A 144,179-nucleotide genomic window follows, 5' to 3' on the forward strand; every position below is an offset into this window, starting at 1 on the left:
CCCGCTCCTAGCCGAGACCCCACTGATGTCAGTTGGACTCGGGCCATTTTCATTTGCTAATAAAGCCCCAGAATCCATAGTGAAAGAACTGATGAAAGATGCTGATTGCTGCTGGTTGCCAGGAAACAATGCAACATCTCCTCTGGGGAAGGGAGAAAATCAGAAAGAAACCGAACCAGGGTCCAAAGTGCTCTTTCAGCCAAGCCCTAATGGAACACTGGTCTTCCCTGATGGCTCAGGTGGTAAAGAGTCTGCCTGCCACGCAGGAGACACAAGTTCGATCCTTGGGTCGGGAGGATCCCCTGGAGAAGGAGATGGCAACCCACTCCAGTATTCTGGCCTGGGAAATCCCCTGGATGGAGGAACCCGGTGGGCCACAGTCCATGGGGTGTCAAGAGTTGGACATAACTTAGCAACTAAACCACCACCACCAAGGGTATACTGGCTGGCTTGGTTTTCCAAGGATGGTATGGGAAGAACCTGGTTGGAGAGAGAAAGAGAGAGAGAGAGAGAGGAAGAAAGAAAGAGAGAGATTGGAAGCAAGTCAATGAAGAAATAGATGTGTTTTATTTGTGTAAATTAGCTAGGGGAAGAATGGAGACTGGGCATTCCTCAAAGAAAGAAAAGGGGGTTTGTATCCTCAAGTAGGATAAGGAAATGGCAATACACTCCGGTGTTCTTACCTAGAGAATGTCATGGACAGAGGAGCCTGGCGGGCTATGGTCCATCGGGTTGCACAGAGTTGAACGTGACAGAATTGACTTAGTACGCACACTCGCATCCTCGGGTGGGGTGAGAGGGAGCCTGCTATCTCCATTGCGTAGGGTAGTTGTATCACGTCAGGCAGAAGTCCTGCTTTGTTGATGTCATTATTTGGAGATTAAGTGCGGTTTAAGGAGTTGTATACAGGTGTCAAGCTGACGAGGCATGGTGTGGGGACTTGGTCCTGAGTTTGTGTGCATTTATATGTTATGAAAATCATTCCTTCCTTAGATTTAGTGCTTATCAAACTCACATCATGATTTTTGCTGTATCTAAGCTCTCTCAATTCTATTTTTTTAAAAATAGTAATTTCTTTACTTATGTATTTGGCTGCACTGGATCTTAGTTGTTGCATGCAAACTCTTAGTTACGGCATGGGGGATCTAATTCCCTGACTAGGGATCGAACCTTGACCCCCTGCACTGGGGGTGCAGAGTCTTAACCACTGGACCACCAGGGAAGTCCCTATTTTCTTTTTTATTCACTTTTCTAGAAGCGACTTAGCAGCAGACCTGAATATCCACTCTGGGCTCATTCTAAGCAATGTGAGTATAGTGGGTTAGTCTTTTTAAAAAATAATGCTCATGAAAATGACTGTAGAAATATTAACCTGTTTTCCTAAAGTTTATCTGGTTACAGTTAAAATCACCACAGGAATGGCCACAGGGTGATGGTTGAAAACAAAGGATTTGGTGTCAGTCAGACCTAAATGAAATCCCGGCTTTAACATTTAGCAGCTGTGTGAGTTTGTCCAAGTTACATTTTGAGCCTCAGTTTTCCCCATCAGTAAAATGGGGATAATCATGTCATGTCTATGGGGTTATTGTGAGAATTAAATAAGATGAGGCATGTTAAGTGTTTGCTGAACAAGTGCCTGGCACATTCAACTGTCCTCAACAGGTAAGTAAAAGTATGTTATAGGCTGAATTGTGTCCTTTAAAAACTCATATGTTGGATTTTTCACCTCTGGTCCCTCAGCATGTAACTATATCTGGAGACAAGTCTTTTAAAGAGGTAATTAAGGCAAAATGAGGTCCTACAGGTGAGCCCTAGTCCATTCTGACTGGGGTTCCCATAGAAGCAGAGATTAGGGCACATGTGAAAACATGGAGGGAAGACTGTGAGAGGACCCAGGGAGAGCTTGGCCACCTAAAAGCAAAGGAAGGGCTCAGAAGAAACCCAGATCTTGGACTTCCAGCCTCCAGAACTGTGATTTCCATTTCAGTTTCTGCTGTTTAAGCACCCCACACCCACGCCAGTCTGTGGTACTTTGCTATGGCAAGCTGAGCAGACTAATAGAAAGCGTATAGACTGTCTGTTCATGGCAGTCTCCATTTTACAGTCCTGGTGATTAGCCATGTACAGGCATGGATTTAGGCTTTATTTAGATCCAAGATGATGACACACAAACCGCAAAAAATAGTAGTGGAAAGTGGGTTGAAGCACTGCCTTCTTGGCAAATTCGCAGAAATGTTGTCATCTACAAATGTGATTATCACACAAGAAGGGTGACTAATCCCCAGTGAGTGTAACTCAACATAATTTTTAGGTAAAGATTTTAGGATTTGGTGAAATGCAGTCATTTTTAATCAGGCTGAACTGTTCAAAATAGCTTCTGGCTCAGATTCACGGTTCAAGATGCCGTTAATGTTGTCAGATGTTTCTAATGGTTTCTCAGGCCTGTGAAATTCATGTTCATCTGAAAATCTTTTATCAGCTACTCTCTCTTGGAAAATGCCATTAACCCCCTACCCTCATTGCCATATGCCCTTCCAATCACCAACTAGACTACTTATATGATTTAGTGAATTCCAAAACACTTCTTAATTATGATTACCAGTCAGTGTCTATATATTTTACCCACATGAGCTGAGAATGAAGTTGGCAGGATAGGGTATGCAGTCTCAAATACCAGGGATGTCTGATGGTTTGATCCTTCTGGAATCAGTGGTCGATGAAGACTCATGAAGGAGTGTCAACTTGGGCTGGCCCCTCTAAGCCAGAATGAGATGAGAATTTGGATAGGTAGGTAGAAAAAAAGAGAGGCTATTTCAAGCAAGGAGGAGACCTTGAGGAAAAATCGGAAGGCCTTGTATAGTAACTGTTTTATGTTCACCTTCTTATTAGACTGTGATGGGGCCATTGAGAGTAGGAATTGGATCATGTTTGTCATACGCCTGTTGCCAAGCCAAGTGCCTGCAACCTAGTGGTCATAGAACATGGCAGTAATTGTCAGGACCCGTGCAGTTCTCAACTTAGTCCCCTCAGATGACCAAAGCATAACTCAAAGTGGCTTAAGTGAGAAGAAAATTAGGAGAGGATTTTATTGGCTCATTGCATTGGAAAGTCTAGGGGTGTGTCAGCTTCAGGCACATGTGTATAAGGGACCTCAACAATGTCTCTTGTCTTTTGCCTCTGTTTCTCTTTGTTGGACTCATTACCAGATCAGGTTTTCCAAGACAGTAGTTACTGGATGCTCTGGGTTTATAACTAACCAGTGCTCACCGTCTCCCTCTCTCTCTATATATGTTCCATATATATATTCTTATCCATAGACAGGAAACCGTAACAGTATCCATTTCATACATTGTTGTGAAGATAAAATTTAGTTAAAGTAAGTGGCACATTTAGTAAAATGCCTGCGACAATGGCCATACTCAAATCCTTTTCTGTATCTCAAGCTTTGTGTTTGTGTATCGGTATCTCTATTCACCTCTCCATGTGGACAGATTCCGCCCGGTGGCTCAGATGGTAAAGAATCTGCCTGAAATGCAGGAGACCTGAGTTCAATCCCTGTTGGGAAGATCCCCTAGAGAAGGGAAGGGCAACCTACTCCAGTATTCGTGCCTGGAGAATCCAGTGGACAGAGGAGCCTGATGGGTTACAGTCCCTAGGATCGCAAAGAGTCGGACATGACTGAGTGACTAACATGGTCCTGATAATAATGGTTATAAATAGATGTCACCCTTTATTTGCAAGTAAAGACCCACATGATCCTTTCCAGATTAACACTGGAGAGAAAACCAAGGGAGGATGCAATTGATACAGAGTTGTCCAAGCCCTTTTTCATTTGTGGTTGAGCAGCCTAACATTAGAATTTGAGCTTCTTGAGGGCAGAGATGTTTACTGATTATGGTCACTGTTTCAACTTCAGCATGAAGAATCGTTCTGGGCACACAATAGACACTCTGCCAATGTCTATTGAAATCACAAGCCCCTTGCTTGATAGCCCTGGAGGCTGGAATAAGATGGAGTTAAGAGTATTACATGAATTTCAGGTATAGCTCAAATCTCTTCCGGCTGGTCCAGAGAAATGGATGGAAAAGATGGTCTCAGCTTTAGACGCCTGGAGCATTAACTAAGAGCCAGCATTTGAGCTGAAGTGGGGTGTAAAGGGAAACAGCAGTGGCTAAAGCTTAGCAAATGTAGTCTCGTGGGTGCCTTGATCTGATTCACCATTTAGGCTTGAAATTACACGCAATTTCCTGCCTTCGCGCTTCTCTCCACGTGGTGTGCCAGGCACTCCCCAAGCCTTACTTATAATCCTCGACATTCCCTACAAGGTGGGTGTTCACAGTCTCATCACTTGAGAAATAATCTGCTGAGGACTGGCTTTGTTTTTTTGCTTTCCATTAAAAGGCTTGAATGCTTTGTTGTGGGTTAAAGGAAACAAGCTTTCTCAGTTCTACACATGGACCACAGAGAGGAAGAAGGATGATTCTCAACACATCTGCTGGCCCTCTGTCGGTTGTGTGCTAAGTGATAAACGTGAATATCTTACTTAATCCTCTCAGTAATCCTAGAAGGGAGGTATGAGTAGGTCCATTTCACAGAAGAGGAAAATGAGGCTTAAAGACGTTTAGTAACTCACCCACGGTCACCCAAGTCCACTAATGCCTTTCACAGGCCATTCAGCTGTGTCACAGAATCCATGGTTGGCACAAGAATGAAAGCAAGTCCCCAGGGCTGCTGAGATGTGAGAACTGGACTGTGGCTGGTATGAGTGACCACTTCCCCGACCCTCTGCTCACCCAGATCCAAACAGATGGTAATGACTTCCAGCCAAGACGTGGCCAGAGAGATGAAAGGGCTTAGTTCAGATTTCCCAACCCTTAAGTCAGCCACCTTGACTTTTCGACCATTTTTTAAAATACAATTTTCTTTATTTATTTAGGTTGTGCTGGGTCTCCATTGCTGCGTGGGCTTTTCTCTGGTTGTAGTGAGTGGGGGCTATTCTTAGTTGCGGTTTGCAGGTTCCTCATTGCAGGGGCTTCCCTTGTTGCGGAGCACAGGCTCCAGGACCCCCGTCTTCAGTACTTGCGGCTCCCGGGCTCTAGAGCCAAGCTCAGTAGTTGTGCACGGGCTTAGCTACTCTGCTGCCTGTGGGATCTTCCTGGACCAAGGACTTGAACCCGGGTCTCCTGTTTTGGCAGATGGATTTTTTTTGCCACTGAGCCACCGGGAAAGCCCTGGACCACTTTTTTTTTTTTTTTTAAGACTTTCTATTAAACTAATCTTTTTATTTGGCAGCATGGAAAATTTATTTCTTAGTTGCAGCATGGGGGAACTCTTAGTTGTGGCATGTGGAATCTAGTTTTCCAACCAGGGATCGAACCTGGGTCCCCTGTATTGAGAGTATGGAGTCTTAGCCACTAGACGACCAGGGAAGTTCCTGGACCATTCTTTGAGCCATCTTCAAGATCCAGTGGGAGAGAACCTGTAAGTCAACTCTGAGCAAGATCATCCCCTAGTTTAAAAACTTCCTGGAGGTCTCTTGGTATATTACAGCCCCCAATGGTTTGCTTTTCCTTTTTAGGGGTGTGGAAGGGCAAATAACGCTTTTGATATAAATAAATGGAGACTAACATTCTTGTGAAAAGAGGATGTTGTCCTTGTGATCCATACAGGCTGTGCGAACACCTTCCTTTATCGAAATGCAAGTTGCTCCAGGTCCATTACTGAGATCTGGCAGATGAGTCAACACATTCACTCCGTGTCTCTTTATGTAAATCAAGACATGGCTACTTGATGAGCTATGGGGGCAGGGGTGAGTGGGCAGTGGGAAAACTGAACCGTGACAGCCTGCAGCTGTGTTGTCCTAAAAACGATCCCCAGATCTCTCCAGGTGTTTGAACCAACAACACCTTTGCTTTTGGGTGTTGAGCTGCTGGAGACATTTTGCCATCTTAGCTTCATTCACTGCCACGGGGCAGATACTTCCTTGGGAACACAGCACGAGCTGATGTCTCATCCGGAAGCTTCCTCTTTTCAAAGAGACATGCCCCTCCTTTCCCTAGAGACTTGAGTCGAGTGATCCAAGGCAGAAATTTAGGGTGATGTTTCTTGCTTGACAAGCGTCATCTCCTAGACTGGCTGCAGGACTCTGACATAATACATTTCTGTTGTATAAGCCACTCAGTCTCGGGTACTTTGTTATAGCCGCCCCAGGAAATAAACACAGCCCTGGAGGAGTGGGAGACACAGGATGACCCTGCGAATAAACCTAATCCAAACTCACCTGACCCTCTGCAGACAGTCCTTTCTGCAGTGGCCACATCTGTGCCTCTGGTGACCAAGGAGAGTTCAGGGTGGCTCATTTCAAATCTCTCTTTCACTAGAGCAAGTCAAAGGACGTGCCTAATTAAAAGTTAGGATTCCCTCTGCTTGGAGAGACCAGCTTGGAATTGTACTAGCTCATCTGGAAGCAGATGCCATACAGTATGTTTACCGGCATCCATGTACAGATGGAAAGCATCATTATATAGATCTGTTTATTTTTAGTTACAAGTTGAATATCAGATACAGATTTAGGCCAATGATTACACCAGATTCACCACAATAGCTAACATTTACAGATCACTCGCCTGGTAGCTCTTCATGTATTATCTCATTCAAACTCTCCTAATAATTCTAAGGGGGGACACGATTATTATCTCTTTTTACATGTGGGAACACTGAGTCTTAGCAATGTCAGGAGCTTGTCATTTTGGGCAGGATTTCCCCTGGTGAAGCAAGATGGTTATCAGCAGTGCTAGGCATTCTAGCCTTAAAATTCTAAGTCCAGTAAACAGAGACCTTCTTTTTTTTTTTTTTAATTGAAGTGTACTTGATTTGCAATGTTTTATGTGTCCGGAAAATTGGTTCAGTTATATACACACACACACACACACACACACACACACACATGGGCCCACACTAGTATTCTTGCCTGGAGAATCCCAGGGACAGAGGAGCCTGGTGGGCTACAGTCCATGGGGTCTCAAAGAGTCAGACATAACTGAGCGACTAATATATAAATTATCTTCCGGATTCCTTTCCATTATAGGTTATTGCGAGACATTGAATATAGATCCCTGTGCTATATAGCCAGAGACCTTCTTTTCTCAGTATTTCTGGCCAAAGTCCCACAGTAGTCTCTGACTGGATAGGATTTGGACACATGCTCATTGTTGAACCAATCGCTGTAGCTGGGGGATGGCATATGCTAATTAGTGATATCTTGGGTAATTGAAGCAGGGGTTGTTGCCTCTGGGGGATCAGGATGCTGTACACAGAGGAGAGAGTGAATGCTGTCTACTCTGGCCTGATAATTTGGGCTGTGGAATAACCTGCCTTAGCGTTTCTCAGGAGAAGCTCACTCACCCTGCCTCATTAAACCCAGACCTATGTGTTCCACATGAACCAGGAAATTGCTTCAATGTAGACCTGACTTAACAGAAGTGCTCCCTCATTCCTTGTCCTCTAGTTTCCACGGGTTGAAGCCAGAAGCACCAATCTATTTCTCATGCTTTAAATAACCAACCCTTGAAATGAAAGCCCAAGCCTGAAAATTTGTAATTGGAAATTTTAAATGAATGCCATTTCTTTCTAAAGAAAATTTTTTTTAATTTATTTTATTTATTTGACAGTCCCAGGTTTAGTTGCAGTAAAACACCTTTTCTTCAAAACTGGAATGTGGGAATAGTCGGGGTGGATTCGGCACAAGACCTTGTATCGGCTACCTACTGCCGTGATAGGGCTATGTAACAAAGAACTATTAACACCAGTGGCTTACAACAAGAATGTTTATTTTTTCTTACAAAATTTTAATTAACTAATTAATTAAATTAATTTAATCTTAAACTTGAATTAAAAATTTAAATTTTAGTTAATTGATTAAAATTAATTAATTGCTTGATTATTTTGGCTGCACTGGGTCTTAGTTGCAGCATATGGGATGTAGTTCCCTGACCAGGGATTGAACCCAAGCCCCCTGCATTGGGAACACAGCATTTTAGCCACTGAACCACCTGGGAAGTCCCTCCATTTAGTCTTTCAGCTATTCACTCCATGAGCATTTCTTGATGGCCTGGGAGCTGGGGGACAACAATTATACATTTCCTGCCCCAGAATGGATGTATCTTATGGGACTCAGACCTGGAAGTCAGTGGTTAGAACTTAAGTTCTTAAGCACCACCAGTCTAGGGAGGACCCCTGTCTGATGATAATGAAATTGCAAAGGAGAGTCACTCCCTTCTCCTCAAGCAGACACTAGGGCCAGTGGTCTCTGCTAATTAGTGGTACTAATGCTTTCCAGCAGACCAGCTACACATATGGCTCTTGAGGCTGGGCCGCATCCTTTTCTCCCTACTCCTGTTTCTATCCCAGGCTGCACCTTCACTGAAGCCTGCCTCCTCTCTTCTAGAAAGGACTGGCCTTCTTCAGAACAGTGCATTCACCAAGCCCTACTTGAAGCCCCTGCCAGATGCTTGACATACACTAAATCGTATCTTCTTCTCTCAGAGGGGCTATCTGAGGCTGGTATTCTTATGAGCCCCATTGTACAGATCAAGAAACTGAGGCTGAGAGCGGTGAAGAGACTTGTTTGGTTGGGCCACCACCAGGAAGTGGCAGGGTCAGCATTTGAGCCTTCGGTGAAGCCTGGGAACTGAGCAACCCGCACACCCAGCTTCCTCTCCAGGCCTTTTCTACCCCAGGTATCTGCACTCTCCTCACTTCCTGGTCACAGTTTGGGTCTAGATTTGCTCTGAATATAATTGAATACAAGAAATAAAAATATAATAGAAGTATCCTTCTCCATGAACCTAAAAGAGAGAAGTGGAGAGACTAGCCTAGAAAATTTGGATTGAAACAAAGCCCAGCAAATGTGCCTTGTCAGCTGATTTTTCTCTCAGCTCCCTGAATCTCCCCATCTCCCTGGGAGCCCAGTTCTCCTCCTCCTCTGGCTCCTGGGAGCCTCTACCCAGGGCAAAACAGGAGGTCAGGCAGTGGGCAACGGGCCAGCAAGATCAGCTAGAAACAGCTTTTTTTTTTTTTTTCTGCCAGTGCCGGGTCCACACCCAGGGCGTATAAATCCTTCCTTTTATTTTTATTATTATTACAGCTCAGGGTCTAGCATGGGCCGTAAACGGATTTAAGAGGCTGCAAGAATATAGAATTTAATATAGTTGGCACCATTAAATAGTGGCACAGCAAACCCACTTGGAGAAGTGCGACCCCCTCCCTCACCACCCCCCTCCCCCACGTCCTCTCACCTCCCTCCAAGATCCTTCTGGCCAAGGTTTCCCCCTCCCTTCCCCCAGGAGGCGGGGAAGGGCAGAGGGGGATGGAGCAGAGGCAAGAGAGGAGAGTGCCTGCAGCCTCAGTGGAGAGGGCATTGGGCAAATGGCCAATTAGGGACACTTGGGGAGATGGGACAGAGCTTTCTAGATAAGCATGGTTTTTATCAGCCTATAAAAATACCACTTTCACTTATCTGCTGGCTCCTTGTCCAGGCTCCTGGGAACAGACAGAAGGGGGCACTGAAGACAGGCCAGAGGACAAGGCAGGGACAGTCAGGGGTGGGGGCACGTGCAGTAGGCAGAGAGGAGGCCACCCTGAGAGCTGAAAACATGCTGCGGGGAGGCTTTCTTCCCTCCCAACTCATTACCCTTCAGGCTTCTATTCTCATTGCAGGGAGCGGGGAGAGTCCTATAGACCTGTGCGTCTTCTGCATTTTATCGGTTCCTTACATAGGCTTTGTCTATGTCTTGGGTCTGAATGCATCTGTTACGATATCTTCAATCGACATTCATCTAGCACAGGCTATGTAAAAAGGGATGGATGCTGTGTTGAATAAGGCAGTCATGATCTCTGTCCTCGGTAGTTTAGAGCCTGTGGTGGAGGCAGATGATTAACAAGCACGTAGCGAAGACGATAGGAGGAGACATCATGAGGAGAGCTGGGAGCAGACGCAATGGCATGTGCAAAGGCCCTGGGGTGGGAACGGAGGTTGGTGCAAATGAAGAACTGAGAAGGAGGTGGATAGAATGTGGTGGCAGAAAGGGGGCAGGAGATGGGGCAGGAGGAGCAGAGAAACGACTTGCCTCAAAAATACAGAAGTGACTTTTTTTTTCTTTTTGGGTTGCACTGAGAGGCTTGTGGGATCTTAGGCCCCAGAGCAGGGATCGAACCTGTGCCCTTGGCAGTGAGAGCATGGCGTCCTAACCACTGGACTACCAGGGAATTCCCAAAGAACCATTGTTTTTTTGTTGTTGTTGTTTTGTTTTTTTTTAAGCCATGCGGCATGGCTTGCAGGGTCTTTGTTCTCTGACCAGGGATGAAACACATGTGCCCTACAGTGGAAGCACAGAATCTTAATCACTGGACCACAAGGAAAGCCCAGGAGTTGGGATTTTTATCACAAATTCTTTGAGCTGCCCTTGTTGCTATGTATTTATTTTTGAGAGTTAGCAGCAGGAATGGGACCTGAGCTGATGCCTCATTTTTACCTACAGGCAGGTGGCTCAGGCCTCCTTGGGGGCTGGATCAGACCAGTAGGGCGGTGACGGCAGTCGTGGTGGTTGGTGGTGGTGGGGTGTCCAGTAATCTTGCAGTGTGGTTTCCACAAGGAGCAGATGGGGGCCCAGTCCTAGCTCCGCTTCAGAAATCCTTAGGGAATTTGTCAGTTTCCTCCCTGATCTTGGTGCCTCTAGCCCTCAGCTTCCCCACATGTAAAATCGAAGAGATGGGCTAGTTGTCACTGAGGGCTCCCTTGGGTCCCGCCCTCTAGATGGGTCTATGTCAGAGTTCCAGGTGTTTGGAGGGGGGTTGACAGGCCGCTTGGGAGGAGAGGGCTGCGGTGCTGAGAGTGGACCCGGAGGAGGCTTCTCCCTGCCTGCTGCAAGCCACCCCCGCTCCCCAGCATCCTTCTCCTGGATCTGGTGATTCCTGCCTGCAGAGGGATGCTGAATCAAGGGCTTCTCTCTAGAGAAGGTATTACCTCGGTAATGAGCCCTGATCGCGCCCACCTAGTGTCTTCTGCCTGGCTGGTCAGGGACAGCCTACCCTGATGGCACTGTGGGCAGGCTACAGGAGAGGAGACTTGGCGTCCAGGGTGGGCGTGGACACAGTGACGGAGTACAAATCATGGGTGAGCAGATGTGAGGATGATGGTGTGAAGGCATGTGTGTGTGTATGCATGTATACACACATGGACTGGTGTGTGACTCTGGGTGAAGGATTATAATTGTGTGACTTTCTGTCCATGACTGTGGGCCAGTGTGACCGCTTGTGACTGAATTAAGGTGCACATATGTGCAAGTGTGAACCTGCTGTGTGCACAACCATGATTGTGTGTCTGTGTGTGTCTGATCCTGTGTGAATGTGTGTCTTTGTATGACAATGAGCATGAGAGTGTGTGTGCGACTGAACAGATGTGTATGTGCCTGGGGGAGCTGATGTGAGACTGAGGAATAGGAGTGTGTCTGTGTATTTGTATGACAGAATCAGTGTGTCTGTATGTGTGCATGTGTGTGAATGTATAAAGGTCACTGCTGTGTGCAGGAAAAAAAAAAAAAGCAAAATGCTGCACCAAGATGTGTAGGGAGTGACTCTGCCTGACGTGAGTGTGTGTGTGTGTGTTTGTGTGACACAGCTGCTGCTCCTATACATGCAGTGGGTGGTCGTGTGTGGCTGTGTGTGCTCCAAGTGACTCCCAAGTGGCTGGATCTGGGGCATTTTGTTGCTTGACCCTCAGGGTCAGAGGGCCATGAGAGGTATCAGCCAGGGGCCAGGACCCCAGGCACAGGCAAGTCAGCTCCCTCCAGCACTGTGGGGCAGAAGTGGCCAGAAACCTCGCTGCTTTCCAGGCGGGGCTGCTGGAAGTGGGAGCTCACTAGCCCAGGTAAGTGCTGTACCCCACCTGGACTCCAGGTGGATTGGCTGCGAGTGGCTATGACCCTGGGTGGACCGGGATCCACCCTGGAGCAAGCCCACTGGGACCACGGCCTTGGTCGTTGTTCAGCCGCTCAGTCGTGTCTGACTCTTTGTGACCCCATGGACGGCAGCACACTAGGCTTTCCTGTCCTTCATTCAGTTCAGTTCAGTTCAGTTGCTCAGTCATGTCCAACTCTTTTTGACCCCATGGACTACAGCACACCAGGCTTCCCTGTCCTTCACCATCTCCAGGAGTTTGCTCAAACTCAGGTCCACTGAGTCGGTGATGCCATCCAACCATCTTGTTCTCTGTTGTCCCCTTCTCCACGGCCTTGGGGGACAAGGTAAAGGCCACTTCCGGGGGGCATCTGGGGGTGGGCAGCCAGACAGTAACACCTGATTTCTTAGAACCAACTTCTGAGAAGGAAACATGGTTAGGATTTAGAGTTACCTCCTCTTCCTTCTCGGAGAAGGCAATGGCTCTTGCCTGGAAAATCCCATGGACGGAGGAGCTTGGTGGGCTGCGGTCCATGGGGTCGCTACGAGTCGGACACGACTGAGTGACTTCCCTTTCACTTTTCACTTTCATGCATTGGAGAAGGCAATGGCAACCCACTCCAGCGCTCTTGCCTGGAGAATCCCAGGGACGGCAGAGCCTGGTGGGCTGCCGTCTGTGGGTTCGCACAGAGTTGGACACGACTGAAGCGACTTAGCAGCAGTAGCAGCCTCTTCCTTCTGGGGCTGGGGCAGTCCCTGGCGGTGTGTGCAGGGCGCATGTGCCCATGGTGGAGGGGCGGGCAGGGTGTGTGTGCGTGCGCGCGCTGTGGGCCAGTGGGCGGGTCGTGCTTGTGTATCAACTCCCCACCTCCTGAACTCTGCCTGCAGAGGAAGTGACCGGCCCGCCTCCCGTCCAGGTGTGCATCCAGCGCGGTATCACACCTGACATTTCCAACCTGCCAGGAGTCGGGATGGGGCGGCTTCCCCGGTCGGGGGAAGGGTTGGAAGGGGATTTCATTTACCACACTGTCCCCTCCACTCCCCTCCACTTCTGCCCAGTTCCCAGGAAGTGACTGTGGAATTTGTTTCCAAATATAGACTCCAGTGGCCCAGGCTGCCTGTACACGGCCCCTTTGGCCTCCCGGCTGAATGGCTGAGTTGTGACTGCCTTCCAGGAGGCCCAGGCGCACAGACCTCCGCTTGGAGCCGTTGGTAAAAATAATCATAAAAGTGGCCCATAAAAAAAAGGAGGGTAGCTGAACACTGGGTTATGAGCCCAGGACACCAATTGCCCCACGATGATGTTTGGGTGGTGACTGCCCTGCAGGCTATATACACACACATACACACAGGGCATTCCAAAAGGACACACAGACTCACACCAGCTTGCGCCACACACACTCAGGACCCCAACGCTGGATACTTGAGAGTGTTTTCACATAAGGAGGTGCACAAAAATATGTGTGTGTGTGTGTGTGTGTGTGTGTGTGTGTGCAGTGCTCTCTCCAGGAAGGCCACACAACGACACACACACACAGACTAACACAACAGCAGAGAGGCACACGTGGTCCCTCCTCACGTGACACACTGCCATTTAGAGAGATTTAAAGATACTGTCCTCTTAAGCCGAGGAGACAGACAGCCCACCTCTCCAGGTGGGGAGTAGCAACTCCAGCTTTGTTACAAGATGGAAACTGGGGAGGAAGTTGGGGCATGAGCTAGGACCAGCCCTTGCCTGTGCACAGATTTGGGTGTTGTGGGGTCAGGCACCCACTCCCAGGGTCCTGGACACTCCCTCAGAGGCACCAGGAGCTGGTAACTCTCCTCCTTGGGGCAGCTGTTATTGGAGAAGAACTAGCATGGGAGAGGTCTGGGAGAAAATGCAAACAACCCAGCTGGTGTCTGGTCCACCACGGTCCTGGAAGTGGGGGTGCATGGGAGTTATCAGGGATCCTGGAGACAGGGCAACCCAACAGAATGAGCATTTTGCATGGAGCTGGGAGGCATCGGCCATGGCAGCCAGGCGTGGCGGCTGGCAGGTCCAGAGAGGAATCTGGAAACTGAAGACCACTTGCGCCTCCCTTGGGGTACTGTCGTGGGGCTTGGACCTCATTGGATCTCAGAGTTGCCCCATTTCTAGAGAAGTCCTTCCCTTCCTAACTTGGATTTGTGGCAGCCAGTGCTGCGCCCGGAGCCAGCTGGGGAGAGGTACGCTCTTGGGCAAACAGGCGGCAGGAAGAAGGGTCTAGAAGTGGGAAGGTGAGGCAGGCACGACTGGGGAGGCTGTAGGATTGATGCCAGGCACAGGCTCCTCTGGATCCCAGGTCCCGGGCCCCTAAGAGGTCCAGGACTTCCCTGAGACTGAGCACTGGCACACTGTCTCTATCCTGAGGGAGTGTGGAGCGTTTGGGGGACCCCAGGCTGGCTCCACCTTCAGCCAGCTGAGCCTGTACTTCCAAGCACCACCTCGCTGTTCCCTGGAGAAGCGGCTGAGGTCCCTTCTTGGGCTGTACCTAAACGTGGGAAGCCTAGGGATGAGCAGGGAGCTGGGTGAATTTCCAGCACAGGCTGTGTGACTCGCCCTACCCTCCTGGAGCTTCATTATGTGTTTCCAAAAATGGAGCCAGGCACGTCTCCTCTCCCCCTCCATCCTACCCACCCTGTTTCTCTCCCTGCAGGAGACAGAGCGTCCTGGCTTGAAACTGTGAGGAATATGGGCCAGGGAACAGGACGCTGAGGTTTGGAGAGGAGGCGGCAGTGGAGTCCCATCTTCCTCTCCCAGCTCCCCTCATCCTGCGAAATGCTTGGGGACCTGGGGCTGTGTGCCCAAAAGCTCTCTTCTGAGTCCCTCTGCCTCCTCCCTGAGAGTGGGGGAGGGGAGACAGTGACACAGAAAGAGATCTAAGCCTTTCTCCCGCAAGTCAGGGAGCAGCTGCCTGACTCTGCTTGCAGATGCTTACAAAGTGCTCTTTGCACCCCACCTCCCACCATCCAAGAGACCTTTCCTGTTCCCTCCCTTTCCCTGGCTTGTCTCGTGAAAGAGGAGCTCCTGGCTTCTGGAGTCTGAGTGCCTGGGTTCAGGTCTCCACAGGAGTGCCACTGGCCAGGAGCCACTGTCTCATGGAGCTATTTAGAAGGAGCTGAACTAGTGAGACCATGTTACAAGAGCCCCTGGCCTGCCATGAACGTTAGCTCTGATGGCACCTCTGGTACTAATGACTTGAATGGCTATTTGAGCCTTTCTCCTGGTGACTGTGTGGACGCGAGCAGGACTCTTCTGAAAATATGAATGGAAAATGCTGGGGAGGAAAGAAGATGGGGTTTCAGGTGTGCTAAGGGAACTCTTGCAGGCTGTATTCCAGACTCAGATGGGGCAAAAGTGGGTAGGGACCCTGCAAGGCCAGCCAAGAGCTTTGGGGGACACTCTCTGCCCCTCTGGAAATGGAGAGAAGTTTTGGCTTTCCTGAACAGCTAGGAGATGAATGAGATTCACAGCAGAGAGTGAAACAAGGGAGGGCAAGATGGACCCAGAGCAGGAACTGACCTCCTCCAGAGGCCAACCCTTTTCTGGCTCCCTCCATCCTGCCAAGCCCGGCTGTCCAAGCTGGTCAGCACCTTAGTTCTTTCTGAGAGCTTGCTGCCTCAGAAAGGAGAACAGAAAAGCTGCCCTGTTATTGTCCATCCACCGCCCCACCAAGAAGGAGAGGCATTTCCCTTGCCAGCAGTTTTGAGAAAGCACTGACTGCAACCTCCAAATATTATTTAATGCTCTTTATAGTACATCCACAATAGAATATTTTTCTCCTTTAAAAAGGAGTATAGTTTATTATTTTTTCTTAAGATCTTGCAAACATTAATGCTTCCCCACGTCTCTCCTTCTTAGGAGACCTTATTCCAGGCAGGAGAAAGGGTTACCTGGAAAGAACATGGGGAACCTCGGGTGCTGATGGGGATGACCAGTGAATGTTAAGAGACCCTCGATTCCTCAAAGCCCAGCCCCCCTCCCCCGCTGAGATGTTCTGGATGCGGGCTTGGATGGATGCATCCAATTCGATGCGTGGGCGCGCGTCTGGGAAGTCATCGCTCTCAGTTCAAAACTGGGAGCTTTTGCTGGAGATCCCCCCCCCAACGGACCCTGCAGAGATTCTACGAAATCCTAGATTTTCTCCCCCGTTTAAAAAAGGAGAGGAGTTTTTCAATCCCTGCCGTGTTGAATCAACAGAAGAGCCTCCGGAAAGCCCAGACCAAAGGGCGGAAGCGCCTTGCAGGCCTCAGAGCGCGCGGCCATAGTGCGCGGCGATTGTCCTCCGGGCGCCCGGTGGTCGAGAGCGTACGAGGGGGGACTCCGGGGTTGCCATGGCGACCAGGAAACCCAGGGCCCTTGCGGAAACAATTGCCGGGAACTTTTCCACTAAGAACCTGTCAGTCGCACCCTACGGCCGGCCTCTGTCGGTTTCACCCCAGTGTTTTCCGGATGTGATTGTGGCTGTGATGGGGGAGTGAGATGTTCAGGGTCCCTACTTCCGTACCCTTCTGTCTGGGCTGCCCTCAGAAGCCAGAAACCCAGCACCAGGAGGCCAGAGGATACCCGCAGCGGCCCGAGCTGAAAGGGAAGAAAAATTAGAGGTCTCGACCAAGCAATCGTTTCGGTGACGGATCCTTCCAGTTTGGGGTTTGGCTGCCCTCGTCATCCGCAACCCCCCCCCCCCGCCCCGCCCCGCCCCGCCGCCTCCCTTCACCTCCTCAAGGTCATTACTAGAGTTTTCACTCGCAGCTCCAGGCGGGGTGGCCTTCTCCATCCTCCACCCCCTTCTACCCCGGCACAGCTCGTTTTCCGGAAGTTTCTCCTCGAAAGAGAAGAGGAGGCTTAAGCTCCGCAAATGAACGTGGCTATTCCCAGTACATAAAACAGCCTTTAAGTTTCTTTTAAAACAAGTAAGCCCAAGGCTTGATAAGAATTTAGGGACCTCCCGTATCATTGGCCTGCCTCACTTTGGCCGTAGGGCGTCGATGACCTGAATCACTGGGTTGACTGGGAGATGGCAAGCTGGGCTTTCTTAAAGGAGTTAATCATTCTTACAACAGGCCATCTCTCTTTTTTCTGCTACATGTTCTGCTTCTATGCAAGTAGACAGAGAGAAACCATGTCCCTTCCCCCTTAAATAAAATGCTTTATGAAATATAGGATCGAATTCTCTCTGGTGGGGACACTGGGCTCCAGGAGGCCGGGGCTGCCTGGAAAGAGGCCCCTCGGGCTGCCAGCACTGGAGGACTCCAGAGTTTTGTCTCTGGTTTTGAATTTGACCCTTTGAGCAAGCTTAACACGTGTGGATTTAATTTCCCTTTCTTTCTTGCTTTCTTTTCTGCCCCCTCCCTCCTTGTGAGGAAACAAGAAAAATAGTCTGCCGTGTCGACAGCGCGACACCGTTCCTTTTGCCAAAGAAAATTTGTCTTTCCAGAGCCCCGGAGAGCAGCGAGCTCCCAAGTTTCCATTGCACCCTCCAGTTGAGGGAGGGGGCTATCCAGACAGCCCCCCTACCCCACTGCCTGCCTCCCAGACCTGGAGGTATTACCCCGAATCTCTGCCTTCACAGAGCCGGAGCCCTGGAACGTAGTCTGTTCCCCCGACACCACTTCTGGGGGCTGCGGGGACATTCTGACTACAGGCCTGGTGGCTAAATGCAGAGGCCTTTCTGCACGTTCTGGGCTGCAGATACAGTTGAAGTTTTCAGGCTCAGAGCAGCCTACGGAATGGGGCTGGGGAGGGGGGTTGTTCCAGGCTTTCTCAGTTCAAGACTCTCACCCTTCTCTTCCACTGTGGACTTGTCAAACCAGAGGGGGCAAGATCTGGGGCTCCTTTGCATCCTAAGTGTAATACTGCTTTCTCTGATCCTTCGGAGCTTGGGAATCTCCAGCACCGATAGCTCCACTGAGTCTCTAGAACGATGTTCCCACAGCCATTTCTTATTTCATTAACCTGAAGGGGATGGTGGTGGTCGTGGGGAGGGGTCTCATTCCCCAAATTTGAGGGAGTGGGGACGGATAGTTCCAAAGCACAAGAAACGACATCAACATGCCTAATTAGTAAAATAAGTAGCGGTGCTAATTCTTAGTGGAAATATTGGAGAATACTGGATATTCTGAAATAATAATAACCGTTAGTGTTCCCGAATACTTCCGGTCAAAAAGCAGGAAACCGAGAACCAAAGAAGACATTGGGAAGGACTACACTAAAGTCCTGGAAAAAAACATAACAAAGCCAGATTTAAGTAGGCAGCAGGCAAAGTGACCCCCTGAGAAAGGAGAGATTTTCCCACCCTCAGTCTGACTTTTTTTTTTTTTTTTTGCAAAACGAGTTGGTCAAAGTTAACTTTTGCCATCATTTCCACTGTTGTTACAATTCTTACTAATTTTCCCAGCCCTATCCGCACTTCTGCCTACTTTCTGCCTTCCATAGAGATCCGAGTCAGGCGGGGACACGTCGGGGGAGAAACGGAAACGGAGTGAATTCTTAAGCGAGTTCTCTTCGGGGAGGGAAGAAATATGGTGGTTCGGGGATGCGGCTTTCTCAAAAGTAGAAGGCAAGAGTGAAGGAAAAAGATTCACAGCGGACGCCCTGGTTTTATTGTTTTCGATTTTTAAACTGGGAAGCTCTGTTCTCCTAGGCATGGCAATATTAAAATCTGGGCAGGAATTTTGCAAAATGAGGAAAACACATTTCGGGAGAAAACCGAGCTGGGGGCGGTTCGGGAAAAGCCTCAGTCCTCAGAAAGAAGGGAGGAAGGTTGTATTTCCAAGTGTCTCTTTCCAGTTAACTGTCCAGTGATTGGGGAAAGAATGGAGCTTCTCAACTCTAGTTGAGGTCTTCGGTTTATTCTATCCCTGGTGCGGCCTCCGGCCCCTCTGGGACAGCGGGTTCGGAAGGTGAGCCTGCGGAGTCTTTTGTGAGTTGGTACGGGTGATTGCGGGGCCCGCGCTGGGCATGCGAGAGAAAGGAACTAAACGGAAAAGAGCTCGCTCTGCTCGGAGTTTCGCTTTCCCCTTTGGGGCCCAGGCCTCCGTTTCCGGCTCACCTCGGCCCAGAGGTCAGATGGGAACCCGTCTCCAGGTTTTGGGCGAAGGATTTCGGGTTGCGCTCTTGGGCATCCGCGGGCGCAAAGGCTGCACCCAAAGGGCCTTGCATTGGGTAAAAGATAACTTAATAATTTGGGAAATGAAAGCGATGCTCGGGAAAGTTTTTGCGGCCTGACGGAGAAAAGGCACGCAGGTTCTGTTTGCTGGAAGCAGCAGAGTCTGCGGCCAGAGTGGCCGGGGCGCCCGCGTCCGGCGCTGGAAACCACTGGTCGCTTTCTCCGCGGGCCTGACCTTAGCTCCTGAGGCTGCTCGGTCGACTGCCTTCCTGCACATTTTGCTGCCGCTCCAGCCCCAGATGGACGAGGCCTGGAGCCAGGCCATGCTCCGGAAAGCCCTGGGGGCTGGCCGCGCGCGGAAACCCAGTCTCGAATCCCGAAGCCGGGGGGAGAGCCCAGATTCCGAAGTTCGGGCCCCCTCGGAGCCCCTCGGCGGGGAACTTACCCTTTCCGGAAGGTCGGACGCTCGATCACTCCGAGTCGGGTAGGCCTACCTCTCCTCTCGGCGCCGCCAGGGACGTCTATGGGGGTACGTTTCGCCCCTGAACCAGCTGCGCGCAAAGGCTTATGCGCATCCACCATGGGGCTGCTTAGAAGTTATGCTCACTGATGAGACCAATAATAATGATGATCGTTATTACAAAACAAAATAGAGCGCCTCGTCCTTCTACAGGATCCGGCACTGCAATTTTTCTCTACAGAAATCACCCTTCTCCACCCCCCCTCCTCCACCACCCAATCGCACCCCGCCCCCGCCGGGCTACGCTGGGACTAGCTGCATCCCCAGACCCAGCTAAAGGAGGTTTGCAGAATGCGGCTTTTTCTCAGCCAGAAACACTGGGGACGACTCTTCGTCCTAACGTCTCTGTCTCTTTTCCTCTCCGCGATAACCCAGTAATTGCTTCTATGCACGTCTGCAAGAGGGCACCAAGTTATCGCGTCCCAAACTTAACCAGCTATAGAGGCGCCTTAAACGCCAATGCTGAAAGCTCTTCCTGAGAAAATTAGAAGAAAAAAAAAAAAAAGATTCTCTTAACCTCCTTCAGGAGAACTCGATTCCTGACCCCCCCTCCCCCCCAACTCGATTTCTTTCTAATCTTTGGGCTGAGGTGGGATTCTCACCTCCCTTCGCCCAAAGCTCCCCTCCTCCCTCCCTAAGAAAATCGATCTTGGTTCTATTTGGGGATGATGTCCGCCACCCCCATTTCCCCAGAGAGTTGGATTTGTTTATTTCTTTATTTTTCCCCTGGCCCAGGCGTCTGGGACTTGTGGTTGCGCAGACCCCTGGCGGGAGTCGTAGGGGAAGTCGAGGATTCGAGAAATCAACATCCCGCCGCTGCCCCCCAATCGAGCGTGACAGCGCGCGGGCCGGTTGCGTGACTCGTGACGTCTCCACGTCCTATAGGTGCAGAGGCTGGTGAGATAGTCCGTATCGCCTGGTCGCCTCTTTATTTTATTGGGGTATGCCTGGTAATAAACAGTAATATTTAATTTGTCGAGGACCACAAACCAACTTCGAGCTGGGAGGTACCTTACTACCCTTGACAGACGCTGGAAGAAGGCTTGGCCCTAAAAGGGGTCTCTCTTGGCTGGGGTTCCTTTCCAAACTCCACCTGAACACACCCTTCCCAGCGAGGCGTCACTCCCCGCTTCTGCGCTGGAAAGAAGAGGCAGGATTTTTAGAGGTGAGTTTTCCTTTGGGAGTGCGGGGTATAGGATTGCCTTAGCACTGGCCTGCCTACCTTCCCCTGGGTTTACCGCCCAGCTTGACCCCACCGAATGCCGTCTCTCCCAGCCTCCCGATTTTTCGCTATCCAGATAAGAATGCACTCATTTTGCCTTCCAGTGTCACCTGGCACGCATAGATTCTCTCTTGAGATTTCAAAATCCCAATTTCGCTCGGTGGCCCGCAGGATCTGCACTTCACAAACTAAGCAAATCTGGCCAGGCAGTTACTCGGGAGAGTACAGATTGTCCCTCTCGGGAGGGGCCTGCAGATTATTTATGGGAATTTCTTTTATCGCAAATCTCTAAGAATTTAAAGGGATTGGAGAGCTCTTTCTGGATTTCCCCTTCGTTTCTGCCAGAGATGCTTAGATGCCGGCTTTTCCTAAAACCATGTTTGTTTTCCATCTTTGGCCGAGGGTCGCCCCCTGAGCAAGCCCAAAGTCCTCTGAGCTGACATTTTGGAAGGGTGAGGGTGTTTTCACAAATAAATAAACTGTCTCGGGGAAGGCTGTTTGAAAGCAACCCTGGAAGGTGAAGTGAGAACTCGAGAGACTGCTGGGGCTGGTTTGCTTGCTGGTTGCCCCGATTTTAGGGTTGGACAGTCCTCCACTCTGGAATTCTGCAGCGATGCGTCAGGCCTGCCCTGGGATTGTAGTTCCCAGGAGCCACAGAAGATCACACTTCTGTGGTCTTCTGAGGTGGCCTCGGATCTCCAGGGTGGTTCCCCTCCCTCCACCCTTCTCTCCAGACCTTGGCCTGCAGGCCTGAATCTCTAGACGGAGCCTGAGTAAAGATCAGGGTGATGGAGATACAGAGGAGAAATAAAAATGGGAACCCTGACATTTGTTCCAAGCACTAATTCTTGATTTTCCAAGCTGGGTCTGCTCAGGCTAAGACCTACTGACTGTTTACGCTTCTATTGACCTCTTCAACTCGACCCTCCAAATAATACATTTCAGACAAGGGGAGGGCAGAGAGAGGAGCCGAGTGGAGATGAAAACCCCAGCCAGCCCCCAGTGACTGTTTGATTATTTTAATAAAACTGGGCACTTGCCTGTGTACACCTCCAGCCAGGGAGGTCTGGTGGCTCTTGGGGTGGGGGGTGGGGGGTGGGGGCGGATGGGAGCCCAGGGTAATTTCTGGGCATCTTTGATCTCGGCCCCCATCCCAATGCACCTTCACCCTGCCTTCACCCCGGAGTCGCTGAGAGTCGGGGTGATGAGTGGGGAGGGGGGAGATGTCAGGGCGGCTAGCGGCGGCAGGCTGGGCCAGGCGAGGTCAGGCAGCTTTCCCGTCTTGAGGTCAGCGGCAGAGAGAGAACGCGGGCCAGGCTGCAGAGGAGGCTCTCGGCGGGTGTGTGCACGCCTGGTGCGTTCAGACTCCCGTTCTCCGCACCGCCCGCGACACCGAGATTATTTTCCCGGGCAGAAGGCGGCGGGTTTGCGATGATTTGTGCAGGATTTTTCGCAGCCACCGAGCCGCGCTCAGAGAGGCCGAGATGGATGGAGGTTGGGAAGGGGGTGGAGAGGAGGAGGGTGCTCTCGAGGTCTGGGTTTGAGACTCGTGTTGTGATTTGAGTGTTCGGGAAATCTAATGGAAAAGGTGGTTGGGGGAGGGAGTGGGATGGGAGAGGGAGGGGGGAGGAAGAGAGGGAGGGAGGAAGAGACAGACAGAGGCAGGCAGCGTGCAGTGGGAGCTAGTTGGATAGGCAATTTCAGTACTCTGTAAGCATCAAGGCAGCCCAACGTCACTGAGCTCAGCTGAGTCGGCTTGTATTTCTGAGAGAGGGAGAGGGGGAGAGAGAGAGAGAGAGACTCTTACCTCGGATTCCGGAACTTTAACCCTGAAAGCGGCGCTCAGCAAGGGCTTCAGCCATTCCCAGGCTCCGTCTGGTCTCCCAGCTTTCCCTCCCTGGGGGTGCAAAGGAGAACCGGGCACTGAGGTTATACTATTGGGGGTGCTCCGGGAGGCTGCTGTTTTGGCGTTCTTGAGAGTCCTGCTGGCGCCTGACAACTGGGAAGCCTGTAGGGAGAGCGAGCGCACGGCGCAGGAGGTGTGTGTTGGATCGTGGTCAGTCGCTGCGGCGAGGCTCCCGCGGTGGGTGCTCCCTTTGTAGGCAGCGGTTGCCGCCGGTCCGGGGAAGGAGTCTCCCCGTAGACCCCGGAGCCACCATGCCCGCGCCCCCGCCTCGCCGCCGGCTTCCCTGCTAGGAGTCAGAAGGAATGCGGTGAATGCACCGGCTTCACCGAGCGAGGTAACCGTTCCGCCGATGGCCCGGGAGGCTCGGGAGGGAGCCCGCCTGCCGAGGCGGCTCGGGCAGGCACGCAAGGCGGCTCTAGAGCCTGGTCCGGGGATTTTGCAGGGCCTGGCTCGCCAGCGATTTTCCGCGGCCCGGAGCTGCCTGGCGCGCGGAGCCGAGGCTGGGGGAGAGGCGTGGAGGTTTGCAGGACGCGCGGCCTGCTTCTGTCAAACCGCATCTCGTTCGGGCCCGCCAGCCCCCCAGCTCTCCGGGACCTCGGCCGGGGCTCGGGGTGGGATTGTCCCCGCGGCCAGCGGGTGCAGGGGAGCGCACGTGGGGACGCCAGCCCCGCTTTCTTTTGTTGTGAGCAGGCTTCGGGGCTCCCATCACCGCCTCCCCCGAACCTCAAGGGCGTGGTGAAGGAGGCGGCTTGGGAATCGCGCTTAGAATACGATCTCCTCCGCACCATTTCTGGGTCTCCGGCCACGGCAGATCAGGGGAGTGGGATCCAGCCTTTCGCTGGAGCGGCTGCTCAGATTGGGGGCGGCATTTCTTGCGCCTCCTTCCCAGCGTTCCCGGGTTTTGAGGGAGGAAATCCCTACTTGGGAACGTAGAAGGGATTGGAAGACGATCAGAGCATGGGGCAGGCTCTCAGGGCTTGAACCGTTCTGCAGCTGCTATTTTGCGTGTTCCGACCTCACATGCCTGTAAAACCTGGGCAATTCGGCGCCTCGCGTCGGATCTCAGTGGCGGGTTCAACGCCGGAAGCTCAGGACTTATCCGGGAACCAATTTGGCGTCGCCAGCCCCAAGCTTAGGCCTGCAGTTCCAGCGAACCAGGCCCGGCTGAAGCTCAGAGAAGCTCCCCTCAGCCAGGCCGCTCGACAAAACGCCCGGCTGGGGCTGGAGAGCCGAGAAAAACGAGGGGAACGCGCTCGGGAGGCCGGCGGCCCCGCGCTGGCTTCGGGCACCCGGGCGCGCCTCCTTCCGAACCGCAGGACGACCGCTTTTCTCGACCTTTCTGTCTGACTCCTTTTTTATTTTTCATGTTGCTTATGACTGGGGGAAAAGGGAGGACTCTTAATGTTAAAGGACTTATAAGTTTAAGGCCGGGAACTGATGAACGTGAATTTTCAGGACCTGGCCTCTTCTGTGGGTCTTTCCTCTCCTGTGTTTTTAATTTTTTGCAAGAGGCGGGTTATTTCAGGCATTTTGGCTACTGCAGGGAATACTCCTGTTGCCAGTTTTCAGCAACAGGACTCTGCTGGCCTCGTGTAATTTGACGAAGAGAAAAAATTCTCAGAAGGGCAGTAGGTTTGTGTTTTGTTTTGTTTTGGGTTCGTACCCAATGGCTTCCAAAAATACCCAGGCCTTATCTTTATTGGCTCTTCCAGAAGTCCAGACAAATTTGACCGGCAGCTCGCTTATCGCGGGGGAGCCTGCGCAGCGGAGATGCGGGCCTCGCCTCCTCCCGCTGTGACGCGGGGCTTTCGCAAGAGGATGTGCGTGGTCATAAAGTAATAGTAATGCTAAGAATAACGGGACCTTCTGCAGCCTCCTTCAGCGGGGGAAGGAGGTGCCGCGAGTGCCAGCCTAGTAACTGCCCCCTCCTGTCACCAGAACTGTGCTTCCAACCTTTTCTTTTTCTCTCTCTGCGCCCCCCTCTCATCTGTCTGTCGCTGGCCTTCCCATCCTCAGAGCAGGACCCCGAGCGGTCGCAGGGCCCAGGGATCACCATGGCCGACGCAGACGAGGGCTTTGGCCTGGCTCACACACCCCTGGAACCAGACGCCAAGGATCTACCCTGTGACTCCAAACCCGAGAGCGCGCTAGGGGCCCCCAGCAAGTCCCCGTCGTCCCCGCAGGCGGCTTTCACCCAGCAGGTAAGAAGGGCCTCGGCGCCCTTTTCAGAAGCCAAAGCCCCTCTTTTCAGAGGCTGAGGCGGCGGAGGAAGGGGGGGGCAATGCCCATAATTACCCTTTTATTTTTATCCCCATTCAATTCCACCCTTCTCTGTCATGCCTCCCCAAATGCCAGCGTATTTCTACCCGCTGTATTGTGACGACTATCTTTATGGCCATAGGATTTTTGAATCCGTGGAAATGGTTAGGGAAGTCAAAGATCCGGCTATCTTGGAGCCAGCGAACAAGGGTCCAGATTCTTCCTTTCCTTCTGCACGAGGTGTAAACTCGGTCTGAACGCCTCATTAAGGGCCGGGTCAGCGGCCGCTTCAGGCCGGCATGAGCGATGGCTTGACCCCTCTTCAGATCTGCCGTAGCCTTCGCCTCCGCCCGCCTCCTCCGCGTCGCCGCCCCAGCCCCGCGCGCCGCATGTTTGTCTGGCGTCCGGGGCCTGGAGAACTGGCGCGGCCCGGGCCGGCGGCGGGGAGCGCGCAGGGCTGGGCGGGGAGGGCGCGGGGAGCCGCGGGCTCGCCTGGCTGAAAGCTGGGCCCCAGCTGAGCGTGAAGCCTCGCCTCTCGCTCTGCGCCCTTCACCGGGGCGCCCTGGGCGCTCAAGGCGTCCTCTGTAGACCTTGATGGTTTTTAAATGGGGTGTCAGAGGGCTGGAAGTGGTTGTCTTGACCTGGAGAGATACTTGCACGTAGCTGAAACCCGAGTTTGGGATTTCGATGGCGTTCCTCGCTTTTCCATCGCCTCTCTCCTCTGCCCTTCCCATCTCAGGAATATGCCCCTATATTTGTAGCGCGGCAGTGGGCACGCATTTTCAGAAACTTAAGAGGTTTTCTTCCAGGAAAAACCAAATCTACCTATTAGACGTTTCCAAGTTATTGCAAAATGAAGACATATATATGTGTATATATATGCATCCGTTTTGTAAAACTTGTAGTTGATGTCAGGAATGTTAAATCTCTGTGCCCATAATCAAAACAGCTTGAAGTGAATGAAGCCGGATGGGAGGAGGGCCTAGGAGGCATATTCATAGCGATATTTGAGATTTGATAATTAAGTTTTGTTTGGGACTGTGGCAACCTATTATAATATATAAAAATTAAAAAATTTTAAATTTCACCTATGTCTATATATGCACCACCATGGGGAGATTAAACACACACATATACAGTGTTCGAACATCTGTGTGTTTTTGTGTGGACATCTGGGTACCTACACTGGAATATCCTGAGTGAGTTTTTTTCGAGATTGAGGCTTTTTCTTTTTCTTTTAGCTGCCTCTTGGCTAAAATGTGATTGGTTCTTTTTTTTTTTTTTTCCCTTCAGCTCCATCCTCCCCATGCACATTCTGGAATGCCCTGATGGTTGGGGGTTTTTTTCTCTAGCCTTATGTTGGTGGCATTAGAATGAGACGGATCTGCACCATGGGGTTAAGACCTTCCTGGACAGAGCACACACACACAAATTCCTGGGCAGGGGCTGCTCCAGAGCTCAGACAGTGCTGGGGGCAGTGGTTCAGCCTATGAGCCCACTGGCTTGAAGGGGAAGGAGGAGAAAACTCTTTAAGTTTTCAGGGTGTGTGGGGAGGGAAGGCTCATTGTCTCCAGGCCTTCTCTGTGTGACTTTTCTCTCCTCCTATAGGGGATGGAAGGGATCAAGGTGTTTCTCCATGAAAGAGAACTGTGGCTGAAATTCCACGAAGTGGGCACAGAAATGATCATAACCAAGGCTGGCAGGTGAGATGGTCTCCTATGTGGAGGAGGCGCAGGGAACTTGTGGTAGAGATGAAGAAAGGTGTGGGAGATCAGGAAAAGGAAAGAATAAACAAAGAGAGGCGAGACAGAGAGATGGAATATGGATATATTTTGTTTGACTCTATTGTGGTTAAAGAGGCATGGAGAATTCCTCCAGGGATCGCCGTCAGTGTAAGGGAAATAAGGTACCTAAAAGATTTGATTCTTGAAACTGGGCATTTCTTCCACCTCCTAAATAAGAAGACCCAGAGCTTGGGAGGCCATGCTCTCTGGATGGATCAGTAATGAGAGAGAGAGATGAGATGGAGAGAGCCCACGGGAGAACATAAAGGTGCCCAGACACACAAAGATGAGAGGGGGGCTTTGGGTTTCATGGGATCTCAAGCTTGATTCCTCGCCCAGACCCTCCTTCCCATTCTCCCTGACCTTGGAGCGGTTCCAGGGTCGCACCCGATAGCCAAACCTCAGAATCGTTGAGTGTGTTCGCTACCTCTTTCATTGTTTATAGAAAAGAGGCGAAGCCTTTGAAACTGAACCGGGGCTCGGCCGGGCTCTATATACAGACACCGATAAACACGGCAGTTTCGTCAAGACACTTACCCCCAGAGTTCCTCTTAAAAGCTCGCAGAGTTTTAGCTAGAAATGCGAGACTTCTGGGGGAGGGGGTAGGAGAGTCGTGTGCTCGGTGTCCCAGCGAGTGGGTGCGCGCGGGCGTGCGCCCCGGCTCGGGGAGAACCCCGCCACGGCCCTAGCAATGCTGCACTGGCCCACCTCGTCCTTAAGGGGCAGAAAGCCCCCGGCCTGCGCGGAGCACGCGTGTGAAGCCGAGGAGCCGGTAGGCCCAGGCCACCGAGTGTGTGAAAGGGGCGGATGGAGCCGCCTCTCCAAACGCCCACCGCTTCTCCAGCCCAAGCCCCCCGCAATAAACTGACAACAGTGACATTTATTATTATTTGAAATTAAACAACGTCTGCTCCCCTGCTCGGCCCCAGTGAACTAGGAGGCACGTTCTGTTTATACCAAAGAACTCAAGTCCTCTTCCCATTCCGCCGCCGAGGAAGGAAAGAGCGGCCGGGGCCTCCTTTCCCCCTCCCCAGCCAGAGCTGACGGGATTTAACTATAAAAGGCCTGCGAAGCCTTCTGCGCCTCCGCCTCCAGGCGCGCTCTCTTGGGCAGATAAACACCGCGAGGCGAGGCTCCAAGGCCCGAGAGAGAGGGCTCCCTCACCCATTCCCGCCATCCCTTGGCGAGCCAGGTTCCAGCCACTGGTTCTTGCATCCCGATCGGCCTTGGGAAGAAGGCTTTCGGGGTGGCCTCCATCGGAGGCGGGATGGAGACCCGGGAGTGCGCCTGGACGCGGAGAGGGAGCGGGCACGGCGCATTCGGGGCTGCAGAACCTCCTTCCAAGCACCCGATCTCGCGCAGAGATCAGCTTCTTCCAAAACCAAATTTCTTCGCGGAGGGGCAAAACGGTTAGACTCTGCACGTTAGAGTGCCAGCGCCTTGGAGAAGCGGTGAAGCATTTATGAATGAATTCGTGGCCGAGATTCGTGTCAGAGGTCACGCTCTGAGCCATACCCTGGGGGCAGAGGACTGGGGCCAGGACGCACCTTGTATGGGCACCCACGCGCGGGCAGTCCCAGGGCGCACCCACTTGGGTGCTCACGTGACGTGCAGTTCTGCCCAGAAGGGCCAAAGCACCTGGCTGGGCGAAGCAGGCCACTTTTTTTCACCCTTAAATCTAATAAGCATTTTCCTGCCCCCGAATAAGAGAATAGGTGTCTGGTTCTGAAAGGAGCATTTAGCAAGAATCGAAATGCGGGGTCCCTTTCTGGCCTAGTTTGAAACCGGTCTCTAGAAGCTCTCTCCTCCTGGTTTCTCCGGTAGATAGGTGTAGTCCCAGCCTGCTTGCTCAGCTCCGGATCTTTCTCTTCCCCATAACTTGGAGGGAAACCTGGGCTGGATCTTGGCAAGTGCGGAGCAGGGGTCACTGTGTCTCCTCCGTTTCTTAAAAGATACGTCGGTTCTTTTCATTAAAATTTGTGGATACGATCTTCAGAATATTTGCATTAATTCCCTGTCTCTGTCTCTCCGCCTCCGCCCCTTCTAGGCGGATGTTTCCCAGTTACAAAGTGAAGGTGACCGGCCTGAATCCCAAAACGAAGTACATTCTTCTCATGGACATCGTTCCCGCGGACGACCACAGATACAAGTTCGCAGATAATAAATGGTAGGCAACACAGTAGCGGGGTGGGGAGGGTGGGGTGGACCGTGCAAACCCAACTTCCCTCTCCCCTCCAAACCAATAAACATTGTTTTGAGCTCTTACTGTGTGCTAGAGGTTTTTGCTGCCCACGGCTCTGCATCCTCCTGCCCTGAGAAAAAGAAAGAGCAGCCAATAGCTCCCATTTTATAGATGGGAAAACTGAGGCTCAGAGAAAGTAAAGTGCCGATGTCTGTTGCTGGACTGGAGGGTTTGTGGATCTTTACACAGGGTATTGTTCCCAAGCGTTGGAGCTATTTCTAGGGGGCATAAACCATTAACAGTTATTTTTTTTATGAGTTACCTGCTTTGAACATGCCTGTTTTATGAAATTGCAAAATCCATCGGGGTATTTGAGTTAAACAGGCAGGAGAGGAGAGGTTCATTCTTTGGGTACTTTGCTCCCCCAGCTGCCAACAGTGCAGAGGCTTGAAGACGAAGCCCCTTTGGAAAGCCCGCAAGGATTTTTTTTTTCCCCCGAGACTTTTGTGCACATCCATGCTTTCCAGAATGCGCCAGTTGTTCGTGGGCAGAGAGATGCTGCGGGATGGAGCCCTTGGTGCTGGGGAAGGAATTAGGTGGAAGGCGAAGGAGCCAGTCAGTTCGTCGAGTGTGGGGCGGGGGGGAACGCTCACTTGGATACCGGCTCTAGGCCTTCTGGGCATCTGGCATTGTAAGTGCCCGAGCAAGACCTGAGGGTCAGGCCATTTCCAGATCTATCTCGTATTCAGCAGCCGTCGCCCGGCTCGTGAAGCAGCTGGCACCGCGGTGCGCTAAGTCTAGGCGGGTGGCGCCTCTCCTTGGTCTAGGTCTGTGACGGGCAAAGCGGAACCCGCCATGCCGGGCCGCCTCTACGTGCACCCGGACTCGCCGGCCACGGGGGCGCATTGGATGCGGCAGCTCGTCTCCTTCCAGAAACTCAAGCTCACCAACAACCACTTGGACCCATTTGGGCATGTGAGTACCTCCCGCGGCCCTTTCTTGTATCAGCAGGTCCACACCTCTCTTTCTCACCTTCCCTCTTTTCCAGAACTTTCTCTCTCTTCCTGGCTCCTTGTGCCCACCCATGCTTCTTTCTTTGCTCCATTTCAACCTCCTTGGCCTCTTTCTCCCTCTTCCTTTTTGACCTGGCCTTCTTTCACTTCCCTTTCCTTGCCTCTTTTTCATCTCTCTTTCCTTTTCTCTTATTTCTCACACCTTCTCATGCTTCCTGGCTTTCTCCACTCCTCTCCGGCTCAGACATCTGCCCCTGGCAGTCCTTCCTGTTATCCATTATCCACACTCTGTTATCCACACTCTGGAGTGTGTCTTTCCCGGCTGGCTGGTGAGTCCCTCGGTTCTCCTGGCCTGGGGCTCACCCTGCATCTCTGATGCCAGCATCCAGCCCACCTGCTTTTGCTGAGGGACGGGGGTTGTGGGGTGACTAAAGCTGTTCATTCCGGGCCTGGAATTCCTGTTCGTTCAGCCCAATCTGTGACTAGGGACTGGTTGCATTCCTACAGAAAGCATGGGCCCTGTAGCTCGGTGTGTACTCAGCACAGATCACAAAGGCTGGACCATAGTGGGAGCCTTATACCTCACCTTTTGTTGTTGTTGTTCAGATGCTAAGTTGTGTTCAGCCCTTGGCAAGCCCACAGACTGTAGCCTGCCAGGCTCCTCTATCTATGGGATTTCTCAGGCAAGAATACTGGAGTGGATTGCCATTTCCTTCTCCAGGAGATATTCCCAGCCCAGGGATGGAACCAACATCTCCTGAATTGGCTGGTGGATTCTTTACCACTGAGCCACCAGGGAAGCAGATGCCTTACCTACCTCCTTCCAAATCCTCTTATCATCAGGATGTTCTAGATGAAAGGGAGACCCTAGGCTCTCTGCTTCCTCTTTTACAGATTGGGAGACCATCCCCCACCCACCCACCCAGAGGCAAACTCTGGTACCCAAGCCCCTTTGAGCTTGACACTCTGGGGTTTATCATCTGTTTGTTCCAGTTTCCAGCTTTCCCCTCTCCTCCCACCATGCCCAGAGTGGGCAAGCCCAGATCAGGCTCTTACACCTGGAATCTGGATTGACCCTAAGAGACAGGGGCCAGGGGAACCCTCTGAAACTGCAAGATCTTGCAGGTATAGTCTCCTGCCTTCCAGGAGAATGTGTAGCTCCTAGCAGATTCTCTATAGGATATCATTTTCTCTTCCCCCAAAGAAAAACCAACAGCACATGGATTTGGGGGGGAGACGTCCCTAAATCTCTTCGTTGGACATGATTACCAGGACAGAACACAGTCTCTGAATTCAGAGTTCAGAAACTTTAGTTTGCTGATTCCACCAAACAAGTGGGCTAGTCCATCTCAGGGCATTTGACCCTCAGAGCAGCTTGGAGAGGAGGACGGAAATACAGCATTTATAACTGGGAGCTTATGGGAGGGGAGATGGCCCGCCCGAGGACACACACCTTGTATTTGGGAAGGAGGATGTAAGGCTAGGTCTGTCTAATTCCAGAAGCGATCCAGGTCCTGCCACTCTGTCTGTTTAAAAAGATCAACAAACACATGATCCCCAGTTTGGGGACATGAGGGGCCTAGGTGCAGATGCATTTGGTCAGGAGGGAGGAGGGTTTGTGAAGGTTCAAATGAAAAATCAGGTTCCTGAGGCCTTAGGGCTGATGCCCTGAGCCCACAGTGTCCAGTGGTGGAAGGGGACCACAGGTTCTTCACTGATGCCTTCAGTTCCGCTCTACACGTGGTTGGTGTGAGGCTGGACTGGCCACTAGGGCAGAGCAGAAAGAAGGAAGAAGGTTCATTCCCTTTCTATGCTGTAGGAAGGGATCGCAAAGGGGCAGAGCGGGTATTTTCTGGGCAAAATACTGGGGCTTCCTTTGCGTATAAACCGGGTATTTTGCCGGCAGGGTCCAGCTACTTGTGCATCCAAGCCAGGTGTACTCTCCAGCTTGCGTGGGTGTTGGAGCGCGGGCTGTTAGGTTTAGGAAAGTATGCTGAAGCGAAGCTTTAGGTTAAGCGACAGAGAGAGAGGGGACCATTTTGTGAAGGACCTGCCTGCACCTTCCCGGGACCGCATCCTTCTGGAGGCTAGGAGCCCTTGGTGGGAGTCTCCGTGAATCCTTGATCTCCTTAGCTTTCCCTCTGCGGACCTGGGTGTGCCTTTGGGGTCGCGCTGGGGTAGACCCCTAGGGAAGGCGCGCGCACATCCCCGCGCCCGAGCCCGGGGCGCCCGTGCGAGTTGCAGGGCTTTCCGAGCCCGCGGAGGAGCGGCTCGGGACTCCCCAGCTGTCACGCATTCCCATCCTAAACTCCGGACTCGGAATCCAAAGCCGCCCTAATGAAATTAAGGGCCATTAGATCGCCCTCGCGCTGATGTCTCCACACTGTCCCCGGCCGTCAAAGCAATTTGGCTAAGCCGGGACGATGGCCGCGCCGGCCGGGGGCTGCGGCGGCCCGCGGGACCCCGCTGCGTCTCTCTGTCGCCACGCCGCCCGGGCCGGCGTCGCTATCGGCCGGGGAGGCGGCCGGGCCGCGGCGGCCGGAGATTAGAGCCGCGCGGCCCGGGGGTCGGGGAGCCGCGGGGTCCCGAGCTTTTTGCGCCCCTCCCCCGACCCGGTCGGGCCGCGCTCCCCTCCCCCTCCTCTAGGCCGGTCTCAAGGGTTGGCCCAAGCCCCCTGCCCCAGGGTCATCCATGCAAATAATCAAAGACACTGAGACTCCCTCTGCCGCTCAGTGTCGCGATCCTGGGGAAAAAACAGGCCAGATTTTTCAGCTCAGGTAGCGCGGCGGTTAGCACATTCGGTGGGTATAGCTCTAGAACGTTTTGACAAACATTAGCATTACCAGCCTCCCAGCAGCTGCAAACTGCAAGGCGTCAACCAGACAACACATTCGGTTTTATTAGTGAGGATGCTCGTCTTCTCTGGTTGGTCCTGCTCCACAGAGAGTGGTGCCTGCAGACCCCTCTTGGTCTTTACTGTGGTGGTTGTAATCGTAGTACAGCGACAACAGGGAGACCCCACTGGTCCCTGAGACCCCCCTCCCCAAACATGGAAAAGGTGGAAAGGAAGGAGAAAAATATTGCCCACGAAGTAGGATGCCCCGGTTCTGTTTGGGGCCAAGTCTGGAGATAATTCCAGTGGTGGATCCTGAAATGTTGTAAAATTGGAGAAAGCCAGGCCCCTGTTCGGTGTTAGGCGCGGCTCTTTCTCCCCCCATCTCACACCCTCCCCCACCGCTTTCCTCTCTCCTTCATTGACTCCCCTTTGCACATTATCCAAACAAAGGACCAAGCCTGTGATTTTTCCTCCAGTTCTGGAAATGCTTGCTCTCTTCTCCTGCAACTCTTTGAACTTTTTTGGGGGAGGGAGTGGAGAAGGGGTTGTTATTTGTATGTATGTTTATTTGTTTGTTTCTGCTCTCCTTTCATTCCAAAATTACTGCCCAGACTTCCTTGGGGGCACTAATTCCCCAAACTTGCTTCACTCGCATGGAGGGGGCGGGAAGTGCCCTATGCAGAGAGTTAATTTATTAAGCAAACTTTATTAAGAATTCTGATTTACTACCCCGTGTGCTTTCGGTAGATTCCTGGAATATTACTGTGGCTTTTTCAGATGGAAATTGTCATTTTTTGAAATGTTTCTTTTTAATGAGATCACTGGCTTCTTTTCAAAAACAGGAGTGAAAAAAATCAGAACTTTTTTTGAGAGTCTATATAAGGAACGTAACTTTGGGGTGGAGATTGGGGTTTTATGGAAACAAAGGGGGTTTGATTTTTCTTACCATCTCATTTTCTTTATTATTTTTAGATTATTCTAAATTCCATGCACAAATACCAGCCAAGATTACACATCGTGAAAGCGGACGAAAATAATGGATTTGGCTCAAAAAACACCGCGTTCTGTACCCACGTCTTTCCTGAGACAGCGTTTATTGCGGTGACTTCCTACCAGAACCACAAGGTAAGCCCAGGACCCAGGAACCAGCAGGCCTGGGGTCACCTGCTTGTTTGCATGAATCTGCAGGGGGCTTCTGCTAAAACCTTAAGCCTTCTGGGCACCTTTATTCCACCCTACAGTGGGCACCAACTTCTGTCCAGGGGGCTGAGGCAGGAACAGAGCTGCAGCCTAAGGATTGCAGCTGTTTGTACTGTATTCACAGGCTTGGCATGAAAGCCATACTCCCACACACTAGATGGAAATTGTCAAACCATAGCTGACCACCTGGTTTCAATACTTATCCTCAAATGCAACAAGAAGTCATCCGCCTGCAGTGGTGGAAAGATCAGTGAAAAGAAAGGTCCCCTCATTGACAAGCTTGGTGCCCTTGGGTGGGGAACCTGGTGCCACCCTGCCTGGGGCCATCTTTTCTGTTGGGGCGGGGGGGTCGGTGTACTTTCCTCCTCTACTGTTGCCTTTTGGATGCATTTCAGCTCCCATCAGGGGAGGTGGCTGAGTTGCTGGAAATCTTGAGCTTGGACCTTCCCAGATGCTTTCTTACTTGTTTCGTTAATGACTGACCCCAAAGTACATACTCAAGCAAGACTGGCATTGCTAAAACAAAAGCAAAAACTTATCAACTTGTGTGACTAGCTGCCTGAATCGAAGCTCTGGGGACTTAAATAAGATCCTGCCAAGACACAGCCTGGTGAGGGGAGACACGCACAAGGCCAGCTCATTGTTTTTGGTGGCTGCAGTGTTGTGTAGAGGTGGGATGTCGCAGATGGGTTGTGTCACCGTCAGACCCCAACGCTGTTTGAAATTCAGGCCCCAGTTTCGTCCTTCAAAGCTTGACAGTGATACTAGAATAAGATGCCTCCCTAACTGCAGGTCAGGGGGTAGATATTTTCTTGCTCAGGAGAAAGGGCTCATCTTGACTTGTTCATGTCTGTTCTTTAGAAACCCAAGTGCCCATGGATTCATTTTATTGGCGTGGATATTATTGGCGTGGGGAGGGCAGGACTGAATGATTCCTAAACCTCGATATGGAAAGATCTGGAAGCGGGAAAGGCAAGATATAGGGGCTGGGGAGGCATCGCTGCTCCCCTCCAGGGTGGTAGACTCTTAGGAATATTGTGAAGTGATTTGGGGTTAGGGGCTGTGGGAGGGGAAAGTGGTGGGGGGGGTCCACATGAGATCAGTGAGGGCGGGTCCTGTGGATGACTTACGGAGGTGGACAGGGAGCTAGGGTGCCCTCCGCCTCTACAGCTCCCATCCCTCCTCCATCTGCAAGAGAAAAGTGGGGTTGGGGGAGGCTGCAGAGGCTGCGGGGCCAGGCTGGAGAGGCCAGGTTAGAGTGAGAGATGGGCTTAGCACCCTAAAGCCTCCAGTCACCCCTTGAAGGTCATTTCATGCAGGCTGTGTGTCGGCTAATCCCCACCCCCAACGAAGCCAGGGCAGTTACGAAATGCTGTGGGTAATCTCCAAATTCAGATTGTCAGTGACCAAGCCAAGCTGTGATGGATGGTCCCTTGCAGGCCACACAGCCTGTTTGGGATCCCAAGCCTTGGGCAAGCTTCCTTTCAGCAGAAAACTCACTCCCTCTTACCCCCTAAATGTGATTACTTTTTAAAGGAAAAGAAGGACTTTTTATGTTATTATTTTTTTTAAATTTCTACCCAGTTTAACCAATAACAGAAAAAAAAAAAAAAGGTAGGGTCAAGTGCCCTGAAAGGTGCCATGCTGTTTCAGGCTACTTTGAGTCTGGCTGCTAGAAACCTGTTTCCTCTGTGGCTGCTGTAGACCTGTGTTTAACTTTGTGGTGACGGCTACAGGGGGAAAAAAAGGAAAAAATAGCAACCAGAACGCTTAGTTCCCCGTGTGTGTGTGTGTGTGTGTGTGTGTGTGTGCGCTTAGAGCTTCCTAGTCTTGACACAGGGTCCAAAAATATGTAGAATCTTTTTTTTTTTCCTGCCAGGAAAACCCAGGTTCATCCAGAGAGAGGGGACAGGAAGTGATAGGCATATGAAAGTGGCCTGGTAAAGAAACACATGAGTGTTCAGATCCTTTGGGGGAAATCCCCAAGCTTTATATATTAGTAGTAAAGATCTAAGGGGTTCTCAGGAGTGGGTAGATTTGGGGGACCACACAGTCTTTCTGTTTATAGCTTTGTTGAGGCATAACTGTCATATGATAAACCACACTATTTGAAGTATTCAGTTAGCTGTTTGACATACGTGTATGTCCGTGAAACTATCACTGTAGTTACTGGTGAACACACTCAACACCCCTTAGATTTTATTTTATTTAAAGGTCTTCTTCAATGCATATATTTGCTCATCTATGTGTGTGGAGTGCCTGTCCAGTGGGGTGTGTATGTGTAAGTTTTGAACACAGTCTAGGAGATTGTGTATCTAAATGCTCATGGGTCCCAAAACGTGAGTTCCCAAAGATACATTTGAATATATATGTTTTTTTTTTTTTGCTTGTTTTTTCCTTCCAGTTTTATTGGGATATAATTGACACACGTACTGTATGAGTTTCAGGTATACAGCATCACACTTTGACTAATGTCATGAAATAAGGACCGTGATCAGTTGAGTGATGAATATAGGTGTATTTGAGGATCACACAGGAATTACTGATTTTCTTCATTGGTTGAGCCAAGAAGCCAGGCTGAACTGTACATGCAGGGTTTTGCTTTGTTTTGTTTTTAAGCCAGCCTGGCATCCATAAGAAGGATTTCAAGCACTCAAGGAGATGACTTTCAAAACACTTTCTCCTGCATGAGGTTTTCCCCACTTTTTAGTTATCAAGTACCAAAAACACCTATTTTCTTTGTCAGGAGGAAGTCTAAAGCAGTGTGTTTTTCCAGTTGCATTCAGGCCCCTGCAGACATTCCCCACGTAGATATATGATGTGTGACTTAAATAAGCGGGGCAGTTGGGCTGACTGTGATTTGTGGGCTCTGTTTTGTTACTTTATTGTCCCACCTGCATAGGATGTTGAGACTCTTGGCTTTGTGGGTAAAAGCCACCTGGGCTGTTCCTCATCCTCGTGTAAGTGTTAGTGTCACAATCTGGCGGTAGATGCTTGGGTTCAAATCTATCTGCTTTGGGCAAATTATTTAACTCAGTTGTCCCCATCTGTAAAATGGGACTAAGAAGAGAAAATATATATATATATATATATATATATATATATATATATATTTGGTTATTATTGTGGTGGGGATTAAAATAAGCTAATCCATGGAACATGTAATCATGCAGAGCCTGGGTACAGAGTCAGCACAGGTTGTTAATAATGAGTCATGATCGACTTCATAACTGATCAGTTAACAGTAACAGGGCAACTCCATCCAAAACGCAGGTTCTGGAAAACTCTTTGCTTGTCCTATTTTAGAATCTGAAAAGCTGAGATTTTTAAATAAGCTTTTATTACTGTGGTTGAACCACAACTACAACTACTTGGTGGGCTAATTGGTTCATTCCCTGATTGTTCTGTCAGTCCAAGGACAGTTTGCCTGGCAGTAGGCTTTGGAAAGAAAAGCAGTCTATCTGATTGAATTGCCAGGACAATTTGGAAAAATTTGGTTGTTCAATGGTGAAGTTCTGTCCGACTCTTTGCTACCCCATGGACTGCAGAACTCCAGGCTCCTCTGTCCTTCACTAGCCCCTGGAGTTTACTCAAATTCATGTCCATCGAGTTGGTTGGAAAAATGCGAGCCACCAAGTTTTGGCCCAAAGGGCTTCGTGCCTCCAGACTGATCTTTGCATGCAGGTACCAGGTGGAGGCAGGTATGTGGCAGGCTTCATTTCTTACACTGCCATCACACACCTGTATACCATGGGGTTCCTAATGACACGACACCCAGCTGTGATCCCAAGCTGGATTTGGGGGTTATTTCCCCAGATGGTTGACAGCTTGAAAAAGATATTTAAACACTCGAATCTTCCCCAGCGACGCTCACTCTGTGAAACAGGTTTTTGTAAGGTTTGCGCTGCAGTTGTCAGCAGCTCCCAGGGCAATCCCTAGAAATATTTAGGTGTTAAAAAAAAGGTCACATGGGCATTTCATTTCCCTGCGTAGGCAACAATGGCTTTGTATGCAAGCGTGTCTCTCCCTTCAATATTAACTTACTTTGCCATTAAAAGGCATGTTCCTCCTGTTTAAATCATTGTGTATGGAGCCTGTATTTATGAGGTATGAGCTTTCTGGTCGGGACCAGGAAATGAACCCCTAATAGAGAGACATAATTAAGATTTTTGGCCCTCGCGAGGGTTTTTTTTTTAAAAAAATTTTTTCCCCAAAAGCGAGAATTCACAACAATTATTCTCATTAATTTTTACAACCTCTGTCTCAGTGGTTGGACCTGGCGTTTATATTTGTTTTTCTCCCGATCGGGCCCCTCTCCCGGATATCCGGTTTTATGCTGATTTTGGAGGGAGTACATTTGTATGACGCATGGAAGTCAATTTCAGTGGAGCCTTTGGGTAGAACTCAGACATCCAGGTGTATGGGTTTGTGTGCCCGTGAGTGACTGGCTCCATGTTAGGAAGGGAATTTCATAGACAGGGTTATGGTAAATGAGGGGACTAGTAGGAAATAAGATAGACATTTTCACTGGCCCCTAAGCTTACATGTTAAGATTTCTCAGGGGTAATTCTTACAACCATAGCCATCTATCCTCAAATCTACAGAGCAGCGTAGATAGGTAAGATCCGCACATCTCAGTGTATGTCTCACCAGTTGTGTGCATCCTCTGACAGCATATATTTGGGAGGTATGGCATAAGAACAAGAATTAGGCAGTAGTTATTCTGTTTGAGGTGCAAGGGATTTCATAGACAGGGTTATCGTAAATGAGAGGACTAGTATGAAATAAGATAGGCATTTTCACCTGCACCTAAGCTTCCTTCGAGCAGTTTTTTTGAGCAAAAGATTTTTGCTGATAAAATACCAAAAACCACCCTTTTCTTTTTTTGCTCTGGGTAATTTTTTGTGTGTTTCTGAGCTCTTGGTGGAAGAGCGATGTCATGGAATAGGCATTAATTCAGCCCAGGTGCCCCACCCCTATTGTCTCATCGTTCTCAGTATTTTCAGGGGCTGGCTTCTGTCTCTTGATGTGTGGGTGAAGGGCATAGAAATCGGGATAAGGATTCCCTTCAGCCTTTTTAAAAATGATCTAATTTTTGCTCAACATTTTGAGAATCTCTCCCTCCCACCCCTCACCATTAAAAGTGCTTTATGGTTTTATGGTTGCATTTTGCTGCCATAAAACTGGTGTGAGAAAGAAAGCCCCGCTAGGTGATGGGGCTGAGTTGAGGACTGCACATGTTCAAAATTGTTACCCAAAGAGATTTTGTATTTAAAAAAATTTTTTTAATTGAGGTAAAGTTGATTTACAGTGGTGTGCCAGTCTCTTCTGTTTTCCAGAGAGGTTCTACAGATATTTCTATATACTCTGAAGAGTTGATTCAAAGTCAGAAAGTTACAGGAATGGCTCACCATGTTAAAAAAAAAAAAAGGAAGGAGAAGGAAATGCGTATATGTAGACATCCCCACGCGTAGTTTAAGAGTTTTAAAGTTGATTTAATTTTTTTGGAACAGTTTCAGGTTCATAGTAAAGTTGAGTGGGAAGCAGAGCCTTGTATAACCTCTGTCCACTTCCCCCCCACCATGTACAACTACCCCCACCCTCAGAGTGGGACACATGATGCCACTGATGGACCTGCATCGACGCATCATCACCCAGAGTCTGTAGTTTGCCTTAGAGTTCACTCTTGGTGTTGTAGATTGGGTTTTTTTTTTTTTTTTTCGGTTGTGCCATGCAACTCATGGGATCTTATTTCCCTGACCAGGGATCACACCTGTGTCGCCTGCAGTGGAAGCTCCAAGTCCTAACCACTGGACCACCAGGGAATTCTCTAGATTCTGTGGGTTTAGACAAAAGTGTAATGACACATCTTCACCGTGATGTATCCCACAGAAATCATTTCATTGCCCTAAAAATCCTCTATGCTTCTCTTGTTCATTTTCCCCTTCCTCCTAACCCCTGGCAACTGCTACTCTTTTTGCTGTTTCCCTAGTTTTGCCTTTTCCAAAATGTCATACGGTTGGAATCACATAACATTTAACAAATGTTAAGTTTATATATATTTTTATTGTGAGCACACGGACTCATATATAGTAATTTTATATTCATGACAGATCCTGGGGTTAGAAGGAAATGCTATAAGACCATGTCTAGCAGAAAATGGAACGTTCTTGCCCCCAAATGGACAAATCTGTTCATTCATTGATTATGCCTAGTTTCTCAAAGCAGCTCCTTGGTTTCTCGAAGTCTGTAAAGATGCTACTGGGGGGTAGAAAAGATGGCTCTGTGCGAATCTGAAGATGATGGAACCATAGGAAAAAAATCTGTTCTTGTTCTATCTTTCTATTCATCTACTAGAGAAAGGGAAACTTACTTCAGTACCGGTTTATGTTAAATACTTCTGTAAAAGTGTCGGATTTTCCCTTGCAACAAAGGGCATGCTGGCCTTCCGTTTGGAACTTTGTAGGGGCAACCCATTCCAGTACTCTTGCCTGGAGGATCCCAGGGATGGGGGAGCCTGGTGGGCTGCCGTCTATGGGGTCGCACAGAATCGGACACGACTGAAGTGACTTAGCAGCAGCAGCAGCAAGGGTACCAGTAGAGAAAATTTGACACACTTGTTGTCTTTTTATTGACTTGCAAATGTTTCCACTTTGACATGTAGAAAAGTGATATAGTATATTTATAAAATAGATTTAAATAAAAAGTGGTTTGATTTGGGGCATGTACACAGTGGTCTATTTAAAATGGATAACCAACAGGGACCTACTGTATAGCACGGGGAACTCTGCTCAATGTTACATGGCAGCCTGGATGGAAGGGGAGCTTGGGGGAGAACGGATACATGTGTGTTGTATGGCTGAGTGCCTTCTCTGGTCACCTGAAACTACGACAACACTGTTAATTGGCGATACTCAACACAAGATAAAAAGTTTTAAAAGAAGAGAATCATTGAGAAGCCAGTAGAGGAAAAAGAATGAAATAATACAAGTACATACAATCAATCCAAGTAAGACCAAAAATAGGAAAGAATAAATAAAAAACAGTAAAAACAGAACATAATTATGACTACCTTAAATTTTAATCAGTAATTATGATTCAGTAGTTAAATTGAAAATAAAATGCTGGGCTTCTCTGGTGGCTCAGTGGTAAAGAATTGTCCGCCTGTCAATGCAAGAGATGTGGGTTTGATCCCCGGAGAAGGAAATGACAACCCCCAGTATTCTTGCCTGGGAAAATCCCATGGACAGAGGAGCCTGGTGGGCTTCAGTCCTTGGGGTTGCAAAAGAGTCGGGCATGACTTAGTGACTAAACAACAACAAACAAAATACTCAGAAGTAAAAAGCGTGGTTTGATTCAATAAAAATATCAAGCAGATTAGTAGACCAAGGCTATATAGGTACGATAATGATGATGAAGTGCTTTTTGAATGACCTCTGAGGAACACTGCCTTGGTGTCTGTAAAGTGATCTGATATATAAAAATTCAACTCACACACAGTTTTTGGGACATGCTTCTGGCAGACTTCATGGGGATGTGCTCTTTTACCTAGCTCCGCTACTGCACATTCACACTAACAGAATATGTTGATGATTTCAAGAATGTGTGTTGATGGACCTTGAACCAAAAGACCCCATTCTATCACTGAGTTTTATACATTGCAACAAAAATTTCCCAGAAGAGGATTCTTTCTTCCTTATATAATTAAAGAGGTTTGGAGCTGTTAGGTAGCTCTTGTATATATTATAATTCTATATGTTGGTCTTTATTTAATTAGACACCCTCCTTTTCACTGGAACTAGCAAACTCTGTGAAAACTATGAAATGGATGTGAAATGAGGCATAGCAGGCTCTTGAGAGCAATAATCAAGTCCTTCCCAATGGAGATTGCCACGTTACAGGAAATTGACATCGTGTCAACATGGTACAGTTTTCCAAGGGGGTGGACCAAGTGTTGAGGCCTGCATTGTGTTTGAAACACAGAATGCTATGATTGAGACAAAAATGCCAATCCGGCTGGAATGATGCAGTGTATGACTCCAGTTAATGGGCAAACTGAAACCAGGTTTTTTCCCACCCCCTGCTTTTAAAGACAGCCTGATCTAGGACATTTTTCAGAGCCTCCTTTCGAATGCAGTGGTGGGTCTCGTTAATGTGACGGGCTTAATTTGCTTCTTTGGGTTGCCAGAGACTGTGTTTCCATGACACTTATCATTAGCCGGGTCCAGAGCAACCAAGTGAACACCGAACTCTCTCTCTCTGCTTCCTACAGATCACCCAATTAAAGATTGAGAATAATCCCTTCGCCAAAGGATTCCGGGGCAGCGATGACATGGAGCTACACAGGATGTCGAGAATGCAAAGGTAAGTGGGATCCTCGGCTCCCGGCTCTCTTCATCCCTTGCCCTTCAATAGCCCAGGTGAGCCAGCAGCCCCGGAAGACCAGGCACAGAGAAATGGGGCCCTGTTGCCATCGGGAGAAACGAGAGAGAGCCTCTGGCACACTGCACATTTTCTAATACCCTTTATATGCACAAGTGCTTGCTAAGTCACTTCACTGTCGCCCACCGGGCTTCTCTGTCTATGGGATTCTCCAGGCAAGAATGCTGGCGTGGGTTGCCGTGCCCGCCTCCAAGGGATCTTCCTGACCGAGGAGTTGAACCTGTGTCTCCTGCAGCTTCTGTGTTACAGGCGGGACTTTTACAGCGTAAACCAAACCCTCTGTGTGGTCTCCTCTATCAGACGCTGCGGAGCGTGTAGATTTGGGGAAGACTGTGTATGAGGGAACTTGACCGTCTCCATCTGCCCAGGGAGCAAAAGCTACAATTTTCTCCTCTTTCTCTGCTGTCTTCCTCTCTAGTGAGGTCCTCTTTCTGTTTCTTCCCAGAAGTCACCGCCGAGGAATGATTTTCTTTTGGCAACAGCTCTTGGTAAATGAAAGGGGAGTTAATGGCTTGATTTCCGTGGGGTGATATACAAACTTGACACCATGTGGCCTCCCAGGCATGGGGCAAGGGTGGTGGATTAGAAGCTGGTGATAAAAATTGTTCGGTCTTTTTACATATCCTGTGGTCTTGGTCGCTGATATGATGAATAGAAGGGGGCTGTGGCAAATGGACATAGTGGGAATTTGGTCTGATTTGAAAGGATTGTACAAGCATTGCCAATTTTGTCAAATATTCTCTTGGTAGAGTTCCAAAATAACTTACCATATGGCAAGAGAATTCGAAATACATCTTGATTCCTTTTGACCAAGAAATGTTGTTTTTTTCTTCCCATTTTGGTGAGTTTAGCATTTCAAAATAAAATGAGGTCATTTAGGACGCTTATCCTTTTCCTTTCTGGAAAACCCAAAAAGGGAGAGTTGGGCAGATGGACACATGTACTTACTCAAAGGAGGACAAGAGACCCAAGAAGAAGAGGGAGAGAAAGGTCCCACAGCTTTGTGGTTTAAACATTGGGTTTGGAAATAACATGCTGTAGAACTCTTTTTCAGATAGCGGGCTTAGCAGATCTAATTTTGCATGCTTTTAAAAAATCAATATGTCATTATCTTCCGGTGGAACAGGTACACCAGACTCATATGAATTCCTGCATTCATAACTGGTTTCCTTCGTGATGGTGGACTTGTAAGATGCTTTATGTGGTGAAAATAATGAAGTCCTTAAATTATTATTTAGAAACATTTTTGGCTTTATGTGTCTTCACTTGGAAGTTAGAGTTGAATTTAGCCTGTGGTCGGTGGAAAAGTTGATAACAAACATCACTTGAAGGTGAAAGAGGCCAAACTATTTTCAGCTGTAGGCTCAGGGAGCCACGTGTTTGTTTATATGGTGTCTAAACCCCATCCTGTCCTGATGGTCATCTTGTCATCATGGCAGCTTAGCCACTGATGGGCAGTCTCATCTTGGTCATCCTGCAGGTAGGGGGCCAGGCTGTGCAGCTGGGGACTGAAGGGCTTCTTCCATCCCTTACTTCTTCCCTCCTTTCCACCAGGTCCAGGGCAGGTGGGATTATGGGTTTAAGGTATTGCAAGTAGCCCCCTCAATTTTACCCAGTCACCTGGTCTCAGAGACGCTACCTTCTTATCATGTCTCACAATTCACCTCCTTTCTCCATCTAGGCTGCCTTTCCACCAGCAGCCTCACCTGCCACAGCCTCCTAACCTCTTTAGGCCTGACATCAGCTCTGTTCCCCTCTCAGACATGTTCCAGGCAGCTGCCAAAGACATCTTGTCCCTGTGCTTAGTCGCTCAGTCGTGTCCAACTCTCTGTGACCCCATGGACTCTAGCCTGCTAGTGTCCTCTGTCCATGGAATTTTCCAGGCAAGAACACTGGAGTGGGTTGCCATTTTCTTCTCCAAGGGGTCCTCCTGACCTAGGAATTGAACCGGGGTCTCCTGCATTGCAGGCGGATTCTTTACCAGCTGAGCTATCCAGGGAAGCCCAAAGACATCTTTGTACAGCACAAATAAGACATTTTTCTTCACAGCCTCAAACACTCCCATTGCCCTCTGTGTCAGGTCCAGACACCTTGGTGTGTTTGACCACGCCCTTCCCCAGCCTGGCCACACCCCTAGCTTTGGTCCTCACCGATGTCCCCTCTCCCTTTCAATGAGGCTGAAGGAGCGGCTCCAAATCTGTCTTCTATACGTTGTTATTGGCCCCGTAACACCACAGTTGGTCTAACTAAGCTCCATCTTTCCCCTCTCCCCTTCCATCTCCTGCCCATCACTAAAGCCTCCTTGTCAGTATTTCTCCTTGTAGCTGTTCCTTCCTCCAGGGAGCTGCTTCTGGCCACAGACTGCCTGGTCGGATGTGTCTATTCCTAGGGGCCCTCACTGCTTTTCTGTGTAAGGCTGGGGCCCCACACTTTGGTGGCTCGTTGAACAGATGATGGGCATGGAAGCAGAGACAGTGGGGGACGGACAGGTGTTTGAGAGCTCTCATGTCAGCAATCCTGGAGTCTCTTCCTACAGCTCTGAACCACGTGCCTGGTGAGCTGTTTAGGCAGAGGACTCTGCTTAGGTCTGAACTGTCTACCCTAACTACTCTCTAGGGTTATTGCACATTGGCTGTGTGCTTCTTCCCACCTAGGCACCTGGAGTTGAAAGGAAGGAAAGGTAATTGGTCTTCAGTAAGGGGTCAGGGATTGACACATTGGATTGAAACTCTCAGCCTCACAGACATGTGTGTCTTTGTGGCCGCATAAGGAGTTGCATCGGGAAATAAAGAGGGTTGGATTAACCACTCCAGGCTGGGAGAGTAGACAGGGTCATCCATCCAGTTCTCTGGAGCTGTCCCCTGGTGGTCAGAAGGAGCAAAGCAGAGAGGCTCCAGTAGGCTTTGGAGTCAGACAAACCTGGGTTTAGTGTATCAGCGTGTATCAGCAGGTGACCTCGGGCAAGTGATGTTACTGCAGGGAGCCTCAGTATCCTCATCAGTAAAATGGGCATAAATAAAGATAGCTTCCCCTTTCAGGGGTTCTTGTAAGAACTATACGAGAGAATGCCTGAAGGGTGCTTGGTTCCTAGTCCACGCTCCAAAATATGATCCGAGTCGGGGAGAACTCATCACTCCTAGTTTTGCCCTTGTTCAGAATTGAGTCTGGGCTGTGGTCCCAACTCCCAGGTCACAGTTGGTAGTGACAAGTGGGGAAGATGGCTCTCCGGAGACGGCTCTGATAACAGCCTGGCTGGAACGGCGGGCTCACTGTTGATCTTGTAATCCTGTTTCCTGTCCCCCACACACCCAGTGACAGCTGGCTCAGGCAGCAAAGCGGGAGGAATGAAATTTCCTCTAATTCCAACAATCAGAGAGGAGGGAGGGAGAGGGGTGGGGTGATGGAGGGCTGAACCTTAACTCTGCTGTGATCCCACATAAATAACTTTTGGATTAGCTTGGCAAATGTCTGGGCACGTACCCTCCTCCCCTCTCTTCACCCAACAATCTGTGTTTGGAACATGCGGAGGGTATCTTAGTTATTTTCCAACGTTTATGTATGGTTTCTAGTTACAGAAGTGATAACTGCTTATTCTGAAAATGGGAGAGCAAAGGGAAAGCAGGAAGAAGAAAATAAAATCATTTTGCAAATCCTGTCTCTAGCTGACTGATTAAAATATGTGCCGAGGTTATTTGGAAAGGTTAATCTGTGGCTTAAAAACATCTTATCCTAAAAAACCAATATTTCCCAAATTTGCAGTGCCCCCTCCCCTGGTGACAAATGAGATGACTTTAGAGCGTGCCCACAGATACCAGGCACATCAGGCTGATTTCATAGACAATATTGTTTAGAATAAGACTAAGTTCTCTTTTATTGACTTATTTCTTTGACTGTGCTGCTCTGCATTTGGGATCTTAGTTTCGTGACTAGGGATCGAACTCATGCCCACAAAACACAGAATCTTAACCCCTGGACCACCTGGGAAGTCCCCAAGACTAAGTTTGAAAGAAGGAAGGGTAGAAGGAAAAGAAGGAAAGAGGGAGGGAGAAGGGAAGGCAAGCTAAGGCTGGTTATTTAGAGAAAATATTCTTTGTGACCCCATGGACTGTAGCCCGCCAGGCTCCTCTGCCCATGGAATTTTCCAGGCAAGAATACTGGAGCAGGTTGTCATTTCCTTCTCCAGGGGATCTTCCCATGAACTAAACAGCAGAAGAGCTGGTATGAAGATTTGGCCAACATTGTCAAGGTGATATGCAAATCACAGAAATTCGGGAGATGTACCTAAATGCTCACCCTAATGAGAAAGCGTAGGCACTTACTGTCAAAGCTGAATGGGAACTTCTGGGAGTCAAAGGTCCCCGTGAGGCCAAGGACAGGGCCACTGAGTGCAGGGAGGTGCTTTTATCGAAAGGATGGGAGTCAGGTTTTGTGGGATGAATGGGATTTTTTCTTTTCGCTAGCTCTTATTTTTTAATTTTTTTAACTCTTTTATTTTCAGCTGTGACAGGTCTTAGTTGCTGCATGCAGGATCTTCATTGTGGCATGCAGGCTTCCCTCTGGTTGAGGTGCTCGGGCTTAGTTGCTCCGAGGCATGTGGGGATCTTAGTTCCCCTCCCAGGAATCGAACCCACGTCTCCTGCATTGAAAGGTGGATTCTTAACCACTGGAACACCAGGGGACTCCCTAAGGTTTTTTTTTTTTTGGCTGAGCTGAGTGGCTTGTGGGATCTTAGTTCCCCTACTGGGGGTTGAACCCACATCTCCTGCACTGGAAGGTGGATTCTTAACCAGTGGACCACCAGGGAAGTCCTGGTGAATGGGATTTGAATTTGTTGAGAGGAAGGGCTCTCTGGGTTGGATTGGAGGAGTGCGCAGGGATCTACCCATTTGGGGCTCTGGAGGAGGCATCAGACTCTAAAGATCTCTGAAAGTCAGCTGCCGTGGCACCGTGACAGGGCACACTGTCCCTAGAAGCAGGGATTCTAGCGGTAGAAGGGACCCTGGGAGGCAGCATCTGGTTTAACCTTCCTGCTTTTGCAGAAAAGAAAACTGCAGCCTGGAGACTCATTTGTTTTTATTTTTTTGATTAATTTATTTTAATTGGAAGCTAATTACAGTATTGTAGTGGTTTTTCCCATACATTGACGTGAATCAGCCATGCGTGTACATGTCTCCCATCCTGAACCTCCCTCCCAGAGAGACTCATTTATTTATTCAGTTTTGGATCTGTTGCTTTCTTCTTCAGTGGACATCCATTCTTTCAGGGCTTACTCCGTGCCAGGTCCTGAGGATGCAAAGGGGAATCCATGCACCGAGGGGCAGGGTTCACCGATGCTAAAGCAGGCTCTCGAGCTGGGGTCCTGGCTAGCACACCGATGAGCCCTGGGGCTCCCCTAGCTCTATCTCCTCATCTGTAAAAGGAAGATAATTATAGCACCTACCTCCGGGGCTGTTGCGTGGATGAGGTGAGGTAATATGGGTGTCCTAATTACTTTTGCTATGCAATGAATGACTCCACTCCTAAATTTCCCATCTACTGGCTACAGAACTGTGGGCTCTGAGCTGGCTCATCATCACTGCATGAGACTCTGAATCCAGGACAGCCAGAGCTCCAGCAGTTTGCTTCCAACACCTCTGCGCCCACGCAAGGGGAGGACGTATAAGCAGCCTCTGTCCTCCCATGAGGAGCTCAGAGACCATCACAGTGCTCCAGATTTTGTCCACTTAACAACCTACTCCCGCTCAGGAACGCTCCCTAAATGCTGCTTAGGGTGGAAAAGCCAGGCATCACTTGTCACTGTGCCCAAGGAGAAGCCGGAAATCCCCAGGGAGGCACTTGGGTTTAGCTCAGGGTTTGGGGGTTGGGAAGGATGCCTCTGGACAGGTGTGATTGCTGTCGGGTTTTGGTGGGGACGGCTGCAGATATCTGATGGCCAGACAAGGCTGGGTGTCCAAGATGGCACACCCCGATGACCGCCGTTGATGCTGGCTTCTGGCTGGGAGCCCATCTGGGTGGTCCCCTGGAGCGTGTGTATGTGGCCCATCCAGCATGGACTCCCTCCATGGTGGCGGCTGTCCTTGGAGAACCTTGAGAGGGCCTTTGCTCACTACACCTTGGGAGCCTGTAGCAACACTTCTGCTACTTGCTGTTGGTGGAACAAGACTCACTAATGGGCTCAGATTCCAGGAGAGCCAGAGAGCCTCCCGCTAGACAGAGTGTGCCTGGGTGATTTAACACTGCCCCAGCTTGCCTAGGAGCGCCTGACACTGTCCCTGGGCGGGAGTGACCCTGGATCACGTCAGGAGGAGATGGGATCCATCCCCTGTTGAAGTCTGAGGCCAGGTTGACACCCAGTTAAGGTGCAGATGCCTGGCGGTGAGCATCTTCAGGATAGAAGGAATCACCTGTCTGCCCCGGCCGGCTACCCCTGGTCTTTCTGTAAAGACAAACTCCAGAATCGGAACAGGCAGCAGCAAAGTGCTTCTTTGGGCACTTCTTGCTTTAATTCACATAGTGCGGCTCTGAGTCATGCCTGGCCTTTCTGGCATACAAGCATTTGTGGAGCACGATGGGGAGACGGGCAGCGCCTAGCGGTGGCAGCTTCAGAGCTCTTCATAGGAGAATTGGGCTGTCTCTTCTTCCTCAGTCTTCTTGTGGACTGCCGATTCCTTGGCAGGAAGCAATCTCCAGAGCCGGGGACCCTGGAGTTTCTGGTTGGCCTGCCAAGACTGATACCAAAGTTCCAATACTTTGGCCACCTGATGTGAAGAGCCGACTCATTGGAAAAGACCCTTATGCTGGAAAAGATTGAGGGCAGGAGGAGAAGGGGGGGACAGAGGATGAGATGCTTGGAGAGCATCATCAACTCAATGGACATGAGTTTGAGCAAACTCTGGGAGATAGTGAAGGACAGGGAAGCCTGGTGTGCTGCAGTCCATGGGTCACAAAGAGTTGGACACAACTGAACGACTGAAAAGAACAGCAACCAGAGGGCCGATAGGAGAGCCAGGAGTCCAGGTTGTCCCAGGCAGAGCAAATAGGTTTTGTCGGCCCCAGCCTGGGGACATCTCTGTCCATCCATGTGAGAAACAGACCATTGTCCCCTGCCTCTGCAGTGTAGGTCACCTCCTCCTCTTCCCCCTCGAGGGTTAGGCTTCTTAATCAGTATCTAAGATCCCTTTGGAAAATCCAATTAAAGCAAGAACTCTGAAAAACTCACGATATGTAAATAGAAGAAAAAATGTCAAGCAATTTTGGGGAATTTATAGGGTCTGGGATCCTTAAAAGGTTAAAATCCAGGGCTTTCCCTGGTGGTCCAGGGGCTAAGATTCTGTGATCCCAGTGCAGCGGGCCTGAGTTTGATCCCTGGTTGGGAAACTAGATCTCGAGTACTGCAACTAAGACCTGGCACAGCCAAATAAATAAGTAAATATTAAAAAAAATTTTTAACCTTTTTAAAAAAGGTTAAAATCCTTGCACTGGAGCCATCCCTTCTTTTCCAGCAACCACCCCCCTCCTCGCCCCTGCCTTCCTAATTTTAAATGACTGTTCAGCTCCTAACTTCAAATGGTCATTTTTCAAAAAGAAGGCTCAGCGCTCTTGTATTCTCATGCTTGTGGTTAAAGCTGATGTACTTAGTCACTCAGTCGTGTCTGACTCTTTGCGACCCCATGGACTGTAGCCCGCCAGGCTCCTTTGTCCATGGGGATTTTCTAGGCAGGAATGCTGGAGTGGGTTGCCATGCACTCCTCCAGGGGATCTTTCCGACTCAGGGATCGAACTCGTGTCTCTTATGTCTCCTGCATTAGCAGGCAGGTTCTTTACTGTCTGAGCCACCAGGGAAACCCGTGGGGATGTCCAGTTAATGAGATGTGATCTCCAGGACAACAAACATTCTGGGGGTGACATTAATTCGCCACTCCTTGCTGTACTTTTGGCTATGCCTGTGGCTTCCCCCAGGAAAGTGTGAATTTATGTAAAACAAGAAGACTCTTTATGTTTGGGAGGCCAAGCCAGCCTAAGTTGTGAGTGGAGGTTTGCCCCGAGAGGTCTCATCTTGGTCCTGGTTGTCCATCATTCATCTGCAGCACCATACCCAGCCCTCCGCTCCCCCAGTGAACCTGCTCTTCAGGGACAGTGTCTGAGGGCAAATCCCCCGTAAGTGTTGTTTCTTAAACTTTTGGCAGACATGACAATTAGCTGGGGGTGGGGAGGCTGGTGAAAAAAGCAGGTTTCTGGGTCTCACCCTTAGAGGCTCTGAATCAGTGGCTCTCGGGAGAGGGCACAAAACTGTCCTTTATCAAGTTATTTGATGGAGGGGTCCCCTGGTCAGACCTGGATAATTTGGCCCTGCAAAATGAGCAAAGATGTGCAGAAAATAATGTGTGACGCTTCTGGAAATGGAGCTCATGGGCTGGGCTGTTTTAGAAAAAGGAAACCTTTTCTCTCCTTGATGGCCAACTTTGGCTGAACATTGGAAGTTCCGAGAGTGTGTCCCAGTGTTGTATTATGAAAAATGTAAGAAATATAGAAAACGTGGAAGAATTGCATGGAGACCACCCATATACCCACTGATTTGGTTCTACAATTAATATTTTGCTATATATTTGCTCTATCACACATCTATCCACTGATCTATCTCTCCATCCACCAACCCATCTATTTATCTATTCATCCATCAATGCATACATACATTTATCCATCCACCAATCTACCTATTTACCAATCCATCCATCCATCCATCTACCATCTTATTTTTGAAATTTCTATCTTATTATTTTTAATTTACTTTTTAATTGGAATAAAATTGCTTTACATTGTTTGTGTTGATTTCTGCCATATAGCAATGCAAATCGGCCATAATTATACATATATCACCTCCCTCTTGAGCATCCCTCCCCTTCCCCATTTTTTTTGGATGTATTTCACACTCAGTTGCATTTGTGAGTACCTTTCATCCTTGTATACTTCAGTAGGCATGCCATTAACATGGATTCAATTTTTGTTCAGGAGCCTCTGTTTCAGGTAAAGTCTACATACATTAAGAAATTCAGAGATCTTAAGTGCACCATTCACTTCTTGACAAATGCATATACCTGTGAAACCCAAGTCCTTCTCATAATATAAAACATTCCTTCACCCAGAGAGTTCCCTCATGCCCCTTCCCAGTTATTCCTCTTCCACCTCCCCAACAGAAACAATTAATATTGTGATTAAAAAAAAAACAAAACTGTTGGTTACGTTTGTCTGTTATAGAATTTTATATAAAGGAAACCATACACTGTTTACCCTTTGCATAAGGCTTTTTTCTCCTGGGGAGAACTAGAGATCCTGGGACCCCTTTTGAGTAGCAGATGCAAGTATGGGCTTCTCCTTAGAAAAACTGACAAGCTCTAAGGACCTGGTATTTGGGATGGCTTGGGGAGTGGAATTCATAAATCAGGTGAAGCCTTTGCAAGGGAAGAATGTTTGCTTCAAAATATAATCATGTGGTTTATAAGCTGGGGTTTATGGAGCAATATGTCTCCAATATATGCTAAGCCTTTCCAAGCATTGTATTGTTTGACCACCCAAGAAGGGGATGATATTCCCATTTTATAGACAAGAGACTGAGGCTCAGCGAAGGGAAGAACTTAGCCAGCCCCGCAGTGGCCAAATTGGCTGTGTACCATCAAAGGCAGGCACATCTATACAACCTGACTTCAGAATCACAACTCAAAATGAGAACCCTGATATGAAGTTATGCAGAGATTTACTATGGGAACCCCAAGGTCGCCCACCAAAGTCATCATGAATGCTGGGCGCGCTCTTGGCCAGTGAGGGTGTTGTCTTTGAGGTTCTTTCTTTTTTTTTTGGTCATGCCATGCAGCATGCGGGATCTTGGTTCCCTGACCGAGGATTGAACGCATGCCCGCTGCAGTGGAAGCTCAGAGTCTTAATCACTGGACCGCCAAGGAAGTCCCAGCCTTTGAGGTTCTTGGTGCTGCTCACATCAGACAGCCCTGTTAGAATCAATGGTGGGAATTCATGTCACTTCTTCGTGTCCCCCCTGGCCTGACCAGAGAGATGGAGCAGCTAGAATTCACAGTGCTTTTCTCCACCTCACTGGTGGGGTGAGACCTGAGTCACAAAATGGTCGCGAAGCACTTTGTAGATGAGAATGATGGGAGCGATTATTATTTGCTGAGCTAAAATCCTGCTTGGGGTGAACTGCCCCCATCCCTTGAGGGTCCACGCACATTAGATCGGAATCATTTCCCCAAGCGTATCAGAAAGTTAATAAATCGAGAAGGCTCTCGTGGGACAGGGGGAGTGTCCTCTTTTCATTCTGATCGCATATTAAAGTGCTGGCTAGCGAGAGGAGGAATTTGCTTGCGAGAACAGATTCTTCAGTCCCCAGCCTTGCCCTAGCGCACTGCTTTAGTGATTGGAGAGAGGCTGCCAGAAACTGCGTAAGCATCATAAGGGAAAACAACAGAAACTCACCCCCTCCTCAGCACCCCAGCGCCCCTGCCACCTGCTGCCGTGAAAAGGCCAATTCAGTCGGCTGCAGTGGAAAACATTCTCAGGGCCCTTCGTTAGCTGGCGGCCGGCTGTGATGCCGTTTGGCTGTGGATTTCAGTATTCCCTTGTAACGTTTTACAACCCAGAGCCGGCGACAATGGCGTCATTCATTGCATCCGCTCACGTGGAACAGAATGTGAAAGGGCAGTGGAGCCGGGAGAAGCTGGTTGGTGGCCCTGATACCCAGGGTAAACTGGGGTAGTCGGGTCCCTGTGTCCAGACTGGGCAGATCGTGTCTGTGTCAGCCGGTGCAGTGGGATTTGACTTTTGGTAAAGCAGGAATGATGGACAGTTGGATCGGTAGAAGTTGATGTTCCTGATAAAACCAATACCTAACTCTGGTAACCTCAAAGATGCTCTGTGTGACAGAAGTGCCATGTTGCCTTAGCAGCGATGGGAAGGCAACAATTGCCTATTATCAAGTGTAAGTTGGGAAAACTTTTGGAATAGCACTGACCCTGGGTGCAGCTCAGCTTTACCTCTTCTTAGCTGGGTGATCTGAGACAAGTTGCTCAACCTCTCTGAGTCTCATTTCTTTTCTCTGTCTCTAAAGTAAATATCATCATATGGATGAAATGGGATTCTCGCCAGGATCAAATGAGGGATAGCATGTAAGTCAACCAGTGCAGTGGCTGGAGAGCTGCCCCCGTGACTCAGTGGTAAAGAATCTGCCTGCAATGCAGGAGATGAGGGTTCGATCCCTGGGTTGGGAAGAGCCCCTGGAGAAGGGAATGGCAACCCACTCCAGTATTCTTGCCTGGAGAATCCCCATGGACAGAGGAGCCTGGTAGGCTACAGTCCATAGGGTTGCAAAAGAGTCGGACATGACTGAGTGATTAAAAAACAACAGCAGAGGCTGGAACAGTAGGATGCGCCAAAAAGCAATGTAAATGATGAGGAGGAAGATGAGGATGAGGAAGGTAGTGGTGATGGTGAGAATGGTCATGCTCATAATGATGATGTTGGTGAACAAGAGCCCCCAGTTGCTACTCGCTTCCCAGACCCTCGAGGGCTTTTCAACTGTCCCTTCAATTCTCTGCTGCCTGTAGTCGTGAATGATGCTGCCTGTAGTCGTGAATGATGCTGCCGAGGAAAATAGGTCATCTTCTCCTCACGGGGACTTTAGAGGCTTTTGTTATGTTGCTACTCATGAGTTCCTTTGATTCATGCGTTGATGAGCCCAGGAAAAATGATCCTGGGAATTTCCTGGTGGTCCAGTGGTTAGGACTCTGTGCTTTCACTGTTGAGGACCTGGGTTCAATCCCTGGTTGGGGAACTAAGATCCCACAAGCCACGTGGCATGGTCAGAGAAAGAGAAGTGATCCCAAATGGTGTTTATTGGGACCATTTTCTTCTCTTTGCCTCTGTAACTCCATCCTGACTAGAGAAGTCACTCAGCTCTTCTATGCCTCGATTTTGACACCTGCCAGGTGGATTTGGGGATGTTGTATTGCAGACACCAGGGGAGACATGTGTGGTTGATGGTGGGACTGATGTTTCAAGCTCCTCAGAGAGAAACATACTGAGAGGGACAAGTGGTTATTGAGGTAATATGCCTTTCCCACTTCTGTGAGTGTTAGTAATCAAAAACAGGATTTGGCTTTTCCAGAGGGTAATTTTGCAATCTGGCAGTGCCGGAAGGGAGAATTCCACAGAGTCCATTGATACATTCTCTTGTAAATTCCCTCAGCCAACATTTTTTAAGAGTTATTTTCTTTAACTAAAAAAAATAACCTTCCCTATTAAGAATATCAAACTAAAAAGAGACTTCCCCTTCCCTGTTGGATCTCTGACAGCCCAGTACTCGAACTAAGCAAGATCTAAATTGAATTGCCAGCAAGATTTGACACCTTTTTTGTTTTATTATTATAATGATTTTTCTTCTTCTCCTTTTTTTTCCATTACGTAGCTTCAGCTGCCAAGTGAGAACTATAAAGCTAATTTCATTCCTTTCAGCCTCCTGGCCCCAGGGGAAGAGTCTGAGCAGTTGGAGCTGCTCAGTTTGGCTCCAGCTTTGGTTCTGAAATGACACAGTCCACAGGAAAGCTGGGCTAGGAGACCCCAGGGTGTCATGAGGGTGTCTGTAACCTCACAGAAACTTGGCAGACACTCTGTTGTCCCCTGTCTGGTTACTCTGATGTGGTTTGTGATGACAAACAAAGGCCGGGGCCCAGAGTGGGAGATTGTCACACCCCTGAGAGGTGGGTGAAATGAGAGAGGAGTCTTAGGCTCCAAACCCCTGCACCCCTAATAGCATATTATGTTTTAAAAATGGAAAGAGGTCAGTAGGAAATTGTCTAGAAGTAATTTGGAGACGGTTGGGTTAGAATTCTGGTGGTGTCTGTTTCTAACTCTGGGACCCTGGGCAAGTTATTTCATCTCCCTGGGCCTTGGTTTTCTAATCTATAAAATGGGGATAAGAGTAGTCCCCACTTCAGAGGGTCACAGAGAGGATGAAGGGGGTGAATGCAGCATCCTTCAAAATTGTGCTGGGCGTTCTGCTCTTTGTACATGGGATAATTTCAGGTGTACTTTTAAAAATTTTGAATAGGTAAGTATTTTTATTTTAATTGCGTTAGAGGACCTTGCACCACAAACCCCTTAATGTCATGGCTATTATTACTCAGAGTAAGGCAAAGCTCATTTAGGCAAAGAATTCATTTAAAAATGGAGTAAGGTAAAGAATGGTTGGTTCAGAGCAAACATCATAGCTAAGTTCAGGATTTCCTGATTCATATTTCTTCTACAGAGGGATTCTTATCCTGGTTAGGGCCCTGGGCTCCTCTGGCAGTCTGGGGAAGCTTAGGGATCCCTTCTCAGAAGAATCTGATTAAATGTGTAAAATAAGATGCATTGATTGCCAAGGAAGCCCATTATATTAACACAGAGTGATCAAACTCTTTCCTAAATGGCGACATCGTAACATATGCGCTTTATAAATGTCTTAAGTAATGGGGACCTCGTAGCAGATCGAAAATGACTGTAATTTTGAAGTCATCATGAGCGTAAGTGGTATCTGGAGACCTGTACAGCTGCAGCAAGATGGGAAGTTATTTTGTTTCTGTTGATGACAGTCGCTAGGGCTGCTAACTCAACTGTGGCTTGCTGCCGACACCCATCACAGAAGGAAAGACTGAATTCCAATTCGGGATTACTGAAAATAAAGACATCATTTTGAAAATCCAAGTTTACACCCCTAAGTTTTTCCCCAAAGTTGAGACCTCCACGTTCGGGAGACAGGCTTATGGCACGGCTCCCTCCCGGGAAATTTTATGAGCTGGAAGCGCGAGTCATCTTGTAATGGCGGTCATGACAGCTTCTACTGTGTGCCAGACATTTTCTAGAGTATGTTCTTGGATAATTTCAACGATCTTGAGAGATAACTGATGCTCAGAGAGATCGAGTATCTTGTCTAAGATCACACAACTGTTAAGATGGTAGGTCTGATACAGAATGCACTTTTGCCTGAATCTAATATCTTTTTTCTTTCCACTATACCCTGATTCTTAGATACTCAAATAAAAATCAGAGTCCAGTGAGTGGGTGATCAGGGAAGGGAAGGTGTCTGGGGGACTCGGGGCTGGCGGCTATGGTTTCTCCAGATCATCTCTTTATTTCCCCATTTTGCAGGTGAGGCTTAGCTAGATGACCTCCTTTATCCTCGCTCACTGAGTTAGCAAGGATATTAGACTAGGGGTGCTACAGGCACAGTGGGGTGGAGGACCCAATGGAAGGTATTGCGTGAAAAATCGACGTTTCAGGACTTTCCTGGTGGTCCAGTGGTTAGGATACCGAGCTCCCACTGCAGGGGGCTAAACTTCGATCCCTGGTTGGGGACTAAGATCCCACATGCTGCGGGGCCGAAAAAAAAAGACAAGGAAGCACTTTTTTTAAAATGTTAAAAAAAAATTAGAAGGGACATTTCCCCAGAAATAGCAGCTTTTCTGGATCCACAGATGACGAGATCAGATTCAAGTCCTCTTCTGTCCTCCTCACTCCCAGGGACCTCTCTTGGGAGAAATGTGGGGGAAGCTTTGAATAGCTTCTCCTTCATTTTCATTTTGCTTTCCAACCAAGGAAGATCTTGCCCTGCGAATTTTACCTCTGTTTCCATTGCCTTTTGTTGCCCAAGGTGGGGTGGAGGGTGGGGGACATGGGGAGGATGAATGGAGAACCTGGAGGGTCACACGTTGTCGTCCAGGAGACTGCAAGCACTTCCTTTATTTTGCATGTATCCCTCCTAGACTAGTCCTCCTGCTCTGTCGTAATTAAAATCATGTTAGTAGTTTATATACTATTCTATTAACAATTAGTAATAATTATTATTTTCAACATGGAAATAGTCATCTAAACTTCATAAATGGTGGTGGTGGTTTAGTTACTAAGTCATGTCTGACTCTTGTGACCCCATGGACTGTAGCCTGCCAGGCTCCTCGTCCATGGGATTCTCCAGCCAACAATACTGGAGTGGGTTGCCATTTCTTTCTCCAGAAACCTCATAAATGCTCACTGTAAAAAGAGTCAAACAAGGCAGATGTGCAAAAAGTAATGTTGTTTAGTAGCTCAGTCGTGTCCAACTCTTTTGCAACCCTATGGACTGTAGCCCACCAGGCTTCTCTGTCCATGGGATTTCCTAGGCAAGAATACTGGAATGGGTTGCCATTTCCTTCTCCAGGGTATCTTCCCAACCCAGGGATGGAACCCGAGTCTCCTGCATGGGCAGGTGAGTTCTTTACCACTTTGAGCCACGAGGAAAGCCTGCAAAAAAGTAATAAGTTGATCTAAAAGTTCTTCCATAACCCCAGCTTCTGGAGGGACCCACTGGGATCTATTTCATAATTTCAGTCATGTTAAATCCTACCTCTTTAACTTCATTTATCTTGCACAGATTTATGAATCTGTTCGTAAACAGGCTTCTCATTATTTTCAAAGGTTGCATGAATATTCCATCATCTAGCTCTGTCAAAGTTGACTCAACCATTAATGAGGACATTTAGACTGTTTCCAGTGTCTTCCCTTGGTTCTGGAGAAGGAAATGGCAATCCACTCCAGTCTTCTTGCCTGGAGAATACAATGGACAGAGGAGCCTGGACGGGCTACAGTCCATGGGGTTGCAAAGAGTCGGACGTGACCAAGCAAGTGAATACTTTCACTTTCATAGACGATGCAGTGGAGAAAAATCCTCATACTTACCTTCTTAGGAAAATCCATAGTAATGGGATTGCTTGGTCCACTTTATTAAAAATTAAAAAAATGAACGCTATCAGGAATTCCCTGGTGATCAGGTGGTTAGGACTCAGTGATTTCACTCCCATGGCCCTGGGCTGAATTCCTGGTCTGGGAACTAAGATCCTGCAAGTTGCATGGTGTGGCCAAAAAAAAAAAAAGGGGTGATATCATATTGCCTTCCAGAAAAGATGGGCTGATCACCGTATCCACGCTGCACTAGTTACTGTCCTGTGCAAGATATCCTTTCTGATCCCAAACACTGGCAGCCTTCTTCCCTTAGTGCATGTGAGAATGTTATGGGTTGGACTGTTCTCTTCTTTAACACCCTGGATATTTCTGTCAGTTCTTCCTTTTACCTTTGAGCTTCTCTGCAAATTCTCACTCAGTCCCTCCTTCACTCACATGGTTTCCTTTGGGGCTCTTGGTGATACTCAGCTCCACTTTCCTCCTTTCCAGGACAGGTTTCTGTTGAACTGCCCGAGCTTTTATGAAGACAAAAATAGGAATACATGAAAGCAAAAGGGAAGGGAATGTGGGGGACCTATCATAAAAGTGTGAGGGACCAGGAATTTCCCTGGTGGTCCAGTGGTGAAGAATCTACCCGCCAATGCAGGAGACATGGGTTTGATCCCTGGCCTGGGAGGATCCCACATGCCGTGGAGCAGCTAAGCCCGTGCACCGCAGCTACTGAGGCCTGCGCCCCTGAGCCCGTCCTCTGCAGCCAGAGAAGCCACTGTGATGAGAAGCCCATGCACCGCAACCAAAGAGTAGCCCCGTTCGCTGCAACTAGAGGAAGCCCAGGCAGCAACGGAGACCCGGCACAGCCAATAAATACATACATAAGAATAGTAAAAAAGAGAGTATGAGGGACCAGATTTTGAGCACCCTGGTAGAGGCTATCCATATGGCATCGTAAGCTGAGGTTTAGAAAGGCTGTCATCCATATGGCATTGTAAACTGAGGTTTAGAAAGGCTGTCATCCACATGGCATTGTAAACTGAGGTTTAGAAAGGCTGTGGTCCCGTGGTGGGGATGAGACCTGACTCTGGACCTGCCTCTCCTTAGATCCCAGGCTCTGTTCTCCATCTCCTCTGACCTCTCTTTTCCTCTTCCTGCCCCCCTCCCCCCCACTGTGTCTCCAAAACTGTGACAGGCCTGCTGATGGCTGTCATTTGTTGTGACAAACACCACTGTAAGGCTTTCACAGGCATTAACTCATTTCTTCTCTCAACAATCCTTTGAACCTAGATTTTGTTTATTATCCCTTTTTTACAGGTGGGAAACCAAGGGACAGAGAAGTTAAGTATTGTCAGAGGCAACAAGTACAGCAACTCAAAAGGGAATTCTAAGGCACAGGCAGCAAGCTCTTCAGATTGGGGTGACCTAGATTCTTCTGTGACTACCCTAGATGGTCAGCTGCCATTCTTGATTAATGTTAGGGAAAGATGGAGACCAAGAAGTTAAGTCTTAGTGACTTCTCAGCTCTTTAGCATTTGAATTAGGGAATTCAAAGACAGCTAGAAGAGCGTGAATATTTCAACTGGCATGTGTTTGTTGATTTTTAGGAGGAATTCTGAGCTGGGGGTGCTTATTTACCTTTTGGTATATGTATAGAACTGTTCATGAACCTACTTGCCTAATGTATAAGACATGAAAAGATGGTGACTAAATGTATATGCCCATGGCATAGGATGCACTTGAGTATAACTTTATCTCTCCATTCGTCAAAGACCCCTTTGTTTCTTATTCTGTGGTTTTCTTTTTCCCAGTGGATTATTTGACCCTGTGGTTCAGACAATGAAAAGATCTCTATCATGCCACTCACTGATCGATGTTATTTTGTATCTCTCTCTTTCAGTAAAGAATATCCTGTGGTTCCCAGGAGCACAGTGAGACAGAAAGTGGCCTCCAACCACAGTCCTTTCAGCAGTGAGCCTCGAGCTCTGTCCGCCTCATCCAACTTGGGGTCCCAGTACCAGTGTGAGAATGGCGTGTCCGGCCCTTCCCAGGACCTCCTGCCCCCACCCAACCCATACCCGCTGCCCCAGGAGCACAGCCAAATTTACCATTGCACCAAGAGGAAAGGTGAGTGCGACTGCACTGCCCACCTGGCCACTTTCTTTTCTTCTTTCCCTTGAAAAAAGGAAATACACCTGACCACATGTATATTTATTTTTTAAATGTAAGCAGTGCACCGAGAGACTGAGAGAATGTACGAGAGTCAAACCATTCTGGTACAGCAAAGGATTCCTTTGACACATCTCTGCCAAGTTCTAGCCCCTTCCTTGGGGAAAGCTTATTTGAAATGTTCAGATGCATTTATTTATTTGCATTTGCAGATGCACACAAATACAGGGTTTTGCTTTTACTTTTAATTGTTGATATCATACTGTACCTGTTTTGCAACTTGTATTTCTTAAAATTTTAGAATATATTGTATTTTTTAAACTTTTTATTTTATATAGGAATATAGTTAATGAAAGGGCTTCCCTGGTAGCTCAGCTGGTAAAGAATCCACCTGCAATGCAGGAGACCAGGGTTCAATTCCTGGGTCGGGAAGATCTGCTGGAAAAGGGATAGGCTACCCACTCCAGTATTCTTGGGCTTCCTTGGTGACTCAGCTGGTAAAGAATCTGCCTGAAATGTGAGAGACCTGGGTTCAATTCCTCATTTGGGAAGATGCCCTGGAGAAGGGAAAGGCTATCCACTCCAGTATTCTGGCCTGAAGAGTTCCATGGACTCTATAGTCCGTGGGGTCACAAAGAGTTGGACCCAACTGAGCAATTTTCACTTTCATAATTAACGACTGTAAGGTGTACAGTAGAGTGAATCAGTCATACATATACATGTTTTGATTCTTTTTCAAATTCTTTTCCTATTTAGGTTGTTACGTAATATTGAGTAGAGTTCCCTGTGCTCTACAGTAGCATACATTGTAGATGTCTTTTCATGACCCTAGAACAGCCTCATTCTTTTTAGCTGCTGAAAAGGAAATATTACCCTAAAAGGATAAAGCCAAGTTTATGTTGTCAGGGGTAGTCAGGGAGTATGCTTTCAGAGTCTTGGTTGTATTATAAGCCTACAACCTACACTCCAGGGAACCTCCTTGGAATTTGATGTGCTCTTTAGTCCTTGGAAAAGGAAATGGCAACCCACTCCAGTATTCTTGCCTGGAGAATCCCATGGACGGAGGAGCCTGGTGGGCTGCAGTCCGCGGGGTCGCAGAGTCGGACACGACTGAGCGACCTCACTTTCACTTAGTCCTTGGGCAAGGTTTTTCCCAAGTGGATTCTGAGCTCTTCTTTCTTTTCCAGATCAATACCAAAAAAAAAGAAAAAAAAGGCAGAGAGGGAGAAAAGAAAATCATGGTGGATTTTGTCTTCTGTGCATCCCCTCTTTAAATCTCCTAGGCTGTTGTCTGAGACATCTCATCATTTCCTTTGCCTAATGAGAAATGGATGACTTCTTCCTAAGCTATCTGAGTCCAGAGGGGAAGTTAAGGCAGGAAATTTCTGGTGGCACATTTTCCAAGGCAGAATCGAAGGTGTGGATGTGGGCAGTGGGGCCAGGGAAACAGATTTGAGTGTCAACTCTGCCAACTTCCTGGATGACCTCAGGCAGGTGTCCTAGCCTCTCTGGGCATCATTTTCTCACTTTGTAAATGGTGCTAAGTTCCTGAGAGCAACTGGTGCTTGATGAGCACCCCATGGGTGGCAGTGAAGTGAATCCCAGGAGGAAGTAAAGAGACGGCTGCTCATTTAGGTGAAGGTTCGGGAAGACAGACATAAGGGGAGGGGACTGTGCAACCTCCTGCTTATGCCTGTGATTTTCAGAGTCAGACTAGTGAGATAAATCTGACCTTTGCCATTCTCACATGTTTATGATTACGGGAAAGTTACTTAGTCAGTGCCTCTAAATCTCACAACAAACCTTTGTAGATTGGAGCCCACAATTGGACCTGTCTCCTCGGCTGGGTGTGAAGAGGCTATGAAATAAGCGCTAGGTTGACTTAATAAACCAGCTCTGTTTTGCTCCAGACAGTCTGTGGCCCCATCATCAGAGTGCTCCCTGTTGGATCTCAAAGCCCCATCAGCCAACACGACGCCGTTCAAAGTCTAGTGGCGCCTGGACCTTCTTTTTTGACCTGAGAAAAGGAACACGGTTTGGCTATTTGACATTTACCAAAGTCACGTTTTTCAAGAGGGAAGAGCTGTCATGGGTCCAAATAAGGGGCTGGGGAGCTGACCCGGTGAGACCAGGCTTTCCAGACTTACCTGAAGCCCATCCAAACTCCTTGGATCTGGAAGGCTTGAGCAGCATCAGCCCATCAGGCCCCCTGGCCTGACTCCCAGCACACCCGCTGCTGGATGGGCTGGAGCCCAGATGCCTGCAATATGCCTCTTTCAGGCACAAGCAGGGGTTAAGAATGTCCTGTAGCGCATAGATGCTGGTGCAGAGATGCTGTTTCATATTATATTTCAGGAAGCCCTGCCGAGGTTCCAGGCTAACCTTTTCAGGAACATTATTAAGTAGGCACTGTTATATAAACCAATTTTACAAATAGGGAACCTGAGGGAAAATTGTGAGCTGATGGTTGTTTTTCTTTTTCTTTTAATTAATTAATGTATTTTAATTGGAAGCTAATTACTTTACACTATTGTAGTGGTTTTTGCCATGCATTGACATGAATCAGCCATGGGTGTTCATGTGTCCCCCATCCTGAACGCCACTCCCACCTCCCTCCCCAATCCCTCAGGTTGTCCCACTGCCCTGGCTTTGAGTGCCCTGTTTCATGCATCGAGCTTGGACTGGTGATCTGTTTCGCATATGGTAATATACATGTTTCAATGCTATTCTCTCAAATCATCCCACCCTTGCTTTCTCCCATAGAGTCCAAAAGTCTGTTCTTTACATCTGTGTCTCTTTTGCTGTCTAGCATGTAGGGTCCTTGTTACCATCTTTCTAAATTCCATATATATGCGTTAATATACTGTATTAGTGTTATTCTTTCTGACTTACTTCACTGATGTTCTTTTTTTTTTTTCAAGCTGCTTTTAAAAATATTTCATTTATTTTTATTTACTTACATATTTTGGCTGCACCGGGTCTTCGTTGCTGCGTGTGGGCTGCTCTAGCTGCGGTGCTTGGGCTTCTCTTTGCAGTGGCTTCTCTTGTTGGGGAGCACAGGCTCTAGGGAGCACGGGTTTCCGGATATGCAGCACGCGGCCTCCGTAGCCCTGGCTCCCAGGCTCTAGCGCACAGGCTCAGTAGTTGTGGCGCACGGGCTCAGTTGCCCTGCAGCATGTGGAATCTTCCCAGACCAGGGATCGAACCTGTGACCCCTGCATTGGCAGGCGGACTCTCAACCTCTGCACCACCAGGGAGGTCCGAACTGATGGTTCTTGAAGGTAGAGTTTGAACCCACGCCTGGCCTGCAGACTCTGCCTGGACTGTGAACCATCACCCTATCTGCCTCCATTACCTTTGCTTATGAGCTGCAGTCTCCGAATTTCATCGTCCCACTAGAGATCTGCTCTTGAGACTGGGTCCTATTCGCTGATGAAGAGCTCACAGGTTTGAATTAAAGAGTTCTTTCGATTAAATTGATGCCAGACCTAGTTACAAAGAATCAGGGTGCTGTTTTAGGTTCGATATTGATAGCAGCATCCTTGGAAATGCACTCTTGGAGGATACAGGAGGAAGGCTTTGAATGCAAGGCTGTGAACCTCTTTGGGTAATAGGAGTGGTTGTCCTGCACATGGTGCTTTGCTGGGATCCTTGGGTGAGCTTGGAATTGGCTTGAGGTGGCCCCCAGGAAAGCTGGAGTCAGTGGCTGGTCCATTGCGGTCTCTCCCAGCGGCTGATCCTTCCCAGCAGCATGATGGTGGGTAACTTGCTTCGGCTTTCTGAGCCTCAGCCAGCTTTTCTGCAGAATGGGGGGAGACAACAGCGCTTACGCTGCAGGGTTGTCACGAGATGAAATGAGATAATCCCAGTGATGTGCTTGAGAACCTGCTACCGATAAGTCTTCCACTGAAGGTGAGCTCACAGCCGCCCTGACTTTGGGAAACGCACACCGTTGCTAACAGTGCAGACATTACTATGGCTTGTTATTGACTTGTTTGATGGCAGTGGCGATCGAATGCTATGAAGGAGACGCACAAAGTGCTAACAGAAAGCAAAGTGGGGGACTTCCCTGGTGGCCCAGTGGTTGAATCCACATTTCCAATGCAGGGGATGTGAGTTTGATCCCTGGTTGGGAAATTGAGATCCTGTATGCCATGGGGCAGCTGAGTCTGGGCATCATGCTGTAACTAAGATCGGACACAGCCAAATAAATAAATGTTTTTAAAAAGTTATTTTAAAAAAACAGCAAAGTGGATTATTGGACTAGAGTGGGGGTGTCGGGGAAGAATTTCAGTTGAGGTCTCTGCAGAGTTGTTGTCAGCTATGAGATTGGGGAGCCAAGTGGTTGTCCAGGCATAGAGAAGACCCTTGGAAAATGGGGAGCCCCCTCTCACTGGGGGAGTGGACATAAGGCCAGCATGGTTTGAACACAGAGCAAGGAAGAGTGATGAGAGAGAAGGCTGCTGAGGATGGCAGGGACCAGCACAATGCCAGCCCTTGTGAGCCACTTTGAAGGGTTCGGATTTTATCTTAACACCGACGGGTGGCCTTTGCAGGGCTTTGAATCCATGAAGGATGTGATTCTGGTTTTGTTTGGAGGCAGTCCCTTTGCTGTGATTGAATTGATGCCAGGGATGGTTCATAGGCTCCAAAGTGTGTGAGATGGTGATGGCTCAGACCAAGGAGTGTGGAGAAGAGCTGGAGATGTCAGAGGAGTCAGGACGTTGCGACGGGTTGCAGATAACAAGGTGAAGGATTGCCCCCTCTTTGACAGATGTGGACCCTGAGGCTCAGAGAGATGGAGTAACTGGCACAGAGTCACCCAGTGAGTAAGCAGCTCCACCCCCTGATTCATTCTGAGGTCTGTGCACTTGGGGTGCAGGGTTCATTTTACCTTTGCAGAAACCTCTGCCCCTCTTGCTTCCCTTCACCCGGAAAAGACAGCTCCTAGGGACAGAGAACATTCCAGCCAAGCTCCCTCTGTCCTGCCTGCCTGCCTCGGAGACGACAAAAAGCAATTCATCATCAGCCTCCATTGTAAAGCGATAAGGAATCAGCCGAGGTTTCCTTCCAGTTTGGGACTCCCGTTAAGTGATAACTCCATGGGTGGCTTCTCTCCCACCCCGGCCCCTGCCTGCCCCACTATCTGACTTCCCCTCATTGTCTGTCTCCTTTCCAACCGGCCTAGAAGGCAGCCCCAGTGAAATGTCAAAGGACCAGGCCAGCCGGGGGCCCCTTGTGTTTGGACCCAGCTGTCTCCAAACTATCTCTCCTGATGGGAGGAGCTAAAAAAGCTGGGAAAGTGTTTTATCAACGCCACTCAATCACATCCAGTTCACCCGGGCCTGGGAGACCACTTGTCTGTCTTTCTCTCTCCTTCCCACCCTGACAGCCCTCCCCAACCACTGGAAACCAGAGACGACCCAAATAAAAGGTTTTAGCCAAGCCAGTTACCGCACTGGATACTGAGAGGGAAAGGGGAGCGGAACTGGGTACCGTGAAGGGCTTTGCATTTCCTCAGCCTCCTTGGTTTTTAGAGCAACCCCACACTCTTTCCTTCACTGGAGTTTCCCTGTAGTCTTTGAGTCACAGGAGATGCCTTCTACCCCCGTGGCAAATAGGAGGCAAATAGAGGAACAAGAGCTTGGGATAGATTCCCAAGGTTATGTGGCTGATGAGTGGCCGATCCAGGCTGCAGTCATCAAGTAAATATTAATGGCACACTTACTTTGTACTGGGCGCTGTTCTGTATGCTGAAGATAAGGGGAGAGAGGTGGCAAAGGTCTCTCTTCCCAGGAAGCTTGTATTCTCACTGGGGGAGACCGATAGCAAGCAAGTCAGTACATCCCATGGCTTTGGATAGTGGCTATCTGAGATTTGAACTGGAGTCTTTTGATTCCCAATCTTCCCACAGTACCATCCAAGTTCTTTTTATTTTAAGGTTAAGAGCTAACAACATGGGGACAAACATATACACACCAATCCATCTGTCCATCCAACCATCTGTCTGTCCATCCATACATCTAATCATCCACCTACCCATCCATTCATCCATCTGTCCTTCCATCTATCTGTCCGTCCATCTATCCATTCATCTGTCCATCCATCCATCCATCCATCCATCCATCCACCCACTCATCCATCTGTTTATCCATCTGTCCTTCCATCTATCTATCTGTCCGTCCATCTGTCCATCTATCTATCTATCCATCCATCCATCCATTCATCTATCCAAAGAATCAAGGTAACCACCTTTTCATAGTCTCTGAACACAGTGGGTTTCCTGAAGGCTGAAAGGCTGGGGCCATCTATCAGAAAGAGCACTCTTCAGAGTCATAAGGCCTGAATTAGAGTTCTACTTCTGACTTGGCAAAGGTCACTCAGCTAAGGAGTGGCATTTTATCTGTCTGCCTCCAGTGTCTTTATCTGTGAAGACTCCCCCACAATCTTTCATCTGAATGAACTCCATCAGCAAGGGAAGTGACCCATTTGGCAGTGGTAACAATCTTTGCTCAATGGGATCAGAGATTTGAAATTAGCTCTGTGAGTTTCCTAGCTCTGGAGTTCACCCAAGTACCTTCCAGTGTTGGACGACCTTCACAGAGCCATCTATCCAGTCTTCCAAGAGGGGAAAGAGAGTAGAATTGTATTACTTGGACAGATAAGATTGGAATATTTAGTTTAAATACAAGGAAGATAGAAACTAGACTGCACTATTATTATCTCAATTCCTACATGAAATTTATCTATCATCCCCATGTATAATGGGTTTCCCCGACTGCTCAGTGGTAAAGAATCTGCCTTTGATACAGAAGCCACAGGAGACTCAGATTTGATCCCTGGGTTGGGAAGATCCCCTGGAGAAGGGAATGGCACCTACCCATCCATTCATCCATCTGTCCTTCCATCTATCTGTCCATCCATCTATCCATTCATCTGTCCATCCATCCATCCACCCATCCATCCATCCACCCACTTATCCATCTGTTTATCCATCTGTCCTTCCATCTATCTATCTGTCCATCCATCTGTCCATCTATCTATCCATCCGTCCATCCATCCATTCATCTTGCCTGGAAAATCCCACGGACAGAGGAGCCTGGTGGGCTACAGTCCATGAAGTCTCAAAGAGTTGGACACGACTGAAGTGACTTAGCACAGTAGCACCCCGTGTATAATACAAACAAGAACTGAGATTGGAATGGTCTAGAAGTTTGCCCAAGGTTATGTATCCAGTGAGTCAAGAGACATAACTCAGTGCCCTAAAATCTGTATCCTGGATTCATCATTAAGGCCATTTTATCCAGAATCAACAACATCCAGAAACATGCCAGGCACTAGGGTTTTTCACGGTGTGGCGTGGTGATCTGTGGTCAGAATCAGGAAGAGCTTTACTGTTATCCAAGGGACTCAGCTGGGTTTTGGACATTTGAAGTGTAATTGACCACCCGTATACAGCTTTCTGAAAGCAAGCCGTGGACTCATCTCATCGAGGACTTGACCTTTGACTGCAGCCCATTCCCCCAACTGTGGAAGATAAGCAGGGCTCGGCTGGGACAGATGTGTTTGCTGTTGATCAGTTATCAGGCTCCCAATAAAAAGATAGAAACCAAACCATCACGAAAATAAACACAGAGATTACATCCCAGGCATTTATCATGACCAGCGTGAAGTTCTGATCCTGGCTTTGGAATTTCATTACAGTATGATGAGGATCAAGAGAAACTGGAGAATGCTTAAGTCCTGTTTCCGTCAATAACCCAGCATCGAGTTTTTCTTAGGACTCTGCATCAGATCTTTGGAGTATTAAGCCTTGGAATGTGTAATTTTACGATTTTCCAAAATGTGGCTCTGGCCTTTTTCATATTATCCTTCCTTTTTTTACTTGTAACCAATCTGGAAGGGGATCAGAAACTTGGGACTGGTTAGTTTGCCTTTTTTTTTTTTTCTCTTGCCAAGGGTACCCTGCAGCTGTACTTTCTATTATTGAAAAGGGGAACGCCCTGGTTAAATGGAAAACCCAAAGGTTATGATTCCAGCAACAATGGAAACATTCAGATTTATGGATCTGAGGGGTGGAGGGAAGGAAGAGTGGAGGGAAGAAATTGAAGGAGGAGGTGGCCAGGATAAAAAATATAAGTGATGTGTAGCAGTGTCCTTAAGATGCCCCCAAAATGCTAGGTTGAAAAGTGAAAAATATGGACCCTTGCTCATCTGGATGTCTTCAAACATCTGGATGGTTGGCATCATGTAGCTAGAACACCTGGAAGAATGATGATTGCATTTTTCAATTTTTGGGGACCAGTGTTTGAGTATCCTATGGGTCCCAGATGTGTCCCAGAAAGAGTTTAGCTGAAAATAAGTGCTTGCTATTAGATGGGTGTAACCTGGATGTGAAGATATATGTTTCGGGGAGATTTTGGATGTACCTTGGGGTATCACCTGGAGAATGATGAGAGTGGAGGTGTTGGGTGGAACCCACATCCAAGCTACCCTACTTGGCATGGGCGGTTGGCTTATAGTCCAGTGCTAAGCCGTAGGGCTTACTGTGGGGAAAAGACTGACTTGAAGCTTTACCCCCAAGGACTACCTGCGCATCACAGTGTCAGCCTCCTGCTCTTGCAGGTCCTGTCCTTGTTCCCTTGCCCCTGGACGGGGGAGGATGGAGAGGGCCAAGGATGTCCTCTGAACAGGACCGCAGCAGTTGACCAGCGCCTGGTAGGGGCTTGGTGAGGGCTCAGTCAGTATTTCTTGGGAGGCTGAGTGAGTGGCATTGGATAGAAATCCAGAGAGCTGGAGGCAAGGTGCGGTCAGCAAAGTGAATTAGTTACGTCTTTGATTCCAGCCTCCACTCCTTGCCAGCTGCATGGCCTTGAGCAGGTCACTTCTCTGAGCTTTGGTTTCTGCCTCTAAGAGCCGAGAATGAGAACAGCCACCTTGAGGAATGACTGGGAGATTGGAGTTAGGTCACTTGGTAGGTGTTCAATAAATTCTAGCTCTTATTTCCTTCTTTATTTAGTCCTGTGTCCTGCCATCAACCATCATTGTGGTCACAGGTGTGGGAGTGTCCCAGGGTTTCATTTTTCTTCACACCCCAAATATGGCATATTTCCTTTTTTTATATAGAAATTTAAAAATTTTTTTAAAGAGGCAAGTATGTTCTTTTATTGTAAAGTTTAGGCATGAAAGATAGAGTGGTTTACCCAGACCGTCTCACCATTTGACAGCACAGCTGGGAAAAGACTCTGTTTTCTAAGTCTAGTTCTCAATTACTATCAGCATATTTCTTAGCGTTGTTCATTAGAAAGAGATCGGAAGTGAGGAAAGAAAAATCTCCAGCTTGGAGAGTAAAATCCCAGCCAAGGAATGAATCTGTGTGAGGTTTATGCCTTGGTAGAAACTGCCTAGGACTGCTTCCCCTGAAGGAAACACCTGGATGTGTGTTATTATGGATGGGGTCTGCCAGGACACAGGTGGTGTTACCCTGGCAACACGAGCTGCCCTGGGTGATGGATACAGGAGATTTCCATGCTCAGTATTATGCCTGAGATGCCCAGCGAGGTAAGTATTGCTGACGCTGATTCAAAGATGTCAAAAAGGAGTCCCAGAGATTGCAAATACCTTGGTAGTGTCCCGCCGATATTAAGCAAAAGGGCCAGAGTCAGGCTCATGCATGTCTAGGTGTTTTAACTGAGGTCTGCATCTTAGGGGGTCTTTGAGCCCCTTGAAGTTGTGTGCATCACTTTTGTCTATACCTACAGTTCTCAAAATGTCGTGTTTCAGTGTTTTTTTCCTAGGAGAGAGCCCAACGCTTTTGTTAGAACCCAAGGGGGTCAGTGACCCCAAAGTGGTTGAGGAAGACCCTCCTTTAGAGACAGAACTCTCTCTCCATTGCTCTCTCTTAGGGATTAATTAGCGCCCACAGGAGGAAAGTGACTTGCTCGGTGAGGAAACGGTGACCCAGTCATTGTACTGTACCAATTACCGTGTCAGTTACCAACTCCACCGATCCTAACTGGGTCCTTGTTCACATGAGATGTCAGGAAGGGATCTGGGGATTCATTTCAGTTTCCATCCATGTATCCGTCTGTCCACTCACTGTTCCATCCATTGCAGAAGTATTTGCTGCATGTCTTAATGTCTAGCATGGATTGAAGAGCAGGGATTTTATCATCAGATTCCTAGGATTCTAATCCCAGCTCCACTGTTTATCAGCCATAGAGGACCGTGGGCACGTTTTTTTAATTGTTGTTGTCATTCGCTCAGTCATGTCTGACTCTTTGTGACTCCGTGGATTGAGCACACCAGGCCCTCCTGTCCCCTCCTATCTCCCAGAGTTTGCTCAGATTCATGTCCATTGAGTCGATGATGCCGTCCAGCCATCTCATCTTCTGGCGTCCCCTTCTCCTTATAGTCACTTTACAATGCCGTGCTAGTTTCTACTGTACAGCAAAATGAATCGGCCACACATACACACGTATCCCCTCCTTTTTGGACTTCCTATGCAGGTCACCACGGTGCACCAGGCAGGTTTCTCAAACTCCGTGTGTCTCCTTTCTCTCATCTGTAAGATGAGGATACTAAGAGAACTCACCTCATGGGGTTGTTGAGATTAAATGGGTGACCTTGTGAAGAGTACTCCGAACACAGACAGTAAGCACTGTAGTGTTTTTATTGTTATGGTTGATGCTGTTGTTATTGTTATCAGGTATACACCCCAGGTTCTGGGAAGATAGTGATGGATACTCCAGACCATATATTGGCTTCCTGAAATTTACATGCTGGGAAGGAAGGAAGAGAATAATAATAATTGCCATTTATTGAGCGTTTCCTTGTACCAAGCTCTGGGCTAAGTACTGAAGCTATATTTTCCTGTTTCATTAGGGCCTCCCTTTCTAGTGCCATTATGACTCTTTCCATTTTATAGGTGAAGAAGCTGAGCTCAATCTCCCCAGCTTACTAGAAACTACATGAAGCATCTTCCATAACAATTGCATTAATGTTCTACTGAGGGAATACACTGCAATTTATTTTTTTAAAAAGAAACTGGGCTCGGAAAGGTCCAACTGTTTGCTCAGGACTCCGTAGCCCAAAGTCTTAGCCGTGACAGGCCACCCCCTTAATGATCAGAATGGAGGTTGGAGCTAACCATCTTCCAGACTTAATCCTTCCATCCTTGGGCCAAATGCCTGTCTCAGCCTTGAGCTGTGGGGTGGCTGGTCCCTGGCCTCATGGGTGTCTGTCATCCTGTCTTCCCGCAGATGAAGAATGTTCCAGCACAGACCATCCCTATAAGAAGCCCTACATGGAGACATCACCTAGTGAGGAGGACCCCTTCTACCGCTCCGGCTACCCCCAGCAGCAGGGCCTGGGTGCCTCCTACCGGACAGAGTCAGCCCAGCGGCAGGCCTGCATGTACGCCAGCTCTGCGCCCCCCAGCGAGCCTGTGCCCAGCCTGGAGGACATTAGCTGCAACGCCTGGCCCAGTATGTCCTCGTACAGCAGCTGCACGGTCACCACCGTGCAGCCCATGGACAGGCTACCCTATCAGCACTTCTCCGCCCACTTCACCTCGGGGCCCCTGGTCCCCCGGCTGGCCGGCATGGCCAACCACGGCTCCCCGCAGCTCGGAGAAGGAATGTTCCAGCACCAGACCTCCGTGACCCACCAGCCTGTGGTCAGGCAGTGTGGGCCTCAGACTGGCCTCCAGTCCCCGGGCAGCCTTCAGGCGTCGGAGTTTCTGTACTCTCACGGTGTATCAAGGACCCTGTCCCCGCATCAGTACCACTCCGCTGTGCATGGAGTCGGCATGGTTCCAGAGTGGAATGACAACAGCTAAGGCCAGGCCTGCTCCTCTGCTGCCATTTCCAGAGGGAGGGGAGAGAGAGAGGGAGAGAGAGACAGCCACAGGGAGAACCCCACGGACAAGATGTCTCATTTCACCCCGCGTTCACATCTGCACTTGAGAACTGCCCCTGCCCCCACTCCCCCACCCTGACACTGATGTAATCAGTCGCTTGAAACCACAATTCAAAAAATGTGACTTTGTTTTGTCTCAAAACTAAAAAACGACAAGAAGAGATGAGTCCCCGCCCCCCTCCACGACCACTGCCCTCCTCGACCGGCCACAATCACACCACCTCCAGGACACCCTCCCTGATTTCTTCTTTTGTTCTCCAGAAAGTCCTGCCTCCTGGAGTGTTTGATCCTCATGCGTAGTTGGAGTCCTTCCCTGTCTTGGTGTTAATGTTGACGTTGTTATATAATAAATAATAATATATTTTTTTCTTTCAATTTTTTTAATGGGACCCAGTCCCTTATTCTGGGGGAGGTCTGAGGCAAGTATGTTGCAAGATATGTACTTGTGGGGTTCCCCTCAAATACTCCTCCAACCCCCCAAACGTAAATTGGCCACCCTCCCTCCTGACTAAGAAATTACCTACCTCTGCCAGGGATGTTTCTGCCGAGCTTCCCTGCGTCCCAGCTTCTCTCCGATCTTGGCCTCCCTTCTCCATCCTCACGGAGTCCAGGTTTGCCTCCTGCCCACCAGTGGGGTCAGGATAACGCCGGACTCCATCTGGCGTCCTATCTCACTCTGCCCTCCCGTCTCCCCGGCTCCGCGTCCTTCCCGCCCGCTGAAACGTGGCCTATACCTTCCCAACCGGAAATCTCGCTTTGAAAAACTTAAAAAGCCCCAGTTTACATGCGGGCAGAACTGTGATAAGCAAGGCGCAAGCTCTGTGCTGACAAGCGTTGTGAAAAAGCCAAAATAAATATTCGTCCTGATAACCAAAAAAAAAAAAAAAAAACAAAGCCAGCCCCCAGCTTCCAAACCTCCATCACTGCCACTGATGACCCAAACTGGATGCAAAAGCAACACCACCTTCCCTAGAGAAGAAGCCAGACTTATTCACTGAGGAGCATCCTCTGAAGACATCATACCAGCACCAAATGCAGACCCTAAACTGTGGTTATTGAAAGCAGAAAATGGTATTAAAAAAAAAAGTGTGTAAGTAAAACATTATTGCAGGGTTCTTCAGATGTAATATTTTACTGGTACTATTTATTTATAAATAGGAGTTCTGATTAAGTAATAACCTGAAATGGAATCCAGCATGGGAGCTGGCCAAAAGCTTTTAATTTTATTGATACTCAAAACCAAGTTTGCATTTTTTCTTCCCTTTCAAATGTGCTTTGCTTTCATGATTAAAAAAAGTTATTGTTTTTGTTTTAAACTGACCCTAATAAAGAGAACAGGGTAATATGTGAGACTGCGTATGTTCAAGTACGTAAGAGTGTGTGAGTCTGTTTGTCATGTCAGTGTCTTTCTGCGATTATGTCTTTTTATGTTGCTAAGGGCGGGGTGGGATCAGAATTAAGTACTCGTTTCGTATATTTGTGTGCCAGTTAATGCCTAATAAATACCATGTGCTTTAAAAAGTACAAGGGACTTGAACACCCATTTTTTTCCCCTGTGTTCTTTCAATGGACTGAATTGAGAGGAAATTCAGTGGAGGAAACAGAAGGAGAAGTTGTCTGGCAGGTGAATTTTTCGCCCCATCTGCTTTCTCCAGCTGTTCTCAGGGGTGTTTGGAATCCTGTATTCAAGCGTGATGGAGCTGAATGTGTTTAACCACTGGCTTAGACTTCTGGAATGGAGGTGTTTGTTTTAAGTGAATTTCAGTTGGCACTGGAAAAGAAAAATCAGGAATCCTAACTGATAAAAAGAAAATGATATTGGCCATACCTAATAATACTTGGTTTTCTGAAAGATTTCTTTCTTTGAGTTAATTTACTGCAACGACTTGTTTTGGAGGTCCCCAATTCAGGTAACTTTCTGAACCTTCTGTGAATATTTACTCAAAGCCCACAAATTTAGGATGTATGAGTTTGTCCTGACACTTATAGGGCAAAGTCAAGTCACTCAGTTGTGTCCATCTCTTTGCAGCCCCATGGACTGTAGCCTACCAGGTTCCTCCATCCATGGGATTCTCCAGGCAAGAATACTGGAGTGGATTGCCATTTCCTTCTCCAGGAGATCTTCCCGACCCAGAGATTGAACCCGAGTCTCCCACACTGTGGGCAGATGCTTTTACCATCTGAGCCACTGGGGAAGTCAGGGCAAAACAGAGCAAGCCAGTGGTGCTGCACTTTTTTTTCTTCTATTTTTATAATTTTGGTGCCCATACCTTTCAAATGATCTAGAACCATCAAATATGTCACATTGCCTTAAAACAGGAACAACTGGCTTGTTGATTCCAAATTATTCATTTAATCGGGTCCCCCCTGGATCTTTCCTAGCAGAGAACTCCCAGGAAGTGTGAATTAATTATAAAGAGATGACAATTCAGCTTCTCTCAAGTACGATGGAGAAACTAGGTCAATGGCCTTCCTGTCCCCACAGAGAATGAATGAGTTAAGTTTTACTGGAGAAGTTCTGACTGCACTCTAAATAGATACTTACTCTCATGAGTTAATAAAGGGGGCTTGAAAAACTTACCTTCCCAACTAATTAACCAACTACACAAGATAAGCAGTCTTAGTCTTTCTCAAGAGCATCACAAGAATACGGAGTTAGCACTCCTATCTCCAGCACTCAAATAGTCGCATCTTTGGAGAGTCATTAAAAATATGTCCAAGCTTCATAAATCAAAAAAGGGACACTGTCCTTCCATAACAGAAGCTTACTGACCTCTTCGGGTTCCAAACAGTGGTAATAAAGGATCTTTATACTAAATTGGTAGGTTTAAGGATGTCATATCCAAAGATTCATGTAGTCTTATCATTGTTTAGATGTCAAAAGACACAACACTGGGGACTTCCCTTGTGGTCCAGGGGTTAAGACTTTGCCTTCCAAGGCAGGGGATGTGGGTTTGATCCTTGGTCGAGGAGCTAAGATCCCACATGCCCCATGGCCAAAACCCAAAGCATAAAACAGAAGCAATATTGTAACAAATTCAAGAAAGACTTTTTTAAATGGTCCACATTGAAAAAAAATCTTTGAAAATTAAAAAAGACACAACACAAATTACTATATTTCTGTAATATCTTTCGTGGATGCTTGCTCTGGACTGGACAAGGGATAAGTACGGAGGATACAGTGATGAACAAGGTGATAGAGGTTGTGTCATCCTGGAGTTTATGGTCCACAGAGAGAAACAGCCCTTAGGTAATTATCTTCTTAATTAGTAATTGCCAAGGCAGGGAGAACTATGAAAGCGGTGTGAAAATGTCATAAAGAAATAAAACATGGAGTCCTAACCTGGTTTTTGAGCCCTGAATGATGAGTAGGAATTAGCCACGTGAAAAGTTGGGAAGGAAACCTTTCAGGCAGTGGGAACAGCTTGTGCAAAGGTCCTGAGGCAAAAATGGGGGTGGAGGAATGAGCTACAGGTTCATAAATGGATAGTAATCACCGAGTCTACATTTATTCATTTGTTCAACAAGCATGTGTTGGAGTCCCAGCCCGTGTGATAGATACTCTTACCTGTTGAGGACCCACTGGTGGTGGTAAGGTCTTTTCCAGTTTCTCACTGCAGATGCAGAGGACAGGCAGGATTCGTGAGCCGGTGGGCTTCTTTGTACTTGGGAGAGAAAGATTACAGCATCCTTCTGGCTTCCTTGTCTGACACTGAGCACTCAAGTGTGGGACTTAAAGTTATGAGGCAGAGGAGCACCAGAGCCACCAGAGACTCTGACCATTCGTATGAGCCCAGAGAGGCTGGGAACACTCCCAACAGCACACAGCTGGTCTGTGTGGCAGAGCTCAGCATGGAACCTAGGTTTGTCCAAGCCTTGGCTTCCTCGGTCACAAAAAGGACCTCTTTTACCTGCTTCAAAGGACTGTTGTGAGGTTTGAGATAATTATCTCTGGACATGTCCAGTTAAGCCCCTATCTCAGTACATGCTTAATAAAGAAAGACTTTGATCCATGAAATGCAAGTTATATATAACTTTTTATCCATTGACTTAGCAAATACATATTTTAATAATAATTATAACAATACAGGAAATTTCCTGGTGGTCCAGCGGTTAGGACATGGAACTTTCACTGCTGAGGGCCTGTGTTCAATCCCTGGTCAGGGAACTAAGATCCCACAAACCACCTACCATGGCCAAATAATAATAATAATAATAATGTTGCTAATGAGAAAATAGGAAATTCCATAAACTCCTGGCTGGAACGAAGATAGATAAACTGTTTAGGAGGAGAGTCAAGCAAAATAGATCAAAAGCCTTAAAAATGTGCTAATCATTTACCTGGACAACTCTGTTTTAAGGAATTGGTCCTAAGGTCATAATCTGGGGTGTGCTCAAATATTTATTTTCTGGGATGTTCATTATTGCTTTAATCATACAAAATTGGAGACAACTGGAGTTGGGTAAATAAATTAATGTCCGAGCAGACAGTGCAATACTGCTTTTCCATTAAGAAGCACATTTATGAAGACAACTTGAAGGAGATGCTCAATATCCATTGTGAGTGAAAGAATGGGTCATAAGTAGCAAGCCCACCAGCATCTCAATTTTATTAAATACATCTGCATTCATTCATGCTCAGAGGAGAAAAACCAGGATGTAGAATGCAATAATAACAGTGATGAGAATTGTTGGTACTGATGAGAATTGTGGGTGTTTGAAGTTTCTCTGTGTATTTGGACATTTTCTATTTTTTGAGATGAAGATGAATTCTCTTTATAATTAGGAATAGAATTAGTGAAACAAAATCACATTTATTTTTTGGTCATTGACCAAATGGAATTTGTGAGGAAGGTGAGGCACCAGTATCTGCTTTGAGGATAAAGAGATGGAGATTCTGTAAGGGGTGACAGTGGGCAGTGACAGAGCTGGGTACCAGCCCAAGGCAGCTGCCTGCTGAGTGTGGGATGTTCTGCTTGGCAGAAACGAGGAGGCATCTGGATATTTCTCTGGCTCCATTTTTTGGAGGTTGAATTTTGGAGGCTTGGTGCTCTTATTGGGTCAAACTATTGTTCTGAGAGAACTGGCCTCTTGTTAATGAATACACGCAAGCACACACACACACAGACATAAGCACACACGTACACACACACATGGGCATACACATATACACATATACAGAGACACAAGCACACATACATAAGACAAAAACACACATACGCAAGCACACACGTACACACACACACATAAGCGCACAAACTAGACCACTGAAGAAATCCCTTAGCTATTTATTTTTAATTGAGTTTGCTTTACAATGCTGTGCTGGTTTCAGGTGTATAGCAACGTGACTCAGTTTGTATGTATTTATTCCTTCAGATTCTTTCCCAGGAAGCCCCATTTCTAATCCCGAGGTTTAGGTCCCTGGAAATGTCAGATGTTCATACTCTACTGATCTTTAGAGAAGAGGAAACGAAGGTCTGGGTATCTCCAGGGTGGAGGCAGTGACTTGCCCAAGACCAAGAGGCTACTTGATGGCAGAGATGGGGCCAACACCCAGACACACTGCATTTGTTCTAGATGCCTTGTGCGATGGGTATTTGGTATTTTTGTGACCTCCCTGCATCTGCTCTTCCTTCTTTTGGAGATTGCACCCTGAATCTTTGGGAGGGTTTCTATCATTCTCACTGTGTGTAGTCTTGGTGGGCACAGCAAATGGCTGGGTCAGTGCCCAGCTCTGTCTCCTGGGTCCATCCTCCGGTTACTTGCAGATTGGGTGGATGGTCTAGCTTCCTGCATCTGAGTCTCTCTGTTTTTGACATCTTTCTCTGGCCTTAGGCATGTGCTTGGCCAGGGAAAAGTAATGAAGGACCAGAGTACTACCTTGTAAGTACCTCAGCTTTCTGTCCCTTTGATGGGACCACGTTGAGTCTCTTTTACAGTCTCTTACAGGATCCCTAGGGGGGCTGAGTCCCACTTGCTCACAAAGGTGACCTGCTGTAGTTTAGTCGCTCAGCCTTGTCTGACTCTTTGTGACCCCGTGGACTGTGGCCCGCCAGGCTCTTCTGTCCATGGGATTTTTCAGGCAAGAGTACTGGAGTGGGTTGCCATTTCCTTCTGCAGGGGATCTTCCTGACCCAAGGATCGAGTCCAGGTCCCCTGCATCTCTTGCAGGAGAATTCTAGCAGACGAATTCTTTAGCACTGCACCCCCTGGGAAGCTCGACCTGCTTGTTACCACACCCTTCACTGGTTTCTTTCCCTTCCTTATCTCGAGTCTCACTCCACTCAAGTAGACCACTGCACCCAAATCCTTGTTTTAGGGTCTTCCTGGAGGAAACCCGCACTAGGAGAGTAACACTGTTAATCTAGAGCTTTCCTCTTCTTAGACAAGAGGGTGGGAGCACGCGACCCAAAAAGGCTTATTGCACCTCTTTCTTCCCCTCTCCAAGAGAGAATCTTGAGTGGAGAGGTAAACAGACCAAAACTACTACTGCACATTCAGTTTAGTCCCTTATAAAACTCTTTTTTAGCTTCTTCCATCTACATCCCCCAGATTGTCCCTTTATTATAATTATGATTCTCCAGGCTTCCCTTCGGTAATGTGAATTCCTTTTCAAAGCTGCCACCCCCACTTATAAAGACTGAGCAGAGCACAGTCCTCATAGCAGGTCATTCACATTGATAGTCTGGCCAAATGGGGCCCACTTGAAGTAGTGCAGTGCACAGCCTGCCCAACTGTTCATGGCGGCCCTGTACCACTGATATTTTCAACACTTTTTTTTTAAAGATTGTACCATAGTGGATAAAAACCTTGATATAGAAATAGCCTTCTGCTGTCAGGTAAGTGAATGTTTAAACCATGAGCATGAGATAGTTGAAACACATTTCAGGTATTCTGAAGGTTGAAGTTTGTCCCTAAAACAGGAATCCAGAGGAGAAAAAAAATAAAAAAATAAAAAACGAAAAACAGGTACAGAAGGCGAACTTGGGGCAGAAGTTTTGACTTTGCTTTCTTAATACCAATTGTAATCAGGGAGTCAGCCTCATTTCTGTTACTTTCATGCAGTTGAAATAACTAGCCAAAAGCTTAGCTATTGCCAGTGGCATTTCCCAAATCTATCTGGTATCTGCCTTCTTTTCCTGGAAAAAAAAAAAAAAAAAAACATTTGCAGAAAAAGAAGGGGAGAGAGAGAAAGAGTGGGCAGAGAGATATATAAAGGAACCTAAGAAAAGCTTTTACATTGCTCTAATTTCTGAAACATAAAAGCTATTCTTTTTGAGTAAATCCATTCCCCCCCCGTGGCATTAAGGATAGAGAAATTCCTAGGAAAATAATTTGTCAAGTCCTGACTGATCAAAGATACGTATGAAAAGACCTCACTTTTTTTTTTTTTTTTTGCTTCCCGAGGAAAAACCAGCCCCCATCTCCGTTCAGAATGAATTGGCAATTCATTTACTGACTGTCAGATGAAGTAGCACGATCCCCATCACATCTTTAACTGGGACAGGACCAGAAGGAAGCAATTCTGTGCCCACCGAATGTACAAGCTGGGGGTATGTTAGTGATTAAGGGCTCCAGGCCTGGGGGAGGCAGGGAGATATGACTCAGATTCGAAAATGCACCATAAATCTCCCTCTTTTATTCAAAATGTGTGTTTTATAGTCGTTTCCTGGCCAATTGCTGCCTTGAATAAATATATAACATATCTGGACTGAGCTTTTAGGCCCAGAGCTGGGGTTTGTCTTGAGGGCCAAGTATTCTTGATATTTCCAAGAACTTAGCAAAGGGCAAATAACGAAAGCTCTCCTTTCTTCCTGACTCACCAGCCACATCCTACATAAAAAAATCAAAATACGCGATCAAGGCTAAGTGGGCAGAGAGAGGTAAAGCAACAGCTAGTCAGTTGAGCTAATTGCTTGTGTCCTTCAAACCGGCTTTCACTTTAACCTTTCCTCTGATACCTTCAACCAGATACACCCCAGTGAAGTTGCCAGCTCCAAGCCACGGACAGCGTTTTGTTCAATCAATGTAGACAGACTCAGACATGGGGTCCAAAACTTTGGTTTGGTGGATTAAGAGTTTATAAAAAGAGTTTTAGATTTCCATTTGTTTTTTAAACATCAGGCCATCTCCCCACCTTTGCCTGCCACCTCCCCACCCCCCGCCCAGTCTTCATTGCATTATATCGAGGCTGTCACTTCCAGAGGTGGGAAAGAGAGGAGGCTCATTTCACCCAATCTCTTTTTCCCTCTCCTTATCAACATCAGTTAAGCTTGGAGTTTAGGCTCCAGAGTGCTTCACAGCTCTGATTATTGAGGATTTGTTACATGCTAAGCACCCTGGTGGCTCAAATGGTAAAGAACCTGCCTGCAATGTGGGATACCCAGGTTCGATCCCTGGGTTGGGAAGATCCCCTGGAGAAGGGAATGGCTACCCACTCCAGTATTCTTGCCTGGAGAATCTCATGGACTGAGAAGCCTGGGATCTCAAAGAGTTGGATATAGCTGAGCGACTAACACTTTCACTTCTTTTCAAGCATTTTATATGAATATTATGCCTAGGCTCCACACGTGCTATTGAGTATTTTTTGTTTTTGTTTTTTAATTTCTTTACATTTTGGCTGTATCGTGCATGCAGCGTTCAGGACCTTAGTTCCCTGACCAGGGATTGAACCTGCACCCCCTTCATTGGAAAAGCCAAAGAGTTTTAACCACTGGACCACCAGGGAAGTACCTACTGTTGAGTGTTTTAGAAGTCAAAGCTAAAAGGGAGATCTACAAAAGATTCCCAAAATGGACCTGGGAGGTGCGCAGGGATCATTCTAGTCCCCATTTTACAGATGAGCAAATGGAGACTCAGAGGGTCTGTCACTCGGCCAAGTTCTCATAGCTGAAATAGACAAACACTTCTACTTCCTCCATCCCCAATGCTGGACACTTACAGTGTACTCACTGCAAAGTCAAAATAGCATAGTCCGCGCCCTCCAGTGGACCTCAGTCCAGTGTGACATTACATGTCCGTCCTGTGTCTGGATTCCTGAGGGCTAGCTCAGGGCCTGGCAAGAAGTGGGTGCTCAGAAACTTCCTGTCAAATCCCCCAGTTCGCAACAGGCTGGCTGATCTAACTTGGAGAGAATGTTAATCTTGATATATACATGGAAGTCGATGAACACTTTTTTACTTCTCAGAGAAAGTTGCACTTAAGAACACCTGGGGGCGGGGGGTCTTCCCAGGGGTCTAGTGGTTAAGACTCCACACTCCCAATGCAGGGGCTTGGGTCTGACCCCTGCTCAGGGAACTGGATGGGCTTCCCAGGTAGCACTAGTGAAAAAGAACCCGCCTGCCAATGCAGGAGACATAAGAGGCAAGGGTTTGATCCCTGGGTTGGGAAGATCTCCTGGAGGAGGGCATGGCAACCCACTCCAGTATTCTTGTCTGGAGAATTCCATGGACAGAGGAGCTTGGGGGGGCTACCGACCATAGTGTCACACAGAGATGGACATGACTGAAGACACTTAGCATGCATGCGCACAGAGAACTAGATCCTGAACGCCACATCTAAGCCCTGGTGCAGCCAAACAAATTTAAAAAAAAAAAAAAGACCATGTTTTAAAAAAAGAACACTTGGTGACTTGGTGGTCGGAGGAGACATTTCAGGGAGGAGGCAGCTGAATCCTGCAGAACCCTCATGTCCCAGTATTATCTCAGGATCTTGCTTGGAATGAGGTTCAAAGCTAAAGAATGGAGACATTTGGGGTGGGGTGACTCCATGGGACCACTGATCAAGCTGCCCAGAAGGGAACCCCACCTCTGGCACTTCTCCACAATGCCAAATCTGGTAAACATCTTCCATTTCCTGTGCTCTGGTTTCTCTACTTGTAAAATATTTTTAAAATATTTATTTGGCCGCACTGGGTCTTAGTTGCAGCACTCTAGATCTTTCGTGGCCATGCGGGGGGCCCAGTTACCCCTTGGATTAGTGGGATCCTAGCCTCCCACTCAGGGATCAAACCAGTTTCCCCGCACTGCGAGGCAGACTCCCAACCGCTGGACCACCAGGGAAGTCCCTCTGCTTGTGAAATGTTGATAAGAGGATGTTTGTGAATAAAGGCAGTGAAGGCGTAATGAAGGACTTATTTGCATGGCTCTCAGCATACAACAAATACTCAGAAACTGGCACTGATGACAGACACTGTCTGTCTCCTGCCTGTTTCCATCAAGAGTCTTAGACTGGGCTTCCCTGCTGGCTCAGTGGTAAAGAATCCACCTGCCAGTGCAAGAGATACCGGTTCAATCCCTGATCCGGGAAGATCCCACATGCCATAGAGCAACTAAGCCCATGCGCCACAATTACTGAGCCTGTGCTCTAGAGCCTGGAAGCCGCAACTACGGAGCCCGTGAGCTGCAGCTACTGCAGCCCGCGCATCTAGAGCGTGTGCATTGCAACCAGAGTAAGCCACCGCAGCGAGAAGACCACACACTGCAGCAAAGGCAGCCCATGCCCAGAGAGAGCCCGCGCAGCGGCCAAGACCCAGCACAGCCAAAAGCAAATAAATAATACAATCATATATAAAACAGGATCTTTGACTGTGTATACATATGTTCCTTCTATTTTTGGATTTCCATCTCATTTAGGTCACCACAGAGCAGTGGTAGAGCTTCCTGTGTTATGGGGCTTCCCAGGTGGTGGTAGTGGCAAAGAATCTGCCTGCCAATGCAGGAGATATAAGAGGTATGGGTTCGATCACTGGGGCAGGAAGATCCCCTGAAGGAGGAAATGGCAATCAACAAAATAATAAAACCGAGAGTGATCTGCACACATCAGTGAATTCCATTTGGAAGTGTGTGGCAGACTGTATTTTCCAAAGGTGACCACAGCGATATTTTTTGTCCCATACTGTCTTCCAGGGCCATGATGCTTCTCTCCCATCAAGAGATGGAATCTGATCCTCCCCTTGATTATGGGCTGAACTTACTTTTGGCAAATACAATATGGTGACAGTAGTGGAAGTATGCTCCCCAGCACCCTGGCTGAGCTAAATACAGGCCAGGCCCCAGGGAGGGGGACAAGCGATAACCTCTTGAGCCGGAAGACCTCCCAAGGCTAGCTTATAAAAAGCGATACGGTTTTCGCCTAGCTTGCCCCTGCACTGGGACACTCACTCTTGAAACTCAGCTGCCATGCTGTGAGGAAGCCCAGACGACCTCAGTGGGAAACACTGAGTGAGGAGTAGCCCACGTGGAGGAAAGATGAAGCCGACAGACACGTGAGTAAAGAGCCCTCAGGTCATTCGATCGATTGCCTCATGCCGTCCCCCAGCTCAATCACTGACCCACAGCATCCAGAAGCATTGGTAAGGGTTGTTTTACGTCACTAAGTTTTAGGATATTTTGCTTCTCAGCTTTCGGAACTGGAACATCCCATGCAGTTAATAGAAATAGATTTGGCTCCGGGCTTCCAAATGCCAAAACAAGGAGAGAACTGTAGTTAGTTACAGAGTTCATAAAAGACAAACAAATCGAGGTGTTTGCTAAAAACCAGGAGGGAGTTTTCCCCTGGGTTCTTGTAAAGATGGCGTAATGCTGTGTAATTTGTTTCGGTGATTTTCTTGAGGCTGCATTAAGATTAATGAAGCCCAATAGCAAATATTATGTTGGTTGGTTTAGTCGCCAAGTCGTGTCTGACTCTTGCGACCCCATGTACTGTAGCCCACCAGGCTCCTCTGTCCATGGGATTCTTCGGGCAAACATACTGGAGTGGGTTGCCATTTCCTTCTCCAGGAGATCTTCCTGACCCAGGGATCAAACCCGGGTCTCCTGCATTGCAGGCAGATTATTTACCAAATGAGCCACAAGAGAATATTATAGGACTGTCTCTCTTAGGTTCCCTGGATGAGCCACAGAACCTACAAATCACAATTTGACAAAATTAAGTGGCAGAGAGGCTGAAATGGTAAAATCCGTTTCCTAAGGTCTCTGTGGGTGTGGCTTAATTTTGAGGGATATATTGTAGAAATCAGTAAGTTGGGGTCAAGTCTTTTTTTTTTTTTAGTTGGAGTATAGTTGCTTTACAACATATTAGTTTCTGTTGTATAGCAAAGTGAATCAGCTATATGTATACATATATCCTTTTATTTTTGGATTTCCTTCTCATTTAGGTTACCACAGAGTGTTGGGTAGAGTTTCCTATGCTATGGGGCTTCCCAGGTGGTGGTAGTGGCAAAGAACCCACTGGCCAATGCAGGAGACAAAAGAGATGTGGGTTAGATCCCTGGGTTGGGAAGATCCCCTGAAGGAGAAAATGGCAACCCTCTCCAGGATTCTTGCCCAGAGAATCCCATGGACAGAGGAGCCTGGCGGGCTACAGTCCATGAGGTCGCCAAGAGTCGGACACAACTGAGCACACACATAAAGCCCTGTGTTATACACGCATTTCTTTTTTTATTTTATTTTATTTTTTTACTTTACAATACTGTATTGGTTTTGCCCTACATTGACATGAATCCGCCACAGACAGTCATTTCTTATTAGTCCCCTCTTTTATACATGGTTCATGCGTTCCTCTGTCCACAGAATTTTCCAGGCAAGAATACTGGAGCAGGTTGTCATCTCTCACTCCAAGGAATCTTCCTAACCCGTGGACTGAACCCGAGTCTCCTGCGTCTCCTGCACTGGCAGGTGGATTCTTTACTACTGAGCCACTTGGGGAACCATTTCATACATAGTAGTGTATATATGTCAATCCCAGCCTCCCGATTCCTCCCCCCACCCCCAGGGTCAAGTCTTTATCGCCAGCACACAGCAGAACCTGACATGGAGGCAATGAAAGTATTTGTTGAGTGAATAGAGAACAAATCCTTCATGGTTATGATTTCTCATAACAGAGGAGTTGCAAGAAATACCCTGGTTAGAGAAGTAAGATGTCAACTTTGGAATGGAGAGAAATCCAGGTTCAGATTCCCCCGACACCTCTGAGCAGCTGGGTGACCCTCGATGAGTTCTTTAACCTCTCTGGGCCTGGTTTCCTTATCTCTGAGATGGGGAGATTCGTAGGTAGGCCCCCACCTCCTAGCGTAGTAAAAGCCATGGCGGGTTGTTACAGGATCCTGGGGCGGGATGGCCGAGGCCCCTCTGAACAGCTGCAGAAGGCCTTTCTCTTTTGCTCACTCTCTCTTTCCTGGGTTTCACACTCTCCCCCAGCCACTTGAGAAAGACAAGTTTCAGTTTCAAGTGGTTCCCCTGGGAACAGGGCGGGACCATCTCCCTAGCACTCAGGGCTGAGCTAAAAACAGGCCTGGCCTGGGGTGGGGGGTGGGGTGGGGGGTGGGGTGGGGTGACCTCTCCCCCACCTTGCAAGCCATGCGGTACTCTTTGGGGAAGTTGGGCCCCCAGGGTGCCTCGATCACTTGCTCCCCTCCCCCAGCATCGCCCAGTTAGGACTCCTCTCAAGGAGCGAGCTGTAAGTACTTTAGACAACAGGCTGATAGTGTCAAAGAGACGGATGGGGCCGGCCGCTTATCTTGCTTAAAGAGACACGACCGGCTGGGTCTGTTGCATCTCCCCCGCTTCTTCCTTCCCAGCCTGTGAATTTAATGTTTGCTCACACGCGCATGCGTGCACACACATACACGCACACACACACACGTGTGCGCACACACGCAAGCATACATACACACAGACTCTGGGAAGTTTCTTGGTTTCTTAGGACCGCTTTCCGTGTCTTCCTCCCTCTTGTCCACTCTTTTCATCACCTAGAAAACTCAGAGAGCCACCGGGACACAGACCGTGATCTTCAGAAGCCTGAAAGGACACGCTGGAAATTTGAGCCGGAGGGAAGGAATGAGCGGACTGTCTTCCCCTCCCCTCGGCAGAATGACCTTAAAAGAGAAAAGGAAAAAAGAAAGGAAGGAAGGAAGGGGGAGAAAGAAATAGAAGAAAGAAAGACAGAGGAGGAGGGCGCAAGAGAAAGAGAAAGGCAGGAAAGAAGGGCGGGAAGGAGGAAGGAAGGAAGGATGAAAAGGAGAGATACAAAGAAATCAGTTCCTTTTGGCCCTTGTTGGATAGTCTGTTTGACTCCAAACTTCTGGGCTCATATTCTAGACTCTGGAATTGTCTTCCAGACGTGATAGGATCCCTGGGCTTCAGCAGAAGGCAGTGTGAAGTGAAAGATGCTCAGGGTTCAAGCCCAAATTCCAAGTCCAGACTCGCAGAAATGAGGGGACAGGATGTTGACCAGCAGGATATTCCTGGAAAATGAGAAATGATGAATTAGTGCAGGAATTTTAGAGCCACGTGGACTCTAAGAAAAAAGGGTACACGTCCTGTAAAATCCAGCCATGTCCCTTCTGGGCCCCCACCCTGGAGAAGCTGTTCTCAGCCAGGGGTGATCTGGCTCCTCGAGGGATATTTAGCAATGTCTGGAGACATGTTTGGCGTGATGTGTGTGTGGGGTGTGCCCTCAGCGTCTAGTGGGTGGGGGCTAGGGATGCAGCTGAACATCCTACATTGCCCAGGACAGACACCCCTGTCCCCCAGCCAAGAACTGCCCACCCCCAAACGTCAACCATGTGGAAAAACCCTGCCCTTGAGAAATACCAGCACCAATGTATAAGGGGGAATGTACAAAGTGCCCAGCAGGCTTTTTTCTTTTAAATCAGCAACGACTTGGAAATAGCTTAAATATGCATGAGTAGGGGACTAGACAAATGAATCAATCTTGACTTTGTCTGCAAGTTAAAATTGCTGGAGTTGTAATATTCTGATACCTAGATCCTGTCTTCAGAACTCTCATTCCATTTGCCCAGGGCTGGGCCTGGGCATTCATATTAGAAAGGATGCCCCCTGCCCCCTGCACCAACACACACAAACACCTTGGTATTTTAACATGCAGTTAGTGTTTAATAAACTGGGCTCTCTCTACATTTAGAAGTGCCATGCAACAGTGAAAAAGAATGAGGTTGACATGTATGCACCTTTATGGCGAGATTTCCAGACACATCACTGAATGAAAAAAAAAAAAAACTATTGGAGAATCATAGGTTCAAGGTGGTGCCATTCAGAAAACAAAACAAATCAACCTATCCCACCAGAAAAGCCTGCATATCAATAATACATACACAGGCAAAATAAGGGATTTCCTGGTGGCTCAGTCAGTAAAAAGTTCACCTGCAGTAAAGGAGACCCAAGTTCGATTCCCAGCTTGGGAAGTTCCCTGGAGAAGGAAATGCAATCCACTCCAGTTTTCTTGCCTGGAAAATCCCATGGACAGAGGAGCCAGGCTATAGTCCATGGGGTTGCAAGAGTTGGACACGACTCAGCGACTAAACCACCACCACCACCAGTGTGTGGGTATGTAAAGCATCACATGGGTTCTAGAAAGATACAAACATCACAAAATGCAGCCCCAGGATTGCTCCTGGGACATGCCGAATGGACTAAGGTGAGGGTAGGGTCCACGTGAACTGACCTACCAGGTTAACTTCTTTAAAGAAGGAGAACGTATTCATGATTGTAGGAGTAAAACTTCATTACAGTAGGAAATCAGAGGAGAAACTTGGGTGTGTGGTCACTTAAAACCATTGAAATCCAGTGAGGCCTGATGTTTTTGTGGCCTGAGCTTATTTATGCATTTATATCTGGAGGCAGCGGCTTCTCCCTGGCTCCCTTTGCTGTGCTCCCAGCTTTGCGGCTGCCCAGAGCCCCCTGAGAATGGACAGCAGATTGGAGCAGAGGCTGACAGCCACTCATTTTATTAATAAGTGTCACGTCCAGAGAGCTTAAATTGCCAGATTTCTCTCTTCCCCTCTTTCTTCCTAGAAGGCTCCTGTCAGTGATCAAAGCTGTTCTGCATCTCTGGGTAAAATGGTGAGATGAGAGGGGGCTGGGGAGGCTGTCCCACCACAAGGAGCTGAAAATCCTCCCCTCGATTCGAGAAGGAAGATGGGAAAGGCTTGAACCAGCAGCCAGAGGCAGCAGGGACAACTTGCACACTTACTATGTGCCCGGTGCAGCGCCAAGTGATGAAGATAAAGAAATGAACAGGCATATAATCATCTCTGCCTTTACGGAGGCAAGGGCTTCCTTGGTGGCTCAGACAGTAAAGAATCCGCCTGCAAGGCAAGCGATCCGGGTTCCATCCCTGGATTGGGAAGATCCCCTGGAGGAGGGCATGGCAACCCACTCCAGTATTCTTGCCTGGAGAATTCCCTGGACAGAGGAGACTGGCAGGCTCACTTCACTTAGGGAGATGAAAAAGCATTCATTTCTCTCCTTAACAAGTATTTGTTGTGCACTAACTATGTACCAGCTAGCACACAGGTGGGTACTGGGGATGCACATTTCCAGTTATGCTGATAACAACACTTATATAATACAATACTTAATACATAATATGCCAGGCACCATGCTCAGCTTTTAATGTACATTCACTCATTTAGTCTTTAAGACAATCTTATGAAGCAGAGTTTATTCTTATCCTTATATACATGAAGAAATCTTTGGAGGCACAGAGAGGTTAAGGAACTTGCTCAAGGTCTCACAGCTGATATGTGGAATAGCTGAGATTTAAACACATGGAGTGTAGCTCCTCACTCCATTATACTTTTGGAATAATGCTTTAAGGAATGTGGACACCATGTCTGCTCTCTTGGAGCTAAAAGACAAGTGTGTGTGTGCTGGGAAGTGGAAAAGTTAGACAGACTCAGACTAACCACATGGGGAAGAGGTTGATTTATGTCACGATGTGGGGACTGGAGCAAAGGCTGTGCTGAGGAGGTATTCGTTCAGTCTGAAAGCTAAGGAGGAGTCATTGATGTTGTGTTGTTGCTCAGTCGAGTCCAACTCTTGCCACCCCATGGACTATAGACAACCAGACTCCTCTGTCCATGGGATTCTCCAGGCAAGAATGCTGGAATGCATTACCATTTCCTTCTCCAGAGGTAGGAGTTAGCTAACAAAAGTAGGGGAAATGATCCTCTAGGCAGAGGGAACAACAGTGTGTGCAAAGGTCCTGAGGTGGGACTGAGCTTAATTCGCGGAACAGAAAGAAAAAATTCAGTGTGGCTGGAGTAAGGGGGCCTGGGGGCAAGAGAGGTGGAGAATTTTAGGGAATTAGCAGGGGCCAGGTCACAGGGGGCCTTGAAGATGCCAGTAACAAATTTGGTCTTTACTCTTTTGAACATGGAGAAACATGGCAGGGTTTCCAGCCAGGAAGGTTTGTGCCAAGTTCGCTCTGGCTGTAGTGAAGAGGGGCGTGGGCATTTCAGTACAGTAAATGCAAAAGTGGTTACAGAAGGAGGGTACCCTTCACCCCTCCTTTTTCCTCCTGTTCCTTCCCTTCCAACTGCCACCCCTGACCCCCCCCCCCCCGCCAACCGCCCCCATACCCCACCATTCTCAACAGCTGCCAGAATACCCACACACATTCAGCCACTCAGGTGTTCTGTTTTTGCCCGTTTTCTGATATGTGCCCACATGTGGCCTCAAATTGTTTCATGCCTGGCTGCCTTGTCTCTATGAGTAGATTGGGGTATGGATGACCGGATACGCACCTTTGAGGCCTCTCAAGCAGACACTGTCAGTTCCTTGCTTTTTTTTCTTACCCTGATCAAGGGAGCAAAATGCCCATGGCAATCCCATTTTTTTTTTTTTTTTTTTGGCTCAAGTACTAGTTTCCCTAGCTTCCTTTGCAGTAAGAAGTGGCCACGTGATTCACTTCTGGCTAAAGAATCAAGGAGGGATCCTGTTGGGGGTGACTCTAGGAAAAAATTTCCTTCTCTTTAAAAGGAAACACCTTGTAGTTGACCCATTCTTCTCTGATTTGGACACTGGGGTGAAGTGTGATATTTGGTGCTCTGGCAGCTATCACGTGACCATGAGACCAAAGGGATGAGACTGAAAGCCAGCACATCAAATATGGTGAAGAGAAAGAACTGAAATAATGTGATAGAACTATTGAGCAGCTGCAGCAGCTCTGGAAACTTTTACCTTCAGCTTTCCTGTTATGTGACATCGTAATACACAAGATATTCTAATGTCCTTATGCTTTATCTGTCTGCTGCATGCACACATGCTCAGTTGCTTCTGTTGTTTCTGACTCTTTGCGGCCCGTCTGTGGCCCGTCAGGCTCCTCTATCCATGGGATGTTCCAGGCAAGAATACCAGAGTGGGTTGCCATGCTTTCTTCCAGGGGATCTTCCTGGCCCACGGATCGAACCCGTGTCTCCTGCATCTCCTGCATTGCGGGCAGATTCTTTACCCACTGAGCCACCTGGGAAGCTCTATCTGTCTGTTATTTGCAGCTAAACATATCGTGAATGACAGAGCATGATAGGAAAGACATGAGCCTCAGAGATAATCGCATTCAATTCTCGTCATGGACAGAACAGAAAACAATGCTTAGAGATGGGGAGGGGGTGGTGCAGGTCACGAAGAAAACCACTAGCAGAGCTGAAGGCCAGAACTTCTGCCTCACTGGTCTAAATGGAAACCTAGGAAATCCCACCCTGGCACTCTTGTTTGTCCACATTCTTTCCATGAGAAGGTCTCAGTGGATAACAAGAACATTCAGGAAATGTACATTTTCACTCCATTTCTCATGTACAGAGAGGTCAGGTACATCAGGGAAGAAGTCAGAAATGTCTCAAGTTTCTTGTTGCCATTGACATTGGGAAAATAAAAAGTCTTTAAAACAACCACACGTGTTAGCTTAAGCCAATGGGCCAGGATTTGAGAGACATTAGATCTGGGTGTAAAGATATCAGGCAGTAAGGAAGGAAGTTGTCAGTCATCCACCTAGGTAGATACACATTCATCCATGCATCCAATGAGGTTCCACAAGGTCAACGAGGAGTCTGTGAATGAAGGTCATCCATCAGAGGAATCCCATGTCTCCTGGGAACACATCTGCCTTAGTATCTCATTGTGCTCAGTCCTTGAGAAGCAGCCCAAGGACAAGGTGACTTTGGTGCACAGCTGGTGATGGGTTTCAAAGTGCAGCAGCTGGAACCCTTGGCCAATTACTCTCCTTGTAGTTGGGACTCTGTGAGGTATATTCCCATGGCTATCACGCCATCAATTTAATTCAATACTCTAATCTACCCTATGAAGTGGCAACCTAAACTGATTTAGTTAGAATGTATTCAGTTCAGTTCAGTCACTCAGTCGTGTTCGACTCTTTGCGACCCCATGAATCGCAGCACGCCAGGCCTCCCTGTCCATCACCATCTCCCGGAGTTCACTCAGACTCACGTCCATTGAGTTCGTGATGCCATCCAGCCATCTCATCCTCGGTCGTCCCCTTCTCCTCCTGCTCACAATCCCTCCCAGCATCAGAGTTTTTTCCAATGAGTCAACTCTTCGCATGAGGTGGCCAAAGTATTGGAGTTTCAGCTTTAGCATCATTCCTTCCAAAGAAATCCCAGGGCTGATCTCCTTCAAATGGACTGGTTGGATCTCCTTGCAGTCCAAGGGACTCTCAAGAGTCTTCTCCAACACCACAGTTCAAACGCATCAATTCTTCAGTGCTCAGCCTTCTTCACAGTCCAACTCTCACATCCATACATGACCACAGGAAAAACCATAGCCTTGACTAGACGGGCCTTAGTCGACAAAGTAATGTCTCTGCTTTTGAATATACTATCTAGGTTGGTCATAACTTTTCTTCCAAGAAGTAAGCGTCTTTTAATTTCATGGCTGCAGTCACCATCTGCAGTGATTTTGGAACCCCAAAAAATAAAGTCTGACACTGTTTCCACCATTTCCCCATCTATGTCCCATGAAGTGATGGGACAAGATGCCATGATCTTCGTTTTCTGAATGTTGAGCTTTAAGCCAACTTTTTCACTCTCCTCTTTCACTTTCATCAAGAGGCTTTTTAGTTCCTCTTCACTTTCTGCCATAAGGGTGGTGTCATCTGCATATCTGAGGTGATTGATATTTCTCCTGGCAATGTTGATTCCAGCTTGTGTTTCTTCCAGTCCAGCGTTTCTCATGATGTACTCTGCATATAAGTTAAATAAGCAGGGTGACAATGTACAGCCTTGGTGTACTCCTTTTCCTATTTGGAACCAGTCTGTTGTTCTATGTCCAGTTCTAACTGTTGCTTCCTGGCCTGCATACAGATTTCTCAAGAGGCAGGTCAGGTGGTCTGGTATTCCCATCTCTTTCAGAATTTTCTACAGTTTATTGTGACCCACACAGTCAAAGACTTTGGCATAGTCAATAAAGCAGAAATAGATGAGGGAGAGCTCTTGGTATTGCCAGTTGAGGAAAGGAAGGAGAGGATGCAAGATGGGCAGAAAGAGGAGTTGGACTGTGATGCTGTCTTAATGAAGGTTTTAGCCGACCCCACAGGGAAACTTGTGTTCATACAAACTAGGCAGCTTAATGTAACACACATTTAGTATCTCACCATTTCTATGGACCAGGAGTCCACGCACAACCTCACTTGTCCTCTGATTCAAGGTCTCTTAACTGATTGCAATCAAGATGCCAGACAGGGTTGGTTCTCATCTCAAGGCTCAACTGGGGAAGGATCTATTTCTAAGGTCTTGTGGCTGCTGGCAGAATTTGGTTTCTTGCAGTCATAGGACAGAGGGCTTCAGTTTCTTGTTGGCTGTTGGCAGGAGGACACTTTTGGCTCTTGGCTGTGTGAGCCCCACCCCCCAACCCCTGCCACCACGGCCACTTGCTTCATTCAAGCCAGCAAGGGAGTGAGTCTGCTGGTGAGACAGACATTGCAATCTTATGTGATGTAATCGCACAAGTGACATTTATGGCACCTTTGCTATGTTCTATTGCTAGAAGCAAGTTCTATGTTCTACCCATGCTCATGGAGAGAGGATTATACAAGAAAGTGAGGATCCAGGGGGCAGAAATGATGAGAAAACCATCTTATAATTTGTCCATCACAAACTCTGAAGCTGAGATGGCTCTTCAGAGTTGTCCTGAGTTGGGTCAAGGGGGTCAGGTCTTTCTGTTTCTCCACGGACTTGTCATTGGATGTGAGCTGTCCCAGGAAGGGGTTATGACCTTGGATGAGATAACTTTCTGCTGATGAGGCAATTTTTTTTTAATGTGGACCATTTTCGCAGTCTTTATTGAATTTGTTACAATATTGCTTCTGTTGTTTATGTTTTCAATTTTTTGGCTGCAAGGCACCATCCTCCTCATTGGAAGATGAAGTCTTAACCACTGGACCTCCAGGGAAGTCCCATGACAAGGCAATTTCTGACAGCTGAGGGCTATCAGCTTGCAATCTTTCCAGTGGATAGTCTTGAAGAGGGGGGCATAGACAGCAACCACAACAGCACACAGCCAACAAGATGTGCTACAAGCATCCCTATTTACAACTGAGGAGGTGAAAACTAAGCCTTCACTAGATCCACACATTAGTATGTAATTAAACCACATTCTAACTCATGTCTAGGAAGTCCATATACCGGAGCAGTTTTATCGTTTATTCCCTGATGGAATTTAACGTCTAATTGTGGAACAAGCGAAGAGCCTGACTTGCAGTCCCCTGGGTATAATCCCAGTAGTTCATGTTCTTTCCCACCAGGTTTACTGCCAATCATAGCATCGGTGGCATTTACAAGTAAAGATGAGTTAGGGAAGGTGACACGTAAGTGGGTTGTGCTCATATTTTGAAAGTTAATAGACTTTTCTAAATCGAATTGCATCAGTCAGGGTAGGCTAAGTAATAATGCTGCAATAAGAAACCCTCCAAACTCAGTAGCTTAATACTTTCACTTTCATCAGAGTCTAATATGGGTTGGGCATCTTTGGTCATTCTCCTCTGAGTGGTGATTCAGGAATCCAGGCTCCTTTTTTTTTTTTTTTTTAAGTATTTACTTATTTATTTGGCTGTGTTGGGTCTTAGTTGCCACCCACAGGCTCCTCATTGCAATTCAAGGGCTTCTCTTTAGTTGTGACGCATGGGCTTCATTGCCCCAAGGCTTGTGGGATCTTAGTTCCCAGACCAGGGCTCAAACTGGCATCCTCTGCATTGGAAGGTGGATTCTTAACCACTGGACCACCAGGGAAGTCCTCTTTCCATCTTAAATATATAGTCTCCTGGGTGATCACCGAAACAGCAGCAGATTCTAAAAGCACAGGAAGTGTCATGACTGAACCTGGCAGCAGTACCTCCCTCCCATTGGCTGGGACTTAGTCATGTCCTCAACCTAACAGGGGATCCTGGGAAATGAAAGACTGACATGGCATCTTCTGAACACACAGCATTATCTCTGCCACACCCATCTGTGTGTCCCAAAAGGAAGCAGACCATGGGAAACGTGAATTCTCTCAAACTAGCTAGTATTGACAATTGTGTTTGGAAGGCCCATCCCTTTACCCTTCAAGCTCCCTATGTAGAATATTTGCTGGTGGAAAAAAAAAAAAAATCAAATGGCCCATATTTACCAAGCCTTTGGGCATTGATAAGGATCAGTGTCTCATGCCTTATGAGTTGATTTGACCCTCTCCCAGGTTTCTTGAGGCTCTCTGCAGTGTCTGTGGATCCTGAGGGTCTCAGGTCTGAACCAAGAGACCCTGGGAAGGAAGAAAAGCGATCTGGCTTTAAACTATTCCCAGACGAAGGGGCTCTTAGCGCCTAAGCCTCAAGGGGAGAGACACTCGCCTTGAGAGACTGTCTGAGCCCACACCTGGAAGAGATTGATTGAGAGACAGTTAATACGGCTGTGTGATTTATGAGGAGGGGATATTGTAGCCAAGGTGTGCGGGCAGGGGGTGGGCAGGGTGAGTACAGGCGATGTTAGGTACTTTCTGCTGGGTCAGGAAACACTTGATAACGTTCCACGGTGGAGCTTGCGGTGGAGGGAGGGGGGAGGGCCAGTCACTGTTGGGAGAGCCGGCTCCCAAGCCAAGTGCCGAGCGGGCTGTGGGATGCTGAGCGCTTCTCCCAGGGCTGCTAGTTTCGGTGGGACCTGGGGCTCAGCCTGGCTGCCTCACATTCATCATGTGGACGAATGGTCCCGAGTGAAATATCACATCTGTCAGGAGCCCTCCGCACTTACTGGCGTCCATCGCTTCACCTCATGTCCATCCAGTGTCTACCCAGTGCCAAGTGCTTAATTCACACACGTGTCTGAAGCCAGGCATCTCTGGAATACTGTGTGTTCTGTGGGCTTGCTGCCCTCCAAACCTCTTTCTCTTTTTTTGAATTAATAAGAATATTCTCTTCCAGGAGCTTAGCTGATCTTTAGGCCCCTTTGGGCAAATCGGTGACTTCTTGTGAATTTCCTAGTGATTGTCTATACCTCAAGTACCCATCTGGGGAGGAGTAGGTTTTCTTTGCTTGTCTCAGTTGCAAGAATATAAGCATAATACTAGTTTAATGCTTAAGGTCAAGGGTCTTAGACATAAGTAGAGCCCTGGCTCCACTTGAACTATGTAAACTTGAGAAAGTTACTTGACCTCTCTGAGAGAGTCTAGGCTCACTCACATATGAAATAAGTAATAGCTACCTCTTAATATCATATGGCAGAAAGTGACGAGGAACTAAAAAGCCTCTTGATGAAACTGAAAGTGGAGAGTGATAAAGTTGGCTTAAAGCTCAACATTCAGAAAACGAAGATCATGGCATCCGGTCCCATCACTTCATGGGAAATAGATGGGGAAACAGTGGAAACAGTGTCAGACTTTATTTTTGGGGGCTCCAAAATCACTGCAGATGGTGACTGAAGCCATGAAATTAAAAGATGCTTACTCCTTGGAAGAAAAGTTATGACCAACCTAGATAGCATATTCAAAAGCAGAGACATTACTTTTCCAACAAAGGTCCGTCTAGTCAAGGCTATGGTTTTTCCAGTAGTCATGTATGGATGTGAGAGTTGGACTGTGAAGAAGGCTGAGCGCTGAAGAATTGATGCTTTTGAACTGTGGTGTTGGAGAAGACTCTTGAGAGTCCCTTGGACTGCAAGGAGATCCAACCAGTCCATTCTAAAGGAGATCAGTCCTGGGATTTCTTTGGAAGGAATGATGCTAAAGCTGAAACTCCAGTACTTTGGCCACCTCATGGGAAGAGTTGACTCATTGGAAAAGACTTTGATGTTGGGAGGGATTGGGGGCAGGAGAAGGGGATGACAGAGGATGAGATGGCTGGATGGCATCACTGACTCGATGGATGTGAATCTGAGTGAACTCCGGGAGATGGTGATGGACAGGGAGGCCTGGCGTGCTGCGATTCATGGGGTCGCAAAGAGTTGGACACGACTGAGCGACTGAACTGAACTGAACTGAATAACATATAGAATTATGATGATGATCTAGGTAAGGTGCTCATCTTTGGAGCTGGTACACAGCATGAACTCAGCAAATGAGGCATAAAATAATGACTACTGATAATATTTACACCAAATATGGCTAAGGTGGCTCAGCGAGGAGGTATCCACCTGCAATGCAGGAGATATGGGTTTACTCCCCGGGTCGGGAAGATCCCCCTGGAAAGGAAATGGCAACCCACTCTAGGATTCTTGCCTGGGAAATCCCGTGGACAGAGGAGCCTGGTGACTTAGTCACAACTTAGTGACTAAACAACAACAACAAAGGGCACACATAAGAAAGTGTTTACAAACACATTGTTACCATTGAAAGAGATAAGCTCTTGCATCTCCACAAGAGATGTACAGCTTCCTTTAGCAGATTTTGCATGACTTGGCCAGGCTTCTATCAGCCAGTGGGAGAAGTGAGCCTGGATAAATCCATATTTAATTCCTATTATCTAGAGGATAGTCTTCTGGAAAGCTGCATTGTATATATCTTTATAGATCAGTAGAGGAGAGGTTTAAACAAACAAATGGATGAAACTGTAACCTGATAAGGGCTCTTCATGGAGTCAGTACAATGGAGACTGGAAGTGGCTCTGGAAAGAGTGATTAGTGAATCACTTTCTGGAATGATCCAGGAAAAAATTCCAGAGGGTTGTAACTAGAGCTGAGCTCTAGACAGCATGAATAGATGGTCAAATATCTTACTTGCTTATTCCAGGCTAGAAAGTCAGGGTCTCCAGGGCATGAGGAAATGGGATTTAAACCCAGAAAGTCTGTTGTGCCAGCCCTGCTCTCACCCCATGAGGTGCCCGGCCTTGTGATGGCATTAGGGACTGAAGCCAAAAGGATGACCGTATATGCTCTGCTGCTGCTGCTAAGTCACTTCAGTCATGTCCAACTCTGTGTGACCCCATAGACGGCAGCCCACCAGGCTCCACCGTCCTTGGGATTCTTCAGGCAAGAACACTGGAGTGGGTTGCCATGTCCTTCTCCAATGCATGAAATTGAAAAGGGAAAGTGAAGTCACTCAGTCGCGTCCGACCCTTTGCGACCCCATAATTGGACTTCCCTGGTGGCTCAGCAGTAAAGAATCCGCCTGCCAATGCTGGAGATGCAGATTTGATCCTACATCAGGGAGATCCCTGGAGGAGGAGGTGGCAACCCACTCCTGTATTCTTGCCTGGGAAATCCCATGGACATAGAAGCTTGGTGGGATACAGTCCATGGGGTCTCAAAGAGTGGGACACGACTTAAGTGACTAAACACCACCACCACCATATATAAAATAGATAACCAACAAGAACCTACTGCATAGCACAGGGAACTACTCTCAATATTTTGTAATAACTACAAAGGAAAAGAATCTGAAAAAAAGTATGTATGTATGTTTAACTGACTAGGGCTCCCTGGTGGCTCAGCAGTGAAGAATCCACTTGTCAGTGCAGGAGACGTGGGTTTGATCCCTGAGTTGGGAAGATCCCCTGGAGAAAGAAATGACAACCTACTCCAATATTCTTGCCTGGGAAATCCGATGGACAGAGGTGCCTGGCGGGCTACAGTCCATGGGGTTGCAAGGGCTGGACGCAACTTAGCGACAAAACCACCACCACCATCAACAAACTGAATCACTTTGTTGTACACCTGAAACTAACAACACTGTAAACCTACTATACTTCTATATATATATACATAATTTTTTTAAAAAGTCAAAGGAAACAATAGCCCTTGTTCCCAAAAGCTCACAGTCTGCAGGAGTGACCATCCCAGAGAGACAGAGAAAAGGGCCAGGGATGGGATGTAAGGAAGCAAGGAGGGTTCTGGAAACTCACAGGACAGCTGGTCTGTCAATTTTTCTTTGCCTTCATCAGCTTAATGGCAACAAGTGCTCATCTCCCATCTCTCATTTAGGCAGTTTTTCATTTGTTGAATTCATTCATCCAATAAATCTTGTTTACAAGCCAAGTGTTGTTCCAGATTCTGGAAACATGGAAGTCAATGAGACAGAAAAGGAACCTGCCCTCTTGTGGTTTTTACTCTATCGGGCACTGGCAATAAGCCATCAAAAAAACTAAACAAAAAAGGTAATTTCTCATGGTGAAACGGAAATAAACTGGGTGATGTAATAGAGCACACCCAGGGGAGTCTTCTTTAGGTCAGGTAATCAGGGAAGGCTTCCCAGAGGAGGTGGCAACCAGGTTCACATTTGACGGTTGAGAAGAAGGCAATGGTGTGAAGGGCCAGTCTCCTTGTAGGAGAGAAAGATGAAGGAGTCAGGCTTCTAGTTTCAAGCTGAGCACACTAAGCAGAGAAATTTTATTGACTTAGCCCAAGAGCACTTGGCAATTTGCTTCATTCACCTCCAGCTCTCTGACTTGCAGAGCATCCCCGTTAGCATCCCCATTTCTCTGATGAGAAAACTTGAGTTTCAGACAGGTTGTAAAAAACCTCATCAAGATTATGTAGTAGTAAAAGCTGGAACCGGGATTTGAACCTAAGTCAGTGGGAATCAAAAGCATTGGATCTATCTAATCTGGGCCCCAGGGAGCTCTTTCCAGGTGTGTATTTGAACCTCTGTCTGCAGGTTCTTCCAGAGGTCAGCCTATAGCTGCTCAGCAGACCTTGGGGGACATGCCAATCGTGAAACCGAGGCTGGAGTCAGCCTGTGTCCACCTTCCACTGGGCTTAAGAGAATTCACTTAGCAGTTACCCACTCTGGGGTTGTTCACAGAGGAACAGACAAACTGGGCCAGATGCCGAGGGGGCTACCGTAAGCTTTTCCTTGCCTCCAGATAATGAAGACAGCTGCTTTAAAACCAATTTGGCTTCTCTCTTTTTATAGAGGAATGAGCTTGCTCATAGCTCCAAGGGACTGGAAGGTCATGGAAAGGCGCAGATGTTGTATTATTATTTCTTGGGTGAGGCTGATGATAACACACAGTGAGCCCTGGTTACCGCCTGTTTGGGCTGCAGGCGCTGGTAGTTACTAGGGTAAGCTGATCTTATAATAAAAATAATAGAAGGGAAAGACAAACCCCATCCCACCCAATGGTGCTGTTGATGTTGTGTGGGTTTTCTTATTGGATCCTTGGTCACTACGGCAACAGTGCTGAGCGGTGGCTTGTTGGGGGTGATTAAGGGTTTGAGTCTCGTTGACTTAGGTTAAAGTCCTGGCTCCAGCTCTTTGTTTGTTGTCGTTCAGTCGCTAAGTTGTGTCCCACTCTTTGCGACCCCATGAACTGCAGCACGCCAGGCTCCCCTGTCCTTCACTATCTCCCGGAGTTTGCTCAGATTCATGTCCACTGAATTGCTGATGCTATCTAAACCATTTCATCCTCAGCTGTCCCCTTCTTATTTTGCCTTCAATCTTTCCCAGCATCAGGGTCTTTCCCAGTGAGTTGGCTGTTCTCATCAGGTGGCCAAAGTATTGGAGTTTCAGCTTTAGCATCAGTTCTTCTAGTGAATATTCAGAACTGATTTCCTTTAGGATTGACTGGTTTGATCTCCTTGCAGTCCAAGGGACTCCAGCTCTTACTACCACATAACTTTGATTAGGTTTATGTGACCTGTCTGAACCTGTTTCTTCATCTGAGAAATGGGGATGCTAATGATACCTTCCAAATCAGAGGGTGGTTGGTTGGACACGAATGAAGCGAAATACTTAGCACAGCTCCCTGGAACACAGAAAATCCTTCATAACTGAGAACGGTTACTCTTACTACAATTATTAATCGTTCTTAATTGTCTTATGATTAGTGCTCAGAATTAGGAACAGTAGATCATGCCAGATTTTCAGATGAGGAAACTGAGGCACTGAGTGATAAGGTAACTTAGTTGAACCTTCCCATCTTCCCTGTCAATAATAGGCTTTACAGACCCAAAGAGTGAGGTTTTAAGTCTTCCCCATAAATAAATGGGGGAAAAAAAAAGCAATCTCTTGGCCCGGGACACGACTTTCTAGTCTAGGATAAGCAAGTAAGATATTTACGACACAGTCTCAATAGAGGGGATATTGTTCTGGGCTGACTGAGGGGCCCATCTAGAATGCTTCCACTGTTTTTTTTTTTTTTCCTGGGGCTGTCTTTTTCATAAAGAGAGATCTTATTGCCTCACATAAGGGCCACTGGGATAATTCCAGGTGGTAGCTCTAAGAAAACCCCAGGAGAATATCTGAGCGAGGAAGGATTTGGGAGGGGAGCAAGATGAATGACTTATTCTGGTTTGCAAGGAAAGGAGAGGAAAACATAAAAATGGAATTAAGCATAGTAAGGGAAATAAGCCAAGGGCCTTTTGGGGGAGGTAGTAATAACAGGAGCAGCGATGCAGTTTGGTAATTAGGAAGCACCTACTATGTGCTAGGCTGTCATCAGCACTGGATGATTTTCATTTTCTCATTTGGCCCTTCAAAACATCAGGCAAGAAAGAGAGTCATTTCCTAGGTTTTTTTTTTTAAATATTTATTTCCTTATTTATGGCCGCACTGGGTCCCTGTTGCTGTGCGTGGACTTTCTCTAGCTGCGGGGAGCTGGGGCCGCTCTCCAGTTGCAGTGCGCCGGCTTCTCACTGTGGTGGCTTCTCTTGTTGTGGAGCATAGACTTAGGGCCTGTGGGCTTGAGTAGTTGCTGCACGTGGCCTCAGTAGTTGTGGTGCACCGGGCTTAGTTGCTCCGCCGCATGTGGGATCTTCCTGCACTAGGGATCAAATCAATGTCCCCTGCATTTTAAGGAGGATTCTCACCCCCTGGATCACCAGGGAAGCCCATACGGTCTTTTCCCATTTTACAGATGATCCCAATGAGTCCTAGAGAAGTTATTCTCTATTGATCCCTAGATTCTAATTTGAGCCTGGTTGGCTGTTTTCAAAGCCCACTTTCCCCTCCAGCTATCAAATTGCCAGGTCAGGATGATGAATTCAGAGTGTCAAGATCTACGTGGAGGAAAGGGAGGCCTGGCCTTGTGGCAGGGGTGGGGGGTAGGTGGTGCTTGCTTAACTTACCCTGACGTCTTGGCCCCCTTTGCGGGATGGAGCAGTTCTGGCCTCTGCAATAGCCTTCCTCTCTTGCCAAGCCGCCAGCGGCTGCAGTCTCGCTTCCTCTCTCTCTTCCCGCCACCCACGCACCCGAGAGTCACTTCCAAGGGTGGAGAAGCCTTTGAAGTTGGTGGTGACGCCGTGGAAGGCAAAGGCGTCGGGGGAACCATGGAAGAGGTGAACACGGGGCCAGCAGATAAGCAACCTAAACAAGCTCGAGCACCCTCCCAGTCGCAGAACCAGGAATTTCCTGACAGCGGGTCCTCGCCTGGGTTGTGCTTAGTCTAGTTTTCAGAGCTCTGAAGGATGTTCCCAAACCCAGCTGAGCCAGAAACGGAAGGGAGTTGTTCAGGAGTTGTTCAGGAGCTTTCCCTGTGGCTAGAGTTCTGGACTCTCTTCCCCGTGGCTTCCTCTCTCTCTCTTGTTTCCATATTGAATAAATCAACCTGGTATCCTGGAACAGTGTCCTGGAAGGTGCAGTTTTCTCTTGACAGTATCAAGAGCTTGCAACAGAGCCTCAGTAATCCCTTTCTGGGAAAGGTAATAATATTTTGCAATAAACAAATGAAAAAGTGCAAGCTGTTAGCAAGTAGATGGAGAATGCCAAACACATTTTTTGTTGTTGTTGTTGTTCAGTTGCTCAGTTGTGTCCCATTTTTTCTGACCTGGTAGACTGCAGCATGCCAGGCTTCACAGTCCTTCACTATCTCCTGGGTTTGCTCAAATTCGTGCCTATTGAGTCATTGATGCCATCCAACCATTCATCTGTTGACTTAGGTGGAGATGCCCCAAAGTCGACCTTCAGATAAAGATCTAAGTGCCAGTAATTTCAATTTTGTTTTGTTTTGCTTTGGGGGGGTGATTCCAGAAAGCACCAGTAAGGGTGTAGAAAAATTTGAAGGAAAGCGGTCAATACAAATGCATTCATGAACAGATTATCGCTGGGGAAAACTGAGGCTCAGTCCTGCTGGGGGGATCTCTGAGAAGTGATAAAGAACTTGCTTTGGAGTCATTTCTCCAGATGGACAAGAAGCTGGCACCTGTAACTTGCAACTCCAGGCTATCATTATCTGAGGGGTACTCCTGGACTTCTGGTCTACCCTGTGAGCTAAGGCAGGGGAAGCTATTGGGTGGAAAGTTGCAAATGCTTCCTCTAGGAAGTCATCAACTTGCAGAAAAAGGGTGTGGGCTGAGAGCGGACTTCCCACGGTATCTACTACATACATAAATTCATATTTACTTGTTTCATTGCTGAGTGGAATTTTCTACTTATGGGAGACACAGCTCTGAAGATGACAAGCTTGGATTTTGTAGTAAATTAGGAGCAGGGCTCATGTAATATTAATCATGTAAGTATTTACATAAATGCTGTGGGCTTATAGGTGAGCTTCTGGGAGGAAGCATCATAAAACATTTCTTTGCATGAAAAATAAATATGTGCAAGCGTGGCAGGAGGGCTAAAGGAAATGTGAAATTAAGGAACAATGAAGCCCAGTGAAATTTCTTTAGTCAAGGTTTAGTCAAACTGCTAACCTCTGAGCTTCACTTTTTGCCTTTTTTTTAAAAACCTATCAAATGATATAATCACATGCAGCTATCATGAGAATTAAGGGAGGTAGTACCTACAGACAATGGTTATAGGTTATTTGTTTAGTAGCCTTTCTTTTTTCCCCACCCTTTCCCCCACCAGGGCTTCCCTGCTGGCTCAGACAGTAAAGAATCTGCCTGCAATGTGGGAGACCTGGGTTCGATCCCTGGGTTGGGAAGATCCCCTGGAGAAGGGCATGGCAACCCACTCCAGTACTCCTGCCTGAAGAATCTCCATGGACAGAGGAACCTGGTGGGCTACAGTCCATGGGGTCACAAAGAGCCGGACATGTCTGAACGACTAAGCACAGCACACTTGCCATGATTTACTGTGTCAGGGGTATACTTCCTGTCCCACTGATTTAAAACGTGGCCACATGGTTAACTCTGGCAAGTGGATCCTGAGCCCTTACTCTTCCTTCCCTTACTATTCTAGCACCTTTTCTACTTTTACCTGTGCCCAGGTTTATTATTAGTATTTTAAGAATCTTCATGCAAGGAGCATTTACTACATGCCAGGCACCCCACAGGGCACTTTGTGCATATGACCTTATGTATCTCCACAACAACCAGTGAAGTAGGTCTTATGTCCATTCAATGCCCAGGTGAAGGGACCTACGCAAGACCATGCAGCTCAGGAAGTGAAAGAGCTGGGATCTGAACTCAGGGTCATCCAGCTCCAGTGCTGGTGTTCACACCAAGGACGATGCTATCTTGCTCTGGTTTGAGTATAAAGATAACCATGGACCTCCCCGGTGGTTCAGTGGCTAAGACGCTTGAGCTCCCAATGTAGGGGGCCTGGGTTCGATTCCTGGTCAGGAAACTAGGTCCCACGTGCTGCTACTAACAGTTTGAATGCTATAGCTAAAAGATTTCACATGCCACAGCTAAGCCCTGGCACAACAAATCAATAAATATTTAAATAAATAAATATTTAAAAAGTCATCTAAAAAACATAACCATGACCATAGTTGTCATTTCTAGCTCTGCATACATTAGGATATTCTCACATGTTCTAGTGCCCATTGGAGACCAACAGTATCTCTGAAGTGCTCACAAGCATTCTGGCATCTCTTCTGCCCCAAACTGTGAACGGTAACCCTTCAACACGCTCACATTTACACCCAAACGAGCACTCACACTCCACATGTTCTCACACTCATACACACACACACCTCATATATACTCTCAAACATGTTCACACACTGTCACATACACCCTCACACACACTTATATTCACACACACTCACACACACACACACACACACACACACACACACCTCTCCACGTCTGGAGAGGTCCCAGATGGCTTCCGGGTATCCCTGGCAGGGGAAGGCAACCAAACTCAATTCTCTGGCAGGTGAGAACGTTTCTGCTCAAGGCTCCTTTTGACTTATGACTTAAAAAGAACAGCACCAGCTTTAGGCACCTTGGCTCCACTGGTTTCCCGAAACTTCACACTCTGATGGGTTCCAAAGAAAACTTTATCAGGGCCCGGGGAAGCCAGAACACTGTTTCGTCACCTGTGGAGATGCTGGGAAAGATTGAGGGCAAGAGGGGAAGGGGGCAATAGAAGATGAGATGATTGGATGGCATCATTGACTCAAGGGACATGAGTCTGAGCAAACTTTGGGTGATGGTAAAGGACAGGGAAGCCTGGCATGCTGCAGCTCATGGGGTCACAGACAATCGGACACAACTCAAGTGACTAATCAACAACAACAACATAAAAACTTGAGCTCAGTGTCTGTCCTAGAGTTAGCTCTTAGGGGAAGGAGGGAGTTTATTTCTAAAAGAAAATAGGCAAGTATACAGGAGATTCATGTAATATTAGTTAGCATATTATAAATATTCTAAGAATCTGCAAAAATTAGAAATAAGAAGGATGAGCTAAAAAATGAATATAAATAGAAGTTCTGATATTTCCCCTAAGTCCCAAAGAATTATTCTAGACACCCTACTTTGTATACCACAGTCTGCATGCTAAGTCACTTTAGTTGTGTCCAACTCTTTGCAACCCCATGGACTGTACCCCACCAGGCTCCTCTGTCCATGTCATTTCCCAGGCAAGAATACTGGAGTGGGTTGCCATTCCCTTCCCCAAGTGAACTTCCTGACCCAGGGATCAAACCTGGGTCTCCCACATTGCGGGCAGATTCTTTACCGTCTGGGCCACCAGGGAAGCCCATACCAGAGTTTAGGCCTTTGCTATTCAAAGTGGGGTTCCTGGACTACAGGCAGCAGCATCACCTGGGAGCTGGTTAGAGATGCAGAGTGTCAGACATCACTCCAGACCAGCTGCATCTAAATCTGCATTTTAACAGGATCCCCGGGGTACTGAGTGCATATTGAAGTCAGGGAACCACTGCTTTCCTCCATCTCAGTTTCCTCACCAGTGTTGAACCTTCTTCTTATTACCTGAGGTTGAATGAGTTCTTCACATTGTCTTCAGTTCACCCGGCATCTAGGGGATTCTAGGGAATTCACTGGCCCCCTGTGGGATGGCACCAAGTTCAGTAAACTGCCTTAGAATAGACTGTCGGGAGCCAAGCCTGCTGAGTGTTTCTCATTTAGCCTATATTTAGTGATGCCAGCCAATTTGGAGACATCTCCGAAGAAAGGGCTGCTGGTCTCCATAGTTTGAAACGTGATTGCCCAGCGATTCCATAAATCTGCTTGGGAAAAGGCCTGACAGGATTTTTGGAGGTAAAAAAGCTAACAAAACTAATCCCTCGCTGTTCCTTGAAGTGGACTCAGATGGAAATAAAATCTTTCCACAAAGTGAGCTTTGGCCCCACTTCCTCACTTTGGGTCCAAAAATGACTTTCAGAGAGCATGTTAGCAAGAGCTCTGGCTGGAACTCAGAAAGGGAGGCCCTGCGGCAGAGAGGCGGAGGGGCGCCGTCACCAGGGAAGCACGCGCTAATGGGCCGGGCTGCACAAACATTATTTTTTCATTCTGAGGGTAGAAGCAACTGTTGGAGAATTCATCAAAATCTAGACAGGGAAGGGCTTGGTTTCTGCTGCGCTGGCACTGCCCTGAGAACAGAGTGGAGTTGAGTCACCTTCAGTCGTTGAGGACACAGCCAAAGCCAGGTCTTTTGATTATCAGCCGGCCCAGTGGACTTTAACGGAGTGGAAGGGGGAGCGGCGGCCAGGCCAATGGCTCAGAATGTAAAGGGCTACAGGGCGACTTTCTGGTGGAGGGCAGGGTTGGGCAGTCCAGTGGCAGAATGCGCTGTTTCTTTCTCCATCTGTGTGTGTCCCTTCAACTGCCATGTTGGAATCCAACAGAGTGGTAAGATGGCCAGCTGGTGGCTGCGAACTACAATTCCCAGTATCCTTTGCTTTTGGTTAGATTCAGCCAATGGGAATGATCCTCCAGTGGGGGGCGTGGCCGGGTTGGAGGATGGGCCCATGGGAGATGCTAAGATGTTCCCACACTCCATGCTTTCTCTGATATGAGGGACTTTTCTGTGCCTAATGGTGACTCCAGCAGTGATTGTGTTTCCTACGTGGTTCCAGCTTTCTCTATGTCCCTCCACGTCCCAACTCCCTGCACAGCCAGCCCCAGCTCCTGGGTTCTGGCAACGCCCCTTCCTTCCTTGGTCCCTCCCGTCTCAGATGTTAGTGACTCCCTACTTTTTTTCACTAAGCTGAGTTGTCTCCTAGGCTGTGTTTGCCCTTTGAGTTCTTCCAATATTTCTGTCGCTGCTGCTGCTAAGTCGCTTCAGTTGTGTCCAACTCTGTGTGACCCCATAGACGGCATCCCATCAGGCTCCCCCGTCCCTGAGATTCTCCAGGCAAGAACACTGGAGTGGGTTGCCATTTCCCTCTCCAATGCATGAAAGTGAAAAGTGAAAGTGAAGTTGCTCAGTCGTGTCCGACTCCTAGCGAACCCATGGACTGCAGCCTACCAGGCTCCTCCATCCATGGGATTTTCGAGGCAGGAGTACTGGAGTGGGGTGCCACTGCCTTCTCCTTTCTGTCGCTGCTGCTGCTGCTGCTAAGTCACTTCATTCGTGTCCAACTCTGTGCGACCCCATAGACGGAAGCCCACCAGACTCCCCTGTCCCCAGGATTCTCCAGGCAAGAACACTGGAGTGGGTTGCCATTTCCTTCTCCAGTGACCTATATTAAATCCTTTCTCCTGAACTGGCTGAGGAGGTTGCTTTGTCTTCCAGACTAGTGACTGACCAATAAACGTTGAGACTCAGCAACGATAACTTGAATGCTGTCAAATGAATCAGTATTTAGAGACCACTCAAGGATTCAATGACTCAGGCTAACTTGAACAGTGTATGACAAGGACACAGGTTATTCCCGTGACTTGAAAGTGAAATGAAACAAGAGTGTAAACCCATCTAACATTGTTCAAAACAGTGTAGCGCCTGTCAAGGGTCTCTATCAAGTCTCTTTCCGACACCCAAGGCCTGGAAAATTACTGAAGACAAGAAGTTACAGATTCTCAGAAAAACCACATCTTATAGAGACATGCAGCCAGCCCAGCTACTGCTGGGAACCAGCATAGATATGAACACACCCCATTTTTCCTGCACCTTCCCCTTTTTAACTCAATAGAAGACCCACTCTATGTATTTGGCCCCTTTCCTCCCTTGGAAAGTGAATAAAAATTCTTTTCCTCCCTTGTTAATACTTCTGTGAATTCTTTCACAACCCACATTGGCTCACCTAACAAGTGTGTTAGTTGCTCAGTCATGTCCTACTCTTTGTGATCCCGCTGACTATAGACTGCCAGGCTCTTCTGTCCATGGAATTCTCCAGCCAAGAGTACTGGAGTGTGTAACCATTCCCTTCACCAGAGGATCTTTCCAACCCAGGGATTGAACCTAGGTCTCTTGCATTGCAGGCAGATTCCTTACCATCTGAGCCACCACTGCTGCTGCTAAGTCACGTCAGTCGTGTCCGACTCTGTGTGACCTCATAGACGGCAGCCCACCAGGCTCCCGTCCCTAGGATTCTCCAGGCAAGAACACTGGGGTGGGTTGCCATTTCCTTCTCCAATGCATGAAAGTGAAAAGTCAAAGTGAAGTCGCTCAGTCGTGTCTGACTCTTAGCGACCCCATGGACTGTAGCCCACCAGGCTCCTCTGTCCATGGGATTTCCCAGGCAAGAGTACTGGAGTGGGTTGCCATTACCTTCCAGGACCCACACAAATAGAAAGCACAAGGTTTCTGCTCTCTAGGGAGCAGAAACTACTAGGAGAGTCTCCTTAGGATACAACCTTTGAGATAAATCAGCTCCAAATGCTTTCCTGGCCCTCATGAAGAGAGAGGTTCTCATGGTCTTAGCTTGGGTCACCTGGCCACTGGCTGACCAGAAAGCCCAGGGCACCGCGACTGACAGTCCCACCAAAACCTGAACAAGTGGGAGAGGAACTTGTATTCATTGGGGAGCCCTGTGATCTTGTAGGGGACACAAACCTTCTTTCTGTGGTAGTTTCCTTCCTTCAACTACAAGCTCAGTGTACCTTGAACATGTACTCTGTCCATGGAATTCTCCAGGCAAGAATACTGGAGTGGGTTGCCATTTCCTCCTCCAGGGGGATCTTCCCAACCCAGGGATTGAACCCGGTCTCCTGCATTGCAGGCAGAGTCTTCACCAACTGAGCTATGAAGGAAGCCCACCTTGAAAATAGTAGGTGTTTTTAGTGAACTGTGTTGATCTGGATGCCCACCATCTCCTTTAGATAGCAGCACCTCAGTTTTCTTTGAATACTATCTGTGGTTAAACTACTAATTTTTTCCCAGTGTTTGTTCTCTTTCTCTTCCACAACAAGGAAACAATTGCGTCCATAAGAGCTCTGTAGTTATCGGGAGCAGAGAGTAGGGCAGAGTAGGGAAACAGAGTGAAGAGTGCAGTCCAGGTCAGTTTGCCTGGGAAGGTAGATTCAGCAAAGACCTGAATGATTTAAGTGGATGAGCCATGCAGATATCCCAGGCAGAGCATTCTAGGCCAAGTATACAGCAAGTGCAAAGGCCTTGGGGTAGGAGCATGATTTCTGTGCTGGACAAAGGGCAGAGGTCAGTGGTCTTAGAGGAAGTGGAGTGAATGGTGGGAGCCAAGGTAGAAAGATCAGCTGTAGCAGGTCTTAGAGATAGCAGGTGCTGTAGAGGTTGAGAATCACTGTTAGGACTCTGGATTTTACTCTGAGTGAGAGGACAGCCAGTGACGGTTTTTCATAGGAGAGGTGGGATGGGCTATGTTGTAGGTCAGGTTGCTGACCACTATATGAAGAACAGGCTGTGGTGGGGAGCGAGACAAAAACATTATTCTGTACAGTTTATCATACACCTCTCAGGCAGACGATGAGTGACTGTGAGAAGGTAAAAGAAAGCAAGGATATTGAAAAGTTAAACAGAAAGAAATTTAAGTAAGAGTTCCAGACAAGATTGGAAGGGTCATTCCAGGGCTGTGCAGGAGTCATTGCCAAATGCTGGGAGTAGACAGGATTTACTTTGGGAAATCCGAGGTGGGAGCAAACACTTCATCCTGGGGAGAGAAGGAAAGGCGTTATAAAGGAGGTGGAGTTTGAGCGAGGCTTGAAGGATGAGGTAGACAAACCCCAGTCCGTGCCACCGCAGGAATTCATAAGCAGGGGAAAAGCTTGGGGCCAGATGGGTCTACCAGTTGTTTTCTGGCCAACCAGGATTATTAATCCATCCAGTTGTCACAGGTGGGAGAGTGATGGATGGCTCTTAACTCTATTAGCACTGCCTGGGTCTCGGTCTCTTCCTCTGAAGGCTTGGGATTCCAGCCTCTCTGGCTGGCATAGTCTGGGCTTGTAAATGGAAGATGAGTGGGTGAGTAGAGGGGGGTCTACAAGGATGAATAACACATACAAGCCCCTTCCCCAAAGAGCTTATGGACAGAGAAGTGCAATGTTAAATAAGCAAAACAGGGGAACTATTTCTTTTTTTATTGGAATATAATTGCTTTACAATGTTGTGTTAGTTTCTGCCGTACAACAACATGAATTAGGTATAAATATACATATATCTCCTCCCTCTTGAGCCTCCCTCCCACCCCCCATCCCACCCCGCTAGGTCATCACCGGGCACTGAGCTGAGCTTCCTGTCCTGCACAGCAGCTTCCCACTAGCTGTCTGTTCTACTCTTGCCTGGAGAATCCCAGGGACGGGGGAGCCTGGTGGGCTGCCGTCTATGGGGTCGCACAGAGTCGGAAACGACTGAAGCGACTTAGCAGCAGCAGCAACAGTATATATATGTCAATGCAACTCTCTCAACGTGTCCCACCCCCTCCTTCCTCTGCTGTGTCCACAAGTCCAAAAGGAGAACTATTTCATTACAAACATTGGTGAATGTGATGAGGGAACACATCACAGTGGGGTCTTCTCTGGGAAAAGGGACATGTGGGTTGAATCTGAAGAAGTCTCAGCGTTTGTGCAAAACTGGAAGGAAGAGCACTGGGGGCACAGAGAACAGTGGGTGCTGAGTTCAGGGCAAGAGCAAGCTTCCTGGATTCAAGGAAATGAAAGACAGCAAGCGTGCTGGGAAGAGAGTGTATTAGAGGAGTTGCAGAGGATGAAAATTCTACAGCTATTCTTTTTCTATTTATTTGGAGGAAAGGCAGAAACAGACGCACAGGTAAGAGCATGGGGTCCCTGGGGATATTTTATTACACGAAAGAATGGTTGTAATTTCTTATAAGCAAAAAAGAATGATTCCTTAGAGCTGGAATAACGCAGAACGAGGGTGTGAGTGGTTGCCCATTGATGACGATGGTCACTGTACTGAGTTTCAGTACTCTCATGGCACCCTGCTCCAGTACTCTTGCTGGGAAAACCCACGGACAGAGGGGCCTCGCAGGCTTCAGTCCACGGCGTCGCAAAGAGTCAGACACAGCTGAGCAACTGACCACAGCACAGTGTTAAGAAGTACACACTTCTCAGACTGAGAAAGTCATAAAAACCCATTCAAAGCTTTATTTGGCCAAGCACAGGGTTTTTGTCTTCCTGGCTTCCTGGTTTGACTTGCTCCTTCGAAGGGTGTTTTATCCCCAAGGATTTGATGGTGATCTAATTGCTACTGAAAGTTAGCTAAGGAGGAGTCTTTTTCAGATGCAAAAGGACTACCCTGTGGCTTACTCCATGTTGTAAAAAACAAAAACAAACAAAACCAATCCCAACTACTTACCAGAAAGTGCCTGTGGTCAGTTCTGGAACAAACCTTTAAGTTTAAAAATCCATTTGTTTCCAGGACCCAGACATTGCAGTCCTTTCTCATTCCAAAGCCATTTTGTGTTCCAAGGGATTTTAGTTCCCGTGATTTCGATTCATTTGCACCCAACTCATCAGAACAGATTTGTTTGGTTTCAAAAGCCACACAGCATCCTTTGATACCCAGGAGACTTCACCATCTTTGTAGTCTCACCAGACAGTTCTCTCCAGAATGAAGTTGGAGCCTGGGAGACAGGAGCCTCATCAATTGTTGGCAGCTGTCTTCTTTGTTTTTCATTTTGTTTCCAATTTGAGAAAAGGATGGGTCCCTGGACAGTATTTTAAAGAGGTTCTTCCAAACCTCTCCATTCTCTGTGACAAGAATGATCTCTCATTCATTCAACAAGCGTTTAGCCAGTGCTTACTATGTTCCAGACTCTGAGCTAGAACTGGAAAAACAATATACAGCTTGACGAAGACTCATGCCCTGCACTAAATGGAATTCCGAAACGGAGTTTGCAGTCAAGTGAGAGAGACAGACGTTAAATTATAATAACTCGTAAAGTACTTTAATTGCAAATGCAATTTTTCAACTATCAACAAATGTCTATAGAGCATCTCTTCATGCCAGATGTCATTTGGCACTGGAGATTCAGTAGTGAACAAAACAGACGTAGCCAAAATATGGATATAAGTAGTACTGAAGTTTAAATGAGATCAGCACTGTTATTATGAGTTTACCTACCTGGTTTGAAGTCTTCACTGGTTCCTCAAGGCTTAGAGGGTAACAATGTTCCATCTCTTTCGGTCACAAATAGCTGGGCTCTTCTTTTTTAGGGTCCAGTCCTGGTTTTACCACTTAGCAGCTGTGCGGAAGTCACATGTACTTCTCTGAGCCTCAGTTTTCTCTTCTGTAGAATGGGGATACTGGAATCTATCTCAAAAGGTGGTTGTAAAGATTCAAAGACCAGAGTGAACACTCAGTGAATGTAAGTTATTATTATTAAAATTGCTGTTTTAAAAATAATTGCTACTTCTGGCAGAGAGTCTTGATTATTTGATTTCTCCCCTTCATGATGGGGCTTCCCCTATGGCTCAGCGGTAAAGACTCCCCCATCAATGAAGGAGACACAGTTTCAATCCCTGAGTCGAGAAGATCCCCTGGAGGAGCAAGCAGCAACCCACTCCAGTATTCTTACCTGGAAAATTCCGTGGGCAGAGGAGCCGGGCTGGCTACAGTCCAAAGGGTTGCACAGAGTCAGACATGACTGAGTGACTGAGCATGCACGCATTTCGTGATGGTAATAGCATCTTTAGCTGGACACACAGCTTCTCAGCATACATTTCCCAGATTCCTTTGCAGTTACTTGTGGCTATGTAACTTAAGCCCTGGCTTATAGGGTATGCGCAGAAGTGATCTGTGTAAATTTACTCTGTGTTCTTAAAGGGAGGGATGTACCCTAAGTTGGCTCCTACTGGACACTAGGCTCTGTTTTGGGTTTTTTGGATCTGAAGGAGATGAGTAGATGGTCTCTGTTTTCAAGGAGCTTCCAATCCTCCATCCATTATTTCATTCAACAAATACTTTATGGTCCTACTGTGGGCCAGGGACAGGACTAGGCTCTGGGCATTCAGTGGTGAACAGAACAGAAAGGCCTCTGCCCTCATGGAACTTAGGTTCCAAAACATTCATTTATGTTTGGGTTGAGGGGCAGGGCAGAGAACAAACACATCGATAAAAGGACAAGGTAAAGACACAATGGAGTAAGATGATACAAAGTGAAGATGGGGATGCCAGGCTGGAAATGACCATCAGACAAGGTCTCTCTGAGGAGCTGCCCCTTGAGCTAAGACATAAAGATAAGAAAGTCTGGGGAGATGCATGTCCCAGGCAGAGGAACAGCAAGTGCAAAGGCCCTGAGGTAGCAATGAACTTGTTAAGCTTTGAGTCATGGCATAGAAGGCAGAAGGCTGGGCTTCCTGGTGGCCCAGTGGTTGGAGCCCACCTGCCGATGCAGGAGACACGGGTCTGATCCCTGGTCTGGAAAGATCTCCCATGCCGTGGAACAACTAAGCCCGTGTGCCACAACTACTGAAGCCGGCGTGCCTGCCCATGCTCTGCCATGAGACACCACTGCAATGAGAAACTGGGGTGCTGCAACAAAGAGCAGCCCCTGCTCACCGCAACTAGAGAAGGCCTGCTCATAACAACAGAGACCCAGTGCAACCAAAAATAAATAAAGAGGCTCTTTAACAAAAATATAGCAGCAGGTTGGAACAGGGCTGAGAGGTCAGGAGATGATGTTGGAGAGGTGGGCAGAGACCTGATTATGTGGGGGTCCTATGGCCAGAGTAAGGGGGTTAGATTATCTTCTTAATGAAAAGGGAAGCCACTGGGATTGAAATAGAGGAGTGAAAGAATGAGATTTGTACATTTAACATGATTCTGGACTTCCCTGGTGGCTCAGACGGTAAAGCATCTGCCTGCAATGCAGGAGATCTGGGTTCAATCCCTAGGTTGGGAAGATGCCCTGGAGGAGAACATGGCAACCTACTCAAGTATTCTTGCCTGGAGAATTCCATGGACAGAGGAGCCTGGGAGGGCTACAGTCCATGGGGTCGCAAAGAGTCAGACATGATTGAGCGGCTAACACACTGGGTCACAGGAGACAACAACGGAGTGTCTGGGAGACCACTTAGGAGCCTATTGTAGTCATCCAGGCAAGAGAGGAGAGAGTGGCTCAGGTCATAGAAAAGCAGAGAAATAGATGGATAAGGGGTATATTACAGAGAGAGAACTGACAGCACATTGCAGAGCTATGGCGGGCTCAAAAGCCATCCTCAGGCAGCTCATAAAGCTGTAGAGGAGACAGATCCCTAAACACATAAGTAGAATACAGTAGGCTACCCGTGACGGGAAAACTTCACCTTCAGAACTATTTCATAACTGAAATTGCCCTTCACCTTGTCACAAACCAAGCTTTTGTTTCCCGTATCAAGTTCCTTTGAGAGCTGATTCTCCTTGGCATCACTGACAGTCCCCTGCACTGCATGTGGGGACTGTACCACAAGTACTTGTTGGATGTCTTGAGGGTTAAAGCAACCTACAACATGTATTATTTCTATCAATACAATGATAGTTAATGTTTTGTCGTTGTTGTTCAGTTGATAAGTTGTGTCCGACTCTTTGTGATCCCATGGACTACAGCACGCCAGGTGTCCCTGTCCTTCGCTATCTCCTTGAATCTGCTTAAACTCATGTCCATTGAGTCGGTGATGCCATCCAACCATCTCATCCTCTGTCGTCCCCTTCTCTTCGACCTTCAGTCTTTCCCAGCATCAGGGTCTTTTCCAATGAGTCGCCTCTTCACATCTGGTGGCCAAAGTTTTGGAGTTTCAGCTTCAGCACCAGTCCTTCTAATGAATATTCAGGGTTGGTTTCCTGTAGGATTGGCTGGTTTGATCTCCTTGCTGTCCTAAGGACTTAGATCATGGACCAGGCTTTGTGCTTCATCTTTATTATCTCAAGTCATCTCTACAATGGCCCTTTAGGGTAGATTTCATTGTTACTCCATTGTGCAGCAGAGACAACTGACGCTCAGAGAGGGGAGGGAGTGTCTTTCTGATCACACAGCTTGTCTGTAAAGGGTGGCATCAGGATTCAAACTCAGCTCCGCACGACTCCCCAGGGTCTTAGCTGCAAAACTGTATTTGCTCTTCCTTTATGGATAATCGAGCCTCAAATCCACCTTTCGTAGGAGTCGATGGGTGTGCCACAGAACCCCTGGCCTGTTTCTCCATGAGGCCTCTCACATATTCCCACCTAAGTTAGCAAACCTGTAAAATATGGTGGGTTAGAGTGAAGAGATGGTCCCAGGTCGCAGGGGGCCTGATCATTTATGTTCCTCTGCAGGCCTGGAGTATGATGGATGGAGACTCTACCTATGGTCAGATGGGTCAGCTTTGCCACTTATTGGCTGTGTGGCCCTGGGCAAGTTACTTTACTTCTCTGAGCTTCATCTGCAAAATGGGGATAATAGTGACAGATCTATTTCAGTGAGTTTCTAGAAAGATTCAACGTGCCCAGAGCAAGCACCCAAACCATGCTGGTCGTTATCATTGCCATCCTAGAGGTGGCAGGTTTGAGATTAACGGGGTGAAGGAGGAGTTACTTCAGGGACCTCTTTCTAAAGTTACAGAAGGAGGGAACCGCGTGGTGGTCCAGTGGTTAGGACTCTGTCCTCTTATTGCTGGGCCCAGGGTTCAATCCTGGTATACAGTGGCCCTCTAAAGTAAAAAAAAATAATAATAAAGTTACAGAAGGAGGTAACTGAATTCCTCGAAGCATGAATTATTTGCAAGTCCAGTGTCCTCCTGACCTGCCCCTCCTTTCCAGGGCTCCCCTCCCTTCCCCTCTTGGGATTTGAGAGATTGTGAACCCAAGGATTTTGGCCTGGGAACCAGCACCCAGCAGCACTTTGGAATTATAAGAGTTAAGCATCTGTCCAGCTCCCAAACACAGAAAAACTCCACCAAGACACGGGAGGGAAGTATTTCCATCTCTGATAAGGAGTAAAAACGGAGCAACTCATTCCATATGGGCTGTCGAGAGAGGCAGGCAGGAGCGGGCAGGGTCTGCAGAGTGCAGGGCTGAATGGGACTGATGAATGAGCCACCGGCTGGGACAGGCCTCCACTTCATAGGGATCAGAAAAGAACGAGGACAGAGGAAGAGAATCCGAGTCCTGCACAAGGAAGGGGTGGGCGTCGCAGGAGCCATCTCCACTTTTCTTGTGGGTGGCAGCAAGAATGGGTGTCACTGTCTGTTGTTTGGAAAGAAATGACAGCTTTAACTAGAAGGATGTTGTGAAAGCAGCATTCATTGTGATTCAGCTTTGAGTCCATCTCGGTTAAGATCTGGATGAATTTTAGAGAAAAATCACCTGGTAGGCAGGAGACCCCGGTTTGATTCCTGGGTCGGGAAGATCCCCTGGAGAAGGGATAGGTGGCTCAGCTGGTAAAGAGTCTGCCTGCAGTGCGGGAGACCTGGGTTCAATCCCTGGGTTGGGAGCATCCCCTGGAAGAGGGCATGGCAACCCACTCCAGTATTCTTGCCTGGAGAATCCCCATGGACAGAGGAGCCTGGCGGGCTACATTCCATGAAGCCGCAAAGATTCAGATACAACTGAGCAACTAAGCACAGCACAGCACCCGGGATGTTCTGGTGGGCTGTTTGGCAAGACCAAAGAATCTCAGTGGATGCCTGAAAAATAAATACTGCTTGGACTGAGTTTTGGTTAACGGGATACTTGGCTGAATACAGCTCGCGGATGTGGGTTATAGTCTGTGCTGTTCTGTTTCTGTCTTTCGGATAATTGTTCAAGCTGTGTCCTTTGCCTGAGGTGCTGTTTCTCCTCATTTTTTTCTTTTTTTTTTTCCAAACCTGGAAATTTGCTAACACTTACCTAATACTGTTTTCCGGCCAGGTGTTTTCTAAGTGCTTTCTGAAATATTAACATCCCTCTAACATCAAGTTTTTAAATCCTTGCAGTAGAGCTATCTGGTTGGTACTGTGATTATTCTAGTTACTCTAAAGAGAAAGCTGAAATAACCAACCCACCCCACTGAGATCATAGGTGGCAGATCCAGGATTTGAGCTAGGCCAGTGGACCGCCAAATGCTATGCTCTTAATCGCTAAGCTACATAATTCTTATACTTCTGTTGTACCTTCAGGTCTCTGCTTAGATTTTCCAGGCCAGAGATGCTATCAGCCTCAAACGTCAGATGATTTGATTCTCTTTGGATCTCTTTCAGTTCAATTCAGTCGCTCAATTGTGTCCGACTCTTTGCGACCCCATGAATCGCAGCACACCAGGCCTCCCTGTCCATCACCAACTCCCAGAGTTCACTCAAACTCACTTCCATCGAGTCGGTGATGCCATCCAGCCATCTCATCCTCTGTCGTCCCCTTCTCCTCCTGTCCCTAATCCCTCCCAGCATCAGAGTCTTTTCCAATGAGTCAACTCTTCGCATGAGGTGGCCAAAGTATTGGAGTTTCAGCTTTAGCACAGTCCTTCCAAAGAAATCCCAGGACTGATCTCCTTTAGAATGGACTGGTTGGATCTCCTTGCAGTCCAAGGCACTCTCAAAAGTCTTCTCCAACACCACAGTTCAAAAGCATCAATTCTTCGGCGTTCACCTTTCTTCACAGTCCAACTCTCACATCCATACATGACCACAGGAAAAACCATAGCCTTGACTAGACAGACCTTAGTTGGCAAAGTAATGTCTCTGCTTTTGAATATGCTATCTAGGTTGATCATAACTTTCCTTCCAAGAAGTAAGCGTCTTTTAATTTCATGGCTGCAGTCACCATCTGCAGTGATTTTGGAGCCCCCAAAATAAAGTCTGACACTGTTTCCCCATCTATTTGCCATGAAGTGATGGGACCGGATGCCATGATCTTCATTTTCTGAATGTTGAGCTTTAAGCCAACTTTTTCACTCTCCTCTTTCACTTTCATCAAGAGGCTTTTTAGTTCCTCTTCACTTTCTGCCATAAGGGTGGTGTCATCTGCATATCTGAGGTTATTGATATTTCTCCCGGCAATCTTGATTCCAGCTTATGCTTCTTCCAGCCCAGCGTTTCTCATGATGTACTCTGCATATAACTTAAATAAGCAGGGTGACAATATACAGCCTTGATGTACTCCTTTTCCTATTTGGAACCAGTCTGTTGTTCCATGTCCAGTTCTAACTGTTGCTTCCTGACCTGCATATAGGTTTCTCAAGAGGCAGGTCAGGTGGTCTGGTATTCCCATCTCTTTCAGAATTTTCCACAGTTTATTGTGATCCACACAGTCAAAGGCTTTGGCATAGTCAATAAACCAGAAAAACATCTATTTCTGCTTTATTGGATCTCTTTAGTCCACTTAACCGCCCTCATTAGGGTGTGGGAATCACAGAGTGCTGGGTTCGGACTTCCTTTCCCAGAGAGCTCCCTGTTCTGAGGCACAGAGCTTGGTAGCTCAGAGCCTCCAGCTGCAGCACCTTCAGGATCCTCTGTGGCTCTCAGCTGAGGCCACCTCTGCAGCCCCAGCAGACGCCTGTGAAAGATGCCTGAGGCCTGGTCAGTTTGCCCAGCTGTCTCTGCTCTGAAGCCCCCGCTGTGCTGACCTGGACTGTCAACTTCGAGTCACTGTTGGAACCCTCTTCCAACCCACCTCCCATCCTACCCCGGACAGCTTCTTCGATCTGCTTCCTTCTTCATCCTTTTCCCCTGGACTCATGAAAGGGCAGAGCCTGGTCCTTGTAACTGTGGTGTTTCTAGTCTGGAGCTCTGTGCCTTGTAAGATGCTCTCTCCTTGTGGTAGGGTAATATTTTTAAAACAAAAGCAAAGTGAGGAACCTCCGTGGTGGTCCAGTGGCCAAGACTTGGCCTTCCAATGCAGAGGGTGCAGGTTCGATCCCTGGTTAGGGAGCTGAGATCCCATATACCTCTCAGCCCCCCAAAACCAAAATATAAAATGGAAATATTGTAACAAGTTCAATAAAGACTTTATAAATGGCCCACATTAAAAAAAAAAAAAAACGGTCTTGAAAAAACCATGAAGTGGAATATTTTTTTGGTATTTTGCTACTTCCATATTTCAGATTGTGCCTGCTCCCCCTTTTGGTCACTCCCTACCCCCAATCTGAGCATGGTTCTGGATGCCCATTGTCTCGGGGGGAAAAGCTGAGACAGAAACAAAAACAAAATTGAGCCTCATCTTGGTTTTTGAAATTCAAAATCTGACATCCTGTGACTCAGGTCATGGATTGTGTGTTTGGTATTTATTGTGAATAATAGTATGCTTTCATCCCCCTGAATTACAAAAAGGATGGGAGGCAGGGGGAAGACGGAGAAGATTTGAAAAGAGAAAGAGAGAAGCGGGCTAAAGGGAATTCACAGGATGAAGAAGTTGAACAGATACAAGGGGCTGGATTAATCTCCTGAAGTGGCATCTATAGGCCAAGTAGGATCTGAGCACCATGAACCTGGGGGCTGGTCTGTCATAGAGAATCAGAACAAGACGAACAGCCTAAGAAGTCAAGGTGGGCAGCATTAATGAGAATTCAGGGGGCCTTAATGAAAGTATATTTGGAACCCTATATAGTCCTGAAGTAATCTGTGTTTTTAAAATAAAAATAAAAGGGCACAGACAAGCCAAAAGAAACAAAAAAATATATGTGTGGATAATCCCTCTACCTAGACATAACATCATTAATGAGTTGTGGTTTAGCTTTCCAATAATTTCATTCATAAGTGTATATGCTTTTTATTAAAATGGACTTATCCAATATATACTGTTGTGTAACCGGTCTCTCTTACTCAGCATTAAGTCAGGATATATTTCCTTGAACATAAATGGAGAGCTACCTCATTGATTTTGATTGTTGTGTAAGATTTTAACATATGGATGGCCTGTGATGAAGTAGTAGTTTATCCAAATTGCTATTGTTGACATTCAAGCTATTTGTAACTTTTTGCACCTTGAATAACACTGCAGCAAGCATCCTTTCATGTCCTTCTTTTCATACATTTCTGCATATTTCTTTGTAATAAATGAATTTAATGGGAATTCCTGCATCAAGGATATGCACATTTTAAATGATTTTTTGATATATGCTGCCAAGAGGCCTTTCTTAAAAAAAGTATATCAATTAAATTCTCATGAGGAGTATATATGAGAAAATGCCTTGATAGAAATAACTTTAAAAGCTACGTGAAGTGAAGTGAAAGTCACTCAGTTGTGTCCTTACTCTTTGCGACCCCACTGACTGTAACCTGCCATGCTCCTCTGCCCATGGGATTCTCCAGGCAAAAATACTGAGGTGGGTTGCCATTTCTTTCTCCAGGGTTTAAAGCAATATATACTTGTTAAAAAATACAAAAACATAAACTGAAAGTTACTTGTTCAATTTTCCTTCCTAGAAAAGATCATATTTTTACTGAACTGATATCAGATCCAAATTTCCATTCAATCTTGATCCCGCCAGACTAACTCCACCCTCTTCATAAGATTTGCTTCTGAACTGTAAGTCCTGGGGGGGGTCGAGGCTATATTTATTTTGTTCATTTTTGCATGCTAGTATCTATTTCAGGGGCCTGGCACATAATGTATATTCATTGTATTAGTTATCAATTTCTATGTAACAAATTACCCCCCAATTTAGCACTTTAAAGCAATAAACATTTATTATCTCACACAGACTCTATTGAGTCAGAAATCTGGGAGGTGCTTAGCCAGAGGGGTTGGCTCAGGGTCAGGGTGTCACTTGGGACTGTGGACTCATCTGAAGACTTGCCTGGAGCTGAAGGATCCAGTTCCAGGGCATTTCATTCATACGGCTGCCAAGGTGTGCTTGCTGTCAGCAGGAGGCCTCAGTTCCTTGCCATGTGGATTTTCCAGGTGGCTGCTTGAGCATCCTCACAACATGGTGGCTGGCTTCCCCCAGAGAATCGATCGAAAAGAGGGGGTGAGGTAAAAGTTGTAGTATCTTCTATGACCTCCCCTGAGAAGTCGCAGCTTTTCATTTCTCAGCAAATTTTATTTCTGTTGTTAATTCAGCAATACGGATAGACCTCAGAGATCCTGTGGGTTGGGTTCCTGATCACCATGATAAACCGGTCACATGAATTTTGTTTGTTTCCCAGTGCGTGTAAAAGTTATGTTTACATGATACTGAAGTCTATTAAGTATGCAATAGCATGCAATCTCAGAGAAGGCGATGGCACCCACTCCAGGACTCTTGCCTGGAAGATCCCGTGGACGGAGGGGCCTGGTGGGCTGCAGTCCACGGGATCGCTAAGAGTCAGACACAACTGAGCGACTTCACTTTCACTTTTCACTTTTATGCACTGGAGAAGGAAATGGCAACCCACTCCAGTGTCCTTGCCTGGAGAATCCCAGGGACGGGGGAGCCTGGAGGGCTGCCGTCTATGGGGTCACACAGGGTCGGACACGACTGAAGTGACTTAGCAGCAGCAGCAGCATGCAATCTAAAAAAAAAAAAAGCACACACCTTAATTAAAAAGTACTCTAGAAATTTCCCTGTCAGTCCAGTGGTTAAGACTCCATGTTTCCAACGCAGGGGGCACAGGCTCAATCCCTGGTCAGGGAACTAAGATCCCTCATGTTGTGTGGCAAGGTCAAATATTTTTTAAAAAGAAAGAAGTACTCCATTACTAAAAATTGCTTATTATCATCTGAACCTTCAGTGAGTCTTAGTAGTAACATCAAAGATCAGTGATCACAGATAACTGTAATAAATATGTGAATGATGAAAGCATTTAAAACAGTGCAAGAATTGCCAAACTGTGACTCAGAGACAGGAAACAAGCAGACGCTGTTAGAAGAAACGGCACCGATAGATTTGCTTGACTTGGGGTTGCCACAGGACTTCAATCTGTAAAAAATGAAATATCTGTGAAGTATAAGAAAACAAGATCTGCCTGCATTTTACTGGTTACTAAGATCAGCTCTATTTCATGGGGGAGGGTCCTACAGAAGGGCATTCATTTCAGGCAACAAGGCTCATTGGGGACTGTCTTGGGTGCTGGCCATCATGTTTTTAAAATAAGCTGAAAACATGATTAAGAAAATGAATTATTGCCTCGGATTAGAAGAGACTAATGGCGTTTCCTTTGGTTTCCAGACTGTTCTATGTTCACGAATGGATAATTATCAAAGAACCCAGTTTGAACTGAGCTCTGTAGTTGCTGCGGAAGCTGCTGGTCTGAACTATTTTTGTCTTGAGTCAGGACAGGCAAGCAAGGTCTGACAACTCCCAAAGCCCTCTGGGAAATTCCCAGAGGGTTGAGGCCTTGAGGTTCAGACCACAGGCCCAGAGGAAGGCTGGTTCTTACATCTCTAAGGAATGCCAGGCCTGCTTGTCAATCAAGGCAGGGTGGGTCATTTGGCCAAAGGGAGGTCACGCTCATCATTGAAATACTCAGTAGTTTACGACCTCCATAAAGCTATTAGCCCCGGGAGATGAGGGGAAAGTGGTTACCAGCACCCTTTGCCTCTCTTGGGTCCATTAACATCAGGGTTGTAAACGCGGTCTTAGGCCATGGGTGACTGGTTTTATTATCAATCAATTACTGTGCTTGTCAGCAAGTCCGAGCATCCTGCCAGCATAGAATCTAGCCCAGATACTGCTGGGCAACTCTGGGCAACTCACCTTCACCCTCTGGGCCTCAGTTTCCCTATCTATAAGGAGTTGCACCAGATCAGAGGATCCTGCACTTTTCACTACCAAAGTCCACTTCCTTTATTTCACTTTGAATGTGTTTAGTTCTTGTTTTGAAATGATTTCCTAAGCCATCCCTTAAATGCCCATTTCTCTTCCCTATTTAATATTATAAAAGACAATTATCTTTATATAAAGGAATACACAGGGAATTCCTTGGATGCCTAGTGGTTAGGACCTGGTGGTTTCACTGCTGTGGCCTGGTTCAGTCCCTAGTCGGGGAACTAAGATCCTTCCAGCCCCACGGCACAAATAATAAATTAAAAAAATAAATCAAAAATTAAAAATTTTTGATCAAAAATTCTAACCCCAGGTAGGGCTGTACCCAGAGTATATAGAGTCCTGGGTAAATATGTTTTGCAGGGCCCTGCCTATATAAGTAATTGAGTTACTCAAAATCAACATATCAGGACCCTTCTGGTGGCATGATTCCATGAAAGAAATACCACACAGGTCTGCAGGGGGCGGTGGTCTGTACCCCAGGTTGCCCTCCTGGAACTGGGACCAGACATGGGTTTCTGTGATAACCCTAGAAGTGCAAGTTCTGGGGTTCCTCAAGGCATCTTCTTGACCTCACGCATGGGTTCAAGGGTCAGAGAGAGCCAAAAGGGCAATATTAGAGACTAGGACCCAAGTGGGTCCCGTCCAGACTCAGAGCCATCTGCTTAGACAGCAGAACCAGTCCTGGCTGCTCCCTGGCATCAGGGGGCACTTAGAAATATTTCAAGGAAGGGGGTCCAATGCTGGGGGAGTCTGGGTCAGGGTCTCCTCTTGATCAGCTCTAGGGACCATCCTCACCATGGGATCATCAACATTCCCGTGATGAGTTGTAAACATTCTGCCCCAAAGTGAAATAAACACATTTTTTGTTCATCTGTGAAGCCAAGTCACTGGCAAAGGAACAATTCTGTTCTTCTGTTGGAAATACAGAACAAAGTTGAGGCTCAGCCTTGGTACCTTCAGGCTTCCCAGGTGGAGCAGTGGTAAAAAAATCCAACTGCCAGTGCAGGAGACTTGAGAAATGCGAGTTCGATCCCTGGGTTGGAAAGGTCCCCTGCAGTAGAAAATGATAGCCCACTCCAGTATTCCTGCCTGGAAAGTCCATGGACAGAGGAGCCTGGCGGGCTATAGTCGATGGGTTGCAAAGAGTTGGACACAACTGAGTGCGCATGCATGCATGCACTTGGTACCTTTGCAGATTTACAGAGGATAAAAACTCCAGTCATTTTACTCACTTATTGTATTCATTTATTGAGCAGCAAATCTGCCCAAGACCCTTTACATATACTATTTTCTTAACCTTTATAAGAATCCTATAAGGAGTCCCTCTATACAGATGCATAAACTGAGATTTACAACAATTTCTTCTGGCTGAGACCTGTAGGAGTAATTCATCTCCAGCAATTATTCTCTAATAATTTCATCCAGTGTTTATTGAAGATTTTCTGTGTACCAGGCATTGCTTCAGCATTTCAGTCCTTAGAGCTATACTTGGAGGTAGGAACTGCTCTCATTCTCCCATTTTACAGAGAAGTAGACTGAGGCTCAGAGAGGTTACATCACAGGGCTAATGTCACAGAGCTGATATGTGATCGACATGAGATTGGAGCTCAGGTTGTCTAGCACCATGACTGAATTCTTAGCCATTAAGCCACATTACCTTTCTCTGACCTCACTTTCCCAAGATTCTACCCCGAGGAATATCTGTTGAGCAGGTCTTCTGGAAGACATGTGCTCAGGCAGCCATGTTTGGAAGTAGAAAACTAACCTTTGAATTCTTGAGGATAATTCACTCCACTTCTCTGAGCCTCGGTAGAATGGGGATAGTTGTATCGTGCTGAAGGCTACTGTGGAGATAAAATGAGATTGGGTGTGCAAGGTTCTGGGTTAATAGGGCCTTGCTATGGGACTTCCCTTGTGGTTCAGTGGTTAAGACTCAGCCTTCCAATGCAGGGGATGCAGGCTCAATCCCTGATCGGGTAGCTAATATCCCACATGCCTAGTGGCCAAAAAATCAAAACATAAAATAGAAGCAATATTGTAACAAAGTCAATGAATGCTTTAAAAACGGTCCACACTTTAAAAAAAAAAATCTTAAAAAAAAAAAAGATAGGACCCTGCTAGCTTTACTTTTCTTTTTTTTTTTTTAGCTTTACTATTCTTAGCCCAAACTACCCAAGAAATTAATGCCTGTCTTATGACAGTGGCAATCTTTCTGACACATTCAAGATGGAATTAGCTCCTGGGTAAACAGCCAGGTGATGCATACTTATGTCAAAGTATGTCAAAGGAAATACTGGTACATCATTTGGCAAGGGCTGGCATATGGAAAAGTAGGATTGGTTGGAGATTAGAAGAATTTAAGCATCCATGTTGCAGGTGTTCTGGAAGCAGACATTGAGTGGCCTGTATCAGGCCAAACTAGCCAGGCCTATATAAATTTCCGTCCTGCTCAGTTGCCACTGGAAGCTGTCCCTAGAAGGGCATGACCTTGGGTGAGGTGGCAGCTGAGAGAGACCTGGGGACTGACTGCTGGGGGTCATTTGTTGACCCCATTGCCTACAGCTGGACAACAAGTCCTTCCTTGAAGAAGGATCTGGAAGGTGCATCTTCTTGTCTACCAAACCTGCCAGGCTGGTGGTGCCAAGGGCATTGGGAGGGAGGTGATGAAGTCATTGAGCTGAGCAGACAAACCGCATGTTTAGACTACTTCGGGTCCCCTCCGACTCCCCCTGCCTGAGGCTGGATACATTGTGTCTCGTTGTCCGAGTCCTGCCAAGCCATCAACAGTGTCCCCATAACACCTCCCTATGTGGCTGCCAACATGCTCTCATCTCCACAGAAACCAGGGTGCTGGTGAGACAGCCATCACGGAGCCAAACTGGAAATTCCAGGAGTCCTCGACTAGCCTCCCCATGGTCCAAAGACTTGAAATGAAAGCTTCTGAGGCTGTCTGTCCTTCAGTGCTCAACATGCAAGGATGTAAGAGGTCAACCCTTGGCTGAATAAGGCTCGCAAAAGCAGGCTGCTTCTGGGGAACCATAGAGTTGTTAAGTCACTAAGTCGTGTCTGACTCTGTGCAACCCCATGGACTGTAGCCCACCAGGCTCCTCTGTCTCTGGGATTTCCCAGGCAAGAGTACTGGAGTGGGCTGCAATTTCCTTCTCCAGGGGATCTTCCCCGACCCAGGGATGGAGCCCGCATCTCCTGCGTTGGCAGGTGGATCCCTTATCACTGAGCCACCAGGAAAGCCCAACCACAGAGTGGGAAGAGCTGAACCCAAGGACTTCAGGGACCCGTTGGCGTCCCCCTTTATCCATCCTCTTTTGTCGTCTGCAGTGAAACAAAGCTCTTATTCCTTCTGTGTGCGTGTGCGTGCTCAGTCATGTCTGACTCTTTTTGACATCATGGACTGTAGCCTGCCAGGCTCCTCTGTCCATGGAATTTTCCAGGTAAGAATACTGGAGGGGGTTGCCATTTCTTATCCCAGGGGACCTTCCTAAGCCAGGTATTGAACCCATGTCTCCTGCACTGGCCGGTGGATTCTTTACCACTGTGCCCCCTGGGAAGCCCTTGGGACCTAAAGTGCAGCTAGAAATGTAGAGCTGTCTTTGGAGCATTAACTGGAAACTTGGGAGTCTGAGACCTGGATTCAAATCCAGCCTCTGCCAGATATTTGCTGTGTGACCATGGGCAAGCCACTTCCCATCTCTGAGCCTCCACTTTCTCCTCTGTAAGATGGGGTTCATAACCCCACCTTTCTAGGTCACGGGGCTATTGTAAGGATGAAAGGAGACAGCAGGGTGTCGCCTGGCCTCATGAGTGCTGGCTTCCTTAACTAACACTATTCTTATTCTCCTACTATGACAATAGAAACTCTTTTTTTTTTTCCCCCCTTCCCCGCTCGGCAAGTTATAGAGGCAGGGAGTGAGAGTGATGCATTGCAACCCCGTAATCCATGTATGAGCCATAAACAGCCATTTCAAATCCCATTTCCTCCTGTTGGGAGGATAACGAAGGCACTTACCTTCTCAAAACCAGAGACACAAGACAAAATAAATAATAACCAAGTGCAATATTTAACCTCATGATGCCCCTGAGAGGGGGAGACCGGTAAGAAGGATTAGAAAGCGATTCAGAAATACGAGTATACTGTCTGCAGCCACTTCTTTGGCCAGCTTTTTTTTTTTTCCTCTCTCCTTCCCCCACGCAGATCTCAGGAGTGAGCAAGCCAGACCAGAACTTCTTAAAGTACCACAAGCCACATTTGAGGGTTTGCTCAGGATTAAAGAAAGGCTGATCTGGCCAGAGAAGCTTGTGCCTGGAGGCCTTCCAGCCCGGCTCTGCTGCTCTGGCAAACGGGGGTGTGGTTCTGATCAACACTCCAGCTTGGAATCATGTAGCCCAGCTCTGCATTGGGATGTGCAGATCACGGGGTCTGATGGTGCCCAGGCTCGGGGGAGACAGGGATGCGTGTTTCCACTGGCCCAGACTTTTTAGCAAAGTTTGGAAAATGTGCCAGCTCTGAAGAGCCTTCCCGAAATTCCTGACCTTTCCCAACCTGCTTTTTGCTGTCTGGGAGGCTGGGGTTCAGCACAAAGCTCCCTTCTTGGACAGGATCAAGTCCACTACCTTTGGGGCAGGGGAGTGGATGGAAAGAATTTGGCCTCTGTGGCTGGCTGATTGTGAGCTCTGGACTCCATCTGATCCTTTCCACGCAGACAGGTGGATGGAATAAGCTTTATTCTTCTCCTTTTGCCAGATGGGAAGACTGACATCATGATGATGGCGTGGATGATAACGAATGTTGGCTGAGCCTTTTCTCTGTGCTGGGCGACATGCTAAGTATTTCAGATGCTTTGTCTCCTTCAAGCTCATTCATTTTTTCCATTTTACTAACGAGCCCACTGAAGCCCAGAAAGTAAAGCCACATGCTCTAGCTGGTAAACAGCACGATGAATGTGCTATGCTATTATTCATAATCACAGGCATTCTTTTTAAACCTTAGGCACTAGAGGTTCTGATTGCCCAAGGAGAAGACGATTCCTTCCTCCAATGACATATCCATGTGGCTTAGACTAGCAAGATCTCCAAACACTTTTTTCTTTTAAATAATCTGTGCCAGTGATGCAATGCTGTTCTTAAAACGCTACCCCCAAGCTTATGCGCGTGTGTGTGCTCACTCACTCAATCATTTCTAACTCTTTGCGACCCTATGGGCTGTGCCCACAAAGCTTCTCCCTAAATGGAATTTTCCACACAAGAATACTGGAGTGGGTTGCCATTTCCTACTCCAGGGGATCTTCCTGACCCAGGGATTGAATCCAGTCATGGCAGAGTAAGGATGGCTCACTCACATTCCAGAACAACTGAGGTCTTAGCTGAAGTGACTCAAATACTGAAATGGCTGGGAAGGTTTGCCAGGAGCCTTATGTCTGGGGCTTTGGATCTGAGTGTCGGCTTGGTTCCTTGTTTCTTCTTCATATGGTGTCTACTGGGGTCAGAAAACCTGAGATGGTTTCTTCATGTCACATGTTTAAGACTAGAAACAGATGAGGCCGCTGCCTACTCATCTGTCTTTCCTTCCATGTATCTCTGCACGTGGCTAACTTGGGCTTCCCCACAATATGGCAGCCTCAGAGCAGCCAGGAAGCTCAGGTTTCCGAGAGGCCTTGTTCCAAGAGTCTCAGGCAGAAGCTACATGGATTCTTAGGTCCTAATCTTGCAAATCCCAGAAGGTCAGCAAAGGTCCTCAGTATAGCCGCCATGGACATGTGACACTTGGAACTCCCTTCAAGAAAGAATGTGCCCTTCTGCTGGAAGCAGGGGCTCCCACGGCATCCTCCAGCTTGCAGCACCTAACGGAGCCCTGGCAATCCAGCCGAGGGTGTGTCCCTATGGGCTGTGCCCACAAGGCTCCTCTGTCCATGAAGTTTTCCACGCAAGAATACTGGAGTGCTTGCCATTTCCTACTCCAGGGGATCTTCTGAGGGTGTGTCAAGGGTGTGTCCCACCAGTGACAGAGCGTGGTGAGGGTTCTAGGGCCTGGCCATTTCCAGGCAAATCCAGACTCCTCTGATGGGTGATTTTTGCTCTGAAACTCCACATTGAGTCACCCAAACATTATCATGTCATGTCCAAGGCGTGAGGAATTAGAGCTTATCATTCAGTGGGGAAAGTAACAAACCTATGCAGGCCTCTTCTGTCTATGATGGACACATCAACCATTTTTATCAATGCATAGCAATACATATATATAAAACGTTCACACAGCACCAGCGTATACCTCCATGAACTATCACAAAGTAGGCTCACCCAAGTGTTTGCCATCCAGATGAAGAAATAAAACTTTACCACACCTCAGATGCTCCCCCAGCATCCCTCTTTCCAGTTTCCACCCACCTTCCTGCCCAAAGTTAACTGTGATTCCAACTTCTAATGCTAGAACTGCGTTTGGCCTGTTTTTATACGTTATATAAATGGTATCATAAAGACACTATTTTGCATCTGGTCATTTTTTACTTTGTATTACGTTTGAGATTCATCCATGTTGTTTCGTGCAGCAGTATTTATTAATTTGCATAGCATTCTGTTAATTAATGCATATCACAATTTAATTGTCCAGCCTGTTATTGATAATATCTATACTTTTTGATCATGTACCTAATCATTAAGAAATCTTTAAACATGTCCAATATAGAATTTATATGATATGTAATAGGGTATGTATCTGAATTGTTGTAGTAGTAAACTTTGTACATTCTAAAACATATACAGAGATAGGTAGAAATTTTGAAAAATGAGCTAATCTAGAAGTTTTATGATTTTCTTTTTGCATTCAGTAGATCATGCATGCCTCACCCCTTACTTTTTGGCTCCTGGCTTGAGGGACAGAACTCTCAACATACATATACTTAAATGGGCTTCACTGGTGGCTCAGACAGTGAAGAATCTGTCTGAGACTCAGGAAACACAGGTTTGATCCCTGAGTTAGGAAGATCCCCTGGAGGAGGGCATGGCAATCCACTCCAGTATTCTTGCCTGGAGAATCCCATGGAGAGAGGAGCCTGCTGGGCTACAGTCCATGGGGTAGCAAAGAGTCAGACAGGACTGAGCGACTAACACTTTCACTTTTCACACTTTCACATTCTTAAATAAGAGGTCGTGGGACAGGGGGACTATCATAGGCTTTGAAACGAGTTGGATCTGGACTGGCCTCTGTGTGATTCTAAATCGATAATGGCAAGTCCTCGTTTACGGAGGGCGGAGTCTGCCTTGCTTTCCTCTGGTAAATATTTCCCATGAACGTACCACGTGGCAGGCACAGTTCTAGGTACCGGGAAGTCAGCGGAGACCTGCAGAATCCCACAGCAAAGAGCATCACTGTATGATTCTGATTCTGGCAGAAAGTGGAGAATTGGTTGCAAAGATCCTCTTGACTGGACAGGCCACAGGGACTGGCGTGCGCATGCATGCGTCCGTGCTAAGTTGCTTTCAGTCATGTCTGACTTTGCGACACCGTGGACTGTAGCCCATCAGGCTCCTTTGTCCACGGGATTCTCCAGGCAAGAATGCTGGAGTGGGCTGCCATGCCCTCCTCCAGGGCATCTTTGTAGCCCAGGGATGGAACCCATGTCTCTTATGAAATGGACCTGTGTGTTTTGGTAATATTTGAAAAAGACTTGTATTGGAAGCAGACAGCAGAGCCTGCCCTTCTCTGATTTTCCTGCATTGGTCCCTCCACTGCAGCGCTCTTTCTACACCAGGGCTCTCCCCTACCCATCCTACCGCCTCCCCACCCCTCGAGCCTCCCCTCCACTGTGTAGTGGGAGGGGGCTGTCTCTAGTGGCAGTGGGAGGGAATCAGAGGAGATGAGGGAGGCACGGATGGAAGGGCAAAGGGCAGAGCGGTGGAGATTTCAGAGACCCCGTGTTTCCATCAACCCATACCCCCCCGCCGCCGCATGCCCACCTAATACTGCACTGCCTCTCCCTCCCCCTCTCCGGGTTATCTGGACGGGGTTTCTAATTGAAATTGAAGACCTGTTTAGCTCTGTGCCTACATGGTCTGCTCTCAAATGTGGGCTACCACAAAGTATGTGCTGGTACTTCATATTCTCAGGAATCTGACAAAGTGATGGATGCCCAGCAAAGCGATTTCTTCAGAGGTCTGGAGCCCGTCTCTTGTTTAAGTTGAGGAATTGAAGAAGATTCATCCGACGCAGTCTTGTGCTAATGAACCCAAGACAACTGAGGCAAAACGGGTGCCCAGATGGCCCTGAGAAACACTCAAGGCTTGCGTGAAAGCTTGGGTCTGAGCTTTAAGGCTCCCTTGCAAAGAAATCCTGAGGTTTCATTTTAGTTTTTTTTATTTTTTTTATTGGAGTATAACTGCTTTACAATGTCATGTATGTTTCTGCTGTGCAATAGCAGTGAATCAGCTATCAGTTCAGTAGCTCAGTCGTGTCCGACTCTGCGACCCCATGGACTGCAGCACTCCAGGCTTCCCTGTCTATCATCAACTCCTCGAGCTTACTCAAGCTCATGTCCATCGAGTCAGTGATGCCATCCAACCATCTCAGCCTCTGTCGTCCCCTTCTCCCACCTTCATCTTTCCTAGCATCACGGTCTTTTCTAATGAGTCAGTTCTTCACATCAGGTAGCCAAAGGATTGGAGTTTCAGCTTCAGCATCAGTCCTTCCAATGAATATTCAGGACTGATTTCCTTTAGGATTGACTGGTTTGCTCTCCTTGCAGTCCAAGAGACTCTCAAGAGACTTCTCCAACAACACAGTTCAAAAGCATCAATTCTTGAGCACTCAGCTCTCTTTATAGTCCAACTCTCACATCCATATACGACTACTGGAAAAATCATAGCTTCGACTAGATGGACCTTGGTTGGCAAAGTAATGTCTTTGCTTTATAGCGTGCTGTATACATACATCCCCTCCCTCGTGAACCTCCCTCCCACTCACCACCCACTCCAGGTCATCACAGCACAGAGCTGAGCCTGCTGCGCTGCACAGCAGCTTCCGACTGGCTGTCTGTTTTACACGTGGTAGTGGATACATGTCAGTGCTACTCTCCCATTTCGGCCCACCCTCTCTTCCCTGCCCCAACCCAAGTTCTCTACATCTGCATCTCTATTCCTGTCCTGTGAATAGGTTAAGCCCTGAGCTTTTTACCAGCCCAGAAAGACTGCAAGAGGACTGAAACTTTCTTGGAGCCAACTGTGGGCAAACCCCTCCTCCCTGCACGTGATCAGGGTAGGTCCACACTGGGGGACCATTGTCTCAAAGGAGCAGGGAGGTTTTTCTCATCACAAATCCCTTGGAAAATCTGAAAAAAAGGTATGGATCCTTTAGCCAGGAAAAAGTGCATCTTTATGGATGCATAAATTTGCACATACGATTTTAGCAGGAAAAATAAGTGAAACATAAAACAGCAGAGGTACTCTTCTACGCTCTTCAATCCTTGTTAATCTCATAGATAAATCCTGCTGTCGAACCTGCTTCCCCAAGGTAGCCCAGTGCTAAGTGGGGCAGCTAGAACATGGACCTGAGTCTGAGGTCAATGGCATGTTTCTGGTCTACCCCACACTACTGTACAGGGACTCTGGTGGCAGTGACCTGGGGATCATTCACTGCGGGACTGATGATAACCTCTCACACTTGATAGTAAAAAAAATTCACATTTTACACTTTCAAGTGGTTGCATACCTGTTGGTTTTGCCTGTCTGATGTCTTTTCTTTGATGGGCCACCTCCCTCAGCTCCCCTGCCCCGCCTGTTTTAGTCCTGGTTGTCCACATAGAGTCAGCTGTAACCACTGTCTCCCAGGATAGGAAGATGTGTGTCTTGGACTTGGCTAATGAGAGCCAGCATTCCCCTGGCTATGGAGATTGGTTTCATAGTTAGTCCATGAAAAACCCATGGAGGTTAGTCCATGGATTTTTGATGATGCTACTAGGAGAGAGAAAGTCTCTTTTCTGCTGAAGTATCTAAGAGGTAAGTGTTAACATTTTGGAGCAATTAAAGGAACGAGTTTGCTTAAGAAGAAACCTAAAACCAAGGAAAACAGAGGCTGGAGATAAAGAGAATTCTCAACAGATGAATATATAGAGAAGATGTGGTATATTTATATAGAAGAATACTGCTGCTGCTGCTGCTAAGTCGCTTCAGTCGTGTCCGACTCTGTGCGACCCCATAGACGGCAGCCCACCAGGGTCCCCCGTCCCTGGGATTCTCCAGGCAAGAACACTGGAGTGGGTTGCCATTTCCTTCTCCAATGCATGAAAGTGAAAAGTGAAAGTGAAGTCGCTCAGTCGTGTCCGACTCTTAGCGACCCCATGGACTGCAGCCCACCAGGCTCCTCCATCCATGGGATTTTCCAGGCAAGAGTACTGGAGTGGGGTGACCATAAAAATGAATGAAATAATGCCATTTGTAGCAACATGGATAAACCTAGAGATTATCAGACTAAGTGAAGTAAGTCAGACAAAGACAAGTGTCATAAAATACAACATATATGGATATTTAAAAATGATACATATGAACTTATATACAAAACAGAAATAGACTCACATACAGAAAACAAACTTATGGCTACCAGAGGGGAAATGGGGAGGGAGAAATTAGAGATAAATATCCACACAACTATGTGCAAAATAGATAACCAACAAGGACCTACTGCACAGCACAGAGAGCTGAACTCAGTGTTTTGTAATAACCTGTTAAGGGAAACGAATCTGAAAAAGAATAGGTATGTATGTATAACTGAATCACTTTGCTGTCCACCTGAAACTGACGTAGCATTGTAATTCAACTATGCTTCAGTTAAAAAAAGAGAATTAGAATCTGGATGAGCACTTTTCAGCAGTCAGATGATCACCTTGATCCATCCATGCCTGATTTCCTTTTTCTGGTTTGTTAATTTATTTTAATTGGAGGCTAATTACTTTACAATATTGTAGAGGTTTTTGCCATACATTGACATGAATCAGCCACGGGTGGACATGTGTCCCCCATCCTGAAACCCCCTCCCACTTCTCTCCCCATCCCATTCCTCAGGGTCATCCCAGTGCACCAGCCCTGAGTGCCCTGTCTGATGCATCAAACCTAGACTGGCGATCTATTACATATGGTAATATACATGTTTCAGTGCTATCTCTCAAATCATCCCACCCTCGCCTTCTCACACAGAGTCCAAAGTCTATTCTTTATGTCTGTGTCTCTGTTGCTGTCTCGCATATAGGGTCATCATTACCATCTTTCTAAATTCCATATATATGTGTTAATATACTATATTAGTGTTTTTCTTTCTGACTTACTTCACTCTATAATAGGCTCCAGTTTTATCCACATCATTAGAACTGATTCAAATGCATTCTTTTTAATAGCTGAGTAATATTGCATTGCATATATGTACCACATATGTACCCATATGGACATCTAGGTTGCTCCCATGTCCTGGCTATTATACACTGTGCTGCAGTGAACATTGGGGCACACGTGTCTCTTTCAATTCTGGTTTCCTCGGTGTGTATTCCCAGCAGTTGGATTGCTGGGTCATAAAGCAGTTCTATTTCCAGTTTTTTAAGGAATCGCCACACTGTTCTCCATAGTGGCTATACTAGTTTGCATTCCCACCAACAGTGTAAGAGGGTTCCCTTTTCTCCGCACCCTCCCCAGCATTTATTGTTTGTAGACTTTTTGACGGCAGCCGTTCTGACCAGGGTGAGATGGTACCTCACTGTGGTTTGGATTTGCATTTCTCTGATAATGAGTGATGTTGAGCATCTTTTCATGTGTTTGTTAGCCATCTGTATGTCTTCTTTGGAGAAATGTCTGTTTAGTTCTTTGGCCCATTTTTTTGATTGGGTCATTTATTTTTTTGAAATTGAGCTGCATGAGCTGCTTGTATATTTTTGAGATTAATTCTCTGTCAGTTGCTTCGTTTGCTATTATTTTCTCCCATCCTGAAGGCTGTCTTTTCACCTTGCTTATAGTTTCCTTCGTTGTGCTGATTTCCTCTTGTATAGAAATAGTATTGTGTGAGACAATATTATTTTTGAGGGGAGGGGTGGTGGATTTCTGTTCTGTGCAATTGAAAAGGCCATGGTAAATGTACAGACATTTCATCATTTCCCTCTCTTTCTATCTCCAAACATGGTCTGTCTCCATGATACAGATGACAACACAGTACAGCATTGTGACTTAATGATGACTACATAGCTTCATAGTATGCTCACTCGCTATGAAGACTGGAGACACCGTGCCCCCTCAGTTATGTTTCAGACCCTTGGAGTAGGTGTGACGTCTCAAATATCTCTTCTCTACATGCTCAGCATGCACAGATTCTTAAACAGTAGGTGTTCAATAATTGCTCACCAGTGGAACGGGATTATAAAAAAGCTGAAAATAGTGATGGCTGTTGAGTGCTCACACATGCTAACGGAGCTGGAGCCTGTTGGCAGCCTTTGCCACAGGGGGCCTAAAACTGGTTCTTATCATCTGTAGCAGAAGGTGATGAACACGGAGGAAAAATGAGTGTGAGAATTCCCTTAAAGGAAATTGTTAACAGTTGTATCTTCATCCTTATGCTGTTCTCTCTTCTGGGATTACGCTTCCCACTTTATATAAGAGGTGAAATCCAGTTATCCTTTAAAATTCAGCTTACGTGTTGCCTCCTCTAGGAAGTTCTCCATGGTTTCTATAGCTAGACCTGTTGTTCTTGTCCTCTGACCTTCATCCCAGAGCTCTCAATAGTTACTTAGGCTCTAGTACTTGAAATACACACTAATCCTGTAATAATGTGACAGGTGTCATTTCTCTGTTAGCCTGGCCCAGACATGTACTATTACTCATCTCTTTACCCTTGAAGGATAAGGAGATTAAAAAGGATGAGATGGTTGGATGGTATCACGGATTCGATGGACATGAGCCTTGGGCAAACTCTGGGAGATGGTGAGGGGCAGGGAAGCCTGGAAGGCTGTAGCCCATGGGGTCGCAAAGAGTCAAACACGACCTGGCAACTGAACAACAGCAACAGCAACAACCCATGAAGGCGGGGAACAGGGTGGACTGTGAGTGACTCTAGCAACCTTCCTGCCAAAAGTAAAGCCTTTTGTCTTGCTTAGAACTTGCCCAACTTTGGATATGCAGAAATGGAGCTGGATCTGAATATGGAAGTAAAGCTAGAGAGAAGGGCATCCTCAGTGAAATGGAGTATGGGGGATTTGGAACTCCAGGATGTGGAGCCTAGAGCGGGGAGTGGGGCAGGGATGAGGAGAAGAGATGGAAGGGGTAGAAACAGAAGGAGGAGCTGGGGAAAGTCTGGCACACACAGCAAAGGGCTAGGGAAGGGCTAGGGACGTGATCCTCCAGTGGTGGGACGTGGTCAGAGATATTGGACATCAGCTATGTCTAAGTATTAATTTTAACTGTTTTGCGTGTCTGCAATGTAAACCCTGCTAGTATCTTTTAGTTCTACATAAAAACTGTAATGTAACCAGAAACCTTATGAGATTTTTTTTTTTAATTTTACCTGATCTGAAATAAGAAAAAGGGCAAAATTTATACAAGGGTGGACTGTATTTAAAAAAAAAAAGAAGAAGAAGAAAACAGAGTGGTTAACAAACAGTAGAAGTTAATCCCTGACATTCAAGGTGACAGTGAGATAATAAGTTCCCTGGAAGTGGCAGATATCCTAGGTGGGGTTTAGGTTTCTCTGAGGCATGGATGGGGGCTTTGAGCCTGTCTTGCATAGCACTTATGGGGCAAGAAGATTCCAGGTGACACTGTTTTCCATACTCCTGGCAGAGTGGTTCTCAAAGTATGGTTTGTGGCCACACGTGGAAACTTGTAAGAAATGCAAATTATTGGGTTCTACCCCAAACCCACTGAGTCAGAAACTGACAGTGGAGCCCAGCAACCTGAAATGTACAAGCCCTACCTGTGATTCTGATGCATGCTAAATTTGTGAATGGCCTGGCAAGCCCTCAGTAGCTTTGTCTGAAATTAATGAATAAAAAGCTTGTGGAAACACAGTGCCCTCATGGTAAGCCTCTATTTTTACATCTTTAATTTTTTTTTAAACTCTGTGCTGAATCATAATTCATCAACAGCCAGGCTTTGAGCAGTGCTTGACTGGCTTCCTCTCTTACAACCTCCAATCGGACAACTCACATCCCAGGGTATAGGTTGAGTGTGGCTGCCTTTGGGTAATGCAATGAAAGTCGATATTCTGAGGCCTCCCTGGGTCCAAAGCCCAATGGCAGACTGCCTGCCAGATCCCAAATCTTTGCTGGGTAAAGTGAGGATAAACATGTCCAGGGACTTAGGAAAAAAAAAAATCATTCACCCTGGCAGATTCTCCCAGAGAGGTACAGTTCTTTGCCTGTCAAGCTAGGATATTAAATGAAGCAATTTTCATCAGATAACACATCTTCTGGTTCATGTAAACGTCCCACAAATCGCTGAGCTCATAACTCAGCCCGATTGAAAGTGAGCCGCTAATCCATTTCCCTTTGTAGGCGGGTTGTGGACTAGCAGGAGGCTTGTCCCTTGACCAAGAGTCTTGTGACATCCATGCTAGTCACCCCCTCCTTTCCCTCCCAACTCTGGCTGGCTCCACATCCAGTCCCCCTGGCCTCAGACCACATGGGCACAGGAGACCTGGCTCCCTGACATCGTAGAGGAGAAAGTGCCCAGTGCCCACTGCAGGACATGCTCAAAGGAAAGTTGGGATATGGATGGTGTTTGCTATGATGTCATCCACCTCCCTTTTGACAGTTTTCCATAGGTCAAGTCCAGGGCCCTGATCCTTCCTCCTATTCCAGCCCCTCAAATGTAAGCATGATGGTGAAATGAGTATGGGGTGTGTGTGTGTGTGTGTATGTGTGTGAAGGAGAGATGCATGCCCTAGTATTACTGCTCCTTCTTTCTGGTGTACATGGAAAACTATGGCCATGTCATCCTCAACATGCCCAGTCTTGTCTGAGAATACAAGGAAGAATGGGGGAGTGGGAGCCCCTCCTTAATAAAATGGAACACAAACATATCCTGAAAGATTGACTAGACCCCCCAAGGTGGTCAAATTCACCTAAACACACACCAACTGTCCTATTTGTCACTTCCATGCTCCCACCTCAGTATCCATCACTGTGCCCAGTACAAAGTAGGTGATCCACAAGGTTTGTTGATTGAATGAATGGGCTAGAGGTTAAGAGCCCTAATTGCAAAAGGAATCCTACTTTCCCAGGTGGAGCTACATACCCAACTGATTAAACCTAGCCTCTGCCCACATTTGTGCTGTAAAAAAATGGAAAAGTATCAAAATCAATCTGCACGCTCACCTGGGACATCATCTTCCCAGATTGCTTGGCACGTGCCCACCTCTGTAGGGTTACCAGGTAAGAAATAGGATGTACAGTCAAATTTGAAATAACCAATATTTTTCTTAATATAAGCAATTCCAAATGTTGCGTGGGATATACTCACCTAAAAATATTTTTTTGAAAACCACATATATATATTATATATATTTCGGATACTAAATAAACTTTTACAGTGCCATAAAAACATGATGGAAGGGTATTTCTTCTGTTAGGATCACTCCATTATATATATTGTCACTAAGATATTTGCAATCACATAGTCAATTTCTATGGGTTTTATTAGTCTCCTTCTTGCTCCAATGCAATATTAATAATTTTCTTTTACAAATGCAAAAAATTCAATGACATAATATTCAATTAACTGAGGGTCTTATATTTTTATTTGCCAAACCTGGCAAGCCTATCCTCTAATAATCTGAAAAAACTATGAGCTGACCTTCAAGGAGTCCCTAGCTCCCTCATCTCCCTCTTCTCAAACCACAATTAGTATTTGTTGACACTGTAATTCTATAGCATAATTAGTTTAATCTGGCATGCAACCCCTCCCTGTTAGATGAAACTGTATGCTGTAAACTGCAAAATCAATTTTCTTCCAAACATGCTTCAGTTCAGTTCAGTTCATTTCAGTTGCTCAGTCATGTCTGACTCTTTGCGACCCCATGAATCGCAGAACGCCAGGCCTCCCTGTCCATCACCAACTCCCAGAGTTCACTCAGACTCACGTCCATCGAGTCAGTGATGCCATCCAGCGATCTCATCCTCGGTCGTCCTCTTCTCCTTCTGCCCCCAATCCCTCCCAGCATCACAGTCTTTTCCAATGAGTCAACTCTTCACATGAGGTGGCCAAAGTACTGGAGTTTCAGCTTTAGCATCACTCCTTCCAAAGAAATCCCAGGGTTGATCTCCTTCAGAATGGACTGATTGGATCTCCTTGCAGTCCAAGGGACTCTCAAGAGTCTTCTCCAACACCACAGTTCAAACGCATCCATTCTTCAGTGCTCAGCCTTCTTCACAGTCCAACTGTCACATCCATACATGACCACAGGAAAAACCATAGCCTTGACTAGATGGACCTTTGTTGGCAAAGTAATGTCTCTGCTTTTGAATATGCTATCTAGATTGGTCATAACTTATGCTTACTATAAAAATCTAAATGTGTGAAGAAAAATGTGAAATAAATAATAATTCAACTTTCCAGGGATACTCTCAGTTAATCCATATTGCTTTCTTTTTGTCTGTGGACACAAGCAGTTTTTCATAGTTAAGAAATAATACATAATTCTGTTTCACAATTTTTACTTAGCATTATACCATCGGTATGTTCTGTGTCATTAAGAACTCTGACATTGCCTTTTTAAATGATTGAATAATATTCCATTGTATGGATATACATGGGGTTTTAAATTTTTTGGTAATATGAGTGACACAGAGATGATCATATGCATTAAACTGCTTTCAGACTTCTGAATAGGTTCAGAGGTGTTAACCTTGAACAATAAAACAGAAGTTATTTTTAACCAGACAAATGGATTGATTTGGAAGTAGCAAACAACTGAAGAAGAACTAAAGAGCTTCTTGATGAAAGTGAAAGAGGAGAGTGAAAAAGCTGGCTTAAAGCTCAACATTCAGAAAACGAAGATCATGGCATCTGGTCCCATCACTTCATGGCAAACAGATGGGGAAACAGTGGAAACAGTGTCAGACTATTTTTCTGGGCTCCAAAATCACTGCAGATGGTGACTGCAGCCATGAAATTAAAAGACGCTTGCTCCTTGGAAGAAAAGCTATGACCAACCTAGACAGCATGTTAAAGAGCAGAGACATTACTTTGCCAACACAGGTCCGCATAGCCAAGGCTACGGTTTTTCCAGTAGTCACCTATGGATGTAAGAGTTGGACTGTGAAGAAAGCTGAGCGCTGAAGAATTGATGCTTTTGAACTGTAGTGTTGGAGAAGACTCTTGAGCGTCCCTTGGACTGCAGGAGATCCAACCAGTCCATCCTAAAGGAAATCAGTCCTGAATACTCATTGGAAGGACTGATGTTGAAGCTGAAACTCCAATACTTTGGCCACCTGATACAAAGAGCTGACTCATTTGAAAAGACTCTGATGCTGGGAAAGATTGAGGGCCGGAGGCGAAGGGAACGACAGAGGATGAGATGGTTGGATGGCATCACCGACTCAATGGACATGAGTTTGCGTAAACTCTGGGAGTTGGTGATGGACAGGGAGGCCTGGTGTGCTGCAATGCATGGAGTCACAAAGAGTCGGACACGACTGAGCGACTGAAATGAAACGAAACAATTGAAATATAAGACAGGCAACTATGGAGAACCACATGCAAGCTCAATTCTCAGAGAAAACTCTTTTATAGAGGAGAAGGGGAAACTGGGAGGAGCTCTTATAAACAAAGATTTCATTGGAGGAAACTGAGAGTTTGAAATATAGTGGCTTTCCATTGGCTGAGCTGTTGCCAGGCAAGGAGAAGATTTTTTTCCCCCTCCCTTCTGCTGGAGGGAGTCAAGTACAGTAGTGTCACTTCCTGCTGGATTCCGGTTGGGATCTGTATTGACCTGAGTGGTAAGTACGTGAGAGCTCCCCTTTCTGGCTTCTTGACTTCATTTTAGCGAGATTTCCCTTTATTAATTTTTACACAGCTGAATAGCAACTATCTACCTATTTACACTTTGGCCACCTAATGCAAAGAACCGAGTCATTGGAAAAGACTCTGATGCTGGGCAAGACTGAAGGCAGAAGGAGAAGGGGATGACAGAGGATGAGGTGGTTTGATGGCATCACAGACTCGAAGGACATGAGTTTGAGTAAGCTCCAGGAGTTGGGAAGCTCCATCAGGACAGGGAAGCCTGGCGTGCTGTAGTTCAAGGGGTCTCAAGGAGTCCGACAGAACGAAGCAGCTGAACTGAACTGAACCTATCTACACATTTATTTTTTTTCTCCGGCTGGTTGTGAAAGAAATTTATGTTCTATGGGTAAATTTTGATGTATATAGAGAAAGTGTAAAAGTGACAGTGAAACTTCATTCATAAAACCCTGCCATCAATCAATGATCTGGCCTTGCGATAAGCATTGCTCTAAAAGGAGATTTCCTAAAATGTGTTCCACTGAACTAGTTTGGTGAGATGTTAATATTTGCCAGGTACTCCTTTTGTAGAAAGTGCTAGGTTAAACAAAGGGCCATCACTCTCTTTTTTTGTAGTACTTCTCAGAGCCTTTATTATGCGAATATACTTTTGAGTTTCCAGAAGAGTGAAGACTGCAGCATTTCTCAGACTCAGTGGACCACAACACATCTTTTCTCCTGTTTTTTGTTTTTTGTTTTTCTTTTTTTGCAAAACCTTACATGAAGTTGGAAACATCCTTTGGGTCTTGGTGTTTCATTTTCCTTTTAACCCATAGACGTGCATAATGAGTTTGTGTAGATATTTTGATATTAACACACAATGAAATTAACGATGCTCACCCATCTCTAAACTTAAAAGTGAGAGGGGGAGAAAAAAACAAAACAGGAATTCTTGAATAGATGCTTGGCCTAAAGATTTATGCCTGATGCCTAAGAGGTTGCCTGATTGAGTAGCTATAAGACTGAAGGTTAGACTTAATGTTTTGTGATTAGTTTCCTAATCGAGAGAGGGTTTAATTTTGACATTTACACTTTATGGTCACTTCCTGTCATCAATTGGGTGAACTGACTAGAGAGAAACAGCCATCCTACGGTACCTCTTGCCTTTCCAGGATTAAAAAAAACCCATCAGATGTTGCATTTTGGAAAAATGTAAGCAAAGGCTGCCACCTGACCCTCCCTCGGAACTTTGAAACTCTCAGCTGGCTTTTGTGCACAAGATCCTCTCCAAAGTTCTAACCCTGCCTCTTTGGGCAATAAATTAAGAGAAGGCGTGGGGACTTTCTCCTGCTTGGCTGCAGAGAACTGCTCAGAGGCTGATGGTGAGAATAAAAAGTGCATATGTGAGTTGGGGTCGCTGCGAGTTCCTACTGGATGTGAATGAATCTTTCTGGAAGTTCTCCACTGGGCCCCCAGGGGCTGTGCTTCTAACTTTGATCTCTGAGACCAGAGCTTCACAGACAAGCACAAAATCTTTACATCATTGGGTCTGGGGCAGGATCATTTTTGGAATTTATTGCTGGAGTGGATAAGGAAGGGACTGGAAACAGGGTTTGCAATCTTCGCCAGCCGGGCTCTGAGAGGCACTTCCTGTGTGTGCAGTTTAACCTGGAAGCCAGAAATCAGAGGGTTTGCCCATCACTGCTGCTGTCCTTATAAACCAAGACTTGGCAGTTTGTCCCAGGGTGTTGAAGAATGAAAGGTGAGAGTCAATTTGGAGAAAAGGATTCAAGAGGTTGGGAGCAGAATGAAGAAGGGATTAGGCTTCCCTGGTGGCTCAGATGGCAAAGAATCTGTCTGCAATGAAGGAAACCTGGGTTCAATCCCTGGGTCGAGAAGATCCCCTAGAGAAGGGAAAACCCATTCCAATATTCTTGCCTGGAGAATTCCATGGACAGAGGAGCCTGGCAAGCTACAGTTCATGGGGTTACAAAGAGTCAGACATGACTGAGCAAGTAACACTTTCACTTTTAGGCAAGATGAACAGGCAGTTGGGGAGAAGTGCGGGTGAGCTCTGACCCAGCCATGTATCTGCTTTGTAACCCTGTATGGTCTTCCCATCTGCAAAATGGGTTTAATACTCGGGTGTACCCCGCTAGAGTCGTTGGGAGAATAAAATCAGATTATTCAGAAGATTCTTTTAGAATGGGGTCTGCCATTCAGTGCACTGGGATTGGCAAACTATGGCTCCCTGGCCAAATTTGCCCACCACCTATTCTTGTAAGTAACACTTTATGGGAACATAGTCACAGCCATTTGCTTATGTTTGTCCATGGCCACTTTTCTCTGGCAAGGGATGAATTGAGCAGTCAGGACAGAGACCATAAGGCCTGCGAAGCCAAAAACAGTTACCATCTGGTCCTTTATAGAAAATGTTTGCTAATTCTTACTGTAGAAGATTAGCCATTATCGTCTGCATTTTTAATACCAATTCCACAGGGATATTATCAGAATAAAATGAGGATAAATATGCCAAAGAATTGTAAACATGTTTTAAAATGAGCCTATGTTTGACAGAAAGGGATGGTTTATTAAACCAGTGATCTATACAATAGAACTTTATGTAGGATTTTTTAAATGACGTGGAAATTATATGGAAACATGAACACAGCACATATATAGGATTCACTACATCCTGGGCATTTGCCAGCTATTATGTAGTGCCTAACGTGGTGGATGCTATTTTTTTTTTTGCCATTTTTAGAGATGAGAAAATTGAAGTTCAGAGTGTTTAAATTAAGTCAGGGCTCCCCAACCCCTGGAATCTAATGTCTGATGATCTGAGGTGGAGCTGATGTAATAATAATAGAAATAAAGTTCACAATAAATGTGACGTGCTTGAATCATCCTGAAACCATCCTCCTTACCCCCAACCCATAGAAAAACTGTCTTCCATGAAACCAGCCCCTGGTGCCAAAAAGGCTGGGGAATGCTAAATGAAGTGATGTCTCCCAATTAACATAGGTGTTAGAAGACAAGACATCTACCTATCTACTGGTGTTTAAAAAAGGGGGGGGGGGAGAATAAAACAAACAAGTCAGTTGGCGAAACAGTACCTGTGATAAATATCTGACTTTTGTAAGAATGAGTGTGTGTATCCAAGCACCCTTGAATATGACAGGGAAGACATATGTTAAAATGTTAAAAGTTCTTCTGGGGTTGTAAGGTAATAGGCAATATATAAAAACTTACTTTTTTATAGCTAATCATATAGTGTCTTGAACATGTGTAACACAGAAGGAAAAAAGATTTAGAAGAAGAAAATGGTTTAGGTATTAAGTGTCCGGGGTCCTTGGCCAGTCTTCACACTCCAGACCTCATCACCAGCCAGGTGACTACGGTTTAAAAGCACGGTTAACTCTGGCAGCGCGTGGCTCCCAAGGAAAAGTTGGTGGTACCAGGAGTCAGTGCGTCAGAGCTTCCCAGTTTCCCTCCATGCCTCAGACCTGCTTCTCTTTCCCA

General features: G+C 47.2%; 1 protein-coding gene across 1 annotated transcript; it reads left to right on the top strand.

Moving 5' to 3' along the window:
* The first annotated feature begins 24,787 nt into the window (after nt 1–24,787).
* On the top strand, nt 24,788–72,207 carry TBX5 (T-box transcription factor 5). Its single transcript, XM_068990191.1, has 8 exons — nt 24,788–24,934; nt 26,601–26,695; nt 28,824–28,943; nt 29,786–29,933; nt 33,780–33,932; nt 42,280–42,371; nt 60,100–60,326; nt 71,630–72,207. Exons 1-8 carry the CDS (start codon nt 24,788–24,790, stop codon nt 72,205–72,207), a joined length of 1,560 nt encoding a protein of 519 aa, XP_068846292.1.
* The last annotated feature ends 71,972 nt before the right edge of the window (nt 72,208–144,179 follow it).

The sequence above is a fragment of the Capricornis sumatraensis genome, chromosome 17 (assembly GCF_032405125.1).
Source record: "Capricornis sumatraensis isolate serow.1 chromosome 17, serow.2, whole genome shotgun sequence".
NCBI lineage: Eukaryota > Metazoa > Chordata > Mammalia > Artiodactyla > Bovidae > Capricornis > Capricornis sumatraensis.

Bases quoted from the DNA above. Each gene is read 5' to 3' on its own strand.
- TBX5 (XM_068990191.1), top strand. From the start codon at position 24,788: ATGGCCGACGCAGACGAGGGCTTTGGCCTGGCTCACACACCCCTGGAA. The intron at 24,935-26,600 runs GTAAGAAGGGCC...CTCCTCCTATAG, and splicing joins AGGCGGCTTTCACCCAGCAG to GGGATGGAAGGGATCAAGGT. The intron at 33,933-42,279 runs GTAAGCCCAGGA...TGCTTCCTACAG, and splicing joins CTTCCTACCAGAACCACAAG to ATCACCCAATTAAAGATTGA.